Source organism: Alnus glutinosa, chromosome 6, assembly GCF_958979055.1.
Source record: "Alnus glutinosa chromosome 6, dhAlnGlut1.1, whole genome shotgun sequence".
Classification (NCBI taxonomy): domain Eukaryota; kingdom Viridiplantae; phylum Streptophyta; class Magnoliopsida; order Fagales; family Betulaceae; genus Alnus; species Alnus glutinosa.
In genome coordinates this window covers 10,744,144-10,847,779 of record NC_084891.1, presented here as the reverse complement: position 1 = coordinate 10,847,779, position 103,636 = coordinate 10,744,144, and the positions used below count along the sequence as shown (strand labels likewise).

The following is a 103,636-nucleotide window of genomic DNA, read 5'->3' as shown; positions in this document are numbered from 1 at the left end:
GATTTGAAAAACGTGATTTTTAAAAACATAGTTAAGCGTTTGGCAAAATCGCAAATTAGCCTTTAAAATCCTGCGTTCTCAAAAAAGCACCATCTCACCTGCGATTTGAAAAAGCAGATTTTCTGCGTTTTTCAAATCGCAATTTTTAAAAACGCAGTTCCCAAACGATTTATGTTCTGCAATTTGGTTTAAAATCGCATTTATTATCTCCGAAATCGTAATCTTAAATGCACCCTTAAACAAATCATAACCTTTTTTTCCATAGGCGGACATATCAGCCTCGTTTAATAAACAATTTCAAATTCAAAAATATAGATCCTCTTTGGTAAAATTTCGAAACCCAATTTTTTGCTTCTCGAAAACTCTTTTCCAATACAAACTATTCAAATGGATTTTCAAATATAGTCATACCACTAATACACTTTTCAAAAGAAATGACAAAACACTTCTTAAAAAATAATTACCTTGAATGACTAGTGGCCTCGTAGTTGCCACTATGAACTTTTGGCAGCACTGCGGTGATATGAAGAAATTTTCATCCGCCCCACAGTTGTCGGAATGAACTTTCGATGACCTTGAGATTGCCACCTAGAACTTAGAGATATGTGGCCGTCAAAAATTTTGTGCCCCTACAATGGCTACATCAACTTCCAACAATCCCTCGTACGGCCACCATGAACTTTCAGCTATCATGTATTCGCCACCACAAACTTCTGGCGATTGGCAGTGGTCGCCACAAACTTTTAGCGATCTTATGTGTGATCACCATTAACTTCAAACGGCCTCGCGGTGGTCGTCATGAACCTTCGGCAATTCTGCAACAGCTACCATGAACTTTCAACAGCCTTGCAACAGTCACCATTAATTTTCAACAACCCAAAGGCAACCACCATAAAATTTCAGCAATCTCACAACTACGACCATGAATTTCTAGCGTCTACCATTATTTATGGTTGCCCTGCAGCGATTGCCATGAACTTTCGACGAACCCAAGACGGTCACCATGAACTTCCAGTGATCTCGTGGCAGTTGCCATAAACTTCAGGCAATCCTGCAGCAGTCGCCATAAGTTGCGACGGCCACCGTGATTCCGTGAACTTTTGGCAGCCCCACGATGGCCTTAGGACTGTTTAGCGCGAACACCATAATCACTACCGCTAGATGACCCCTATAGTAGAGTGTAAATTGCAATACTTTTTCTTTTTTGGGAAAAAAATAAATAAATTCTTAACATTTTGAGTTAAATATTACTTAGCCCTATCAACTAACAACCATTCTTTATAAAAAAGCACTACGAACTGACAATTGTCATGCTTTGACCCTTGAAATTGCCAATTTGTTACAACTTAGTCCCATCTGTCAATCTTGACCATTATATTGGATGAAAAATTAAATTTGACCAAAATGTACTAAAATATATCCTTTTTTTGATAATTGAAAAACCAAAATTACCTTTTGTAATTATTAATTAGTAGAAAAAGAATATTTATTTTAAAAAAATCTGTTTTTTGAAAAAAAAAAAAAATGGTGATAAATGCAAAATCAACATCTACGATTGGCCTAAATTACAAATCACTAATTGCAGTATAAAAAATAAGTCAAAAGTTCTCAGGATAGGCCAAAATAATTTAGTCCCTACAGTCAAATTCAGTCAAAACACTTCATGGATTCCAGTGTGACATTTGTCATCACCAATATATATATATATATAAACTAAAAATTAAAATTAAAAACTTAACAAATTAATTTGTTTTGAAAAAATAAAAATAAAAAAGAGGTGGCTCCCGATTAGTAAACCACCCCCCCTTGGGGAGGGGAGTGGCATACGAGCCACCCTTGTCTCGCGCGCCACCCCTAACCCCATATAGGGTGGCTCGTGGGCCACCCCAGAAGTGGAGCCAACTACCTTTGGGTTGGCTCACACGCTAGGCTCGGCTAATGGGGTGGCCGCACAGCCACCCCCAACCTACTCTGGGTTGGCCCGCGAGCCACCCAGATGGAGCAAGGGGTTGTTGCCAATTCTTTTTTCTAATTTTTTTTAAATAATAATAATAACTTTTTAGCTTTTTAATTTTTTGGTTTTTATAAATTTTTATTAAGATTGACAAGTGTCATCATTATATTGGTTCTGACATGGTATACTAACGGAACCTGCCAAATGTTTTGGTTGAATTTGACTGCATAAACTAAATTATTATTTCGGCCCTTACCCCGATGACCTTTGAAAATTAAATCCATCAAGTCTTTTTCTACTAATTAACAATTACATAGGGTAATTTTAGTTTTAAATATTCAAAATAAATATATTTTTGGATCAAATTTGATTTCTGATCCAATATAACAATCAGTACTAGCAAATATGACTAAGTTGCAACAAATTGGCAGTTTAAAGGGAAAACATGACATTTGTCAATTCGTTGGGTTGTATCAAAACATGGTTTTAAGCTGAGGGGGCTAAATAATATTTATGCCTAACAATTTTTTTCAAAAGTGGCCCCCCACCAAATAAATTCTGAATTTTTACCTCTTTTAAAACACCAAACACTAAACAGTAAACACTTATCAAAACTTTACCAAATGTACCCATATTTTTTAAAAAAAAAAAATTAAGGTTAAATACCTTTGACCCCCTTATGGTTTAAAAACTTTATTTTTTTCCCCATGTGCTTTGATGTGGTATTTTATTTATCAAAATATATCAATAATAAATAATCACTAGCAATAAAACGAATCCTTATAGGATAGGGCTATATTGAGGGTGTTGAGCCTCAAGGACTATGTAAGTGTTGTTATAAAGTTTTTCAAGATTAAATATAACTTAATTTAAAAGATGTTTGATTTGGTTTTTATTTTCTAAAAATAAATACATAAAAGTAAAAGACATAAAAATAAAGAGAGTTGTGATGAGAGAAATAATAGGAGATTGATTTCACTACGCACCGCATAACAATGGTCAATCATAAATTAACAACGGAAATTCATACTATGCATGATATAGAGCTCGTCTCACTTGAATAGTCAAGAAATTACCTCTAAAGAATAAGTATAATCCATCTTCGGTTGACACAGACCGTCCACCTAACCACAAAGATGTGGTACGACCCGCCTTCCATAGGTATGGATTAGCTACATCTTTAATAGGATACACACAATCAATGGAAAAGTATAACCCATCTTCGGTTGGTACAAACTATCTACCTAAATTACACTAAACTAGGATGCAGTGCAATCCGTCTTCCCTAGACATGGCTATCTAACCTTTTTGATCACATGTCAATTAAAACCGTTGTATAACAATCTTCACATAATCACATAAAATATGAAAGATTGAGTTCAATTAATATAAAAGACTTTCTAAAACAAGATAAGAAATTCATAATAATTGAATATAAACATTAATATCAATTCTCATAATTATACATCCATCATGCATATAGAAAATACCAAATTAAAATACAATAAAACCATTGTTACTTGGAAATGGCTATATCAACACCCTATTAGGAATTTAGCCGTTCATCGTGGTGTTAGGATGGTCTCTTGCCATGTTCTTCTCCTCTTCAACTTGTCAAGCCTCCAAGAAGAATTTTCTATCTAAAACTAAGCATAAGCACACCTTCTCCTGAAGCTTATGAGTCTATTTATAGAGATTGGAAGAGGCCTAAAAGCTCTAAAAATCCAAGAAAAATCATAACGTAGTCTCTTAGTCTAAGTAAGAGATTGAAACTTCAATCCAAGTAGGAAAAGGATTCCAAATTCGTCCAAATTTACGGTCTTTTATTGCGGGGCGATTTTGACATAGTAAACGTCCAAATTAGAAAAAAGTTATTTCTGACATATTTGTTGAATATTTTATTATCTTTCACTAATTTCATTCCAATCGAATATTTGAGCCAAAAGTTATGATCAAAACACTGAGACATATGCAGAATTCAAATTTGAATCCAATCCGATTTTGACTCTTAGTGGAGAAATTCTGATTTAATCATTCCCTTGATTTGATTAAACTTAACAACATTATATAAGTTTTCTATTATGATTGGTTAAGCTTACCAATATCTTCTAGGTCTTATCAAATTGTGCTTTAAGCCCAAAATTATTAGAATTAATTTTATCTTTATTTAAAACATGAAAACAATAAAACAACACAAAATCAAACAAATAGCAAGTTAAGGGGCTTGAATGTGCAACATTCGACGCTTATCATGCTTCATTTCGTATCATAGATAGTACGTCATTTATAGCTAAAGACGAAGATGATACTTTCGTCCAAAAACTTAATGGAAGTCCACATCACTAACCTTAAAAAACCCACACTTGTCACTATGCCTAATTAATTTTTAAGCTTTTTGGAAAAAAGAAGAAGAAGAAAAAAAAAAAAAAAGATCGAGCCACCCCTTTGGACAAAATAAGGGTGGTTTTTGGGGATTGTTCGACCACCTCCAAAGAGCAAAATGAGGGTAGCCAAAACCACCCCAAGGCCAAAAAAGAAAAAGAAAAATAGTCTTAGGGTTTGGCCCTTGGGGTGTTCGAACTAGCCCCAAGGGCCATGAGGGTGGCTCGAGTCACACCTTTATTTTATTTTTTTTCAAAAATTATTTTTTAAATGTTTTCAATTTTTTTATTGTTTATTTGTTTAATTTTCTTTTTAATGGCGCATAGGACATGTGTTAGTTTTTTAAGGGTGCTAATATGGATTTCAGTCAATTTTTTGATGGATGTTTGAAGAATGTACCATCTCCATCTATAACTATAAACAATGTATCATCTGTAATACGAAATGAAACACAGAGAACAAAAAATAAAGTCTTTAAACAATAGGGGGCAAAAAGATATTTAACCGTAAAAATTCAAAATACTTATACTTACTAAATATGACCCCAGTAAAAAACATTTCTCATATTTGTATTACATTAAAACACTTTTTCAAATAAATAAAAAAATCGAAATCTTTATGAATCGTACTAGGAGTGTACAAGCGAGACGATGAGTAATCACTAATAATTGTTAACTGTTAACCGCATGACCGCAATCGGATAACCACCTAGGTTGGTTGCTGTTACCGATTTTAGGGATAGAAGAAAGTGATTAAAAACAAGGTAACAAGTAACCGGTTTTATAATATATATTAAAAATAATAGTAATTAAAATAAGTTTTGGGTCATAAATATTTTATGTAGACATGTAATACTATTCGAGTTGAAGGTCAATCAAATAAACAACAAATTGCAAAACTTGGGAAGATTATGTGGTGCTAAAGGGGAGCAAATAACTACGTGGATGAAGCTTGTAAAGTTCAAGATATTAATTAGGTGTTAAAAACATGAATTAGACTAATTAAATGAGTAATTAGGTAAAAGGGAGGGGAAAAGAACACTTAGAAAAAGCTAGACTTGAACTTCTGAGTTGGGTATCCAAACAGGTCAAGTAGTAGGGTCTTGTCTGTTGCCGTGTACGGACGGCTAGCGAACAAATCATCCTGAGAGTCCATTTCTTCATGCGTGTCCGAACAGGAAATTTTGGTGTCCGGATGGCTTACTTACCTGTCTGGACAAGCCGAGACTTAAGTTGCTAGACGAGTTCCTCTAGCTCACTTCTGCCATTCTCTCTCTCTCTCTCTCTCTCTCTCTCTTTCTCTCTCTCCCCCCTAGGGTTTGATATTAAACCCTAGATTCTAGAATTTTGAAGCCTTCAAACGTGAATCCGACACCGGAAACGTAATCCTTGACGTGAAATCATTGCTTTCACCAGTTGGTTTGAGGTAAATCCAAATTTGTAATTGTGTAGATTTTGAGAGTATGAGCTTAATATCTCAAATCTGTTTAGGTATTGGTGTTCTTGAAGTATATTAGGCCAACCGCATGACTGCATGACCTCAAATCTCTTATGTTGAATAGAAAAAGGTATAGAAATGTCAAAATTTGTTGTTATTAAATCCTCTTTGATTTCTACCTCTCTCTCTTCCTCTAAGTAAAGAAACTGATCCATGTATTTCAAGTGAAATAAACGGTGCATTTAATATGCCTAATTAACTCTCTTAGGTTGAATAAAAACGTAAAATTTTGTTGTTATTAAATTCTCTCTGATTTTTACCTCTCTCTCTTTCTTTGAGTAAAAAACCAGCTATTTACGTAAAACTGAACCAATCCATGTATTTCAAGTGTAATAGACGGTGCATTTAATATCTTTAATTAACTCTCTTAGGTTGAATAGAAAAAGAATAGAAATGTCAAATTTTACTGTCAAATTGGATCAATCACAGTTGTTTCCTGCTACAAAGATTGATCCACATATATAATCACTACAATATACATATATAATACAAGCAAATAGTGAATCAGTACAATTCACTAAACATAGATTTAACCATATACTCATTTATGATTTCTTAATCCTATCATTGTTTAAATATAGTAACGACACATAAAATCCTTCAATCATAATATCACATATTTCATACGGGCATTATAATTGTATTCATTATTAAATTATCAAAATACCCTTAACCATAACAATTGCCAAAATACCATTTTTTCATAATAATTACTAAAATGCAGTTCCTTTTAAAAATACCAATTTTAACATCACATAATCAACACATGATTAACACTACACAACCCTAGATTAGCAAATCCACAATATCCTTCATATCACAGTCCATTCGGCTAACTACCACAATTCAAAGATCCCCAACTATTCACAACAACTGAGTTTATATTTAAAACCCAAATCACCTAACTTTTCACACAACCCCAATATTTGGTCAATTAGACTTCAAATACTCAACTAACAACAAGGGATTAAACTCCACTTTGAAAACCTTATTTTAAAAACATAACTTAAATCATTAAATAATAAGAATCTTATCCGAAATATCTAAAATATCATTTTAGGATATTTTGTAACATATGTAATCATAAAACATGTTATTCTTTTCGTTTCTTAATCTGTTCTACCTCTTATCTTTTAAATCATTCTTTTCTTTTCTTATCTACCATTTTATCATTAATACATAAAAATTAACTCAAGAGCTTTAGGAACTTACCATGAGCAAACCCAAGAGAGATGAGATCTGGCCAAAGAGTGTGATGAAGAGGATCCTTGATTCTCATTTTCTTGTACCAATTCGAGAGGTAGAGAGAGAGAGTTAGAGATATCTATCTATGTTCATGAAGAAGAAAAGAGAGTTCTTCTTTCCTTGCTTGAACCATGAATTAGTGAAGGAGATAGGATCAAGTGTCACTTACCAAAATGGAGAGGATGAAAGCTATTGATGCACTTCCAAACTAGGGACTAAGAGCTTCTAATTTCAGTGCATGCAACTCAAGAAAAACGTGCTGGACAGAAGAGGAAACCAAAGAGTTTCATGCTTTGATTTTTGATACAAAAATAGGGAGAGAATTGCCTTTGCTGTCCAAACCAAAAAGAGAAGAGTAAAGAGAACTCACCAACTTTTGACCCGTGAGAGAGAAGAAGAAATTCTTCTTCTTTGATGCAATTCCAATTAAAGAGGGCTAGAGGAAGAGCTAGAGAGCTTTTTCCTTTCTCATGATGCAACTGAACCAAAAGAGAAGAGAGAGTTGCAAATATAAGAGAGAAGCCGAGAGAGAAATTTGAGAGAGTTTCTCTAAGAGAAGAAAAATATGTGATTTGTGAAAGGAGCCACCTTTTTATAGAGAAATAAACGGTCTAGATTGTTAATAATTATTGACTTCTAATTTAACCAATTGTGTGTGTTTGTGTGCAACCAAATATCTTAAATGCGGAATTTAAATAAAACAAGATATTTGTTACGAGGTGGAAACTCTGTGAAGAGAAAAATCACTCTGGGGCAGCCAAACCCAGGAACTCCACATCCAAAAACAAAGCTAGTTACAAGACATTCGTACTCACATACCCTTATGCAGTAGTCATACCTCTAACTCTGACACAAAGCCCATCGTGAACGCTTCCCAACCAGATCTTCCACCTGAAGGAATTTTTTTATGGATTCCTTTACCTTAGGGCCTACCCCTAAGATAGACTTCACACGAACAGTTGAGCACACATCGGCAACGGCTTGAGAGCTAGCGGATCTTCGATTCTCCCTAAACACCCTCTCAAAGTGAAGAGAATTCAATATCGAATTCTATACATAATATATGCATAGAGCCCTCTTTATATAGGCTTTACAAATCTGATTCCAACACTGATTCAGACTCAGGGCGCGCGTTCGGACGTTTCTCTTGGCCATCTAGATACTCAAGTTGTATCATTTTTCGTTAGCTTTCCAATGACACCAATTTCATCCCAATCTGATATTTGAGCAGAAAGTTATGATCAAAATACTGGAGGGTGTCTGGACGGCTTGACCGAGCGTCTGGACGGCTTGACCGAGCGTCTGGACAGTCAACTGCAACCGCCTTTCCAAAATAGCTCTGAAAGCTTCCATAACAAGATTCACGTCTGGACGGTCTTTGCCATAACTCCTTTCCGCATTCGAAAAGGAAGCTCGGAATATTCTGAAATGCTAGACAGTGTCCGGACGTCTTGCAGAAACTTCCCAAATAGTGTCGACTTCTGAAATATAACTCCGTGTAGAATTTGGAGAAGCTTGACCTAGCGTCCAGACGGTGTTGCTCTGACGTCCGGACGTCTTCAACGCTGAAACTTCTAGACACTGCGGGGTGTCCGGACACCTTCAAAGGCCTGTCCGGATGGTTGTACAGGAACCGGCTGTTCTGACTTAGAAATTGCATGGAATCTTTATGGACATCTTCTTAGAAACTTGTGACCATACACATGGCATGAAATGAGACACTATCCATATTACTTGAAGACTCTGAATAGAATTGATAATCCTGCTAAAAAGCAACCATTACATAAAGTGTTTTTGTCAACCAGAATGTTGCCAATATAAAATACTAACAAACTCCCAATTTGGCCATTTTGGGACAAAAAACACTTGACCGGTTTGAAAATACATTCCTAGTCCAAAACAAAAAAAAAATACTCACCCTTTTTGTCTCAAAATGACAAAGGGTAAACAGAGTATAAGAGAAAACTACAATTACTAAAATTTAAAACAACAAGAATAATAGTAAAATGTCTCGTCAAAAGCTCAAATCAACATAAGAAAAAACCAAAACCTTAAAATATAATATTTCCTGAATTTGAGCCACTTCGACTTCTTGCTCCTGAAGCCGGGAAACCATAGACTGAAAATTTTCAGTCACTTGAGTCTTCTAGCCAGAAACTAATCATCCGCAGAAAGAAATCCTCTAGACAAGTGGTATGCAAGATGATAAAGAAGATTCACCATTGAATCTCTAGCTGGTGCAGATCTAGAGAAAAAGGATACGGAAGACTCTGTATGAGCAGGAGGAATGGGCTCATCTAAAATTTGAGATCTCTGGAACATACGATTTCAACACTGGTCTATTTTCCAAAAAACCCTTTGTCTGACATTATGATGGAAGCCATCGGACAACATATTCCTAAAAATATTTAAACAGAAATCTATCAAAAAATAACATCACAAGGAAAAATTAGATCTTGTTAGTTTCAAAAAAAAAAAGTGGTATTATGATGGCTATCAATTGGATGCATAAAGAAATACAAAAGTAGATATAGCAATCCAAAAGACACAGATTAGTAATATCCATCCAGCATAAAGACAGAAAAAGATATTCATGCACAATCTCTCAAATCATAATCAATTAAAGATTTCAATATTCTAAAAAAAACTAAAGCTTAAGAGAATAAGGAAAGTCAAAGGAAATACCTGGGAAAAAGAAAAAATGTGCAGAGAATGCAAAAATCTCGGGATCAGTCTGAGAGAAAACACACACAACACAACATGATAGAACATACAAAAAGTAGTGTGTGTGTGTGTGTGTGTGTGTGTTTGGCAGAGAAAGCAAAAAGCTCGCGTCCAGACGTGGTACATACTCGTCCGGACGACATGCTATCAGATAAGAGATAGACAGAGCCAAGCGCGTCTGGAGGCAAGAACATGTCCGTCCGGACGCTTCACACTAGAAGCTAAAAAGTATAGGGAAATATACAAAACAAAAATTTCCTAACGTTAGCTTCAGAACAAGCATGCATAAATAACTGATAAAATAATCAAATAGTATTTCAAAAATATACCAAGATATAATTGAGAGTTAAGAGTCAATAAGCACAAAAATTTCCCTGCAGATAGAAATTTTTCAATAGTAAACTTAATTCATGCAATGCATATGTGTGTAAAAGCTTTCTCAATAAGATATGAAGTTCACTGATATGACTTAAAGCAACTGGATTTTCTAAATAATAGAGAAAATTAATGTTAGATCAGTCAAAAGTCAAACCTTATTTTACTAGGGCCTAGCCACCCTCATCTGATACACTCCCCTTAAGCTGCAGCACTTTTCTTTTACTTTGTCCTTTAGTGACCGTTTATTTCTGCAATGATTTGGTCACTGACTGTTTCTATAGGGACAAGTTCAAGAACAGATTTATAGCACAAAAGCAGTGGATCTTTTTATTTATCCATATTTATTTAGTTTTGAATGCTTTTTATCACTTCGTGCTGCAACCTAGAAAGAATGCCAAAATTTATGGGTTCTAAGTTCAACTAGCGAGTTGATCAATTTGACCATCTTAACAAAAAAAATCTCTCTCATCAGAATTTCCAAAAGCTAAAAGTCAGAGAGAAAAAATGTACCTTAGGGGAGCTTTGGATAGTGCACAATTTTTCATCGCATGAGAAAAGCAACTATCTACTATTAAGATGCACATGAAAACTTAGCAGATATCAAACATAAACTCTCAATCATATATAAGCATACTCAATTAATGCATAATAAACTGAGATATCAGGCAAAAACACATACAATATCTGAAAAACAACTCTAAAAAAAAATAAAAATTCTGCATTTTCTCCCCCAATTTTTTTTTTTTTTTGTTGAAAACAATAAAATAGAAAAACAACAAAAACATTCTTACATAAAGAAGAAGACAATTTAGTCCAAGCATGTAAGATAAGAGCAAACCTGACCTCAGGGAGAGAGGTTTGACTCTATCAAGATAATAAAGCAGTGACATACTTTCTCTGTCATCCCTAGAATGTACTTACAGAAAATTTTCAAAGCAACCAAGAGAAAATCTAGGTATAGAAAATGTGGTTCCTCAAACAGAATGCAAGGCAAAAATAGGATATATATATATATATATATATAAGATATGACAATCAATGCAATGCAAACATACCTGGTATGCACTAGGATTTAGGAACCAAAATCCTAGGCATGGTGAGACTGCATCTATACTAGGTGAGTCCACTCCCCTTCAAGGGGTGAATGGTCTCATCATTCCTGACCCATACCTGCTTGACCCGTGGGGATGGTTTGCAGGTCTTGTTCATGTTGTCCTTTCTTCTTAGCATACATTGCATTAGGCTCAGCAACCCTCCATAGCCATGGTTGCTAATGAGCTTCTGCGGCTTTCTCTTATAGCGCCTTGATGTGTTCTTTGGAACAGACCGTTGTTGTTGCCGTTGATGCCATGGAACTTGATGTCCCGTGTAGCGCCCCAGATTTTAAGTAATTAAATAAAATGTCTTAAATTAGAATTTAAGACCGAATAACATAGACAAGTCTAGAATTGACGTTCAATTCTAGAGGCTCGACGCTCGAACAGCATAATATTGTTGGAAACAATATTCACATCGATCAGTTAGTAAAATACGTGGCTTTAAACACGATATATTAATCTCCGAGGAATAATGAGGAATATATGAATATTTATGAAAATAAATATTCCTTGGTCTTATTATTTATAAACTGTAATTTTATAAATGAAGAATAATATTAATGTGTAATATTTACTGTATGTAATATTATTGTATAAATTATATATATATTTGCAATGTATATATTCATTGTGCTATAATATTATTGAGATAATAATATTACCAATGAAACGAACTAGACACAAAACGGATATAGATTATAATTTTAATGAATTATACAAAGACCCAATGTAAAAATATCCGCGGATAAAATATCTCAAGATATTTTTATAAGAGATATTTTTATAAAAAATATCTTATATAAACTTAGCTACTAAGTTTTGTGCAAAAATATCTAGTGATATTTTACTAAACTTAATCATTAAGAAAAATAATTCCTCTCTTTTATTATAACCGGACCACACCTCTTTTCTCTCCTTTTTCTTCTATTCTTCTTCCTTCTTCGTTTCTTCTTTGTTCTTGTTCTTCCCGAAGCCGAGACAGCAAGAGGAGAGAGTGAGATAGAGATGAGAGAGAGATCAGAGAGACGAGAGAATGAGAATGGGAGAGAAAGAGATGCTGAGAGAGAGAGAGATGCCGAGAGTCAGAGAGAGAGACCGAGAGATTGGGAGAGAGAGGATCCGATGGATCCGTGAGTGGGAGACCCGACGGGGCAGGAGGGAAATCCGACTGCCCAGAGGTCCGGTTCCCAGTGGGTGGTGCTGGGTCGTCGCCGGCTGAGCCAAAGCCGACGATCGGTGGAACCCAGGAGCTCCGATCGTGAAGCCCGCGACCCGCAACCCGTTAAACCCGAGAGAGAGAACCCGGGTGGTTCGTGGACCCGTGAGCCGAACCCGAACCTTCCGGAGGTCCGATCCTTCATGTCCGGCGGTTTAGCAGCGGTTTCCGGTGAGCCGTGACCTGTGTACAGAAACCCAGCCGAAGACCCGAAGCCCCGTGACCCAGAACCCGACCCTGTGACCCGAAGACTCAAGAGGAAGACTTGGTTCTTCCTGTGCATTTTCCGGCGACTTTTCCGGCGGATTTGCTACGAAAAATCCCTGGGGTAATTTCTAACAAGCTATGATGATTAATTTTGTGGATTGGTTTGGTTATTTTGGAATTAGGGTTTGGTTGGATTATGTTTGATAATTTGGGGGTTTTCTATGGATTGATTAGGGGATTTTATTAATTAATGATGGGGGGATTTTTGGTTGTTGTTTCCCCTGTTGTTGCTGGCCGGATAGTTGTGATGTCTGTGGATTTTGGTCGGTGACCGTGTGTTGTTTCGGGAAGCTTAGAGGTTGCTGTGATGCTTAGATAAAAATTAAGTATTTTAGTTGTTGAACTTGAGGATTACCAATTGAGTATTTATCGGTTGGTATGTTGATCTTAGTGGATAAATTGTGATATGGAAATTTAAAGTGTACGTATTTCTGTGTGGTTGGTTGGAATGGGGAAATCATTGTAGTTTTGAGTCCCTGATTGTTGTTGGATCGGCTGAGCCGTGATTATAGGTTAATGTTCAGTTGGATATTTTGGCTAAACCATGCTTTATTATGTGGTTCTTTGATTAGGTTTGTGCCCATTGTTGATGGGTAATTAGATTTGGAGATTTTATTGATTATGTGTTGACTTTAAGTTATTAATGATTTTGAAATGGTGAGATGGGTTTTAATTAGATTATGCATTGCTTTGGTTAAATGGTTTTTGGATTTGTTGATTTAAGTGTGTGTTTCTTTATAGCCGGTTTTGGGATATTCTGGAATTAAGGTTGTTTTCAAGGGTGGTAAAATATCATTCCCTAGTTTGATGGTGGAAGACTGAGTAGCTTTGAAAGGGTTGATTTACCGTGGGTTGGTAAATTCTGGTTATTGACTTTTGAGTGTGTAATTCCTGCAATTATTGTAATCTTGGCCTACAAGATGTGGGGAGTTTTATTATCCTTTTTAGATTGGTTTTATGGAAAATGATTAAATATTATTTTGATAAGTGTGGCCATGTATTTTGTTTTAGGAATCATTGATTGGTATATGTTCTAAAATTAGCTATGCGGTTTTGTGGTGATTTCTTTAACAGGTATTGTACTGGTTAAGTTGTTATATGGTTTAAATATGAAAACATGTTCATATGTTAAGTTCTCCTTATAATTATGTTCAAACATCTTTTCTGTTGGTTGTGTGTTATGATTGAAAGCTTTTGAAGTTAACAAAGTGATATCAATATCTTGCTAAAAATATGCATAGGTTTCTTTATGACTAATTGATCTTTGCTTTAGAAATGAAGTTTGGTATTTTGGTTGTGTTCCTTTTTATGATAGGAATATAAATTATAGTATTAATGTTTAAAAATTAACATGTTGAATTCTAGTCATGATGATTGCTTCTATGTATTTATGTATGTATATGACTTTGGAGTTCATGTTTAGGCATGAGTTTCTAGAAGGAATGATATTGACCTTGTATGCACATGTATATGTATTTGCTGCAGATGATGAACTGTGACTGCACAAAAGGGCTGTAAGTATAAATTACTTACTGAGGGTAGTACTGGATTTCAATAGTGTTGTGTTTATGTTTTATTTTAATTGGATGCGCATGACTGATTATTGCATACTGTTAATAATCAACCTATTAATATTGGGCGTGACGTCTCCCAAAGGTTCAGGATGGTAAATGTGCCTGAAACCGGAAACCATAATAATCATATTGATTGGGACGTCTTTCAAAGTACTAGAGGAGGGATGTCTCCGATAGTGCGAAAATAAGTTAATTAAAATGTAATGTAGAGGGGACGGCCTCGAGAATAGCCGCTGATCGGGGGGACGGCCCTTACAAGAGAAGAGTGTAATGACTATATTGACCTGTTAAACTTTGCATGAAAACTATCACTACATCATTATGTCATATCTCTGTTCCTTAAATAACGCATAAATCATGATGTTGTTGAATGACAGTTAGCTCACTTATGGAACTATGGGATTGTGGCGGTAACCACCTTCTCATAGATGTTTGCGCAGGTTCTGAAGATTATGGATTGGATTAACTGCTAGCTTAAGAGATTTAAAGCTGTGTAGTTAGGATTTCAGTACTTTGTACTCGTAGATGTTTGTATTATTTGCCTGTAACATGTTTAGACATTTACTTGTATTTAATAAGTTCCATGTATGCTTTAGTGTCATATGTGACACTTGTCTCTTTGTAAATAGTGTAAAGACTTTTAATGTATTTTCTAGAGGATGTCATTTAAAGCTCTGAATGTATTGTAAAGGAATTGTCCCTGATGTTTGAAAAAAAGATATTCGTATTTTCCGCTGCCAGATTTATCATCTCTGAATGGTTAATGACACGTAATTATCCAGACATAATTACTTACGCTTTTTTGTAAAAAGCGGGTCGTTACATCCCGCCGAAGGTAGAGTACCTGATGTGGTCTTAGTAGGCAACTTCCTCTGAGCCTTCTTCTTTTGAGCTTGGAGCTATGGATATTTGGGTCAGATGTGACCGGTGATGCCGCAGTGATGACAGGTGGGCAGGCTTCTTTTGTTGGAATGCTGCTTGACTTTCTTTGCAGAAATATGGTTAGCATTCTTACAAACAATATTGTCCTTACCTTTTATATGTCTCCTATGCGGAGAGACATATTTTGATGATAAAAAATCTTCAACTTCACTTTTCCTTAGAGCATCTTGCTTAATCCAAGGCCTGTGGGATTTCAACAAATAACAATTTGGCCTAATATGACCAATCTTCCCACAATTATGACACTTAGGAATAAACTTACCTTGTATTCCTAATTTCTTGGAGTTAGGCATCACATGATTAGTTAAGCAAGAATTATCTAAACAAGCTGTATCTTCTATAACATGTTTAATATCAATAGAATCTAATTCAGAAACAGAAGCATGTGAAGTAGAAGTACTTAAATCATTAACAAATAAATCAGGCTTGTTAGAAATATCTGTATGAATACAAAGCATGCTTTTCAAATTATTACTAGAGAATTTTTCCAAAAGATCCTCTGATTCTTTTAATTTATTCTCTACTGCATCAATAGTATCAAAAAGCATGGTATTCTCAGATTTTAAAGAGTCAATCAAAACATGTGATTCAGATAATTGTAAAATCAAAGACTCTTTTTCTTGCTTAATCTTCTTGAGTTCTTTATTAGATTTCTTAAAGAGTTTACCTATCAAAAGGGCATCTTTAGAGAAATCATAAAAATCATCTTCAGAGAACTCAGGAAGATTTATGTTAAAAGAAGTCATGGATCACACTTACGAAATAAATTCAAACACAAGTGAACCCGCTCTGATACCAATTGTTAATAATTGTTGACTTCTAATTTAACCAATTGTGTGTGTTTGTGTGCAATCAATATCTTAAATGCGGAATTTAAATAAGACAAGATATTTGTTAGGAAGTGGAAACTCTGTGACGAGAAAAACCACTTCGGAGTAGCCAAACCCAGGAACTCCACATCCAAAAACAAAGCTAGTTACAAGACACTCGTACTCACATACCCTTATGCAGTGGTCATACCTTTAACTCTTACACGAAGCCCATCGTGAACGCTTCCCAACCAGATCTTTCACCTAAAGGGATTTTTTATGGATTCCTTTACCTTAGGGCCTACCCCTAAGATAGACTTCATACGAACAGTTGAGCACACACCGGCAACGGCTTGAGAGCTAGCAGATCTTCGATTCTCCTTAAACACCCTCTCAAAGCTAAGAGAATTCAATACCGAATTCTGTACATAATACATGCCTAGAGCCCTCTTTATATAGGCTTTACAAATCCGATTCCGACACTGATTCAGACTCTGGGCGTGCGTCCGGATGTTTCTCTTGGCCGTCTGGATTGTTAAGTTGTATCATTTTTTGTTAGTTTTCCAATGACACTAATTTCATCACAATCTGATATTTAAGTAGAAAGTTATGATCAAAATACTGGAGGGCGTCTGGACGGCTTGATCGAGTGTCCGGACGGTCAACTGCAACCGTCTTTCCAAAATAGAGCTGAAAGCTTCCATAACAAGGTCCCATTCGGACGGCTTGGCTGAGCGTCCGGACGGTCTTCGCCATAACTCCTTTCCACATTCGAAAAGGAAGCTCGAAATATTCTGAAATGCTAGACAGCATCCGGACGTGTTGCCACGTCGTCCGGACGTCTTGCAAAAACTTTCCAAATAGTGTCGACTTCTGAAATCCAACTCCGTGTAGAATTTGGAGAAGCTTGACCTAGCGTCCAGACAGTGTTACGTCCAGACGTCTTCAACGCTGAAGCTTCTAGGCACTGCGGGGCGTCTGGACACCTTCAAAGGCCCGTCCAGACGATTGCACAGGAACCGGCTATTCTGACTTGGAAATTGACGGTTGCACAAGAACCGGCTGTTCTGACTTGGAAATTGCATGGAATCTTTATGGACATCTTCTTAGAAACTTGTGACCATACAAATGACATGAAATGAGACACTGTCAGAGACGGAGGAGGGGGGGCCGGCAGGGGTCATGCCCCCCCCCCCCCCCCTGAATTTCTTGAAAAAAAAATTTTAGAAGGATGAAAAAAAAAAAAAAAAAAAAATACAATTCTAGCCCATTGGCCCCTTCTCAAATGATGTTGGCCCTTACCCAATTAAATTTTTTGCCTTAACCAAATAACCCTAAAAAAAAAAAAAAAAAAAGTAGGCCCTCTACAATCTACAGATTTGCTATAAACATCAAATGCCGCCGTCAAGCAATTTTCTAGCCAAACAACTGAATCAAGAATTTTTAATATTTAATAATAAACAAAAAAAAAAAAAAAAAACTAAAACAAGAATACCTCTTCTCCACTACTTAGTACTCTCCTCCAAATTCTAAGACTCACTGCACGCTAAATCAAACTCCATGGCCAAGCACAATAATGCTTTGCTGTGGCCCCTAAGCGCACCCACCAACTCCATATGTCCACCGCCATCGGGCCCATCACTGGATTCACCGCCTCTGGATTCACCATCTTTTTCCCACACAAGAATCGATTGATCAAATCATCAAAAGCACCGGGTGGGAGAATAGATCTATCGCCCATCAATGCGTAGAGTCTAGGAAAACAACCGATTTGTGCTTCTTCTCTAACGTAGCCAGCACAATATCACTTTGTAAGTTCTCAAATCCCTAATTTTTTCTTCAATTTTTCTGGTCATATGGTGAAGAACTTAAGAAAGAAGAAGAAAACTGAAACATGAATTGGGGAAAACTGAAAACGGGAAGAGGAAGAGTCGGAAGACTCACTGTTTGGAAGAATTTGAAAGTCTAGAGAAGTCGAGAAGGGAAGAACTTATAAGGGGCTAGAGAAGAAGACAAGAAGTCAGACAAATTGAAAAATAAAAAATAAGTCTTTAACTAGCCAACTCGTAGAAACCAAGAAAAGTCTAAATAAAAGACAAGAAGTCAAAAAGTCAAACAAATTCTTCTTTTCTTTTCTCGGTTTTGTACTGTTTAAGAAGAAAATTGTCTTCTTCTCTAGCCTCTTCTAAATAAAAGACTTAGTTTAAAACTGAGAAAAACTCAAAGTTCAAAACCACCAACTTTTCCTCTGGAAACAGGAGAAGTTGAAAAAAGTGAGAATGATTATTTGTGTTATTGGTAAATTATAATAATGTTTAAAGTGGTATTTGAAATTTGAGAAAATTTTAACCCTTTAAAAAAAGTGAGCTTTGTCTCATTAAATCATGATATTTATGAATGATGGCTTAGAAGTTGTGGATCGGAAGAGTGGTCTAAGTAGAGTTAATGGGTTAATTAAAAAAGAAAAATTGGGTAAGGGTGAGAATTATTAAATAGCTTAAATGGTTTGTTCAGTGATTATTGAATGTCTTGTTGATGATTTTTTTATTATTATTTTTTTTTTCAGTTTTTACTTTACAATATTATAAAATTTTAATTTTGGAAACTGTTGATTTAATATGATTTTTATGACACAGTATATCATTTATATCGCAACACAGAAGCGGTGCAAAATCACTCAACACAAGTCATGCTTTTTGAGGTTAGTTTTCAAAGCTCAATTCTTAATATAAGTGGTATTGTAATTTGGATATTATGGTTATTAAATATTGAGAATATTAGTTATTATAGTTTATAGGTCTAAACAATTAATCGGATAATTTGACATGTGAAAGCTATTATATTATATTATTTTTTATGTGAATTTGTTAATTGCTAACTTACAAATATTTTTTCTTGCTTTTCTAAAGACTCCAATATAACCATGTAAATTTATTTGTAGATGATGGAAAAGCCAAATACAATACTTGACTTTTTCAAAAGAAAAAATGCACAAAGTTCAAATGCCAATGTTAGTGATGCATCATCGCCAACTTCTGATATCATAGTTTCTGAAAATTCTTCTAAAAAATCTCGAAGAGTTGACGTAAATGAATTTGATATTAGTTCATTGGAGTTTGATCCTGGATTGCGTCGTCAGATATGGGAGTATAATGTTAATCAACGGGATGAAATTCGACGAGCTTACATTAAAGCTGGTCCGTACCAAATAATCCTCCCACATTACCCAAAATCTGGAGATAAAAATCATCTTCGTAGCTTTCAACCTTCATGGTACAATCTATTTCCTTCATGGCTTGAATATTCACGCATTAAAGATGCGGCATTTTGTCTACCATGCTTTCTCTTTAATAAGCCATCTGGGCATCCTACGCAACGTGTATTCACTATAGATGGATTCAAGAGTTGGAAGAAAGTTAGAGATGGAAAAAATTGTGTTTTTCTCAATCATATAGGAAAAGATCCTAATTCATTTCACAGAATTGCTGAGAGGTCATATGAAGACTTGAAGAACCAGTCTCAACACATCCAAAATGTATTTGAAAATTTCACTTCTGAACAAATTGCAAACAATCGATTGCAGTTAAAAGCCTCAATTGATGTTGTTCGAGTGCTTGCATTTCAAGGTGTTGCTTTTAGAGGTCGGGATGAAAGTGTGGATTCAACGAATCGTGGAAATTTTCTTGAAATATTGAATTTAATGGTTTCATATAATGAACAGATTGCTGAAGTAATAGCTAAAGCTCCAAAAAATGCCTCTTATACATCACCAATGATACAGAAAGAAATTTTACATATTTTTTCAACCAAAGTGAAGGAGACAATTCGCAAAGAAATTAGTAATGCAAAGTTTTGCATAATGGTTGATGAAGCTCGTGATGATTCAATGAAATAGTAAATGGCTATAGTTTTAAGATTTGTCGACAAAGATGGTTTTGTGCGGGAACGTTTTTTTGGGCTTGTTCATGTCGCTAATACTGCGGCACCAACCCTACAAAAGGGTATATATTTTGTATTGTCTCAACATAAGTTAGCCATTGAAAATATTCGAGGGCAAGGATATGACGGTGCAAGTAACATGCGAGGTGAGTGGAATGGGTTGCAAGCTTTGATTTCAAATGATTGTCCATATGCCTACTATATTCATTGTTTCGCACATCGTTTGCAATTGGCATTAGTGGCGGCATCAAAAGAAGTTATTCTTGTTCATCAATTTTTCACTAATTTGAATTCTATTGTCAATATTGTTTGTGCCTCATGCAATCGATTTGAAGAATTGCGGATTTCTCAAACTACTGAAATTGCTTACCTGATGGAAATTAATGAGATTGAGAGTGGAAGGGGACTTAATCAAATTAGTACTTTACAACGGGCTGGAGATACTCGTTGGAGTTCTCACTTGAGATCAGTTTCTAGCTTGATCAAAATTTTTAGTCCAGCTTGTGAAGTTATTCTTAAAATCATTGATGTGGGAATTACTTCTTCCTAACGAGCAGAAGCAGATTCAGTTTATCAGGTAATGACTTCATTTGAATTTGTCTTCATATTGCATCTCATGAAAGAAACGATGCAGATTACTGATCATCTATGTCAAGAATTGCAATCAAAATCTCAAGACATTTTAAGTGCTATGAATCTTGTTTCATCAACTAAAGCATATATCCAACAATATAGAGATGATAAATGGGATGATTTACTTACCAATGTAAAGTCATTTTGCGAGAAACGCAATATAGATGTCCCAGATATGAATGCCCATTATGTTGAGAGGCGAGGTCGAGCTCGCCATCAACAAGCCTACTTTACAATTGAGCAACATTATCGAGTGGATATTTTTTGTGCCTCTATAGATTCTCAATTGCAAGAATTAAATCACCGATTTAGTGAGCATGCAGTGGAGTTGCTTATTCTCGGCTCAGCTCAGGATTCTCGAGCCACATGTGAATCTTTTAGAATTGATGATATTTGTCAGTTGGTAAACAAGTTTTATCCGCAAGATTTTACAGATCTTGAAAAGGAACAGTTAGAAATAGAACTTAACCATTATAAGCATAATGTAGTTCAGCATTCGAGTTTCCAAGCACTGTCAAATATTTCTGAATTGTGCCAATGGTTGGTTAGTACCGGAAAATCAGCTATCTACCAACTTGTTTTTTGAGTTATTGTACTTGTGCTTACTCTTCATGTTTCTACCGCAACTACAAAACGAACATTTTCAGCTATGAATATTGTCAAAACTAGGCTTCGCAACAAAATTGAAGATGAGTTTCTAACAGATTCTTTCATGGTGTACATCGAAAGAGAAGTTGCTGCTACAATTAGCATAGATTCAATCATAGATGATTTTCGGGATTCAAAAAAACTGCGGGTTCCATTTTAATTGGTGTTTTGGATGAAATTTGATGTATTATGAAACCCTTATTTTCAATAATTATGTTTAATATTTTTTTTTTTTGGTTCAAAAATGCCTTGGCCCCTGCTCAAAATACTTTCTGACTCCGTCCCTGGACATTGTCCATATTACTTGAAGACTCTGAATAGAACCGATAATCCTGCTAAAAAGCAACCATTACATAAAGTGTTTTTGTCAACCAGAATGTTGCCAATATAAAATACTAACACAGATCAATTCATTTTGATCTGATCTAATGGCTTATAAACCAACTTGAAGAGCAAGTTAGTGAGTCATCATAACCATAATTACATTTCAAAATATCTTCTTACCTTATCTTCAATCCTATCTTATCTAAGAAAGATGATAAGGTTTGGATGGCTAGGATTGATCACAAACTCATCTAAGGTCATGAAGGTGTCGAGCTGTGCTATGAATCATCAAAAGAAATGATGAGAATGGGATAAAAATCAAGAGACAGCTGATTCGGGTGAGATTCTGCATTTCTGCAGAAAGTCGATCGATCTACTTTTTATATTGAAGAGTAATCGATCGATCTCATTTCTATCGATTCATTTTATAATCGATCGATCGCATTTCGATTGATCCATTTTTACACTATGAAATAATCGATCGATCTATTATACTTAGTCAGATTTTCATTCGCTTCAACACTCACATAACTAAATCGCTTGATCGATTATTATGTCGATCGATCGATTCTGGCTTTTACTCGTTCGGTTCCTTCATCGCAAGATTGATTTTGAGAATACTATATAATTGCTTGATCGATTCTACTTAGCTAGAATCCCAATCCGTTTTAAACTCTAAATATATTATTACTAAGTATTTGATCTCTTTGAACATATCTTGATGAATATTTATGAATGAATATTCATATTTAGTTGATTAGGCCATAAGTCCTATTTTAAGATATTAAATTTAATATCTTAAAATACGGGTTGTTACAGTACCTCTCTCTCCTCACTTTTAAGAAGCATCAAAACAGTTTACTCTATATTACTCTTTGCTAGAGCCTTTGATGTCAACGAGTCTCCTCTTGAAGGTAAATAATTAACCTATGGTTCGTCCTCCTATAATAAACACCAGCAACAACATTCAAGTAAATTGTTTTGTTTTGTTTTTTCTTTTTCTTTTTTTGAACTACTTTGCTTTTATTTTCTTCTTTCTTTTGTGGTCTTAAGGTAGTTGAATTCGAGGTTGATTCGGTATAGGGGTTCTGATCTAATAAAAATAATGGTTTTATATTTTAATTCATTTGAATGTTTTATGATATATTTTATTTTCATTGTGTGATTTACTCGGATTTTTAGACATTTTTTTTTCCTTCTTTTGAAACCAAAATAAGGAATAACTTTCTTTGATTATATTTAAGTTTGTTTCTAGAGAAAGTTTCTTTATAAGATACTTCGATATAAATTTACGTTTGGATGGAGATCTGAATCTGTTTTTGTTTTGTTTGGAAAAAAATTTTGTTGTGTTGTTCTTCATTTGAATGTTTTATGAAATTTTTTTTTCTTCGTTTGTGAGATTTACTCGAATTTTCAATCATTTTTTTGAAGTGATTTTTTATGGTTTTGAAAGCAAAAGAAGGCCAAATTTTGAATTGATTGTTAGGCCAAAAAAAAATTTGAGAGAGAATTTAGTTGAGAGAATCTTTTGATTGAACTAGATGTGAGATGATTTATTTGATTGTTGTGTAAAAAAGGCAATTTTTTTTTGGAAAACACCAAATATTTGATAATTAAGCATTGAACCTAACGTGAGAGGCTTTATTTGATTGCATTAAATGTTGAGTGAAAGATTTTATTTTATTTTGTATTAAAAAATAATATTTTGTTTCTTTTTCTTTGTATTTTAATTTTCGGATGTTCAAAAATATATGTATAAGTATCATACCAACAATATTAGAAATTCTTGCTTATTTTTTTATTAGTGCTATGTTAATCATAATCCAGGTTTTGTTTTTGCTATTGTTTTTTCTTCATACTTTATTATTATTATTATTATTATTATTATTATTATTATTATTATTATTATTATTATTTCATTTTAAACTACTCCTACGGAAATAAATTCTTTAACATGTTTTAGTGTATTACTAAAATCAATGGTCTTATGTTTTAGGATGCGTTTGGGATTGTCATTTCTTGTAAACAAAAAGTGCGATTTTAAACCAAATCGCAGAAAATGAATCGTTTGGGAATTGCGTTTTTAAAAAATTGTGATTTGAAAAAGCAAAAAACGGCATTTTCAAATCGCATGCAATGAGGTATTTTTTTAAAAACGTAGAATTTTAAAAGGCTAACCCTGCAATTTTAAATGTCAAATTGCAATTTTACCAAACGTTTAACTACGTTTTTAAAAATCACTTTTTCAAATTGCATATTTTAAAATCATACTTTTTGAAATCGCAAACCCAAATAGACCCTTAGTTCATTTGATTTTATTATTTTTTGTTCATTTGTGTGATTTATTCGGCTATTTTGGAAGTGTTTTTTCTACTTTCAAAAGCGAAAGAGGCAAAAATTTATTTAATTATTGTGCATAAAAGGACAGAAACTCTTTCGAAACACCAAATAGGTAATTTAGCATTGAACTAGATGTGAGATGATTTATTTGATTGTGTGAAATGTTGAATGAAAGATTTTATTTTATTTTGTATTCATTAAAAAAAATGATTTTATTCACTTTGTTCTGAATATCTTTTCTAATATTTAGAATAATATGCATTTTATTTGTATTGAAATATAATAAGTATCACACCAACTATATCAAATATTCCTGCTAATTTTCTATAAATGCTTTGATAATCAAATTTCAGGTTTTTCCTCTTACTATTATTTTTAGAGTAATGATTCATTACCACCTAAATATACAACTTTTCACCATCTTGTCTATGTGGCAAGGTGGTCCCCCACCTTAATTTATTTTTAAAAAATAAAAAAACTCAAAAAATAGTGGGGGACCACCTTGCCACATAGGCAAGGTGGTGAAAAGTTGTATATTTGGGTGGCATTGAATCATTATTCTTATTTTTATACTTCTTTTCTTTTCAAAATACTCCTACTATAACAAAAAGATTTCAAAATGTTTTAATTTATATTGTTCATTTTTTTGAAGTGTTTCTTGTGCTTAAAAAAAAGGCAACAAATGATTTGTATGTCGTACAAAAAAAGAATAGAAACGCTTTCAAAATACCAAAGAGATAATTAAGCATTGAACTTCATGTGAGATGATTTATTTGGTTCAACAAAATATTAAGTGAAATATTTTGTTTTATTTTATATTCACAAAAAAAAATAAAAAAAATAAAAAATTCTTAGCTCTTTATTTTTATTTTTTTTCGAATGTTCAAAATTATATGAGTTTTATTTGTATTCAAATATAATAATATCAAGCCAATAATATTATAGATTTCTGTTAATTTTCTATTAATACTTTAATAATCAGAATCCAAGTTTTCTTCTTGCTATTTTCTTTCTTCTATACTTCTTTTCATTTTAAACTACATGTATGGAACAAATTTTTAAACATGTTTTATTTGATTTAACATGTTCGGTAATATATTGGTGTATAACCTTTAGTATGATAGATTATTTTACAAGTATTTTTTAACCTATAAAGAAAAGTACGATAGAAATGCATCTAAATTTTGAAATGAAATTATAATTAAGAATCTTGCACAAAGCACGGGTTATGTACTAGTGGTAATAAACGCAAAGTTAAAACCTTTTCGACATTATGGCTATGGAAATCTAGCCATTTGGGGGTGGTCGAACCACTTGAAATGGCTGGAGGTGGAAAAATTACAATTTAGCCCTCTAAACTACTAGCGATTTTACAGATGGTCCCTTGAACTACCAAGGTTTAGACTCTGGCCTCCAAACTATAACTTCTTTGAAAATGGCCACTCCATTAGGTTTTCCCGTTATTTTGGATGGAAAACACACCATGTGCCATGCATGTGACTTAACAGGACACAAATTTCTGAAAATGCCCTTAGGAAAAATACAATTTAGCCCCCCCAAACTGCCAGCCATTTTATGGATAATTTTCCGAACTACCAACGCTTGGACTCTGGCCACCTAAACTACCAAAAAGTTTCAAAAAGGCCAAAGTTGTCGAAATATGACTATAATACATATGCCACGTGTCATTTTTCAATTAAAAAATAATAATAATAATTTTTTTTAAAAAAAAAAAACTAAAATTTTATTTTTTAAATTGAGAATAATCTCAGTTGATTAAAATTTTATTTTAATATTTTCTTGAAATAAAAATATGAACTCATTTTTTTTTAAAAAAAATAATTAGATTTAATCTGGGGTGGCTCGCGGCCACGCCCTAGGGCCGGGAAGTAGTATTAGCCCAGCAATGGCCTCTCAAGTAAACAAGCATGGGGACGGGGCAGTTCCTAACCGACATGCTGTTCGACATCTTTTCCTGACTACCCATCAAGTCGCTCATGCGCTTCTGATGCATCTCTCCGACGTGGCGCAACATAATCGATGACCCATGCCTTGCATACATGCACCTACTCCGATGTGCCGAAGAACCCAAAGTTTTACTTCTCAATCCTCCCACGCACGAACCGGCCGACGCAATGTTGAGAGAAAGGGAGGTCTTCTTCAAGTATGCTCCACCAATAGACAATACCACGATTCCGCATAGCATATACTTGCTACCAAAGTTTCGAAGCTTCTTAACGTGAAACTTAACAGGAGTGCAGATGTTGGCCAACGTGACACAAGGAGGTAGGCATGGCTTCGCGTTCATGCTAAAAGAGTGGAAGCCTCACTACTTTGCTTGCATCCAATACGATGGGATTCATTGCAGCCTTGGACAAATGAAGTTCTTTGTCATGCCAATGCTCCGTTGGTTTAGATGATTATTAGAGAAAGGGAGGCCCGAAACTTACAATTATTTGCTCATCTTTTTTTCTTTTTGCTTTTGAATATTGAATATTGAGATGATAGTGAATAAATGTACCCGTTGTGACTTGGTTTGGAATCGTGGTATTGTCTGTTGGTGGAGCATACTTCAAGAACACCCCCGTCTTCTGTAAACATCACGTCGGCCGGTTCGTTCATGGGAGGATCAAGAAGTAAAACTTTGGGTTCTTCGGCACATCAGAGTCGGTGCATGTATGCAAGGCATGGGTCGTTGATTATGTTGTGCCACGTTGGAGAGACACACCGGAAGCGCATGAGCGGCTTGATGGGTAGTCGGGAAAAGATGTCAAATAGCATGTTGGTAGGGAATTGCCCAGCCCCATGCTTGTTTACTTGAGAGGCCGTTGCCGGGCTAATACTCTTTCCTGGCCCTAGGGGGTGGCCGTGGGCCACCCCTAAACACCAATTTTTTTAAATTTCTTAATTTTCTAGATCCAATATTATGGACAGATCTCGACCGTCCACCTTCACAGTTCGTTGTTGTAGGTCGTTGGATTGATAAGGTTATAAACCAGTAGTAATTTATTGGTTAGTAAATCCAAAAAAAGGAATGCCCCATGTTTATGATATAATTTTGTCATAATTTGGTGTAAATATCAAATATAATATGTAGTTTTTTTCCCCTACCATTTTAGATATATAAAAGCATAACTCTTTTAGTGTATTTTATAAAAACCTTGATTAAATCGAATGAAAACATAATTTGGATTGAAAATTTAAGATAAAGATTTTTATTAAAATTAGTTAATAGATTCAGTATGCGATATTTATTAAATAAATTTGTTTTAGAGATTGATTTGTTGACTTGCTGATACGACAAAAATTCTGTTAATATTTTTTTTATTTTTAAAAAAAGGTACAAAACAATGATTTTTTTAAAATGATTAAATCTAATATATATATATATATATATATATATATATATATATATATATATATATATATATGAAATGAGCTCATATTTTTATTTCGAGAAAATATATATATAAAAAAAAAAGTAAAATAAAATTTTAACAACTAAGATTATTCTCAATTTAAAAAATAAAATACTAGTTTTTTTTTAATTTAATTTTTATTATTTTTTTAATTAAAAAATGACACGTGGCAAGAGAATTATAGACATATTTCGACAAATTGGACATTTTTAAAACTTTTTGGTAGTTTGGTGGGCCAGAGTCTAAGCATTGATAGTTCAGGAGGCCAGAGTCCAAGCGTTGGTAGTTCGAGGAGCTATCCGTAAAATGGCTAGTAGTTTGGGGGGGATAAATTGTAGTTTTCCCTAAGGGCATTTTTGGGAGTTTGTGCCATGTTAAGTGTGATGACCCAATTTTTTTTTTTTTTTTTTGAAAACGTAAAATGAGTCATCACAGTGGCACGACTACATGTCACTCAGCCAACATACGGTACACATTCCATAACATGTACTTGATAATCAGAGTTACATCTACGCAGCGGATAACACATAATAACATTATTAACATAGCGGAAGGTACATCTATAAACAACAGTTAAATACAACAAAGAGCCATTAATATGTCTATCTATTTAAGACTTCTATATAGCTATTAAATATGTACTAAAAGTTTGGCTCATAAATACAATTGTCACATGCGACACGAGCCATAAACAAAATCTACTAAAAGGTGGACAACCCATGATCCAACCATTATAACTGTCTCGTCGGGCTTCAGTCATAACATCCCAAGTACTATGCTACGACGTCTTTCATTAGATCCATTGAACCTGCAGTCAAAACATCAGAGTCTGTACGATTGTGGGGTTAACCACATCCGTACAGGTGAAAGTATGAGTTCACCACCTCAGTAGTATAAGACTCACTAAGTATACAACATACACCAACATAAATGCATGTAGGGTTCAACAATGTTATTCACAAATTATTAAGTTCACATAACAATACATTATCAAATACAAGTCACGTTGTTCATCACACATTCTTTTATCACAGTTTCCACTAACAATATTCCACACATACCATAAACAATATTCCACACATCACACCATTGCTAGCACTTCAATGCTAGGCTTACCACATATCTCACTAGTACTAGCACTTCAATGCTAGGCTTACCATCAACACCGTCCGTAAAGCTACGACCCGCAGGGCATACATCTCACGTGAACTACTACTTCAATGCTAGGCTTACCACATATCTCACTAATACTAGCACTTCAATGCTAGGCTTACCATCAACACCGCCCGTAAAGCTACGACCTGCAGGGCACACATCTCACGTGAACTAGCACTTCAATGCTAGGCTTACCACATATCTCACTAGTGCTAGCACTTCAATGCTAGGCTTACCACACATCTCAGTCAATAGCTACTACCCTATGGCCTACCACTCATCTCAGCCAAGAGCTGCTACACTATGGCCTACCACTGTGCCAGATACTACAACACTGGACTTGCCATCTATCAACTACCGGGTTCTCATAATACCAAAGCATCCACACTATATACATATCATCACATGTGTATTCCCAAACATCTTTCTTTCAACACATACCACCTTCATTTTTATCAACAATTCCATAACCATCAATACATTCCAATTTCAACAACATCCATTTATCATCACAATTCTCAATCCAAATATATCATAGCTCATTCACATATATTTTTACCAACGATTCCATAACCATCAATACATTTCAATTTCAACAACATCCATTTATTATCACAATTCTCAATCCAAATATATCATAACTCATTCACATATATTTTTTTACAAACAATTCCATAACCATCAATACATTCCAATTTCAACAACATCCATTTATTATCACAATTCCCAATCCAAATATATCACAACTCATTCACACATATTTTCACCAACAAATTCCATAACAATAAAGACAACCAAATATTGTCAAAATGTAAATCTAAATTCCTAGGGTTCCTTAGTGAGTAGAATACTCACATGGTTGCGCGGATATCAAGCTTAGGTCTCCTAGACGCCACCTTGCAATGTATCACTGTGGAATAACACATTGCACTATTTAACACTTTAAATAATTAATACCATAATTAGCACTTGAATCGCTCAAGGTTAAACCGTTGGAAAACCTCTAATATTTTTAAGGGTTCCAATTACACACCCGTAAACCTTATTTACTAATTTTAATCACAACACCTCTAATTCAAAACACTTGTTTAAGATTAGACACTAAAATTACATACAAACACTAATTAAAGCTAAATAACACTAACCCAAAAATATTTACTAAGGGTTAGATATTAAAATTATTATTTAATTATTTACTTATAATATTAATTACTAACTCACAATTATTTTCACTAACATTTTATGCTAACATTAACTCTAAAATTACATTCACTAATCTTTTTACAATAATTACTAACTTAATTACTAATTAATTTACTTAAATCGTTAACACATTTAAAATAACATTAACCCATAAGAAAATCTTAGGGTTAACTTCACAAAAACTATTTAAACTAAATACCTATAATTATTTATTTTTACTAATATTAGAACCTAACCCATAAATACTTATTTTTACAAAACTCATAGCTAATTTGGAATTAATCATCAATATAACCACAATTAATCTACAAATTAACAATCTAGGTTTCAATTACTTAAAACCCCTAAATTAATTTAACCCATCAAATTAAGGTTTTCAATCTTAACCCATAATTTATAAATCACTACTCCAAACACAATATTATTAACCCATAGCATTTACTAAAGGTTAATCACATAAAAATTCAACTAAAATTAAATACCAAAAAGTTAGAATTTGAGGAAACTCACCAAAAATTCCACCAAATGTAAATCCAACACTTGGAGAGTGTTTAGCAAGTTCCACACAACAAATCCTAAGAACACATAAAATCAAACTCATATATCTTTAGATTTAATCTAAAATCTCAAAGACCAAGAGTTTGTGAAAATACCTCAAACCAATCAGTAGAAATGTAGATCGGGCTTCATAGATTACGTTACCGAAATTAGATTGAAGATCGGTCTGTTGGATCTTCGTAGATCAATGATTTTCTATAAAAATTCTTAAAAGAAAAATAAGAAGGAGAGGCACCGCCTCTTTAAGAAAAAGAAAAGGGAAGGGCCACTTGGCCCTTCCTTTTAGTGAAGGTGGGGCGTAGGTGTGCGCCCCACACCTTCTTTTATTTTATTTATTTTTTGTTTCTTTTAATGGCCATTTGGCCATCTTGTTTTAAATGGCCAAATGGCCATTTTGCTTGAGTGTGGGGCGCAGACCTGCTCTTAATATATGTGTATATATATATATATATATATATATATATAAAAGTTCTAATGCTAAGCCTTTCAACCTTGTCACCCCAAGCCAACTAAGTTCCCATGATCTCATCCTAAGAAATTCACCTACCCAAATGGTGAATCGATATACTACCCTAGGTAGTACCATAAGTCCAAGGCCGTCCTTCCAGTCTGCCTTGATAAGCCCTTCAAGTCCTTTTGATGGTCTCCCCCCTCAAAAGCCCTTCATAAGATACCCTAAGTCTTCCCCTTACCATACCAAAGAACCTCCCCACAATCTGTTCTTGGTTGAGCCTGATCTCATAAGGCATAATCTAGGAGACCTAGATTATATCCAGCAGTACTTGGATGGTACTGTTAAGATAAGTTTCGACCGAGGTTCTCAGTCGACCCCTAAGTCAAATCTTCTCATAGAAGAAGTTGCAAGATCTAGTGCATCTAGATCTGAAGTGCCAAGGTCTAGATCATCTAGACAACCTAAGGATAAGACTCCAGCTAGGCATTCGTTTGCTGGTTCTACCTCGACGGAAGAACTAAAGCGACGAGATCTAGAATTGGAAAAGGAACTAAGGAAGCTTAAGTTAAAAGGAGTCCAGACGACCTCCCAAGTGAGTCATCCATGTTATACAGCTGACACACATCTAGAAGATGAAGAATCCCAGGAAGGAAATGCCTCTCCTACGGAATCTGATTTTATAGTTGAAACAGCTGTAGACCCCCAACTATGTACCATGAGGAAACCTTTTGAGATAGATTTCGATTTGCTCAATAAGGATTTTGAGTTAGAGGCAAATCTCGAAAGAAGAAAAGCCTATAAGGAAAGATTCAATCTTGAGCAGAAGAAAGGAATCTTGAGTCACTTCAAGAAACACATAAGTGAAATAGAGATGCATATCTCTTATTTCGATTTTGTTGATGAGTTTTACCCTGTAGAAAACCAGGTCCAAACCATCTCTAAGGAAAAATGGGTAAAAGAAGATAACACAGTTGTTTCTTCAAGTCACCCTCCCCAAGAAACCATAGTGTTCCAACATAGAACCACTACGGTTAAGGCCTCACTGTAATACCCGAGAAAGACACCTCACTTAAGTTATCAAATTATGTGCATAAATATAAGATTTAAGAAATGCTCTTAGTCTAATAGAATTATGTAGTTATGCATGTAGAAAGTTGGATCAGTAAAGCGAAGTTGATCGAGCGACTTTCTGGTCGATCGAGCGATTATAGGTCGATGTCGATCGATCGATTTAGTTTCGATCGAGCGATTTTATCCAGTGCGACGCAGCTTACGGGTGAACAGCAGAAAAGTGATTTTTACCTTTGATTTTAAACCCATTGCTCATGGACGGTTCCAGATGATTGAAACTTATTTAGTTAGCCTAAGTTAGCTTAGTTTGGTTGAAATTGAACTAGATATGGTGGTACAATCTAATCATGACTCAAGATATGGAAGAAAATCTAATCTTGGATATTAGATGATCTTGCATGGATATTTCTCTCTCTTGCTGCCAAAGATCCGACCCTTGGAAGGATTTGTGCTGGATTGATCTCAGCCCTTCGTGACTATTATATATAGCTTGCATGGGATACCAAAAATCAGCCTAAACTCTCCCCATACCACTCACGTAAGCTCCCCTCCCCTTCACTGTTTTGGTATTGAATCTCCCATGGAAAAATCTCTCTCATTCTTCTGTGGAAGCCAGCACCTAGTGCTAGAAATAAAGCCTTGAATCCCCTCTTGTTTCTCAACAAAACACCAATAACCAACATCAGAAACCTCTCTCAAATTCTAGCTCAAAAGCCAGCAACTCCCAACTCATTTCAAGCACCTTGCTTTGAAGTTAGACCTCCTTCTTTCATCCAATCTGTTAGGTGCGAATCTTGGTAAGTAAATCTCCCTTTCTACTCTCTAAAATTCAGTATGTGATCCTAAGAATCATGGGTAATTTCTCCTCTTGAAAGAATTACACTCATGAAGCTTTAAACAAGCAAGATAATAGCTTTGCTTTAATACTTTTGTGGAAGTGAGCTGTTGAAGTATGGGTGTACTGATTTATGAAAAGGAAGGTGTGTGTATATATATGTGTGTGTGTGTGTGTGTGTTGGAATTCCCTGCATGAATCAGAATATTAAAGTATGAACTAGTAGGTAAGTGTAAATGGTATATGGCTAATGCTTGTGTGTGTGGAAAGTATTATTTTAACTACATCAAGGTATGAGAGAGAGTTGTATATATATATATATATATATCAACATACTAGTGGAGTTAATGGCTAGTAAAAAGGGATGTTCTAGTTTCATTATTCAATAACCTAAGATGGCATTCAATACCTTGATTAAGAGAACCAAAAACGGAAGTATTAGGACAACGGTTAAAATGGTACTTTAAGGATAAATATAGTAAACATATTTGTAGCATCATTTCACTAATCTAGTATTACTATATGATTGGAATTATGCAGTTAAAGAGAAAGACTTTTGAAGCAGAAACTAGTAAGTATCTCTATACTTACTGAGGACGAAGCTGGTTGATTTTCCTATAATATTATGTTTACTGTTTTATTTACTTGTTTGCGCATGTGATTTTGCATATTTTATTATTTCTAATAACCTGTCTAATAACAAGCTGTTGGATCAAGATCCACGGTGGGTATGCGAGGCTTCACATGAGTTCCAAGGTTCTCAGTGAATGAGGAGATACCTGAAAAGAATAATAAATACAAAACTGGTGTACCAAGGTCATCAGGGAAACCAAGGTTTCCAGGAGCCAAGGCTCCCAAAGATTATAATTAAAAGTTAAGTGAGGAAACCAAGGTTTCAAATAACACGCTAACCGTGCCAAGGCCAACAGAGTAGTGGAAAAAGGGAAATGCCCAAAACTCTATATTTAAGACTGTCATTGCTTTATGATTACATTTATGTTCACTTTATGTCTATGACTCGCGATCATGGATTATATTTTGTATATACATGTGATTATTTGGCCATTGCATTATGTTGCATTTACTAAATAAATCAGCTCTCATATTATTATTGGAAACAGTGGACTTACTTTAGTCTTTATGTTGTTTTCTTCTCCTTGTATGGTACTTGTAATGGTTCAAGCTATGAAGAAGAAGAGGATTATCAGGACTATCCCGACACGTAGATGGTCCCTGGTTCAGTTTTCTAAGGCTGGAAAGCCTAAGTTTTGGGACTACCCTGTTATAGTCCATTAGCCTATCTTAAAACAATATTTATAATTCCCCAGTTATATATATATACTTTGGCTTGTATAATTATTTAGCCCTGAGTGGCATGACTAGTATTGATGTCTGTATAATTATGCTGACTGACTTATTTTATATATATTTGAAGTATTCTCAGTAGTAGCTCTGAAGTGTCAACCTATTTCCAATTTATATTATATTTATTCCGTTGCCAATAATTACCTCTGATAAGTTAGTAATGTCTTGTGGAAATTCGAAAATTTTCACCTACGCTTTTTGCAAAAGCGGGGCGTTACACTCACCCTTTAAGGTTGCATCTGAAAATACAGATGTTAAGAAAGTCATTGAGCAAGACAATTACACCAACCAGTACCTAAACTCCATAGGAAACCAGTTGGATAAGATTGGAGAAAAGCTTGATAATAAGCCTCTCCCAAAAGAGAAACAAAAGCCTTTTAAGCAAGGGAAACCAATAATCAAGTTTCCAGATCTAAAATCGGGAACTAGTTTAAAGGTTAATAAGGAAAAGCCCTTTATTGATAAAATAGAGGATATGCTTAAGGATTTGGTTAAAACCAAACAAGAACAGCCCAGTAGTTCCAATACTCTGTCTGTTACTAAGATCCCTGAGTCTTCTAAGAATTCATCTGAAACAGAATCCTCTTCGGAGTCTAAATCTGATGAAAACATCAGAAAAGTTGAAAAAGTCTTTTCAGCCTTAGAACTGAATAGGATCCATAAGCCTAAGTTTTCACCAACAAGTTTCACTAAGAATTGGTATCCCAGACCTACCCCTCCGGATATCCAGTTTGAGGAAAGAAACTTCCAAAGTCAATTTGTAGTTTCTGCTGATAAACTATATGAGTGGAACATCGATGGTTTAGCAGAGCAGCAAATTCTTGATAAGTTGACCCATATGACCATGGTCTCTAGCAGTTATGTTATGAACCATGATTTAAGCCAACCAGAGGTTGTTGACCTCTTGGTTAAGGGTTTCACAGGAACCCTTCAATCCTGGTGGGAAAAACATCTCACCGATGAGTCAAGAGCCAGCATTAGAAGTGCTGTCAAAACCAATGAGGAAGGAATCCCCATATTCAATGAGAGAATTGGATTAGGAGATTCTGATGCTGTCAACACTTTGTTCTATACGATTGTAGAACATTTTATTGGCACGCCAAGTCACCTTGCGTCTAGGGTCCATGACCAACTGAGTAACCTTAGATGTCCAACCCTGAGCGATTTTAGATGGTATAAGGATGTTTTCCTTTCTAGAGTCATGCTAAGAGATGATAGCAACCAACCGTTTTGGAAAGAGAAGTTCATAAACGGTCTGCCTCACCTCTTCGCCCATAAGATCAAAGAAGTCTTAGTCAATGAGAATAATGTGATAGAGTATGATAATCTCACCTACGGGAATATCATAAGTGCTATCCAAAAAGAAGGTCTTAAGATGTGTATCGATATGAAAATATCGAACCAAGCCAATAAGGATAAGAAAAAGGCTAAGTATGAAATGGGTAATATCTGTGAGCAATATGGTCTACCTTCGGTAGCTCCATCTAAGAAGCATAAGAAGTCTCGTAAGCATGAGGAATATAGAAAGCATAGGAAACGGTTTAAAAGATTCAAGAAAAGAAGCTTTGAGCCGAATGATTTCTATAAGAAGGAAAAGAGAAAACCTAAGAAAAGATTTAAGAGATCTAAGAACACCAAAGATAGTTGTTATAAGTGTGGTAAGTCCGGTCACTTTGCAAAAGATTGCAAAGCTAAGGAAACCATTAAGTCTCTAAAAGTCTCTAACGAAGAAAAAGAAAATTTAATAAGAATGTTAGAGATAAAAGACACTGAACCCAGTAACTATGAGTCTGAACTAAGCACTAGTTCAAGTGATAACAGCTACCGCTCTTGCAGTAGCAATGAATCTGAGTCTGGTCCAAACATAAGTTTCGGTTGTAACGACACTTGTTGCAAGACAATTGGTGTTATGACCAAAGAAGAAGAGCAAGAAGAATTGCTTCTTGATCTTATAAGTAAAATAGAGAATCCTGAGTTAAAAAGACAATATTTAGAAAAGTTAAGAAAACTTCTAACAAAAAGAGAAGTTAATAAGTCTAAGAGTCTTGAGATAAGTTTAAGCAACACGCTTAAAAGATTTGATAAACCAAAGGAACAAATCACAATAAAAGATTTGCAACTTGAAGTTAATCAAATTAAGTCTGAGATTAAAATACTTAAGGAAGAAAATCAAGAGTTAAAACAGGATGTTAATCTCTTGAAAATTGAGCACAAGCTTAAGTCAGCCGCTAGCAGTCCTAATGACAGCGAAGTCGAGTCCCAGTCTAAGCTTGAAGATACGCCTCCACAATTTGAAGAAAATTGTATAAGTCTAATCAACCGAATCCATATTAAGAAATGGTATTCCAAGGTTAGAATTAAGATCCAAGATTTTGAGTTATCTGTAGTTGTATTAATTGATACAGGTGCAGATCTGAACTGTATACAAGAAGGACTTGTTCCTACGAAGTATTACAGTAAGTCTAAAGAGAATTTGCGTTCTGCTAATGGCAGCAAGATGCAAATTACTTTTGAGATAAGCAAAGCCCATGTGTGTCAAGACAATGTTTGCTTCAAAACATCATTCGTTTTGGTTAAGAATATGACTGACAAAGTCATACTAGGTCTACCTTTCATTACTCTGTTGTATCCTTTTACAACAGACCAGGATGGTTTAATTACCTATCCCATGGATGAAAAGGTTAAGTTTAAGTTTCTGGCTAAACCAGAATTAAGTCAATTGAATGCTTTCAAAAGCAATTCAATTTCTAAGTCTGTTAACCTAATCAAGTCAAAGACCCAACAGATAGGGTTTTTACAGGAAGAGATTAAGGTTAAAAGAATTGAAGAACAATTAAGTCAAAAGACCCTTCAGCAAAGAATCCAACTCTTTGAAGATAGGATCAAAAGTGAAGTTTGTTCTGATGCCCCTACTGCCTTTTGGCATAGGAAGAAGCACACTGTAAGCCTTCCTTATATCAAAGGTTTTGATGAAGGAAGAATCACCACTAAGGCTAGACCTATCCAAATGAGTCAAGAAGTTACTGAATTCTGCCGAAGAGAAATAGAAGATCTATTACACAAAGGCATAATTCGTAAGAGTAAGTCACCCTGGTCTTGTTCAGCCTTTTATGTCCAGAAGAATGCTGAACTTGAGAGAGGAGCCCCTAGGTTGGTTACCAACTACAAGCCTCTCAACAAAGTCCTGAAATGGATAAGATATCCAATTCCAAATAAGAGAGACCTAATCAATAGGTTAAGTGGTTCTGTGATTTTCTCTAAGTTTGACATGAAAAGTGGATTTTGGCAGATCCAAATTCATGAGAAGGATAAGTATAAGACTGCTTTTGTCACACCCTTTGGACAATACGAATGGAACGTAATGCCCTTTGGTCTTAAGAATGCCCCTAGTGAGTTCCAAAATATTATGAATGATATTCTTGGTCCCCTAAGTAAATACTCCATAGTTTACATTGATGATGTCCTCATCTTCACTAAGTCTGTTGAAGAACACTGGAAACATTTGAACTCGTTTCTAGAAATTATCAAATCAAATGGATTGGTTGTTTCTGCTACAAAAATCAAGTTGTTTCAAACCAACATTCGATTTCTTGGATACAACATCCATCAATCGAAAATAAGCCCAATTAGCAGAGTAATCCAATTTGCTGATAAGTTTCCTGATGAAATCCTTGAGAAATCCCAACTTCAGCGGTTCCTAGGATCCCTCAACTATGTTGCTGATTTCTATCAAAATCTTCGCAAAAAATGCAAGCCATTGTTTGATAGACTTCAAAAGAATCCTCCTCCATGGACTACTGAACATACTTCAGTTGTCAAAGATATTAAGTCCTATGTCCAGACATTACCTTGTCTTGGCATTCCTACTAATGAGTCTTTTAAAATCGTTGAGACTGATGCCTTCGACATTGGGTACAGTGGTATTCTTAAGCAGCAGGTTCATTCCAACCAACCTGAACAAATTGTTCGCTTCCATTCAGGTGTTTGGAATTCAGCCCAGAAGAATTATAGTACTATTAAGAAAGAGCTTGTTTCAGAGTTTACTTCTTTGTAACCTCACCTGAACCTCTCATAAGCCAAACACTTGTAATGTTTCATTCAAGTGTTTCTAAGTCTAAGCTTGTAATCGCCAGTTGCATTCTGGCCTAAGTTCATTTGTAAGTTTTACATTCAAGTTATTTTGAATCTAAGCATTACTTTTAAGTTAATTTCATGATCATTGTTGAATACTCTCTTATTTTGTATTCAGATTTTGAAATTGAAATTCTTATGCATATTACTATGTTCTCTTATGCTAACCATCACTCTATCCACACCACTGTCACCACTTCTTACTATTAAGCTCCCACTCCCTGCTTCCGCCCCCCCCTTTATATATATATATACTTTTGTTTTGATATTTATTATTATTATTATTTTTCTTAATTTCATTTTCTATTTTATTTTTCTTTTCCTATTTCTTTTCTATTTTATTTTCTTTAAACCTAAAAATATTTTTTTACATTTTAATATTACAAAATTAACCTTAGTAAATTATTTACTCCGTTTTCATATTTTAATTACTACAAAATGTCATGGACATGACATTAAGTCACGTGCATGGCATGTGGTGTGTTTTCCATCCAAAATGACGGGGAGACTTAGTGGAGTGGCCATTTTCAAAAGAGTTGGTAGTTCGAGGGGCCAAAGTCTAAGCCTTGGTAGTTTATGGAGTTATCTGTAGAATAACTAGTAGTTTGGGGGGCTAAATTATAATTTTTCCTTTTCTTTTTCTTTCTTGAGACATTGATAAATTTTGATAATTTGAGAGGGATATTGTCGCAATCTAAAGTTTGGGAGAATATTGTCAATTGGGTAATAATTTGCGAAACATTATATACACAAACTTTGAGGCCTTGTTTGGTTTGTAAAATGAATATTCCAATTAGAAAGTGAATAGTAATTACTGTGAATGAAGGAGTGTGGAATGTAATAGTTAGGGAAAAATACAATTTAGCCCCCCAAGCTACCACCCTTTCTCCGGATGGCCTCATAAACTACCAAAGCTTACATTTTGGTCCTTCAAACTACTAAAACCTTTGAAAAAAAGCCAATTTTGACGAAATATCTCCATAATACCCCTGCCACATGTCATTTTTCAAATAAAAAAAATTAAAAAAAATTATTATTATTATTATTATTATTTTTGTATAAAAAAATAAAAAACTATTATTTTTTTTTTTAAAATATTGCAAATGACGAGCAAGTCTATTATCATTGTTGGAGACCTCGATTGGTTTCTGACGGAGAAATCAATGGCCGTGAGTTTGTTCGTTGATGTTCATATCCATTTTTCTCTCTATAATTTTTTGGCATTCAAAACGTTAGCCACTAGCTACCTATGGCTCAAGGATCACAAGCTTTTTTTCTTAGGTGGAAGATATTTTCCAGAGCGAAGCGAGCTTGAGTTCGGTTGAGATTAGCGAACTGATGATTGCGAATCGGAACTCGTTGGGCAGGGCTATAAAATCGGTCATCACGGCATTGCAAACGGAAGGTGACTGGAGGGGTGTCGGGAAGATTGGGTCGCGGTTGGGAAATAACGCCACCCTAAACACCATTTTTTTTTTAAAAAAAAAAAAAAAGATATAAGAAATAAAATTTTAGTTTAATATTTTTTTAAAAAATAATGTTTTTTAATTTTTAATTAAAAAATGACATGTAACAGAGGTATTATAGGGATATTTCGCCAAAAAGGATATTTTTCAAATGTTTTGGTAGTTTGGGAGGCCAGAGTTCAAGCTTTGGTAGTTTGGGGGGTCATCCGGAGAAATTGTGATAATTTGAGGGGCTAAATTGTATTTTTCCTTTATAGTTATTTACATTCTTTAGTTTGGTGATAAAAGATATGCCATAATTGGAATTGAATCAAAATTTCTAAAAACCCACACATGATTTTTTTTTTTTTGGTAAATGTGTAATAAATCCCTAAGTTGACGTGTGATTTAGAAATGGTCCATCACTTTTTAATTTTAAACATTTATTTCTTACTTTTTCGCGTTTTGAATTGAGTAATTCTGTCCATTTTCTATCAAATTTTGTTAACTTTGTTTGGCTGAGTCACTATTTGGCCACGTCAGCATCGACAAATAAGTCTAAAAATGACGTCGTTTCAATATTTCCTTATTTTTTAAATAATTTTATTTAATAATAATAAAATAATAAAATAATAAAAAATTGTAAAAAAAAAAGGAAAAAAAGAATAAGAAGGGGGGTGGCTGACCCCATGGCAAAGAAAAAAAAAATTGATAGGTTTTGGCCCTTGGAGGCGGTCGAACCACCTTCATGGGGGTAGTTCAGCCACCCCAGACCGGCCAATGGGATTACTGAGCCACCCCCATTCTTTTTCCTTCTTCTTCTTCTTCTTCTTTTTTTTTTTTTTTTTTTTTTAAAAAAATATTTTATTATTTTACTATTTTAAATAAAATTATTAAAAAAAATAAGGAAATATTGAAACGACGTCGTTTAGGCTTAGTTGTCGATGCTGACGTGGCCAAACAGGGACTCAGCCAAACGGAGTTAACAAATTGGATGAAAAATGGACAGAATGACCTAATTCAAAAACGCGAAAATGTTAAGGAGTAAATATTTAAAATTAAAAAGTGAGGGACCATTTTCAAATCGCGCGTCGACTCAGGAATTTATTATACATTTACCTTTTTTTTTTTTTTTTTTTTTCTCTAAAACTAAAAAATTGTTTAATTATTGAAGGTGGCCGGCCACCACCGTTGAGCATCAGGGGCCACCCCCAAATTCATTGGGGGTGGTCGCACCACCCCTAGAGTACCCCGGGGGTCCAACCTGAGGTACTCCGGGGATGGTGCGGCTACCCACAACAATTCAACATTTAAAATTTAATTTTTTTTAAAGGGTTGAAGGGTTAAAATAAATTAAAAAAAAAATGGGTTTTTTTTTTTTGGGAAAACGTTGTCTATTCCTCTTATTTTTTAGAGGAATAAGTATTTCTCTTTTTAAGGAAATAATTATTCCAATAGAATAACTACTCTTAGGAATAGATCCCTACCAAATAAAAGAATAGTTACATCGTAAAAATAGTCATTCTATTCGAGAAGTCTATTCCGCAAATCAAACGATGCCTAAATCTTAACCATAAAATGAATATATCCAATCATATATGGCAGTAAAAAAATAATAATAATAATATGGGGTTGGCTACTAACGACTTTTACAAAAAGAGAAAATTGCATCATTGGTCCTTATGATTGGTCTAAATGACAAATCACTCCTTGTGGCATCAAAATGAATTCAGAAATTCTTGTGGTTAATCTAATTTACAAATTGCTCCCTAGAGTTAAATTTTGTTAAAATTTTTGATTAATTCTGTTAGGTGCCACGCCAACACCAAATAAGATTGTGACACATGTCACTCTTAATAAAAAATATAAATATGTAAAACTTAAATATATATATATATATATATAAATTGAATAAGAGAAAGGCATTAGGCATCCACCCTTTTCTATTATTTAATTTAATTTAATTTTTAAATAAATTTTTAAGTTTTATATATTTATGTTTGTTATTCAGAATGACACATGTCTCTTTTTTATTGGTGCGGATGTGGCGCCTAATGAAATCTGTCAAAATTTTTAACAGAATTTAACTTTAAAAAATAATTTGTAAATTAGACAACTACAAAAATCTCTAAATTCAATACTACAAACAATGATTTGCCATTTATTTCAACGGACGAATGATGCAATGTTTCTTTAAAACAAAGATAACTAATATAGTTTTCAAGGAGTAGCTTAATCGATTGGTAATCACGCTTTATGAAGTGAAGATTACTAGTTTAAATCCTTCCCCCTTCTATGTGGACGCATAAAAAAAGGAAAAAAAGAGAGACAACTAATATAACATAGAGGTCCTTGTACAAGTCGGTATCCACAAAGATACTGAGAGTCGGTTCAAGTAGGGTTGGCAATTTTTGACACGACCCGCGAACCCGACATGAACACGACACAGGAAAATAGAGTTTGGGTTTATTATAATCAGGTTCGGATCGTAATCGGGTCGCAGGTTAACCCGCCAGACACAATTCAACCCGATTAAAAAGAAGAAGAAGAAGACAAAACTGAGAAGAATATAGAAAGTTAGAAACAGAGAAAGTTGAGAAACTGAGAAACAGAGAAAGTAAGAAACGAATCGGAAGTCAGAACCCTAGCCTGCGCCCTGCTAGTCGGCGTAGCCTACTAGCCGCACCGGCTCGCAAGGCGCACGCCACCATGCTCGTCGCCCACGCTCCGCAATCGGAACCCTAGCCCGCTAGTCGGCGTAGCCGCACCAACCCGCACGGCGCACGCCTGTCGCCCACACTTCACAGTCGGAACCCTAGCCCGCTAGTCGACATAGCTGCACCGGCCCGCATGGTGCACGCTCGTCGCCTGCACTCCGCAATCCGCACGGCTGCACTTCTCAAGTTCTCATCTTCTCTTGAATCTCTTCCAAATTTTCAGTGTTTCAGTTTCACCCAATCACCCTTCGGTAGTTCGGTCCCATGCCAACTTATATATTACCTTGAAATGCATTTTTGTTTAACTTAATTTTGATTTTCAATTACATGTTTATCGGACATAGCACGTATCTCACATCTCAAATTCCCAATTCAAGTATCGGGTCGTGTCGTGTCGGGTTAATGGGTCACATGATTATTAGTCGTGTTTATCGGGTCGTATTCAAGTTACCCGATTATTAATCAGGTCGTGTTTGGGGTCACGTGTCACAACCCGATTAATAATCAGGTCGTCGTGCTAGACCCGTTTATGTAGTCGGGTTGACACGAACCCGACCCGTGAATCGAATTGCCAAGCCGTTCAAGGGTTGAGATTGTCTGAATTAAATCCTATGGGAACTAGGAAACCTATATGTATATACATTTACTTTCAAACCTTCCTTCAAGAAGACCAAACCCTGATCGAGTTCCGAGTCTCATTGATATCCTTATTTTATCTCTCAAAAGAAAATTACTCCAGAACACGCGCTTACCTAGGGTTTTCGGGTTCAGTGGAAGAAGGAAAGAACTCTGCACTCTCCCAAAACTGTAAGTTTTTCCCCCAAATTCTCTTTTCAGCGCTCTTCTGCACTGGCATGGTTCGCGAAGGAGTTGTTTGTTTTGTGGAAAATTGTTCTTCGTGAAAATCTTTCGGGTTGTTCATTTTTCTAGCGGTTTGCATTCGTTTTTAAGGGTTCATTTATTTTTTTGCCAGGTTTTGTGGATGTTTAATTTTGTATTTTCAACTAGTTTCGCGGAAATAATTGAATGTCTTCCTTTTTCACCTGGAATCAGGGACGGAACCAAGAATTTTTATTGAGGGGGCCAAGGCATAAGGACAATAACTTTGTAATCTAGAGTCCTGCAGTAGTACTGAAGCTTCTCTTCTTTGTGTATTATTATTTTTCTTAGTTTTTGGTGTTTCTCGGTTCTTCGAATTTTCTTTTCTCATTTTTTTTTTAATTTCTTTTTTGTCATTGTTTCATAGGAACTAAAAACTATTATAATTAGTAAATAACAATTAGATATATTATAGTATGCAATCGATTAACTTAAGACCCCGTTCAATTTTTTTTTGGTTTATTTTATTTTGGTTATTTTGGTGCATTAACTTAGTTGATACCCATATGATAATGTATTTTACATTGTAGAATCATCAATTGACTTAAGATCCCGTTTGATTTCCGTAAAAAACTTATTTAAATTGAAAAAAATCCTTGGGTGTAAAATGTAAAAGCTTATGCTTTTCCGAAACTATCCCATTATGATACGTTTATTGGAGATTCTAAAATTTAGCATGCAATATTTATTAACACTTCAATATCAATAGAATTCCTCAATTTTATTAAGTTCTTCATGTCAAAAAAAAAAAAGAAGGAAAAAGAATCATGCAACTATCCTACCTCTGTACATAACATCGTATGGAATTTTCATATATTGGTGTCTTGCTAAAATGGCTAAGATTGGGTCTATTTTTGAGTTTTTAAATGAAATTTGGGTATTTGGAATAGGCCATAAAAGGGTTGAGTCCATAAGGGCCAAACTTAAATCTTTAGCCCTAATATAATATATATTTGTCACTATATATATATTAAAAAAATTTGACTTAAAAAAAAGGTTTTGAGAAGTGTGGGGTGGCCTTGGCCCCTACGGGCCACCCTGGTATTCATCTCTGCCTGGAATTGATGATTTTCTAGGAAAAATTGTTTCCTGGAAGTATCATCCACTTAAGGATATGGATGGTTTGCATTATAAATATTCTGTGCTTGTGTGATAATTTGTGGGTTTTGTATATTTCTCTGAGAGGTATTAAGCGGTGTAGCAGGTTTGCCCAGGAAATCAGGGTTTGTGTTTGTTTCAATGGAAAGAAGCTCCTCAGTAATTTTACCGAAGGAATACAATCTTTTTATCTACTGCAAGGCGGTTTAAACCCATGGGAAATGCTTTCTTCTTCGTTGGAAAAATTTGATGCAGCAATACTTTGTCGTCAAATTGGATTTTGAGGGTGTTGCTTGGTTTACTTTTGATGCTATGGTTATTATGTCCCGATTCCTCAAAATTTAAGCAATTGTGTATAATCTACAACAAAAAAAAGTAGTCTTATATTTGCACATGTACCCGTTTGTATAATAGCTCTGTTTGTTTTGTTGGAATCTAGTTCATTGCAAAATCTATGGATAAAAAGGGAGAAAATTCAAAGGCTCTTTCTTTTTATTTTTTATTTATTTAGTTTTTTAAATTTATGAATTCTGTGCACGACTTTGGAAGATTTATTATATTTGTGGGAATTTAGATTTATTAACACCTGGATAGAAACGATATTTCTAACCAAGTGATTTGTGATTTGGTTTTAGAGTTAAGCTTGAACAATTAGGACTATTTGCATCTATGTATTTGCATTTAGTGTATGCCTAATATTTTTTGTTTGATAGTTTTAGTTGTTGCTGCATGGAGATTTTGCTATTGAAATGTAGTGTACTTCAAATGAAAGAATTTCTTGTTTTCTCTCAGGTCTTTTTATCACTCTGCTTGGAAAGAGGCCTGGTACAAGAGTATGGTGGAAGTAGACAGAGTTGAGGAGGACCTTGAATTTAAGTGGGGTAAAAAGAAGGGAGTTGGTGGGAAAAAGAAAAATTTCCAGTTTTATCAATCTTTTACTTATGATGGTGTGGAGTATGAACTTTATGATTGTGTTTATTTGTTGGTTGATGGCGAACCAGAACCTCATATTGGTAAACTTATAAAAATATTGGAGAATCCTGACAAGAAAAAGAGAGTGAAGGTTCTATGGTTTTTCCGCCCTTGCGAGATGCTAAAGTATCCTGAGGTGGTTGTAGACGCAGCTGAAAAAGAATTATTTTTGGCTTCCGGCGAAGGTGCAGGCCTTGCAAATATGAATCCTTTGGTAATTGAATTATGGAAAGATCTTAGCATTTACCTCTCTTTTTCCTGCATATCCACTCTCTATTGCCTTTAGCACTTCTATGACATAGCTGGTTCTAGTGTTATTTTAGAAAAGTTTGGTTTCTATATTAATTGAAATTCTTCTTTCTTTATCGGAGAAGTTTTTGGCAAAGGTGGATTTACTAGCAGCATAACTCATTAGTAATTTTTTAATCTTGTATGTCTCTGCAGTTATTTTTGGTTTTTCCGATGTGTTGTCACATCAACTAAATTAAAAACTGTTTGAATTTTTAACATGTATTTATAATTTGTCATTTATTATGTCAATGTATAGAAGCTAATGCCATGAATATATATATATAGTGCCTTGGATAGTATATTTCAGTTGAAGTGAATCAGCTTTTACTAATTGTTCATATGATAAATCAGGAAGCAATTGGTGGCAAATGCAAGGTTGTTTGCACATCAAAGGACAGTAGAAACCCACAACCTTCAGATGAAGAACTTCAAAAGGCTGACTTTATATTTTACCGTGCCTTTGACGTTAAGAACTTGAAAATCCTGGATAAAATAGAAGAAAAAGTAGCTGGGATTGAAGGTATAACTTTTTCTGTCTTTGCTTGCTTGCTTGTTTGTTTGTTATTTCTTTTTTCCTTCTAAGTCCTTGACAGTCCCTGTAGTTTCAAATTAGTTATTTATTGTTCTATGGTTGAACCAACCTCTTATTTGTTCATTGGTTTGTACGTTTGCAGTTAAATATATGTTTAATAGACCAGGTCTTCAGAAGCCTGTTATTGTTCTGAATCTTGATTCAGACAAGAAAGGAGTTGGAGGAAATGCTGTAGCAAGTAATGAAACAGAGGTTCCTTCCAAGAAAAACCCATCTAAAGAGCACACAACTCTGTTGACAAATGGAATTTCTGTTGATACTCTTGGGAAAGAACATGCTGATTCAAATGCTTCATTGGTTAAACAGAAAGCTTCACTTAGTGAGAACCCTACTTCTAGTGTAGGTGTAGAGTCAGAAAGTTCTAAAACTAACAATAGACAGGAAAATATTCCCAGAGACAACACTGCATCAATGTCTGAAGAAGATGATTCTGTCAAGCGTGAGGGTAAAGTTGGTAATATTCCTATGAGACGGGTCACAGTTGGTAAGGTTGTCAGTGAGGAGAAAGTAAAATCTGCTGAGGATTGTAGTGATCTGGAGGATAGGCTAGCTAAGAAGGCAAAATTGGATAGTTCTATTAAAGTATCTGATGATAAGAATGAGAAGAATGTGCAGAAGTTAAGTGTTGATTTGGATGGTAATGATCCCAAGGCTTTAGCAACTATAAATGCTTCTGAAGATAAACCTAGACTAAAGCTTGCAGAGGATTCTCAAGGTGCTGAAAAAGGCCCTTCTAAGAAGGTGCCTGATGAGAAGACAAAAGATTCTAATGGGAAGTTGCTTAAAGCATCTCCAAGACAGTCTCCAGATGTGGACAAAAAAATGGATCACCAAATAATGGAAGTTAGCCGAAGACCAGATGCGGTAAGTTGGATCACTTTCTCATGTAAATTATTTTCTTTAATAGGATCCTAGGTTGGATAGATTCAATTTTCCTAGTTTTGATTGATAAGCTATTTAGGAATAAGGTTTATCACTTGAATCGTCTTCATCATAGAGCCTTTGGATGCTTCAGGAAATATTATTTATGCCATTATTGTTTGTCAAGGGATGTTCTTATGGATGTCCTTTAGTTCTTACAATTCTCGTTTCCTACATGTTGACAGGATAGAAGTAAATGGTTTAGGGGACTTCTCTAAGTTATTCTTTTTCCCTCCAATTGCATATTCTCAAATTTCATTGACTTAATAGTTTTTCTTATGAATCTCAATAAATTTCATATTTGTTGTAGACATGTGTATTGGTTTCATTGTCATAATTCCATATCCCTCTCTCTGCCAAGGAGCAGAGAAACAGGATTTAGTAGGAATTGCAATCTGAAGTGGTGCATAGATAACATTAATTGAATCTAGAGTGAGACAGTTTAGACTACTCTATGAATTTTCTAATACATCGTCAGCCCTGAGAAGAAAGAATGAAAACTGCTAATGAGCAAGGAACACTAGTTCTTCAAAATTTTGATCAGGCGTATACTTCAGCAGAAGTGGAGGTGTACTAATTCTGGAGCTTTGGTTTTTTATAGCAAGAATCATCTTCTTGCTGGGCTTAATGATGATTCTGTGCATGGTACTGTAATCACTGTAGGAAAAAGAAATATACACCTTCAAATGCAAGTCTCTTTGTTTTCAAGAGACTTCTTTCTTTTGAGTAATGATTGAACACCACTCAAAGAAACAACTTTTCACTATCTTGCCTATGTGGCAATGTGGTCCCCCACTACTTTTTGAGTTTTTTTATTTTTTAAAAATAAATTAAAGTAGGGGACCACCTTACCACATAGATAAGGTGGTGAAAAATTGTATCTTTTGGGTGGTGTTCAATCATTACTCCTTTCTTTTTTTCGGTCATATATTTTAAGCAAAATAGATTGTCGTGTTTTTTTAATTGTTCCATCTTTTTAATTAAGGTAGCAGCCACTTCATAAATTGCTGTTGTTTTTCATTTTTTTTTTTTGTTTTTCTTTCTACTCCATTTTGAGAATGTATTATCCTATCTCAATAATACATTAAACTATTTACCAGGATATTGCTTGGCATCGCTTCCAGGAAAGTTGCACAGCAAAGATGATGCAGCAGACGTCAATTTCAAGCTCTCACTGTGGTATGAAGAAAGATATATGTTTGTTAACTATTTTGAAAACTGTATTTTGTGTTTTGATTTGAAACTGTTTTTTATATGACAAAGTTGAGAATTGTTTTCAATGGGGTTCACATTTTGAAATTGTTTTATGTGGAGTTCACGTAAGAAAATTGTTTGGTAAAAGTTTTAGAAAGTGTTTTGTGTTTTCAAAGAAACAAATACTGAATATATTTATTTTGTGAAAATGGTTATCTTTTTCGGGCGTAGAGGTTGACTTCGTACTTATAAAAAATAGAAAGGCCACTCCAAAGAAGGGGAGAAGGGGTAACTGCATTGCCACCCTTAATGGAGGAGAGGGGGTGATTGTGTGGCCGCTTTTGACTTGATGGGGTGGTTGCGTAGCAACATCTGACCTAATGGAGTGGCCAAGCAGCCACCTCCGTCTTGATGGAGTGACTACGCGACTACTCTTTTCTAGTTGGGGTGGCTGCACGGCACTCCTATTTGGTTGGGGTGGCCATGCGGCTCATCCTAGAAAAAAGTCAGCCTCCCCTACAAAAAATGCTAACTTAGTGTTTCCAAGAACAAAAAGACTTGCGCATTGTTTGAATTGGTGAATGTGATAGTTGCAGCGGATAGCGTTGTGAAAGCTGTAGCTAATGTGCATGGGGCAGCTTCTTCTTCAAAGTCGAAAGGCGGGAAAAGGAAGGGTTTCAAACGAGATGGCAAGCAAGTTGTCATTGGAGTGAATAAAGCAGGAAACAAAGCAGCAAAAGCTAAATACAAAGGAAATTGTTTCCATTGTGGTGAAGCAGGCCACTGGTTAAGAAACTGCCCAATGTATTTTGGCTTTCAAACGCCAAGGTAAAGGTTCTTCATTTTAGTTGAAACATGCTTAGTGGTGAATTCCACTGGTGTTTGGTGTGTGGATTCAAGTGTACTAATCATATCTGTAATGTGATTGCAGGGGTTTCAGAAGACCAAATAACTGAGAATGGAAGATGTGTCTAACGCTTGAAGATGCAATGTAAATTCTAGTTTTATTTTTTCAGAGTTAATTAGTAATTTTTTTTTTTTTTTTTTTTTTTAACTTTTATTAGACTATGTACTCAAATTCATGTAACCTTTTGGGTAAATGCGGCTGTATTTTTTGAAATATATAACGATAATAAAGAATGATAAAATGTCTATTTATTCTGAATTTATTACTACTAGCATATAACCCGCATCATGCGCTGGTTTTTAGGAATTAAAACTACGTCATGTGCTTATGTTTAAAAAGTAATAGATAATGTTCAAAATAGTCTTAAAAAAAGTTTGAGTTATTCTATTAGAATGCTACATTTAATTTAAGAAACAGAATAAAAATTTAGGAATAAGATCTCTTAAGGAAGCGAACAAAAAATATGGAGTGTATGGGTACTCCAATTTTTGCTATAGGCAAAAAAAAACCCCCACTTATATGAGAGAAGAAGAAAGTAAGAACATTATTTAATTCGATGGAAAATAAAGACAAAAAACGAAAAATGAAACATATTAATATAGTAGAAAAGAATTGTATTTTATGTATAATTTTTTCCGTTCCAATGAAACCTTGAAAGCAATTTCGTCTATCAATTAAATGCATAATGTGTACTACACATTCCAAAAAAAAAAAATAATAATAAATAACAGTGTTGCTATGGGCAGAACTGTTTAAAGTTAATAGAATAGGTTTTCTCTCCAAAACTAACTCCCTTCTCACACTAAACGCACGGTTTAAGCTGAGATTCTGTTCTCTAATACATGGTTCAAGAGACACAAGATTGGGCAATTTTATGGATATCTCATTAAGCTGTCAAAGACTGAATTAAATACTAATTACATAAGTGCTGAAACAAAACTGTTGACCACTAACTTGTCAGCTAACCCACTACTACACTACTCCCCATAATCCCTTGCATTAAGCACTAATCCACGATTGCCTACTTCTATTCTAATTGCTGACAATACTGACTGCTGACTACACGTTTTCCACTATACAAGTTAGTGGAGCACATTTTACAAACCCAACTTCCACGCTTATCTCTCCACTCAGTGCCACGCTCCTTCCCGAAACTTCTCCCCCATCTTCTCTTTATTTCAGATATTTTTCTAAGTTCAAACAAACCCTTTGTGTTTCTGCGCATAACACGGCCGTTTCCCTCAGAAGACCTTGCTCACAAGGTTTGGAAATTTTCGGCACAAATCCTCCAAATCTCCCAAGTAGCTTCCTCTTCCGTCGCTCCCTGCCATTTGAGTAGCACCTCCACTAGAGTTTCGTCGACGGTGACCTCTGGCAGCTGTGGGTTTGGGTGGATCCATTCCCCCAAAGTTTTCTTCAAACTGGATACATGGAAAATGGGGAATATTCTGGACTCCAATGGAAGATCCAGCTTGTAAGCTACCTTCCCTACCTTGTAGATTACCTGAAACGGCCCATAGTACCTTGGAGAGAGCTTGAGATTTCGGAGGGTGGACACCGACATTTGGCGGTACGGTCTGAGTCTCAGGTAAACCCAGTCTTTGATTTCGAATGTTCAGTCAGTACGCCTTTGGTCTGCAAAAAATTTCATCTTTGATTGTGCATCCAGCAGGTTTTCCTTGATGAGAGCTAAGATGTAGTCATGGCTCTTTAATTCTTCGTCGACTGTGTGAACGCGAGTGGCTCCTAGTTCATATGGCAGCAATCGGGGTGGTGGCTGGCCGTACACTGCTTCAAAGGGGCTGAGTTTAGTGGAAGTGTGGGTGGAAGTGTTGTATGCCCACTCTGCTAAGGCCAACCATTTAGCCCAGTCCTTTGGTCTGTCCCCCAAGAAACTGCGAAGATATCCCTCTAGCCCTTTCTTCATGATTTCCGTCTGTCCATCTATTTGAGGGTGGTAGGCTGAGCTCATCAGGAACTCGGTACCACTTACCTGAATATTTCCTGCCAGAAATTACTAGTCCCTTTAGCCCGTGGCTGTAATAGGCTAGAGGCCTTCCTTCCTGCATTAGAACAGCCCCTAAACCTTCTCCAGATGCATCTCATTCGATTAGGAATGGCTTCGAAAAATCAGGTAAACGCAGAACATGAGGGGTTGTCATGGCCTCCTTCAGTTTGTTGAAGGCCATGTTGGCCCCTTCCACTGGAAGGACTCTTTTTTAAGCAAGCAAGTTAGCGGGGCAGCAATCCCTCCATACCCCTGTACAAATTTCCTATAGTATCCCGTTAGGCCGAGAAACCCCCTCAAGGCTTTAGGAGTTTTTGGAATGGGTCAATTAGTCATGGCTATGATTTTTGCAGGATCGGCTTTCACCCCTTCCTCTGAGATTAGGTGTCCTAAGTATTCCACTTCTTGTTTACCAAAGGCACATTTGGATAGCTTAGCAAATAGCTAGTTTGTTTTTAGGATTTCCATAACCAACTTTAAATGTTTTAGGTGGTCTGTGAAGTTTTTGTTGTAGATGAGAATATCATCAAAGAAAACTAGCACACATCTCCTCAAGTAGGGTAACAAGTTATTCATAAGACTTTGGAAGGTGGATGGGGCATTTGTGAGGCCAAAAGGCATCACTAGGAATTCGTAGTGGCCTTCATGTGTTCTAAAAGCAGTCTTAGGTATGTCATGGGGGTCCATCCTGATTTGATGGTATCCCAACCTTAGATCTAATTTAGAGAAAATCACGGCCCCATGCAGTTCATCTAATAATTCATCAATATTAGGAATGGGGTACTTATCTTTCACCATTGCTTTGTTGAGTGCTTGGTAGTCTACATACATACGCCAGCTGCCATCCGCCTTTCTAACCAAAAGGACCGGTGAAGAGTAGGGACTCTGGTTGGGCCGGACCACCCCTGAAGTCAGCATGTCCCTCACCTGCCTTTCTATTTCCTTCTTTTGGTAGTAAGGGTACTGATAAGATCTCACACATGTGGGCTGAGTTCCCTCTAGGAGATTAATTTTGTGATCACGGCTCCTAGCCGGAGGCATCCCTGTTGACTCCTCAAAGACTCCTCTGAACAGTTGTAGGAGCTGCTGGATGGTTGGATAGGATATGGTGGTTGTCTTGAGATCCCCCGCTCTCACAAGCTGTACCCACACTCCTTTACAAGGGCTGCCACGGCTTTTGCAAAGTCTTAGCCTCCTCTAGGGTAGATTCGGTTGGCCTCATTTCGTGTAGCTGCACTTCTTGCCCTCATTGCTAGAAATTCATGGTAAGATCCACAAAATCCTATAAAATAGGCCCTAGGAGTCTCAACCAATCCACTCCCAATACCAAGTCACAACCTCCCAATGTAAGCAAGTAGAGTTTAGGACTAAAGGAATGACCTTGCATAGATACCTGGACTGCTGCATAGTAACCTTGGCAAGGAATAGAGTCTCCATTGGCTACTTTAACTGATAGCATACTCCCTTCATGGGCTGGCAGTTTGTCATTCTTTGCCACATTTGGATCTAGGAAGCTATGAGTACTCCTTGTGTCAATGAGGATCACAACTTCAAGAGTGTTGATATAACCAATCAACCTCATAGTTTTAGACGTCGGGGCTCCCACAATTGCATGAAGGGAAATTTCCAGCAACTCCCCTTCCTCTTCTGGTGCTTCCAATGCCTCCCCTTCTTGTATTTGCCCTTCCTGATCCGTTGGTACAGCCCCCTCTTCTATCTCCAACCCTTCCAACAAATAAACTCTAGGCCAGCTACACTTGTGACCTATGTGGTACTTGTCATCATAGTAGTAGCACAACCCTTTTTTCCCGGCCTTTTTGCATTTGGTTTGGAGAAATCCGTCTAATGGGCAAGTTGGAACGTTTTGCCATGGTGTTTGGGTAAGGTATATGGCGGTTGGGGTAAGGTAAATTGAAGCCCACACCTCGGGCCATTGTGGGAAAAATGGGGTTGGATGGTTTAGAGAAGGTGAGGGCGTTAGCAGGTTTAGGGTAGGGTGGTTTACTGTTTGGGGACTGGGTAAGAGTCCATGGGGGTGCTCTAGAACTTATATTTCTTCTCCAAACTTCCTCTTCTTGCAGCTTGGTCAACCCGAATACTGCTGGCAGGTTTGATGGCTTAAGCATAGTCACCATAATTCTTACTTCCTCGTTCAGCCCACTAATGAAAGAGCTGACTTTAAATCCTTCTGTCAATCCGGCTATCTTGTTAGACAAGACTTCGAATTGGTACTGATAATCTTCCACAGTGGATGATTGTAAGAGCTTAGTGAAGGCTCCCACAGGATCATCATAGGCTGATGGTGCAAACCTGGTCTTGAGAGCTACTATAAACTCCTCCCAATTGGTTACTGGAGACGACTCCATCAACCAATTATACCATTGTAATGCTCTTCTCTCCATGTGAAAAGCTGATATGGGAACCTTTTGATTGTCTAGAATTTGGCCAGGAGAAGAATTGTTGAGCTTTGAGAATCCAATCCATTGGATCTGCTCCTTCAAATTTAGGAAACTCCAGCTGTACAGGTTTTGCCAGAACTCCTCCTCCTTCTGGAATCGTGGAGCTGGAAGTCTCACCAATGGGCTCCATGTAGATGGGCGACTTGTTGGGGTGTTCATTATCCTTTCCTTGAACAAGTTCCTAGTTTGTGTTGGGCTGGACAACAGGTGAGACCTTCTTGAGGATCTCATCTAGAGTGGTTTGAGTACTGGTTTGGAACTCATCGGTACGTTTCTGGGCTGCAACAGTGCTGGTTTGAAATGCTGTTGTGCTGGTTTTGAACTCCGTGTGGTCATCTCTGAGTTTAGCTAGACTCTCTGCTAGCTGAGAAACTCTGGTACCTTTGGCCATGGTCGCAAGAACAGTGCTCTGATACCACTTGTTATTGGCAGAATTGTTGAAAGTTAATAGAATAGGTTTCCTCTCCAAAACTAACTCCCTCCTCACACTAAATGCACGGTTTAAGCTGAGATTATGTTCTCTAACACACGGTTCAAGAGACAAAAGATTGGGCAATTTTTTGGATATCTCATTAAGCTGTCAAAGACTGAATTAAATACTAATTACATAAGTGCTGAAACATAACTGCTGACCACTAACCTGTCAGCTAACCCACTACTACACTACTCCCCATAATCCCTTACATTAAGCACTAACCCACGATTGCCTACTTCTATTCTAACTGCTGACTACATGTGTTCCACTATACAAGTTAGTGGAACATGTTTTACAAACCCAACTTCCACGCTTATCTCTCCACTCAGTGCCATGTTCTCCTTCACGAAACTTTTCCCCCATCTTCTCTTTATTTCAAACATTTTTCTAAGTTCAGACAAACCTTTTGTGTTTTTGTGCATAACATGTATACTAAAAAATCGTCATACTTCGTACAAAAAACAATGATAGGAATCTTTCTCTCACCATAATTTTACTTAATTCAATGTAAAATTTTTGAAAGGAAAAATAATATATAAATTAGAAGGAAAAAAAAGTATAAAAAAAAAACCACAGAAAGGAAGAAGAAAATCACAGAAAATAAAAACAATAAACAAAAAAAATGGAAAATACTAATATAATATAAAATAAATATATTTTCTATATACTTTCTCCTATTCCAAAGAAATTGATAGGCATAGGCTCTATAACTCAAAAATATCACCCAACAAATATCTGGAAAACCTACTTGCTTGTCAATAAATTGAACGAACCCACATCGCTTGCCTGGTGGTATTTTCACATGTAATAATTGCCTTAAGAATGGAATGCCAATATATGCGAAATACAAAAGAAAGTGAACGTTTGACTTGGAATGCCAATATATGTGAAATATAGAAATAGTTATTTTGTTGTTTGCAAAAACTGACTTCAACGTTTCAGTAGAGAGTGTACGTTTGACTTGTAATGCCAATATATACAAAATATAAAAACGGTTATTTTGTTGTTTGCAAAAAATTGACTTCAATGTTTCAGTAGAGCTTCAAAGTTTCACTAACAGCAACGCAAAGTAGCGACACATGGGAGGAGGAGAAAATGCCACCTGTCACGATTCCTCTAGTTTATAAATCGTGCTATGTACGGTATTTTTATTTATTGTAATTTACTTGAAAGGTCTTAATGAGATTATGAGTAACAAATTTTCTTCCCCTCACTCAATTAACTAATTGGCTACCAAAATCTCAATTAAAATTATAAGGAAAAAAAAAAATCATAATCCATTTTAAAAACCTTTAAAAAACCCAATGTTGTCCATCAATTAAGTATGTAACAAACAATGTACATTACAAAAAAGAAAAAAGAAAAAAGAAGCTACTGAATAAATATCTATGTAGACTAAAAGATTGTCATACTTCGTATAAAAAATATTTATAGGAAACTCTCATATTTCATCATCATTTCCATGAATTGAGTGTAAAATTTTCAAAAGAAAAAACAATCAATTTGAATACAAAATAATATTTAAATTAGAACAGAAAATAAAAACAAAAAACAGAAATTGTATGCAAATGGGTAAGAGATAGTTAGAGGATAAATGATTAACATGTCCCTATATCTTTACTTAACAGCATAAACAAAACCCAACCAACAAAACAATTCATCATATCCCAACCATAATACCACTTCCTCTCCACACTACTAAATACTTTGTTCTCTTGAAAATAACAACGTAGTAAGTTCTCTCGCTCACCATCATTTCCTTAAATTTATTGTCAAATTTACAAAAGAGAACCACAAACAATAAAAAGCCAAAAAGAAAAAAGAAAAAAGAAAAATACTAATATATATAGAAAATAAGTGCCTTTTCCATATACTTTTTCTAGTTCCAATAAAATTCATAAATATAGGAAAAAGTCCTATCAAATAGAGTTTTTTTTGACGTAAAATAAACTACTTTTAGAACAGAAGTTAAAAATAATTTAAAAATTAGAAGAAAAAGGCAAAAAATGGAATATGAAGAACATAACCACAAAAAATAAAGACCAACAAACAGATTATTTACTATTCTCTTTGAACACGACCCTGCAAACACATTTTCCAAAAGCTAATCAAAATTAATACTAATCTAATGGAAAATTAATTGTCTTTTCCATACACTTATCTTTTTTTTTTTTGCTCCAATGAGATTTATTGGTATATGAAGAATTCCTGTTAAATAGATTTTTTTTTTCTTTTGATCATCATTTGCATATATAACATAAGTGAAAATACTTTTAGAATAGAAGTAATAATTAATATAAAAATTAAAACAAAAAATTGAATTCGAAGCACAAAATCACAAAAAATGAAGACAAACAAATGGATTATTTGCCATTATCTTTGAACACGACCCTGCAAACACAATTTTCAAAATCCAATAAAAATTAATACTAATATAATTGAAATTAACTTTATTTTTTGTACACTTTTTTATGTTCCAATTAAATTCATAGGTATAAAAAGAAGTCCTGGCAAATAGATATGTTTTCTTTCGCATATATAACGTAAAAAAAAACTACTTTTAGAAAAAATAATAGTAATAATAATAATACATAAATTATAACAAAAAATAAGGACCAAAACAAAAGAAGATATGAAAATCTCTTTCTCACCATTATTTTCTGAATTCAGTGTAAATTTACTAAAAAATAATTGAAAAAATAATAATATATAAATTAGAATAAAAAATAAGGACAATAATAAAAAACAGAAGAACATAACCACTAAAAATAAAGACAAAAAAGGAAAAAGAACGAAAAAGTACTATAATATAAAATAAATGTCTTTTCCGTGTTCTTTTCTAAGTTTCAATGAAAAGAACACAAAAAAATTGAGAAGTAGTGGATAAGAACAAAGGAATAAATAGGTTGTGGACATTGAACAAATGGAAAAATCTGTAACGGTTTTTTATGCATGCGTTGCTTACATTTAGACGTTTTAATTGTAATGGAGCGGTTTCTAATGGAACACAAGTTTTGGACTTAAAAGAGACACTTGGCAAATGAAATAAAGCCACTTGTCGCGATGTTATGCATTACTTTGAATGATTCCCTTATTATATGAATATATGATTAGTCTCTGTAAATTATTACTTATGATTTTTGCATTACAAATAACTCTAATATTTTAGAACCTAGTTTCTAGCTCTTTATTATTAAAGAGTGAGTTTTCTTCTACTAACAAAACATATGTTTGGCATGGATGTCTTGGACATACTAATTCTAGTAGGAATCAAAGACTGGTAAATGATGGGCTTTGGGCCCATTGGATCTTGATGTGTTCTCGATCTACGAATCCTTGGAAAATAAAAGGACCAAGATGCCTTTTTACATTTAAAAGGGTACAAGGCCAATGATATGCTTAAGTTAGTACATACTGATGTATATGATCCTATGTTTATCTAGATACGAAGTGGTCTAGAGTACTTCACCACTTGCACTGATGATTATTATTATTTTTATGACAATGAACACTTTAAGGCAGGGCCATTTTGTGATCCACCATTGTCAGGTAATCTTCTTACTGGTGTAAAGCGCTCCATCTACACAAATTGGTAATCGACTTCGTCGGTGGGCTGGCCCCAAGCAATTGTTTGGACCTAAGGGAATTTGAACCTTAGACATCATGAGACTACCACAAAGACCAAGACTCTTACCACTTAAGCCAATCCCTTTGGGTTTACTGATGACTACTCTAGGTATAATTATGTATACTTAATGCATTGGTAGTCTAATTCCTTTGAAGTGTTTAAAGAATTTCAGGCGAAAGCCAAAAAACAATTAGGTAAATACATAGATGCTATTCGATTTGATCAAAGTGGCAAATATCTCTTCGGGGACTTTAAGGATCATTTGTTAGATGCTGAAATTATATCATCAAATTAAGAATGGTTGGCGGAAAGAAGGAATATGACTATTTTAAAGATGGTAAAGGCTAGAATGAATAATGCTACTCTACCTATATCCTTTTGGGATATACCCTAGAGACTACAATATACTTCTTAAAGTTTTATTGCATGTTGGGTTCCAAAAGAAACTAGGATTGCATTGTTCAATAGTCTTGATGATAGGAAGCTATTTGTTAACACAAATGTCAAGTTCCTTGAAAAAGACTATGTGAACAACTTTAAGCAAAAGAGTAGGATGGCTCTAGAAGAAATGTCAGATACTAGAGTGGGTAAATCTCCAGAGTTGTTTGGAGATGATGTGATTGTATAAGATACACCACATGTTACTCCTTGGTGGTTAGAGTGGAAGAAAGGAGGAGGAGTTTCTTTGGGTTGTTTTTTTTTGGGAGCTCAAAGCTTAGATTGGTTGGTTTTGATGATGGAGAACATGTTGCGGTTTCCAGGGGATAAAGATTTTGTCAAGTCATTCAGCGAGGGGTTGAAGGTTCTCATTGTTAAGAGAGGTGGTAATCTAGCCGGCAGATTCCTTGAGGTGGCAGTCTACGCAGTGGGTGGCCTGATGGATCATTTTGATTCCCGAGGGTCGTGAAAGGTGGGGTTGGAGCCTTTTCATTGTTGAGTTGGTTAAGGTTCTTGCTTTTTTCGAAGCTTAGTAAGGCCTGGGTTTGTTTCTTCATCTTCGGCGTCAAAGGAGTCTGGGAAATTGGTTGAGATAGGGCTGGTTCAGTGTTTTGCAATTACCGAACGGGCTGGGTCTTGTGGCAAAGTTGCTGCACCATCTTATGCGGCAGTCCTATGTCCAGCGGCCAGACTCTCAGAGGTGGAGAAGAAGACGATGCAATTAGGGGAACCTTTGGGTAAGGACCAGTATTGTGCTACAGAGACTGTGATAGGTCTGTCTCCATTTGACGCACAGCATGGCTTTGCTGTTTGAGGTAAGCTTGCTTGCCATTTTGGTGATAATCTCATGGGAGAGAGTAAGCTGACAGGAAATAGGGTGTCTCATACTCTTCTTTGGGAGTGAAAGTGCCAGCTTGCCAAATTAAAGGCTGAAGTGGACCGAGCTCTGATTAGTGTCTCTGAAGGGCTTGAAATGTGTGGGCCTAGCTTTAAGCCCAAAGTTGTTGGGTGTAAGAAGAGGAGGAAGCACTGGGCTTAGAAGTTTTTTTCGAAGCCTAACTTACACGTCCTGAGGTCTGGAGATTATGCATTGCCAATTGTACTTCCAGTGAAATGTTTGGCTCCAGGGATGGGATATGGCGGTGTTGGAACTATTGGGTCGTCTACAGTAGAGCTAGAGGACGCCGGTGGTTCAGTTCTGCCTCCTTCCCTTGCTGTTCCTATTTTGGTAGACTCTTCTCCTCTTCTAGAGTTATTTTCAAGGTCAATTCCTTCCGGTGTTGGGATTGTTTGGGTCGCCTCCGACCGAGAAAGAGGACGCTGGTGGCACAATTCCACCTTTTTCCTCTATTGTCCCTTTTCTATCTAGTTCTTATCTCAACCAAAGACGAATTCTGGGTTAGATCCTACCAATTTTTAGCCTATGTCGGAGACACCTTGGGCCCAGTAACGTCTTTGGTTTCTGCCGATAAAGCCTCGGTGGTTTCTGGTGAAGCTGTGATTGTTTGGGCTGGGTTGGACTCTCCAGGTGCCTTTCCCGATGGTGCTGTGCCGAGTGCCGTGCTGCCTGTACCCATTTTCAGTCCTCCTCAGAGCCTTCTGTAGGACTCTTTGGTGGTTGTCCTGTTTACTCACACATCCCTTGAATTTTCTGAGTTGGGGCAAAGGAGTCGTATGGAATTGGATTTGTTTGCAGAGGAGGAACCTATTCCTTTGTCTTGCTGTCTAGTAGACAAGTTTGGGGGGAAGTCTGGGAAGTGGTCTTCAGATTGGGTTTTGCATTTGGTTAAGGAGTTCAGTCATTTGGTGGGGCTTTTGTGCGATGTTTTCGAAGGACGACTTTCGGCCTTGTTTGAGGATATTGTAGCTAGAAATGATGAGAAGGAAGAAGGTTCTAGCATGAAATTAGGCAATAAAGGTACGAGGGAAGTGAACAAGTTGGCTTGTTCTATTAATTATGACGCACACTGTAGTAGTGCTTCTCATGGTAGGAGCAAGGGGAGGGTGAGGTTTGTTATGAAGCCTAAATTATTTCTTAGAATGTTAAAGGGTTGAATGAGAGTGGTAAGCATTTGAGAGTTAGAAACCTCATTAGACAATGGAAGACGGATATTATTTGCTTACAAGAAACTAAATTGGAGATTATTTCTACCAACATTGTGAGGAGCTTGTGGGGTTACCAATTTGTTGATTGTTGTTATTTAGCCTCTTGTGGGGCTTCTAGTGGCATTCTGCTTATGTGAGACAGGAGGCTCGTAGAAAAGATTGAAGAGTAAGTGGAAGAGTTTGTTCTTGCATGCTCTTTTATAAGCATAGTTGATGAATTTTTTTGGGCCTTCGCAGGGGTATATTGTCCTTGTAACGACACTACCAGAAGGTCTCTCTAGGTTGAGTTGGCTGGCCTTACTTCTTGGTGGGAGCTGCCTTGGTGCATTGGGGGCGATTTCAACGTCACTTGTTTTCCTGTTGAAATATCAAGAGATGTTCGTCTAAGCGCCGCTATGTTGGAATTTTCTGACTTTATTTCTGAGCAGGGTCTTATGGATCTTCCTTTAGTAGGAGGGTCATTTACGTGGTCTAATAATCAGGATATCTCCTCTTGGTCTCGTCTTGATAGGTTCAATATTTCTATAGATTAGGAAGTCAAGTTTCTAGGTCTTCTCTAGAACAGGCTTCCTAGATTGTGCTCTGATCACTTCCCTATTCTCCTTGATTGTGGGGGTATTCATTTGGGTTCTTGACCGTTCAAGTTTGAGAATATGTGGGTTAAATGCTGATGGGTTTGTGGAAAGAGTGAGACTTTGGTGGTTGGCTTATCACTTTCAAGGCTCTCCTAACGTCATCTTTTCTAAAAAGCTTAAGGCTTTAAAGCTTGATCTTAAGAAGTGGAATGAGCAGAAGTTTGGTAAAGTAGAGTTTATTAAAAAAGCTCTTATGGAAGAGTTGAGTGCTCTTGACATATTAGAGGAAGTTTGTTGTTTAACTTCTGAAGAGAAGGAGAGGAAATGTTTGGTTATTAGAGATTTGGAGAATTCTATTGTTCAGGAGAAGATTAGTTGGAGACAAAAGTCGAGGGTTCTTTGGCTTAAAGAGGGCGATAAATGCACTAATTTTTTTCATCGTGTAGCCAACTTGAATAGGAGGTTCAATGCCATCGAGTCTCTCTCTCTCAACGGCTATGTTTCTTCTGATCAATCAGTTATCAGGGATTATGCTGCTTAGTTCTATGAGACCTTATTTGCTGAACCATATAGTTGGTGGCCTAGATTGGATGACCTCGCTTTTGACTCTTTGGATGCGGTTGATGCCTCTTTGTTAGAGCTTTCTTTTGTGGAGAGGGAGGTTTTAGAGGTGGTTTAATGCATGAATAGAGATAAGGCTCCAAGTCCAGATGGGTTCTCTATTGCGTTCTTTTAAGATTGTTGAGATATGATTAAGACTGATATCATAGGGGTCTTTCAAGAGTTTCATGCTCATAACAGGTTTGTCAAAAGCCTTAATGCCACTTTTATTGCTCTAATTGCAAAGAAGTCTGGGGCTTTAGATCTTAAAGATTTTCGTCCTATTAGTCTTGTAAGCGGAGTTTACAAGATCATTGTTAAAGTTCTCGTGAACAGACTAAGAAAGGTCATGATGAAGATTATCTCAAAACCTCCGAATGGTTTTGTGAAAAGTAGGCAAATCCTTGATTCAATTCTTATAGCAAATGAGTGCTTGGGTAGTCATCTCAAATTTGGTGAACCAGGGTTGCTTTGCAAGCTGGATATTGAGAAGGCTTATGATCATGTCATCTGGGATTTCTTGTTGTATATGTTGAGAAGATGTGGTTTTGGGGAGAAATGGTGTTCTTGGATAGCACATTGCATCTCTTCGGTGCACTTTTCTATCTTGGTGAACGGCACTCCGTCTGGTTTTTTTAGTAGCTCTTAAAGGCTTAGAGAAGGTGATCCTCTGTCTCCTCTTCTGTTTGTTATTTTTATGGAGGTTCCAAGTAGGTTGCTCACAGCTATTGTCCAGAGAGGTCTTCTTTTAGGTTTCTCTATGGGTTTTAGTCGCTTTGAGGTGGTTAACATTTCACATCTGATGTTCGCAGACGATACTTTTGGTTTTTTGTGGGGCTAATCTTGACCAGCTTCGTTTTCTTCACTTGTTGTTCTTGTGCTTTGAAGCTATTTTAGGTTTGAAGATTAACTTGGCTTATGGGTGTAAACTCGGAGCCGGTTCCCAGTTATTGGCTAAAACCGGGAACCAGCTCCAGGGTCCTCGGTTATTAAAAAATCCTAACTGGCACTGGAACCGGGGACCCCGGTTAGTCTCCGGATAATCGGATACTAAACAGAAAGAAAAAGGCATTTTTGCTAGCTTTATGCGCCTATTCTTGCAATGTCTTTTGCTGGCAGCAGGAGACTCATGTCCTCTACTACGACGGTGCTGTTGATCATCTCAGTGTTATAGATTTGGGTCTGTTGTGAGTACCCATGCCATGCTGGGGCAAATGGGCAATTCAGATACTGCCGGGAAATGGAATGCCGACGAAGGTCATAAAGGAAAGTTACGAGCTGGGAAGTATGGATAAGAAAAGCAAGGAGGAGCTATTCCGTAAGTATTTCAATGCAACTACTTTTGGTCTTAACAAAACTGAAAGTGGATTTGAGGAGAGCAAACGAAGAGTACCCAGTTGTCCAGATCTTCTCCACAACTAGTAGAATTTTCGTCTTCACACTTTGGTTTTTTTTTTTTTTTGAAAAAAAAAAGAAGAGATTTTGTTGAATTTCATCCAAAATACCCTCGTTTTTCTCACCATTTTTGTGCAAGTAGTTTGATGGTTTCGTAGTTTATGGGGGAAAACCGGGGGTAATTTGGTATTTTAATTCCTTTGATCTTTTGAATGGAGGAGGATATCCAAGAAAATGGACGATCTAATATGTATAGAAATGGAGAGTTAAACTTTACAGTGACTACAATGGTACCTTTTATTGCTAGAATCTCTTTATGTACTTGCTTTAGATCCTTTTTGGTTTAGCTTTTCTCTTGAGAATAGGAAGAGTAGCAAACATGTAACGTTAGAAGCATAGATTCATATCTTTTATATTTTTTAATTCACACACACACACACACACACACGCAAACATGTAACATTAGAAGCATAGATTCATATCTTTTATATTTTTTAATTCACACACACACACACACACACACGGTTATAAATAACTGTGTACCAAATTGGTTTCCCAGTTTTTCGGTTATCTGGAGCCAGTTGGTGCCCGGTTACAGTTTCCCGGCCGGTTATAATCGGCCCGGAATTACACCCCTAACTTGGCTAAGTCTGTCTTGGTTCTAGTGTGTTGTGTGGATAATGTGGATGGTTTGAGAAGCTCCGTCATGATTTCTTATGGGGAGGTCTAGGTGAAGAGTTCAAATATCACCTGGTTAGCTGGTTCAAGGTTTGTTCTCCTATTTTTAAAGGAGGTTTGGGCATTTTGGAATTTGAGGATCTTCAACAAGGCTTTGCTAGGGAAGTGGTTGTGGCGTTATGTGCATGAGAGAGAGGCTTGGTGGGAACTTATTGTGGATGCTAAGTATGGTGGTGTGTGGGATGGGTGGTGCTCCTTAGATCCCCTTGGGTCTCATAGAGTGGGGGTTTGGAAGAATATTAGGAAGTGGTTGGTAGCGTTTTTACCGATGATTAAAAATAGTGATTTTGGTTTTGAAAACTAAATCGGCTTTGAACGACTATGTGGATTTTAATATTTATAATTGAATCACTCGCAATAGTACGAATCAGTAGTACTATAGTAAGGGTTATCGAACCACAAGAATTGGGGGGTTGTTTTGCGTAATAGAATATTTAAGATGTTATCCAATTTAACCTTGAAAAAGATATTTTGTTTGATTTTAAAAACTAAGTTAACACAAGCTAAGAACAATAAAAATGGAGAGACTTAGAGAATGCAAAATCTTAAGGTAATGATCGCATCAAATCCGCATACTAATGGAAAGCTTAAAGTCTAACATGTATCTTCCTAACATGCATGATATGAGCGCATAATGGGTGTCAACCACACAACGACATCGACATAAAGATTACTTTGGTTAAGATATAATAATAAGGCATCTTAGTTTCACACCAATCACTTACCACATAAAAGTTACACTACAATGAAAAAGCATTTAGACTACGAAAGGTGTGTAGTGATTAGTGTTCCCTAGCATGCCTTATAAAACATCTTAATAAGCATACACAAGGCATGAAGTACTTTAATTAAGAAATAATGATAAGACATTTTACGCATAACCCCTTCACCTAACATCTACTTGTGAACGAATCATGACCCTTGGCATGCCTTAATAAGCAAAACATGACTCATGTTAAACGGTACCATTGCATAGCCATTGTTTCCTCAATCACAGAAATCGGAAACGTTGGTTTAACTCAAGAAATCTAAGAACTCTCATAGACAAGAAGTACTCTTTTTCATGAATCAATATAGATTGAAAAGCAATAACAAAACTGTTTTGCAATCGTAAAAGCAAGGGTTTTGCAATCTCAAGACCATGCAATCATCATACATATCGAGAAAAACCTAAAAACATCAAGAACAAACCACTGTTTTTGGAAAAGAATTGATCAAAACCCTAAGAACGGATTTAGCTATGCATAATTAAAACTAATCTAAGCATGTAATTTAAGAAAAACAGTAAAGAAACAAGCTGGAAATGAATTAAAAACACTAGATTAAAAGTATAAAATTCGGATTACATGAAAAGAGATGAAAAGGAAAGACAAAACCTAAGCTAGAAATGCAAAGACAATAAGAAAAACTAAAGAAAAGCATTAAAGAGACTAGGTTACGCTTTTTGGAATTTTCGGATTCCAGAGTTGTCTCAAAAAGAAAAGGAAACAAACACTAAAGAAAGAAGAAAAGATTGCTAAAAATAAATAAGAAAAAGAATTGCATCAAAGTAAATCAAAGCTTTATTGAAAAAACGGAATTAAAATGACTTACAAAATTAAAATAAACTAATCTAAGTTCTTTGGAAAATGTAAATGAAAAGGTTGCATCAAAGGATTGCAACTAAAAAATAAAAGAAAACTAATTATGAAAAATTCTCTCTCGGCTCTTCTCTACTTATAGAGAATTTGATGTATCAAAATCTCTCAAACAATCCATCTTAGCCGCATAAATGAAGAGTGTCGATATCTCATTTCAATCGCACAACTTGATTTTGAATTTTGAATCGCAAAAAGATTGGGTTGATATCTGCAGCTTTATCCATAAGATTTGAAATCGCTCGATCAACCCTCTAAGTCGCTTGATCGACTTTTGCTCGATCAATTTTGCTGTTGCCCTGTGTCGTTTGATTGCATGTCGCATGATTGATTTTTCTTCGACTAATGAATTTTGATCGATCGATTTGCCTTGGCCGATTTTCCAATTGGTAGGAGCAAACTTGAACTCTAGAAATGATAGAAATCATCCTTGATTTATTTTCAGGTCTAAGTCGGATGTTTTGAATTAGTTTTCAATTAAGACTTGAAAATAAGACAAAACCTAAAAGCACAACAAAACATTATATTTACAACACAAACTAGGTATAACATATGTGAATTAAGAGGTTTTGAATAGAATATTTCAAGACTTATCAGTGGTGGAGTTTTTTTTGTAATCATACCAGAGTTATTTTAGGTCATGGGACTAGGATCAGGAAGCTTCTTTCCCCTGGAGAAGTATTTGGCGGACCAAGGTGCCCTTGAAAGTGGCTTTTTTTTGCTTGATCGGTGGCACTAGGGAAGATCCTTACCTTGGATAATCTTAGAAAGAAGCTTGTCATTGTGATTGATAGGTGTTGTTTGTGCAAAATGAATGGGGAGTATGTGGACCATATTCTTCTCCATTGTGAGGTTGCTTATGCCTTATGGAATGCCATTTTCAGCCACTTCAGTTTGTCTTGGGTTATGCCTTTTCGGGTGATCGCTCTATTCGCTTGCTGGTGGACAGGTGTGCTTTCGGAGTGCTGTAGTGTGAAAGATGGTTCCTTGCATTTTTTGGTGCTTGTGGTAGGAACATAATGATAGAAACTTCGAGGACAAAGAAAAGACGATTGAGGAGCTTAGAACTTTCTTTTTTTATTCTTTGTTCTCTTCGACTGCTGCGTTCCTAACTCCCTTAGAGATTAGCTTTCATCTTTTTTCTTCTCCGCCTTGGTCACTTTTCTTGTATACTCTCTGTATACATGTCTGTGCTTTGCGTTTTAATGATATTTCTCTCATCAAAAAAAAAAAAAGAAAAAAAAGAAACCCAGTATCATCATCATCATTGTGGGAGGATATATTCATGTTCTTGGGTAAAGCTTGTGAAGCTATCTCTGAAAAAAATTTGAACTGAATCCCAAGATATATGATGGAGTGGTTAATGATGTGGATGCTATGACGACATTAAATCTATAGGTTGTAAATGGGTCTACAAGTAGAAGAAATGGTAGATGGGAAGGGTGAAATCTTTAAGGTAAGGCTGATTGGAAAATGTCTTTCTCAGAAAGAAGAAATCAACAATGAAAAAACATTTTCATCGGTAGCCATGCTTAAGTCTGTCCATACCCTCGTAGCCATTTGTTAGATTATGGGGTTTGACAAATGGAAGTTGAGATGACCATTTAAATGGTCATTTTGATGAGAGCATGTATATGATGCAGTCAGATGGGTTTTTATCTAAGAGCCAAGAGTATATAATATGCAAGATGCAAAGGTTTAGCTATGAATTTAAACAAGCATCCAAGTCATGAAACATTAGATTTGATAAGGAAAATCAAAATGTTTGATTTTGATCAAAGCCCTAACGAGCCATGTGTATATGAAGGTGTCGAGATAAAGTGGTAACATTCTTAAGGTGATGTATGTTGATAATATCCTAATCATTAAGAGTGACATAGGGATATTATCAATAGTTAAGATTTGGCTATTCCACTAGTTTGATACGATGGCTTGGGAGAAGCTGGCTACATCCTAGGGATCAAGCTTATACGAGATCACAAGAATATGATGTTAGGCTTATCCCAAACTGTATACATGGACGAGGTCATTTACCTTTAGCAAGCAGAACTCCAAAAAGGGATTACTTCGATTCAGGCATGAAGTTCCTTTTCCTTGGGAATATTGTCCTAGGACACCTCAAATGGAAGAGCTTATAAGAATTATGCTTTTGCATTAATAATCCTCATGTGTCCCATGCTATGTACTAGACTGGATATTTGTCATGCAATCAGTATGGTAGACAAATACCAGTCAAATCCTAGACCACTTTTTGGGTAGCGGTTAATCATATACTCAAGTATCTTATGAGAATGAGGATTATATGTTTGTCTACTATAGTGATGATTTGATAGTCACTGGTTGAATAGATTTTGACATACAGTTAAATTGGGAATCTTATCGATCCACCTCAGGGTAAAGTGTTTACTCTTGATAGTGGAACAATTAGTTGGAGGAGTGTATAGCAATATAGTATTGCTAACTCCACCATGGAGAATAAGGGTGTTTTGGCTTGAGAAGCTTCAAGTATCATCTCATTAGAAAGAGGTGTCTCTCAGAGAGATGTAATTCTGACTGATGATTGCCAAATATTGTTTATTTGGACCCCTTAATTTGCATTAGTTAGACCTTTAGTTTTGTTATTTTCTAATATTTTTGGTTAGTTTTTGTATTTTGGTATTTTACAGATCATTGAGAGAAAACGGTAGTTTTAAAGTGAAAAAAAATGCAAATTTTGGAAGTCAAAATCGGATTGGATTAAATTTCAAGTTCTGCATAAGTCATAGTATTTTGATCATAACTTTCAGCTCAAGTATCAGATTGAAGTGAAATCAGCGGCGTTGGAAAGATAATTCAAAATTATACAAATCATTGTGAAATAGAATATTTCTAATTCGAATTTATGATACATCATAAATGCCCCGCAATATAAGAGCGTGAAGTTCCTTGTTCCTGGCTGCTGTAGACACTCTAAACCCTAGCATTCTTTTCTCTTATTAGGGTTTTTTAGGGGTAGAGGTGTCATTTTGAAAATATGGCCCTAAACCCTAGCGTTCTTTTCTCCTATTAGGGTTTAGAGGGGTAGAGGTACCATTTTGTAAAAGATTGGTTTAACCTAATCTTCTGCTATAAATACCCCCTGCTAGGTACCACTTAGAGAAATCAACTTTTTTCTTCAGAGCACTTATCTTAGCTCTTGTCTTTTCTTTTGTAAGTGTTACTTTGTTCTTATATTATTTTAATTCAAAGTTATTTGTTCTTCTTTTCTTTTATCGCTATACTTTTATAATATTTAAATTTTCAGTTCTTCTTCTCCTTCTTCCTTATCAATTTTAATTCATAGCACTTTTAGTTTATTGTTATTTAATTTTTCGATCTCTTTCTTTTCCAATATTTCGTTTGTTGTTTTCTTTTATTTTTGTTCTTTTGTTCTTACTTTTTCTTTTCGTTTTATTTTATTATTATGATTTCATTTCAAGATTGCTCGGTGTTTTTAGTCATGAGAGGTTAAAATCTTCAACTAAAGTTGAGGATGAAACCTCATCAATGATAACACTTTCGCTCTTGTCATGATATTCATAAATTCAATATTTATTTATATTCAAATTCTATATCAATCTCTTTAGATTGATGATTTATATATATATATATATATATTTGTGTAATTCAATCAATGGATACATCGATTGATTTCTTTAAAATTAGGGTATCTATTGTGATTTCTGGATACAATAGATGATTTCAATTAAAATAATGGATAATCGTTGTGATTTGTGAGTTGAGTTATTCAAATATTTTCATGTTTTGAATTTGAATATCGGGCCTACTAAATTGAATTTATGAATAAAATGCAAGAGTAGGGTGTTTGATTTGGTTTGGTGAATTCCGATACCTTAGTGTTTGTTTTATAAGTTGTTCTTGTTTATTTTAATTTCGTTTATTATTTTGTTTACAAAAAAATTCCACATCTTTGGGTCTAGGTTAAAATAAGATTAATTTAAATAGAAATTAATTTTCGTTTGTTTACACACACTTCCCTGTAGATACGATCTCGTACTTGCGCATGCACTATACTACATATGACTTGTGCGCTTGTGAGTATTAAAATTTACACATCAGTGACAAAGATCTAATGGGCTATGAATCTAGTGGACCATTTCACTAAGACCTTGCCTCAGTAGACTTGTGAAGTCTTACTTAGAAGGAATGTGTGCCAGATGTATGCCGAATTGGAATTAGGGCAAGTGGGAGATTGTTAGGGTTTATGTCCTAAAGTTCAATTATTTTGCATGACATTTTAGTTTTAATTAACTAAAGTTATTTATTTATTGACTTATTTAATGAAAATTGGGTATATAACCATTTACATGTATACATTTAATGATTATTATTTATCATATACATGTAAGGTTAATAAGTTATATTGAATATGACTTAGGTGTGAGTAATTAGATTATCACACAAAAGATATAAGTAATAAACCTTGTAACTTATAAACCATTGTTCGTAGTCAATAATGGACGCGGACATTCTATTTGATAAAACTATAATATGTCAATCATGATGATTTCTCTTGATCATGTGAAATGGTGACTTCAGGTTGACATGTTGGTGCAAATATAATGCACTGAATGAGCCACGTGAGATGTAATTCTTGTATAACACTGAAAAAAAAAAAAAAAAAAATTGAACTCACGATTCTTATAGTATTGACTCTTAATCATGAGAGCCATAAACTCAGAAGTGAAATGGAGCCACGTCATTCCATTTAATAAGACTACAACATGTCAATCATGATGATTTCTCTTGATCATGTGAAGTGGTGACTTTAGGTTGACATGTTGGTGCATATATAGCGCACTGAATGAGACACGTGAGATGTAATTATTGTATAACACTATAGAAAAGAAAAAAAGAAAAAAAATTGAACTCATGATTCTTATAGTATTGACTCTCAATCATGAGAGTCGTAAACTCAAAAGTGAAATGGAGGTCACTTTGATACATTTAAAAGAGACATTTTGCGATCAAATTTTTCAGTGTATTGGGTGATCACATGTACCATTGTGGGATCATCACTTCTCAAGAAAGAATCTAAATCCTTTGATTCAATCAAAGAGATAAGAAATATCCCATTGAGATGGATTTAATACATTTTGTTATTCTTAATCCTGGGTCTGGGTGTTTTGGTAAGAGTTATAAAATGTACATGGTGACATGGGATTTCACAATTATAAGAATAATCAAAAGATTAAAATGAGTACTCAATGATAAGTAGTAGTTAATTAAAATGACAGTAATTTTATGGCTTTAATTAGACTAAGGAATATTTCATGGAATGGTCAAATACAAAATATAATAATGTTATTGAGAGTATTTGAAATAATTAAAAATAAAATATTAGAGTGCAATTACAATTGTTTAGTGGAATCAATTGTAATTAATAGTAACCTAAGACAATTCTGAGATGATAAGTGTCTTAGGCCTATTGGAACTAGTTTTAATTTTTCATCTAGATCCCTCTCTAGGCTGATTGTTTGACTTAATTTATAAAAGCTTTTAAAACCCCTTATGGCAGTGTTTTACAAAGAGTGGAGGCTAGGATTTTAATCCTATCTCTATAAGGAGACACATGCCTATAAATAAGGAGCTTGTCAAGAGTTGACAAATACAATTTGAGAGCCCACACTCTTAGTCTCAAATCAATAATTGGAGAGAAGGTTCGGAGGTTTCAAAAGCCTACCTATACATGTGTAACTTGAGGTTGAAGGAGAAATCAAAATTAGCCATTGATACAGGTGAATGCCGAATTCACTATGTAAGTATTCTACTTGCATTTTTTTATTTTTTATTTTATTTTTTTATTGCATAATGTTTTGCTATGGTTTCATGATCTCTTTCTTGGTTTTTTCCGCTGCAACTTTTATGCATGATCCCAACATGATGAGTCCGAGTCTGATGACTTCAAAGACACCAAAGAAAATAATGTTAGCTACATGACTTTTATAACCTCTCTGAAGAGTACTGGTTGTACTACTGATATTAACCCTTTCGTGCTTATTGAGACTTGTGATGAGGAATCACAAGATGACTCTAATGAAGGACTTAATATCAAGAGGTCCACAATCAACTTTTTATGCAATGTACAAAAAAAAAAAAAAAAAAAAAAAAAAAAAAAAAAAAAAAAAAAAAAAAATTGAACAAGTTTCTCCTTAAAAAATTGAATGAGGTGGATGTTGATGAGGAATCTTTGAGTGCTAAATTATTTGAAGTTAATTATATTATTGATTTCTTGAGGCATGAGAACTCTTTGCTTATTGATAAAGTTTAATGTGTAGAAGATGAACCTATTACTTCCAAGTATGATTTGCCTAATTCTTCTTGTGCTAAACTTGATCATATTTTGAGTTCTCAAAATCCTCAATGACAAGTGTGAATTTGATTTTGATGGATCCGACATAGGTGCTGTAAAAATAACAATAGGATATCTCTTGCTAAAAACAATGGACAGTTGAGATTTAATTAAAGTATTTTTGAAGTAGAGCTAACAAAACGTCTTCTGTAAATGTTTATATTTGATGTCATTTTAACAAGACATGCTGTTTGTAACTCTTACATTAATGTTGATACATATATCTTTTTGTCTTCGACTGCTTTATCCTTCCTCTTTCGTTGTTGAGAAACTTTCATGTCTAGCATTCGCTATGATCCTTTTATTTGAGTTTGTAACATTCAAGATATTAATTATAAGTTTAAAACACAAATTAGACTAATTGAGTAATTAGGTAAACAATGGAAAAGAACAATTAGAAAATTGCTTAAGTTTGAATTTCTGGGTTTGTGTCCGGACATGACATTTTTTTGTGTCTTGACAGGTCAGGCAGTAGGGTCTCGTTCGCTTCCTTGTCCAAATGACTTGTAGATGGATTGCACTGAGAGTTCCAGGTTCAGTGTGTGTTCAGACGAAACCTTAGTGTGTCCGGATAGCTTGGATAAAGTGTTCAATTTTGGGCATGTGCCGGATGGGACATTTAGGTGTCCAAATGGATTGACCGGGGAGTTAAGATGCTTGTTTCACGTTTGGCATGTCTAGATGACTAACTAACATGTCTGGATAGGCTGGAGATTAAGTTGGCTAGACGCGTTTTCAGCTCACTTTCTCCCATTTTCTTCATTCCACACAAAAAATTGTCTCTTCTCTCTCTTAGGGTTTACACTTATATCCTAGACTTTGGTATTTTGAAGCTTCCAAAGTTGAATCCGACCCTAGAAACATGTTCATTGACACGAAATCGTTGTTTTCACCAATTGGTTTGAGGTAAATCCATAAACCCTAACTTTTCTCACATTTTGTGTTGATTCTTAGAGTTTGAGCTTAAACCCTCAAATTTCTCTAGGCATTTGGGGTTTCGAGGAGTCTTAGACAACTTTCAACCAACATGTTTATCTTTTGTTGGAGATAAAGGTAAGACTCAAACCCTAGATTTTGTTTAAGTGTTGTAAAGTGAGGGTTTTTGTGTCTAACCCTAGGATTTTCCTATGGGTTGATGATTTTAATTATTGGTTTGCCAAATGGAATCCTAGAAACTTTATGTGTTTCCATGGTGTTAAGCTTGAGTCAAATTAAGAACTTAGGTAGGATTTAAAGTTAGAAGGTTGTGGGTTAGTCATAATGTGTTATTGCAATGTGAAATGCAGTGGTACATTGCAAGGCTTACGTTGGGGATTCCATCATAAGCTTTTACTCAAGCAGCCTTGGTGAGTATTTAACTCGTTGAGAAAATACATTAAGTTTTGGGACTTTATGATAATTATAAAATGCTATATTTTCCTAAATTCGAGCCGATAATATTTTGTGATGATATATGTTTTATGAATGCTTTCAATACCTTGAATTATGTTGAGATATGATTTGATGGTGGTTTATGAGTTTTAAAGTGCACTTTATGAAAATTGAGAATTTAGATAAGTTTAATGAGTTTCACGATGAGATATGGATTCCATGATACGTTTGAAAATGACATAGAAGTATATGATGTTAAATGATGCATATGTGTGTGAAAGCATGGACATGATGGCTATATGGCATGAACGCATGAGCATGAAATGAAATCATGAACGTTGAACATAAGACCGTTTGGGTTGAAGTCCCATCGGCCTCTCATGTGCAAGACCAGTTAGGTGAGAGTCTCATTGGCATCTATAAGAAGACTGTTTGGGTTGAAATTCCATCGGCATAAGGTAACGTGAGATCGGTTGAGTTAAAGTCTCATCGGCATCAGCAACAAAACAAGGAAAACAAGGAAAGGCAATCATGACATAATTTATGATATTTTCATGAAAATATGTATCAGTATGTATATGAGTTTGAATGGAACATAATATATGTATATCGTTACAGCTCAATTGCATAGAATTGTTTATGTGGTATTTCATGCTAGACGTAACAATATGCCTATGAGTTTGAATGGAACAAAACATATGTATATTATTACGGCTGGTTTGCATATGATGATTTGTAACGCCCCAAAAATTATGTAATTATGTTTACTTAACTAGGATGGTGACTGACATCTCCCTTAGTTCAATTAACTAGTAATTGATTGAAGGATTTGCCCTTAACTTAAATCAGAGCAAAAATTGGCATGTAGAAATGAAATCATAATCTAAGATTCTATAGTTCTAAATTCACAATAAAAGTACGTATCATCAAACACAAGCTCAGATTTTCTAAACATACATTACTACAATAATTAAATTCTAATTACCCGAACCCTTCAAAAGAGTCATCCACTTGATGTTTTCATCCCAACGAATTTCTCACTTTATCCTTATGAGGCTTGTTAATCTGCAAAACACCGAGGTGTTTCACAGTGGAAGAGAAATAATTGTGTAAGTCCACAACTTAGTAAAATAATATTTACAAGAATTGACCATTTTTTTTTTCGAGCCTTGAGTAATGGTTTATATCACCAGAATCTTAAACGTGGGTTTTCACGAATGATTTTGATATGTATTGTTCCTGTTACTACGCCCAAGAAAAAATGTGGTTTATTTTGAAGAATAGATATGGCATAATACCGATAACAATGACATTATTTTAATGTAAGCGAATGATGCTATTATATATATATATAAATAATAGCATCATTCGCCTACATTAAAATAATGTCATTGTTACCGGTATTAAGCCATATCTAGTCATAGCTATGTTCCATATGGTTTATGCAAGATATTAACCCCTTCCAAGTAGGGTTGGCACTGTCCTTATATAGTGACCACCACCCAAGCGTGGCTGCGCCGATCACAACAAGCATTTCATCCAAAGCCAAACTGCCAAGTAACCTCTGTGACCATAAGGTCTAGCCCATGGCCGTTCTACCACACGTACCGGTGTATCAGGTCATACGATGTAAATATTGTTCATTTGTTAACATTGTAAAATAAATATTACTCAACACAAATTCAGTGTTAAAACAACAAGCTCACAACATATTATTATGAAAAATAAAATGTGTTTAGTCAGCTGACATATCGCACGTTAAATCGAAGCTAGCTTTGTAAGTATTTACTTACCTCAAATGCTCATCCAAAGGCTCAGACATCTCGAACTCCCACAGCTGGAAAATTATACTCTAGTATTAAACAAAATACTACGACAGTTCTAACCCATGCACGTAAAAGCACTCTAATTTGTCATTAAAACCCTAATTACCCTTTTCTGGTAACGGTGGAATGTTCAGTATCGAGGTCAATCGTTCGATTATTGCAGGGATCGAATGTTCGAGGGGTACCAAAAAGCATAAAAAGCTCAAAACTCAATCTCAAATCATTTTCTTTTAAAACAAAGACTTACAATAACTTGCATACCACAGGCCAAATCATGCCAACGTGAAGTTTTATGAAAAATAGGTGTAGGCTTCTAGTTTCTTAGAAAAAATGTCAATTTTCAGGAGAGGTTAATTATAAACGTATTATGGTACGTTTAAGGTTTCACTACAACACATATTTAGGGTACTAAAAACATGGAAGAGTGTTTCGGGTTCGGGGTTTACTTTAATGAAGCTGGACAACACCAAAATCACTCATTCTCTCTCTAAAATCACTCTCTCACTCAAGAAATAAGGTATTAAGGATGTATGGAGAGGGTGGAGATGTTTGAGAGTCGTGACGGGTGATTTATATAGGTGAGAAATGAGGAGATAAGATTGAATGAGGTAGATAGTAAGTTAAAATTGCTTTTTAGGTGACATTGAACGTTCAATGTACTAGCTCGAACATTTAATGTATTGTTCTGAAAAAGGAAAAGGGGTCTACATCGAACGTTCCGAAGGTGCTTCGAATGTTTGATGTGCTGTTCTGAAAAAGGAAATGGGGTATACATCGAACGTTCCGACGAACGTTTGATGTACTGTTTTGAACATGCGCAGAAGTGGTCCATATTGAACATTCCAAAGATTATTTGAATGTTTGAGGGGGGGTCTATATCGAACGTTCCGAAGGTAAAATTGAACGTTCGACTATAGTTTATTTTGTTAACTTATTAAGGTAGAAATTCTTTTGGGGCTATTGTATTTAAAAGATTTTTGTTATTGATTACGTGTTAACTATAAAACATAGTAAAAATTTGGAAAAATTATAATTTAGTCCCTCAAATTGCCAGCCGTTTTGCAAGTAGCCCCACGAACTGTCAATGCTTAGACTCTAGCCCCCCAAACTACCAAAAAGTTTTAAAAATGCCAATTTTGTCAAAATATGCCTATAATACCCCTTGCCACGTGTCATTTTTCAATTAAAAAAAACTAAAATTTTATTTTTTATTATCTTTTTTTTAAAAAAAAATTGGTATTTGGGGGGTGGCTACCATCGGGGAAGGGGTGGCCTGCGAGCCACCCCCTAGGGTCGGGGGTGGCGTACAAAAAAAAAATTAATTGAAAAATGACACGTAGCTGGGGTATTATAGGAATATTTCAACAAAATGGGTCTTTTAAAAACTTTTTGATAGTTTAGGGGGTCAGAGTCTAAGCGTTGACAGTTTGTGGGGCTACTTGCAAAACAGTTGGTGGTTTGAGGGCTAAATTGTAATTTTCCTTAAAAAATTTATTAAAATAGTGGTTTGATTTTCAGGATAGTACATGATTTATAAGGCTTCATGCTTAAATGTGCATGTATGCTTGTATTTCCCGAAGGTTCGGAAAACTTGTATGTGAGTATAGTTGAGTTATGTTGTCATTTGTTTCCCTCTTAGATATATTCGTATGCTTGTATTTCCTGAAGGTTTGAAAGACTTGTATACGAGTATAGCTGAGTCATATGATATACAAGTTATATATACATGTAATACGTTGTAGATGAGTTTATATGTACGTATTTCTAAGCAGGGGATTGAAATATGTATATATATTCGCAGCTACGTAGTATGTATGTGTTTACCTTATCGGCTATGAAATGATTTTAAAAGGGACTATTGTACTAATGGTAGTTGTTAATGTAAACGTATGGTAGAAAAAGATAAACTTCGGCTCATTGCAAAAACTTAGTGAGTTTTATACTTCTGATACCGTTGACTAATTATTCCACCTATGCGAACGTGGCAACCACCACGATCGTATAGATGATGATGTTTTGGTTGCAGATACCATAGACATTGATGAGGATCATATGGCTTTGTATTTGAGATATTACAACTGAGGCTACTTATGGCAGGCGCTTGGTTTGGACTTCTATATAGTCTTCTTTTGGAGTACTACTTTTGTATATGGCCATTTGTCGTATGTGACACATTTTATATAGCCATTCTTTTGATATGTAAATGATACTTGCTTAAGCCTTAAACAATTAGACTATTAAATGGCTTTGGATGTTGTAATTATTTCTTTTTAGTTAATGTTATAAGTTTCCGCTACTATATGTATAATCTCTGATATGTTATGTACATTTTACGAGATGTGTTGTGCTTAGGTTGTCACAAAGTTAGAGTCCATGTCTTTACCACACCTATTGATATCTTTATAGATAATGATAAAAATGAAGATTCATTCATCAGATATAAAATTTTGAGGAAAAGCCAGGCCTTAAGCACGCAGTATATAATGCAATTCTATAGAGGAATTTTATTCCTCAAGCTAGTTAGCACATATTTCAACTGTAAAAGTTTGTTATAAAATATAAACTATGAGAAAATAGAGGAAGGAAGAACATGGACAACAATGAAATCTCTTCTAACATTTACAACCATCCTATTTGAAATCGTATGATAATGATATTCTTAAATTTGTTTGAAGAACCATAAATGTTAATATAAATAAATACAACAAAGGGCCAAAAACCAACATTAATAAGAATCCTCTACAATACTCCTACCATAAGGTTATGTTTGGAATGTGCAATAGATATTCCATTAGAAAAAGAGAATAGGTTTTATTAGGAATAGAAAAATGTGGAATAAAATAACCTTGGTGTTAGAGTATATGATAAGGATATAATACTTGGAATAGCCATTCTCATTGTACATGAGAGAATGACTATTCCTTAAATTGAGGAATATATATTCCTCTCAATTCTATTTTGTTCTACATTCTTATATTTTCAATCAAAACTATTCACTTTTCTAATGGAATAGTCATTCTGTATACCAAACATAACCTAAAAGTTAAACTTGTATGATCACACGTGTGGCAGATCTAAAAAAACTTTGTTAATATGCACTCTAGAAAGTCCGTAGAGTTATTTTAAGAGACATTTAGCCTTAAACCTTCGACCAATTGTTTATGTTAGATTCCCCATTTTCACTCCTTTAGCTTTGTTGTGGATCAACCTTGAAATTCTTATTAAGAATGTTTTGCCTTGGCATTTGGATGATCTAACTAAAGCCTTTTTGTTTTAGCTACCCAACCTCTTTTATATGCTGCTTATTCTTTGTCTTCTTTTCTTTCTAGGTAATGTTTTTGAGACCACAACATCTAGAATTAGAGGGCTTTGTTCTTGATTTTTGGCTCAAGTCGTAGCTACCAACTTGCTACAAATGATGCATATCACGTTGTGAAAAGTGGAGTGGTTGCCCTTCTTTGGAGCAAGAAATTTCATCGACCAACCGCTTCTTGCTCAACAAAAAAAAGACTTTAGTTCATTCCACTTCTTGCTAAGAAAAGAAAAAGACGTTGGTTCTGTTTAAACCGATATGTTGTTATTTTAAAAGAACGACGTTGTCTCTCTTAAAACTTTGACCATTCAATCTTCATTGTCTGTTTTTTAACAGGATCTAAACCAGATCCAATTTTGACAAAGATGCTTCCACTTCAAAAGTCACACATGTCAACAAAGGGAAAATAAATTTTGTTCCCCCCCCCAAAGCTCTTGTGTTGATGATATTTGTCTTAAAATTGTTGATAAGAGAAATGGTGTGTTGGTGGGAAATAGGCCTAAGGTTGAAGGTATGAACCATTTTAGGATACAACTTTCACCAAGGTTTGTCCCTACTTGCCACTAATATAGTAGAGTGGGTCACATTTGACCCCATTGCCATATGATTAAGTCTAGGACACCTAAGAAAGAGACCACCCCTCATAGGATTGATTTGAAGAATCTTATCTCTTTTATGAGAGACGTAGTCCCTAAGTTAGACATATTGGAAGGTGGTTGGACTATTTCTAGAAGGAAAAAGAATTGGTCTAAGAAGGTTGAGATGATTCACCTTTTGAGGGAGAGCGATAAGAGACCTGCCTTGGGTAGGTGGTTTGTAGCATGCTTAAGGGTGAGCTTCATGCATTTTCATGCATCCTAGGGCATGCATTTATGTTTTATTTGTATGCATTTCATTTTATTTTGTCGATTCTTCAATTTTGCATTGCATCTTATTTTTGGTGTGTTTTTTTTTTTTTCCTTTAAAAAATGGGAGAAGACCATGACAGTTTGTATGCGCATCTAGAGTAACTCAATGTCCACGTGTCATTCATTGATTGGATTAGTCATCATGTCATGGTGTGTACCTTTTTTCTTGGAATTTGGTGTATATGATGGATGGTGGTTTATGTGTGTGCACAATTGTTAGATGGATTAACTTAACCATGTTGAACAATTCTTGCACACTTTGTTCACAAGCTAGAGGTTGGGTGCATGTGTGAGTTCTTGGTGGGCAACCATGTTTGTGGACTAGGTTGTAATACCCCAGATTTTAAGACAGGGAGCCTTAAATAGAATTTAAGAACCATAGTGATTAATTCACACTTTCAATCGCTTGATCGACCTGTCGATTGATAGTTGCTCGATCGACTAAAAAGTCGCTCAATCGACATTATTTTGATAATTGCATATTGATGCGTCACCTGTTCTTATTTGATAATAGACAAACCTAAATATTTGGTGAATTAGTTGGAATAATAATATTCCTAATATTATTATAATATTATTATATGAAAATATTTTGTGGAATAATATTGTTGATATATAATATTATTTTGAAATATTTATTGTACATGATATTATTTTGGCCTAATATTATTTGGTATAATAATATTATTAGTTTAATAATGTTATTAAAAAATTAACATTATTTATAAAACGAACTAGACTCAAAATGGGTTTAAAATTATACCTTAGTGAGTCATTAATGAAAAAGATTTTATATAAAAATATTTATGATTAATAATGATCAGATTTTATTAAAAGTAACTCTAGTTAATTTAACTAGATAAAAGTTAACCATGGGTTAGCTATATATATTATTACAGATTAACTCTAATTAACCTAATTAGATAAAAGTTAATCATGGATTAACTAAATATTTTTAAGGTTAATTAAGGTTAGTCTAACTAAGGTAAAATTTAATCATGGATTAATCCGATATTTTACTTTTAACTCATGTTAATTTTAACTGAAGTAAAAACTAACCACAGTTTAGTAACTTCTATAAACTAAACCCCTCCTTCAAGCAAATCTCACACCTTTTCAAACTCCTCTTCTTTTCTCCATCCTCTTTTCTTCTTTTACTCTTTCTTTTCCCTCTTCCATCCGAGTCTCAGATAATGAGACAATCGTGGGAGGAAGGGAGATCGAGTGATAGAAATGAAGAAAGAACAGAGAAGAAAATCCCCTTCCTTTTCTTTCTCCTTTCTTTCCCTTCATCTTCTTCCTGTTCGATCATTCCTTCTTCTCCTTCTTTTCTGTTCTTCTTTCTTCTCCTCTTTTCTGAGATCGAGAGACCCGAGAGAGACAGAAGCGGACTGAGGGAGAGGGACACTGTGGGAGAGCCAGGGAGAGAGAAACTGTTATGCATCCGACTGAAGGAGCTGAGTGTATGGTTCGGACAAGAGTACCTTGATACCAAGGCTCAAGGTACTTTGGATGGCTGCCACGTGGTTCTTCTACAGGAACAGGATCGGATGTGGTTGCAAGCTGTAGAAGGGTATTAGAGTTGTTATGTTTATTTGTATGGGTCTTGTTGTAATTTCCTGTATTCTCTTTAATTTCCTAAGACAGTTTCAGGGTGTTCTGGAACATGTTTAGTGGGTCAGTTGCGTCAGTTATCTTAGTGGGTCAGTTACTAAGTAGTGGGTTCAGCCATTACTGGCAGTTCCCTATTTCCTTGCTGTGGCTACTTGATTTAAACCAGAGAAGTGAAAGGGAGAATCATCTTCTGGAGTTTAATCATATTACCGTGTGTTTGTGAGTTAAACCTAGAAGTGTTAAACATCTAAGCCGTGTGCTTGTGTGTGTGGAGGATTAGCCCCTCGAAGAGCTAATTTTAATTACGTAATAACAGGGCATGTAACAAGTGGTATCAGAGCACCGTTCTTGCGACCATGGCAGAGGGAACGCGTACATCTCAATTGGCGGAGGCTCTCACCAAGTTGAGAGAGGAGTGCAGAGCTGAAAGTCAGAAGTTAACCCAACTTTCTGATGCCTTCAGCACACAAAGTCAGAAGTTAACCCAACTTTCTGATTCTGTCAACAAACAACAGGAGAATAGCAACAAACGTGAAGCAGACAACAGGGCATTTCAAAGCCGAACGGAGGAGAATTTACATGTGATCATGGAAGCATTGGCAATCAAAGCACCCGGACAGAATCTTGGAGGGATGATGTCTCAGGGTGAAACAAGTGGAGAAAAGAGCCCCAACATACCTGGACAGAATCTTGGAGGGATGATGTCTCAGGGTGAAACAAGTGGAGAAAAGAGCCCCAACATACCTCCAATCATGGGAGGAGAAGGAGTCATACTTGGGTCAAGTGGTTCTTATATTCCAACAGCCCCTGAGGGAGCAGGAATTAATCCCAGATCGGTCAACTTGGATTTCCCCAAGTTTGACGGAAACGACCCAACTAATTGGGTACTTAAGGCTCAGCAATTCTTTGTATATGGGCAAGTACCAGATAATCAGAGGGTTCCTATAGCCTATTTCCACATGGAAGGGAAGGCTTTGCAGTGGTATAACTGGCTAATGGAGTCAGGATCAGTTCGGAGTTGGGAGGAATTTGTAGTGGCTCTGAAAATCAGGTTTGCACCGTCAGATTATGATGATCCGGTAGGAGCATTTACAAAACTGCAGCAAACTTCCACTGTGGATGAGTACCAGTCCCAGTTTGAGGTGTTGTCCAACAGAATTCCAGGCTTGACAGAATATTTCCGGGTGAGTTCCTTCATTAGCAGACTCAAGGAGGAGGTAAGGATTATGGTCACTATGCTAAAACCAACTACCCTCCCAAATGCTTTTGGGTTGGCCCGTTTACAAGAACAGGAAATCTGTCGAAGAAACCGAAATCCCAAGCCCCAAAATTGGTCTTCCAACTCAATCTACCCGAGATTACCAACCTCATCCCATACCAACAAACCTACCACAATCCAGCCATTCAGCAATCAGTCTACCAACCCCTATCCAAACCGTAACCCTACCTATCCCTACTCGGGAAACCCCAATCGAAAACCTACCCTACCCATAAGGAAGATCTCTCCTAGTCAAATGCAGGAGAGAAGGGACAAAGGATTGTGCTATTACTGTGATGAGAAGTATCAAGCTGGGCATAAATGCAATAAACCCAGGTTACTTGTTCTGGAAGGAATGGAGTGGGAAGAGAAGGAAGAAACAGTGGCGGAAGAGTTGCTGGAATTCCAGGGAGTACAAAATTTAGAGGAAGTGGAAGAGGGTGAGTTGCTTGGCATCTCCTTATATGCCTTAGCAGGGACACCAACTCCCCGCACAATGAGGTTGATGGGAACCATCGGGGGGTTGGAAGTGGTTGTTCTAATTGATACCGGGAGTACCCACAGTTTTGTGGATCCTAATGTAGCAAGCAAGGCCCAACTCCCAGCTGATGAAAAGGGACAGCTGACAGTGATGGTAGCTGATAGGGCTACCCTTTCTTGCCAAGGTCAATGTAAGGCAGTTTCCATTCTACTACAGGGCTGTAAATTTTCTGTTACTCTACACCTCTTAGTTCTGGGGGGTTGTGACGTGGTTCTTGGAGTTGACTGGCTGAGGCGTCTTGGTCCTATTCTATGGGATTTCGGGACCCTAACCATGAAGTTTTCCTATAGCCAAAGAGAAGCAACCTTGCAAGGGATGTCCCCAGCCCCTGATCTGCTGGATGCGAGAGAGACAATGCCCAAGTCCACGGGAGCCAGCTGCAAAGGTGTGTGGGTACAGCTTATGGAGATCACAGGAGAGCAGTCCAGACCCTTGATGCACCCAGCTGTCCAGGAGCTTATCGAAGGGTACCCGGAGGTTTTTAAGGAGCCAGACGAACTACCACCGACCAGGAGCCATGACCATAAAATACTCCTTAAGGATGAGGCTAAACCGACATGTGTGAGGCCCTATCGTTATCCTTACTGTCAAAAGGGGGAAATTGAGAAGTTAGTGCTAGAGATGCTGGATTCGGGAGTCATCCGACCCAGCCAAAGTCCCTACTCGTCACCGGTGTTACTTGTGAGGAAGGCAGATGGGAGTTGGAGGATGTGTGTGGATTATAGGGCACTCAACCGAGACACCATTAAGGATAAGTATCCTATTCCCAATATAGATGAACTGCTGGATGAGTTACATGGGGCTGTGGTATTTTCTAAACTGGACCTACGATTCGGTTATCACCAAATTCGAATGAAACCTGAGGATGTGCCCAAGACTGCCTTTCGGACACATGAAGGGCACTACGAATTCCTAGTAATGCCCTTCAGCTTAACCAATGCACCGTCTACCTTCCAAGGATTGATGAACGAGGTATTCCGACCTTATCTCAGAAAATTTGTATTAGTTTTCTTTGATGATATTTTAGTCTATAGTCTGAACCTTAAAGAACATCTAAAGCATTTAAAGCTTGTACTTGAGGTTTTAAAAGAACATCAGCTATATGCCAAGGCCTCAAAATGTAAATTTGGGAGTTTGGAGGTAGATTACTTGGGCCATGTTCTGTCAGAAGAAGGAGTGAAGGCTGACCCTGCTAAGATTGTGGCTATGAAGAACTGGCCACACCCTCGTACTCCCAAGGCCTTGAGAGGATTTTTGGGTCTGACCGGGTATTATAGGAAGTTTGTTAAGGGCTATGGAGGAGTGGCAGCACCTTTAACGGCACTGTTAAAGAAAAATTCATTCGGATGGAATGCTAGAGCTGAAGAGGCTTTTCGAAGTCTTAAAGAACTGATGTCCACCCCACCAGTGTTAGGTTTACCAGATTTTACTAAGGTATTCCTAGTTGAATGTGATGCGTCAGGGGCAGGTATAGGAGCTGTGTTAATGCAGGAGGGGAGACCTCTAGCATATTTAAGTCAAGGGTTGAAAGGGAAAAACTTATTCCTATCCACGTATGAAAAAGAATTGTTAGCATTGGTTATGGCGGTTAGGAAGTGGAGGCATTATTTATTAGGGCAGACTTTTGTCGTTCGTACTGATCAACAGGCCCTTAAATATCTACTAGAGCAAAGAATCGGCACACCTGCCCAACAGAAATGGGTCTCTAAGCTCTTAGGATATGACTTCCGGGTAGAGTACAAAAGAGGAAGGGATAACAAAGCTGCAGATGCCCTATCTAGGGTACCATTTGGGGATATAGAAGATAATGATGCAGGTAATCATATAGAGTCAATGGAAGAAGCAGATGCAACAAATCAATCAGACCTATCACCATTACAATTGCAAGCAATTAGCACAATCAGAGCAAATTGGTTAGAAGAGCTTAGAAAGACTTATCCAGAAGATCCCGTGATACAGGAGCTACTCCAACAACTCCAGGAAGGAGCCCTCAGCACTACCAAATTCAACTTGCAGAGTGGACTCCTCTTTTACAAGGGGAGACTTCATTTAGGCTCCTTGGTGCCAATACAGCAGCAGATCCTGCACCAGTTTCACAGCAGTCCATTAGCTGGTCATATGGGGAACCAAAAGACCTATTCAAAGGTAAAGAGAGAGTTCTACTGGCCGGGAATGAAGAGAGATATCCGCAGCTACATCCGGGGATGTGACATATGCCAAAGGAACAAAGTGGAAAACATTCATCCAGCAGGGTTGTTGCAACCCCTTCCCATCCCTTCCCAGGTATGGACAGAAGTCAGTATGGATTTTATAGGGGGATTGCCCATTTCACAAGGAAAGGATGTGATAATGGTGGTCATCGACAGACTGAGCAAATATGCCCACTTCGTACCCCTAACTCACCCCTACACAGCTGGAACAGTAGCTCAGCTTTTTCTCGACCAAATTTTCAAACTCCATGGATTACCCAAATCCATAGTCAGTGACCGAGACAGAATCTTTACAAGCAACTTTTGGAAGGAACTCTTCCGTCTAAGTGGAACTGATCTTCTTTTGAGCTCAGCTTACCACCCACAGACAGACGGGCAGACAGAGATTATGAACAAAGGGTTGGAAGGGTATCTCAGAAGTTTTACAGGTGACCGACCGAAGGATTGGCTAAAATGGCTATCACTGGCCGAATGGTCTTACAATTCCTCAGAACACTCCTCTACAAAAATCTCCCCTTTTGAGGCGGTTTATGGGTATCCTCCTCCACGGCTTTTACCTTACGAACCTGGAACTACTAGTGTCCAGGCGGTTGAAGAAACCCTAAAGACAAGAGAATTCATTATCTCTTTGATCAGGGAGAACTTGCAGGATGCGCAAGATAGGATGAAGGGATTTGCTGACAGACATCGCACTGCTCGTGAATTTGAAATCGGAGATTGGGTCTATCTCCGTCTCCGACCCTACAGACAGATGTCGGTGTCTATCAGGCGTAACCTAAAGCTCTCCCCACGGTATTATGGACCTTTTCAGGTCATCCAGAGGATCGGAGAGGTCGCCTACAAGCTGGATCTACCCCAAGAATCACGAATCTACCCTGTATTCCATGTTTCTCTTCTCAAAAAACAACTCGGGACACGGACCATTCCCTTGGTGACCCTACCGGCCATAACCCCGGAAGGGACCTTAACAGCTGAACCAGAGAAGATACTTACCAGGAGGTTGATGAGAAAGGGGAACCGAGCCGGTGCTGAAGTGCTCATCCAATGGGCTGGAGCTACTGAAGAGGATGCAACCTGGGAAGATCTGGAAGTACTTCAAGGGAGATTTCCGGACCTTGTGGGCAAGGTCCTTTGATGGAGGAGGCTGTGTTATGCATCCGACTGAAGGAGCTGAGTGTATGGTTCGGACAAGAGTACCTTGATACCAGGGCTCAAGGTACTTTGGATGGCTGCCACGTGGTTCTTCTACAGGAACAGGATCGGATGTGGTTGCAAGCTGTATAAGGGTATTAGAGTTGTTATGTTTATTTGTATGGGTCTTGTTGTAATTTCCTGTATTCTCTTTAATTTCCTAAGACAGTTTCAGGGTGTTCTGGAACATGTTTAGTGGGTCAGTTGCGTCAGTTATCTTAGTGGGTCAGTTACTAAGTAGTGGGTTCAGCCATTACTGGCAGTTCCCTATTTCCTTGCTGTGGCTACTTGATTTAAACCAGAGAAGTGAAAGGGAGAATCATCTTCTGGAGTTTAATCATATTACCGTGTGTTTGTGAGTTAAACCTAGAAGTGTTAAACATCTAAGCCGTGTGCTTGTGTGTGTGGAGGATTAGCCCCTCGAAGAGCTAATTTTAATTACGTAATAACAGGGCACGTAACAGAAACAGAGAGAGAGAACCCGAATGAACCCAGTGACGATCGGAGACCCGATCTTTGTTGGGTCGTCTCCGATGGAGCCAGAGCACCCGACGGACCAAGACCCGATTTCCGACGAGTAGAGGCACGACTTCCGGTGGGTCGTTGGCCGGTTAAGCTGGGGGTGATTTCCGGCGGTTCTAGCCGGAAATCCGGTGACTTCTAGTGGCGATTTTCCGGTGAGCCAGGATTGCGATTTTCCGATGGTTTTCCCTTAGCTTTAAACAGATATTCGCTAGGTAATTTCCGATGAATTTTTGTGATTCTACTCTGAATTGTTATGGGTTTATTTTGATTTATTGTTTATTATTGTTCTGGGCAGTATGGTGTTGATCAGTTTGGGTATTCCGATGGGGATGGACTTGGAATTGATTTTGGGTGTTTTTCTGGTGGCCGTGTGTGGTGTTCGACCGGTTGCTAGGCTGGGTATTTTTCGGTTGAGCTCTCGGTGGTTTAGCCAAATCCCATGTTCCTTGATGAGCTGTGGTGCTCATTGTTTCGGTAGATTTTTAAAATACCCAGCAAGGATCCCCTTGTGCGGATTCAATTGATTGTGTGTGTGTTATGGTGTAATTCGGTTTTGTAGCCCTTTTTAGCCAATTCTGAATTTGGGAATTAGTATTTTGTATTTCTTGTGTGTTGATTTTAGCCTTACACTAATTTGTGGAGTTGTTACTGAGTTTTGGCCGGTTATGAGAATTGGTGATTAATTGTGTTATGGAAATTTGAGTTTTGGGAGGTTTCAGTTATGGGTATTGGCTATGTCTTCCCTGTTTTTAGACAGAAGCCTCGGCCGAGTATTAGTTTTGGATTTGATGATTGGTTGTGATTCTGGCCGAAAATCGTGTGAATTTTTCTGTCACGGCTAGATGGGTCTTGATACCGAATTTCTGTGAAAATGGTCGTGTGTCAGTGTGGGGCTCGATGAAATTGGGTTGTGAGTTTGTAAGTTAAATAAATGTTAATTTTATTATATTAATCGACAGGTAAGAGATTTGGTGCTAGGATTGATATTCTTTAAAAGTAATTGGGTTTTGATAAAAGTATTAGTATTTTTATAAAAAGGGGTTGAGTATTATTTATATGTATATATTAAGTTAATAGGTGAGATTTTAACATGTTATGTTAAGTCCTTAAAACTCGTAGCAATAAATGTGAATAATTTTATGAGTAAAATCATGAATGTTTTTATATATGTATAAATATAAACAAATAAGGTGTCATATTAGATGTGACACCTAAGAGTGAAATAATGAACATCCCTGAGTAATGGTGTTAACATTTTGTATGTAAAATATTTATTGCAAAGAATGAATTTTTTATGAGAACTGCACCAAAAGGCTGTAAGTATCTTTATACTTACTGATGACGAAGCTGGTGGATTTTTCCTATAATATTATATTTACTGCTTTATTTACTTGTTTGCCCATGTGGCTTTGCATATTTTATTATTTTTAATAACCTGTCTAATAACAAGCTGTTGGATCAAGATTCACAGTGGGTACATAAGGCTTCACTAAAGTTCCAAGGTTCTAGGTGAATGAGGAAGTACATGAAAAGAGAATAATAAATATAAAAACTGGTGTACCAAGGTCACCAGGGAAATCAAGGTTTCCAGGAGCTAAGGCTCCCAAAGAATATAATTAAAAGTTAAAGTGAGGAAGCCAAGGCTTCAAATAAAACGCTAATCGTGCCAAGGCCAACAGAGGAGTGGAAAAAGAGAAATACCTAAAACTCTGCATTTAAAACTATCATATTACTGCTTTATGGTTATGTTTATATTCGATATATGACCATGATTAGCTACCATGGATCATATGTTGCGTATATATGTGATTATAAAGCCATATTTGCATTATGTTGTATTTATTAAATAAATCAACATTCATTATATTATTGGAAACAGTGGACTCACTTTAGTATTGTGTCTTTGTTTCTATATATATATGTATGTATGTATGTATATTGGTGCAGGTTTAATAGATGAAGATTAGAGCTCAAGAGGTTTAAAAGCTAAGAATACATAGATTGTATTTTGTTTGTAGTTTTCTGTGTTTATAACATTTTATGTTGATAAGATTGCTAAAATTTTCATGTATTCTTTTGTGTCACTATTAACACATGTTTCCATGTATTTGTTCTAAGTATTTTCTAATGGATGTCTAAAGGTATTTCAATTAAAAGCTCTGATGTGTTATTTAATCCAAGTCTGTTGGAGATAATATATTCCGCTGTCAAATCTTAACTTTGATGATGTTGTAGTAATGTCACGTGAAAATTGAAAAATTTTCACTTATGCCTTTTTGTAAAAGGCGAGGCGTTACATAGGTAATTCCTATTACTAAATTGACCACATTCTAGTTGAACCTAGGACCTAATACTTATAACATCACCTCTCATAGTACAAAACAAATGTGCTAAAAAAGAACGTGTTTCTAAAACTATCAAATGCAACAAACACTTCATTTAAAGAATTGTCTCTTCAGTCCTTATAGAAAGAGTCTGTGTTTATTCATTGCGGAAAATAGGCTAAACGGGCAAATGGACGTAAGTGCAAATTAATGCTTTGTCTAAAGAGGAATGGGTGTGTAATTGTCTCTAGGCCCTAATATATATAAGGTTTGATTTTTTGTTCCAATGATAGCTTAGTTCACATGTGAGGTTTCATGTGAAAGTCTGATCCCTTCACAAATTTAAGTTATGAATATTGCTTGTGAGTTTTGTCATACACTACACTTGATATGAGTTTAGAAATTCCATATTTCTAAGTGCATTGTGTGTGTAAAAATTCATCATGTTTTTTTTCAAAAAATTGTGCATTTTGGCTCCCATTGTGAGCAAATTGGGTGCATCCATTGTCCAGAGTGTCTCATGTGTAATGTTTGAATGTCCTAAATAGGCATGTACTTTTTTTTTTTCAAGCGAAATTTTGGCATGTGTCAATTGTGTGGACGTTAGGATAGTTTTGTGGCTACATGACGGTCACGTCAAATTCAATGAAGGGTTGTAAAACCCCATGTGCCGTCAAGACGTTTATGTCGACTTTTTGACGATACTTGAAGGGATGAACTAAAATCAAGAGTTTTAAAACTCTTCATTTTTTGTTCTTGTTCAAAACTCACGAACCATTCACTTTCTTTCTGTCTTCATTTTCGCTCTCTCTCTCTCTCTCTCTCTCTCTCTCTCTCTCTCAAAAAGAGGTGGTCTTTAGCTCTAATCTTTAAGTTTTTCATAGATCCCTTTTTAGCCCATACGGTAATCCTCGATTCCCTTTTTTTTTATCATAAATTTCTTATCATTCATGGGGTTAGGGTTTTGGTTTAAATTTTTTGGCTTTTTGTTTCTTGATGTTTTCATATGAATTGAGTTGGGATTTCTTATGCATGTTAACATGTGTTTCATGCTATTTATATGCCATTTAGAACCTAGGATTGCATTCAACAAGTATTTGGAGCATTTAGGTTTTCGGATTCAAATTTGGGGATTTCTCATTCTTGTAGTTTTTCTACATTTTGAGGTTGAATCTCTCATTGTTTTAGGCATCTCATTTAGTTTTTATGCGAATTAAGTCACATGAATCCATTGATTCATGTTGTGTCTTGCAAGTGTTTGACAAAATTTCTCAAATACATTTTTGACTAACATAGACACTATTTGACAATAGGTTGGATCCATTTCATCATCTTTAATTGATTTTGGCTCATTATTGCATTTCTTATGAAGTATAGGTCTCATTTCATTTTTCATGTATATTGGTCATGTTGCATTGCAAACTCATTGTGGTTCTTGAGCATTCAAGTCAGAAAATATGTTTAGGTGTTGAGCTTGGTTGAGACTTTGACTCTGTTTTGGTCAGTGAGAATCTGTTAGGACTGTGAGACTCTGTAGCATTGAGTGTTTAGGTTAGTGTCAGGTTAATGTGCATTACCCATTTATTTTAAACTTTGGGTAATTTATGATTGACTTTGCTTGCTGGCTATGTTTGGTTGTTTGAATTGCTTGTAGGGAATTTGTCTGCTCAACCTCCCAAGTGCAAGAAGTTTGTTCCTCCTCCAAAGTCAAGCCCAAGGAAAAAGAATGCAAGACCTGAAAAGCTACCTCATGTGAAACTGGCCACCTTAACACGAGCCACATCTTCTAGAGCAGCAGCAACAACATGCGTCTGCAAAGGCTTCTGGTTTTGAGAACTGATTTGCTTCAAAGGCTGCTTAGTTATCTTATCAAGATCGGTTTAATGGACGCGCCATCCTTACCAAGCGAGTGGTATAACTCTCTGACCTCGCTGATGAAAACTTCCAATTAATTAGTGAACTCTTTTACTTCTAGGCATTGAACATATTTCACTTTAGTGTCTCCCAAGCCCTATGTAGAGATGGGTCGCGAATTCTATGCTCAAATTGAGCACATCTCTCAAAGGTTTTCCTATTGAGGTCACTTCTGACCTACTTTTTTCTATCCTCAATATCACCATAGTTCTAAACCCTGATTATCCCTATTATAAGGCATATACCCCTGCCAAACACCAATTGGCACTTCTCTTTGTCACTGAGAGGGAAACTTGTTGGCAAAATCATAGGACTCATTTCCACATGGGTTAAATGACAGTCCCCATAAGACTATTTACTTTAATCATTTTGAATAATATGTGGCCTCTCAATAGGAAACAAAAATGAGTTTTGAACGGACATGTTTTATGCATGCCTTATTAAAAGCTCATAGTGTAGATCTTTGCTCCCACATCCTCCTCCTCATGCATATTGCCTACAAGGAAAAAATCACTTCTCTTCTGTTTGGTGGTCTTATCACCAAATTGGTTGCTCACTTCGAGGTCCCTCCTCGTCCAACTGAGCCATCTATCACTCCCCAAGGTGCGGTCTATAAAAGAACCGTTTCAAAGTCCATGGCTCAGGTTGCTGCTTGATGTGCAAATTTTAATACTTGCAAGCGCACGAATCGTTTGTAATATAGTGTATGTGCAAGTACGAGGTCGAATCCACGGGGAATTGTGTTGCAAAAATTAATTTCTATTTAAACTAATTCTATTTTAACCTAGTTCCGAATTTTGGGGTTTTGTAAATAAAAGAAAAATAAAATAAAACAAAGACAAAATGTACTATAGTTTTAGAATTCACACCCAACAATCCACAACAACATATTCTCATGTTCCTCAATACATATCCAAAGTTCTCACCGTACAGAACTTATGTATGTTCTACTATGCTTCAAAAATTAATTAAATCATTCAATGAATCCATTCTTTGCACAAATCACAAAAGATATCCGGTTTAAACTTAAATCATTAAATGTATCCGTAGAACGAAACACAATGAATATCAAATGTTTTGATAAATGAAAAATCCAAGCAATCAATTAAATGACCCTATCTTAAATCATCACATGTATCCAGAAATTACAATAGATATTCAAGAAATCATCTCAATAATTGAAAAGAAGTAAAACATTGGAAATATTAAACCCACTAAAATCGGATAGTATAAACTCTTATGAAAATATTGTTGCTCTTCAAAAGGTGAGGTTTGATCCTCAACCTTAATTGAAAAATTAGTTACTCATCACTAGAAGAAAATATTAAATTTTATTAAGAAGAAAAAAAAAAAAAAAAAAAAAAAAAAAAAAAAAAAAAAAAATAGTTGCAGGAAAATGAAAGCCAAAGAACCCAGCTGTCGCTATGTACAAAGGGGGGCTTTTCGCCTCTACCCCCACACACATTTACAAGAGAAAGGAAAGAATATATATAGGCCAAGCTAGTCCTAGGTCTTATTCGGTGCTCCACGCTTTTAGAACATGTGTCTAGGTCTAAATAAAACATCCTGGCCTCTATGGCATGCGGCGCTGCCCTCTTTTGGACAAAAATTTTGTCAAGTAAACTCATGCTGCCATGCATAGCCGCTGCCTTTCCTTTGAGAGAACACGTGTACTGCTGGTGCTATTCTTTCCTGCAAGTCTCTTTTGGAAAGAATCGGGTCTTCAATTATTTGGTCCTGCGGCTTGAGAAAATCACGTGTGCGGTTCTTGGTTCAATGCTGCCGCCTAGCTTTGGAAAGAACTCACGTTGGCCAAAATGGAAATTATGGCTACTTATTCTGGAGAGAGGACGTAGGTCGGTGCTGCCCCTTCTTAATGGTCTTATTGCAGGTCACGTGTGTTTATTTTTGGTCTTTTTTGTGCTGCACGAACTGGATCCTAATTGGAAAGAATTATGCCTTGCTGCCAACTTGAAACAAGCGTGAAGAGCTTTTCGGTGCATGTGTTTCGGTGCTCCAGATCCTCAATATTCGATGCCATTCTTTCCTTAAGACAGACCTGTGTATGTTCAGTGCTGCCCTGGAAAGATGCGTGTCTTGCTGCTGTGCATGGAAATAAATGTATATCTTTACTGCTGGGCGCCATGTTTGGGGAGTAAATCAAGTCTGTTTTGGTGCTGCCCAGTATCACGTGTATTTTTCTTTGGTGCTGTACAGCTGCATGGAATGAATCACGCACCTCTTATGGAAATAACGTGTTTTCAGCTGCTACAAATCTTTCCACTCCAAATTGCCGCACAATATGCTCTATAATGGCGCCTCCACATGTCCACGATTCTTTCCTTTTTGCTTTTGTTTTGCACTTCTCTTATTAAGGAAACAGTGTGTCTCGGTCGGGTGCCCTTCCGGTCTGTGTGTTTCATTATGAATGGAAGAAATGCCACATGACTTGGCATGGTCAGATCATACATGCTCATATAGCAGTAGCAAAAAATAAACCAAAAAAATATTAACAAAACGGTCCTCCAATCCCTAGCATTTCGGTTCTTTCCCCACTTTTGTTGCAATTTCACATAAAGACGGCTATTTTTTCTCAAAGTCTTGCAAAACACTAAAACACAAAAACTAACCAAAAACATTAAAAAAATAACAAAATTAAAGGTTTAGCAAATACAAATTAAGAGGTCTAAATATATAATATTTGGCACTCATTACTGCTAAATCCTCTTGTTAGATTTTAGGTTGGCTAATTCGGTGCTCAAAATTCTTTGATGTAATTCGTAAAAAAAAATGTACTTAGAATTTTATATGTAAAAAAATTTCAGTTTTTGGATTCCAAGTTTGAACTCTAATTAAGGTTCAAAGTTCGAACTGCAACTATTTCAAGACTTCCAAAGAGCATGCAGCGTCATAATTGAGTTCCATTCAAGTTTGAAGTGTAGCTGTTTGACACTTGGTAGAGAGCAGAGTTCTAATTGAGTTCCATTCAAGTTCGAACTCCAATCACTTCAAAACTTCTAGAGAGGATCGTTCCAAGCGCGTCATATTTAAGTGCAAACTCCCCTTTAGAAGAAATTATGTTTTGAAGACTTTAACCTAATTGAGTTAGAACTCCATTTTAAATCGTTCAAACGCGCCGCCAAAGGAATTTGTGTTTTGGACTTTTAACTTATCAGAGTACGAACTGCACATTAACAATTTTCAACTCGATATGATTTTTTTTAGAAATTCAAGGATTTGTTGCCTTTCTTGGGAATCAAGTTTCTATAGTTTATTTAAGGGACCTTCGTGAACGTGTTTTAAAAGCTTTTTAGGTCTCAGAAACTTGTGCTAAGGGAGGTTTAGTTTTACTTAGAGCCATTATGGTATTCCTCTCTAAGAGTTTGTTTCTTGTAAACCACACAACTCTAGTTTTTACAACAAACCCCAGCTTATTAGAGTTCCGGTAAAGAATATCAAGTAGAAGAATTTTTCATACGTTTTGGAGGAACTACTCTAGTGTTGGGGACCATGCATGTACATAGTAAGCGCGGCGGAAAACTAATCTCATGAAAAATTTTCTTCAAGATAAACAAGGCTAGATAAATCAAATATACAAGTTCAGGGTACTTACAATCGAATTCGGCATCTCCTAGGCATGTTGGGCTATTTAACTTTGGCTAAGATTCTCTTTACATGTTGAATGATCAAGAACATGTTCTTGATGTTCTTAATTAAACCTCCAGATCTTCTCTCTAATGACTGAATATGACCGTGACTGTCTACTCACAAACTATTGATACAATGAATTCGTCAATTATGCTTTACTATGTTTTTCTATTTATAGACTTTAATTTACAATCATAAGGGTTATGAGATAAACTAGAGTTGTATGAGAGATATGACTGGAATCATAGTATGACTGGAATCATAGTAGAACTAAAACTCGAAGTCCTACTCTATAGGGTGCACGATCATAGGGAGAATATTTTCTCCCCATGCATCTAGGACTAGGGTTAAAAACCCTAGCCCACTACTATTAACTCTTGAGCATGGGTTTGGGTTTTATCCCTAAGGCCCAATGCTTCTTTAACTCCACTTAAGCTTTTTAGAATTAATTCTAAGAGCCCAAAGCTCTTTAACTGCTTAAGCCCTTAGGAAATAAATTCATAAGTTCAATCATCTCTAAATAATAAGCTAGTTATGAATCATATTCTTTTGGCCAATATTTTATCAAATAAAACAATCCAAATAAATAAATGCATAATTGATGCCCAAATCTAATGGTCAGTTTACATCAGCTCAAAGAGGGATCTAAAGGGAAAAATACAATTAACATTAAATAGATTTGTGACAATATCACATGACACTATCTAATCACAATTGATTCTACTAAATAAATGTGACACCACTCTAATATGTATTTTCAAATAAATGAATCAATTCCTCTAACATACTTGTTCATTACATATTACACCTCTATGAAATCATTCTGTAATTGAACTAAAGTCAATCCACTGTAACTTTGTTCACTACCTCTTTTCCTTGATAACTTGATTTAATTACATGATTTATCATTTTTGTACCTTGTGAGATTTCATCTCACCTTGCACAAAACAAAGGTTTAGTAAATACCACTTAAACACATAGGCTAGAGCTTTAGGATAATCATTCCAGTTAAATCTACATCAAGAAGAATATTCCTTATCGCTTTGTTCCATGACAAGATTTGGAGTCTTTGAAAAAAGTGTTCCCACAATGCTACATGCGATTACCAAATGCACTGATATGTTGACCACTGATTTCATCTCACTCTCATACATTAAAGTGACCTACACTTTACATATGAATTCACAATATTCTCAAAATTTAGAATAACTGTTATAAGTCGTCGTGTAAGTACATCATTCCTTATCACAGTGTTGAAAAAATGAAGACTCACATAGTTCGTTCGGTGCATGACACTACCTTGCTCTTACACCAACATATTAACCCGAAACTCTTCTTGCTTCTCATAAACAAGATAGATTGTTAAGGTTGACATGTTATAGTCTTGATGGATTTCTCAGCTCCATTTACGACTATGACGTCCCACATCGCCTGGGAATGAGGATGTACTTATATGTATAAATGCACCCTATATGACACAACGCGTTTTAAAGCCGTGATGGCAATGAACCTATCAGAACTCCGCAGTTAAGCGAGCCGCTGCGAGAGCAATCCCAGGATGGGTGACTTCCTGGGAAGTCTGATATGGGGAGCCAAAAGCGGACAGTATTGTGTCATTGAGGGTAGATCGTTACAACGACTATGAATAATATTTTACAAATTACAAGGTGCTATGACTATGATCTTCTATGTAATAATCTCATTACTCACACCATAGTCAAATAAAATGTAACTTAGGAATCTTACACGTATATAATATAATAATATTCAAACATATATGTACATGTAAATCAGTACCATGGCCAATGTTCAATATTATACAATTATAGAAAAGCCTTATAAATTCAATTGGAGTTTTGGACACCAGTCCCAACTTGTGGTATTGGACAAGTGGGTAAATTGTCTAATATAAGAGAGTGTCAACTTCAAAGGTTTTTGTAAGTGTGGACTTCTTATATTTTCATTCTTCTATAGTTGATTGATTTTCTGGGTTTGGTTGCCTTGTAATGGTTTTTCTTTTTAATGGTTCTTCAAAAGGTTTACACTTCATCACCAAATTTCTTGTGTTAATTGATTTCTTGCTTTCACTATATTCAGGGAATGTTTGTGTGGTTGTTTAATTTTAAATTCCTTTTTATTTTGGCATACATCTATTCAACCCCATTTTAGGTGTAGTTTGGAGTATTGCGTATTATTTTCACATCCAAATCTTCTGATGAGCCCCCTCTTCATTCTTCTTCTCTTCCTACCGTTGTTGCTAATAGAGCTTGACCTTCTTCTTCTACCCCAATGCACCAGATGCATCTTTGATGGTGCAGTTGCTCAAGCGCTTTGATCGGATTGGTCAAAAGCTTGATGAGCACATGCACCTTATTGAGGCACATCACAAACATTTTGATGAGCGAATAGACATAAAGGAGAAGAAGCTTGAGGTAGTAGTAGACCAAGTTGGCTCAAAGACGGTGAAAATTGTTGATCTTTTTCATGAGCAGCAGGGTATTTTCAAATATTTGGGCGGAAACTATGAAGCTCTCCTTCGACAAACTCAAATAGATGTTATATATTGTCGCCACCGACAAGATAGTCAAAGGCAAAGGTGGATGTGAAGACACTCTTCAGAAAGACCTTCCAGGGGATGAGCGTGAGCAAGCTTCTGAGAGCAAGGGAGGGGGGGAGGATGATAATTATGTGTCTGAGGATTTGGATGATGTTTATGCACCTTATGAGGTTGGATTTAATGTGGTTATATGCAATAAACTCAAGAAATTTTTTACGGTGACTAATAATAATTTGGTATTAATATTGTTATTAAATTAGATCAAATTGAAAAATATATTTTGTCTAATTTTATATCCTCAATTTGAACTAAGAAGTAAACAGTTTGAACTATACTATGATACACATTATGGATAGTTTAATATTTAATATTTAATTTTTTTTAGTTAAAATAGACTAACTAAAATAGTGGAACATTTATATGTAAATTACACAAAGATTAATTAATGGGTCATTAAATTAAAAATTCTTTTGTAGTTTTAAGATGTGTTAGAATTCTGTAGCTTTAAAAGAAATTAAATAAAGTAGAAGAGAAAAGCTAATTAAGATGGGCCTTACATATGGAGTTAAAAAAAGAAAAAGAAAAAAATGGAAGGTTGGTGAAACTTGGTTCTTAAATGAAGGCCTTTTCAAACAAAGATAAGATAGGTGAAACCTGGTAGAACATTTAAGAAAGACGTGAACATGAAGCTCGAAGCAAAAATAAAGTGTGAAAACAAAGTAGATTTCGGCGCTGCTTAAGGTTTCTTTTAGAGAAGTTCCAGCGGTCTCCTAAAATTATGCCTATAAATAGGCCAAACCACATCAGTATTTTTTCACATAAAAAATTTACTCTCTCTCTCACTTACGCAGTGCAATAGTGAAAAAAAAAAAAAGAAAAAAAAAAAGAAGAAAAAGAGAGAGACAAATATTTAGAATAGTAATAAGCTTTGGAACTACTCTAAGTGAAAGTGTTAGGAATAATTCTTTTATCCTAGTTTATGTTAATTTTAGTTCTTAGAATTTAAATTATGTCAATATAATGCCTAAACTCTTTGGGAAAGTGTGATTGAATATCTCAGGGAAGGATATTATATTCAATCATCCTTTTAAATATTACAAATGTGTCATTGTGCTATCTAAATATTATTAGATATTTTACAATAGCGCTATTGTAATGCCCAAGTAATATTATAAATTTTAGATAAATATTATAGTACTGTCGTAGTAATGCCCATGTAAAAATACGTGCTAAAGCTACATAGTCGTTATGATGTCCGAATGACATTATGACATTTTAGATATATGCTGTTATGCTGTCCGTTTTTAAACAGAGTATAAGAGAAATAATCAATGGTCTAGATATTAGCTTTTTAAAATTAAATTTAGACTAATATATTATCGCACGTGGGCGCAATAAATTGTAGAGAGTTATTAAAGACAAGAAGAGCTTTTAGACCGTCTGCGAAGTGGTAATTTTAACTACTTATTGAGAAATGATATTGTTTTACTTAAAGAAGTATTTGATAAAGTGTTGAGATATGGTTATTTAAATTACACGAGCTTAAGTATTTTATGAATAACATGATTATATGTTTTGAAAAATAAAGACTCCTAATTAACCTATGTGTGTGATCAACTTTGCAACAAAATATAAAATACGGAATTTAAAAAAGACAATATTTTGTTGACAAAGTAGAAACTCTTATAAAAAAAATAAAAATAAAAAAAAATAAAAAAAAATAAAAAAAAAAACCACTTCAGGATAACTAAACTTAGGAAATTCACTATTTAGAAGACAAAGCTAGTTACAAGGCAGTAGTACTCACACAACCCGATGCAGTAGTCGTACCCCTAACTCTGACACGTATCTATATGCGAATGCTTCCCAACCAGACCTCCTATCTGAAGAGGTCTTTAATGGACTCCTTTAGCTTATGGCTCCTCCCTAAACTAGACTTCAATGGGTTGATCAAATCACACAAACAAAACTTTAAAAGGCTAGCTAATCTCACAATCTTTGCCTAAATACCCTCTCTTACCACAATGAAATTCAGTACTGAATTCACTAAAGAATACATGCCTAGAGACCTCTATATATAGGCTTTAGAAGACTTAATACAACTCTAATTCAGAGTTCTCTGGGTGGCTTCCGGACCAAGACAGTGGGTGTCCAGACGGCAAGCAACAACCGACTACTTTTCACGCAGTCTTGCAATCTTCTCTAATCTTCAATCATCGTGTTCGGACGGCCTTGCCTTAGAGTCCGGACAATTGCATGCTATCTTCACTGTTCACAGCCTTCAATTTGCTGTTCGGACACCTGTGCGAACAGGTGCTCTCGGGAGTTGATGTCTGTTGGGTTGTCCAGACATTTGTGTGAACATGAGTTCTCTGTATTGGTGTCCGCTGAGGTGTTCGGACACTTCTTTGAACACTAGTGGGTGGCCGGATGCTTCCTCTGGCTATCCGAATTGTCATAATGGAAATCGCCTTTGCTGAGCTATAAGCGCGTCAGAATCTTCCTTGATTCCGGGAATTGCCTTTCTTGATATTTGTGACACTTAACTTGTCATAATAGGCCATTTTCATGTTGGAGAAAATATTCTGAATATCTCTGGAAAATTCTCTGAATTACGGTGTTCCTGTTTCAGCAATATCCTAATATAGTAGTGATTTTATCAACAGAATATAGCAAAAAACTAACAAACTCCCCCTTTGGCCATTCTGGGACAAAAATCACTTGACCGGTGAAAAATACAAAAATTGGTCCAAAATTAAAAAAATACTCCTCTTTTTTGTCTCAAAAGGACAAAGGGTAAACAAAGTATTAAAAACCATTGAAAAAACAATACTAATACTCAACAAAAATAGGAATAAAAGTAAAGTGTCTCAACAGTATCTCAAATAAATAGAAGTTTGTAAAACAACTGTAAAATGTGAGTGATCAAACCACTCAATCATCCTTAGGCTCCAAATGTTGTAGACAACGCTCAACATTGAGGTTGATTTGTTGCACTTTGGCATTAAGATCTGAATATTGCCGCTGGAGAGTCTGCAGCTGGCCCATAATCCTGGAAAGCATCTCCTCAACTGCAGGAGGAGGGATAGCCTGTGAGGAAGATGTTGTAGAGGGATCAAACTAGGCTGGTGGAGTAGGTGGAGGAGACTCTGTTATCTGTGGCTCCTCAACCCATGGCAATTGTGCATCAGACTTCATAATTGCGTGCTTGCCAAACGAATCCTCTGGTCTTTGCACCAGCTCTAGAGCAGGAATATCAGGGACATACTGCTGACAGATCCTCGTTACCAAGCACCCAAAAGGAAGACCGCTCTGATGGTCATCCTTCATCTCCAGCATCGTGAGCTTGATGTGTTTGTAGAGGCAGAAGGGTACTCTGTGGATGATAGCATAAAGGAATCTGAGTCTCTGAAGAGTGAGCTAGCTACGTTGAACCAGTGTCCATAAATTCTACAAGACAATCCTGGCAAGCAGTCTGTGAGGAGAGCTGAACTGTCCAATCCTAATGCTCTGTGAGTCCCTATCTCTATTATTGGGAGCTAAGAAGAGCATTATTTCTTCCATGGAGGGGGGTCCATCGAGAGGGGTCCACAGAATTTGGATAGGGTACCCCTAGAAGCTGTGTCTTAGGGACTCTGGTATGAGTGCTGATGAGGTGCTAATCCACTCTAATAGTCACACCATGAACTGTAGTATGGAGGATGGGACAGTTCTCTGAATCTTGGACAAACTCCATGTAAGCATAAAAGTCCTTGATAAGACGCAGGTGCACCGGATTGGAACAGTTGTACAAATATTGCCATTTGTTCTCCCAAATTATGTCATCAATGAAGGAGAATAGTGCAACCATAACATCAGCTCTGATGACGTTTCGCTCCATAATGACTTGTCTCCTTTCTGCTCTAGCTCTTGCAGTTTCAAAATCTGCATGTGTCCGCTGTCAGACTCTGCGCTGGAAACTACTGGTTGGCATGATCTTGAAAATATAAACAAAATATTCCCCAAAAATATTACCAAAAACAAATTAGATCCTGTTAGTTCCAGAATTTTTTTGGCATTATAACGGCTGTAATTTGGATGCCCAAAAAATTTACATATGAAAACATAGCAATCCAAAGATCATAGATATATCAAATCCAACCCCAGAAGGCATCAGAATAAATTTTCATGCACAATATCTCAATAAAAATCCAGAACAATTAACCCAATATTCTAAAAAGCATCAAAACTTTAAAAGAACTAAAGGGAACAGTAAAAATACATGGAATGAGACGATAAAATGTAGGAAATAACAAAAGTAGCCGAAATCTCATGAGAAATCGAGAGAAAAACGCATAAAAATAAGAGAAAACTAAAAGTTTATGAAATGTGCGATGGTTGGGAAGAGAAAGCGATGGGCTTTATATTCCTAGGGTGCGCGTCCGGACGGGTTACTAACTCGTTCGGACGGCTCTGCCAGGTCAGCTTGCTGCACGTGTCCAGACTCAAGAATTGGTTCGTTCAGACACTCCACATTGAAAAGTTGTGAAAAATTATTGGACTTCTAATTTATCAAGTACGTGCAATAGTGTGCAACAAAATATCACAATGCGGAAAATAAATAGACAGATATTTTGTTGACGAAGTGAAAACTCAATTAAGAGAAAAACCACTCCGGGGCAGCCAAACCCAGGATATCCACTATTCAGAAGACAAAGCTAGTTACAAAGCAGTAGCACTCACATAACCTTATGCAGTGATCGTACCTTGAACTCTGAGGTGTAACCCAACATGAACGCCTCACATCCAAGTCTCCTACTTGAAGGGGTCTTTAATGGAATTTTTTTACCTTAGGGCCAACCTCTAAGATAGACTTCAGTTTCAGCACTGCAACAGCACTTGGCAACGGCTTGAGAGAGACTAACTCAGCACAATAACTCTAAAATATAACTCTCTAAGCACTATGGAATTCAATACCGAATTCTTACAATCCTCAAGCCTAGGGGCCTATATTTATAGGATGGAGGTTCAAATGAGCGTCTGGCTTGAAATACCTAGGCACCGTCTGGATGGTAGACATAAGGCGTTCGGACGGACAACTATGCGTTCGGCTTTTCAAAATTCGCTGAAGATCTTTCCTGAATTGAGTTGCGTCCGGATGGTGTTGCCCTGTCGTCTGGACGGTCGCACTTTTACTGCACACAATTTCCATATCAAGGCTTCCTGTGTCCAGACCATAGGATCTGTCGTCCGGACGATTGATCTGATGCACGCAATTCCCATATATGAAGCTCGAGTGTCTTGACCATGAAGACTAACGTCCGGACGTCTTGATTTTGAATGCACGGCTTGCCTTATGGATGAGCGCGTCCAGACGGGCATCCACATCGTCCCGACAGTTTTAGCTATCTTCCCATATCTGTGTTTTGGAAAGAAATCTCATAGCTTGATCAAACACTGAGTGGCGTTTGGACGAGTTGCTGAAATGTCCAAATGGATGCAAGCTGGAGCAATTCGAAGCTTCTCGACACAGAGGAAGCTCCGGATAGAAAGGTCTCGTCATCCAAATGGATGGTGCTTGGACAGTGGAGCATCCGGACAAAATATCATGTCGTCCGGACGGATGCAAGGGATCCGATTTCTTTGACTTGGAATCTGTGCAGAATCTTCTAGAAACATATCTCTGAAGAAGACTTTTGAAAACTGATTGAACCCCAGATTGAAAGCATGATTGTTTATGTTACTGACTGATGAGTGTCCAGGCGTTTCACTAGGCCGTTTGGACAATAAACTCTAGATCGGACTTTTGCTGAGCTATAGACTTTGCAGAGTCTTATTGGAGTTTGGAAATTCCTTCTTGACGCTTGTGACACTGATCTTGTCATAATAAGGCCCTTTCCATATCAGAGAAATAAACTCTGAATATTTGAAGACTTTGAACTGATACGGCATCCTTGTGAAATCAGTAACAGTACATGATAGTGATTTTGTCCAACAGAATGCCGCCAACACAAAAACTAATAAGCTGAAATCAGAGGAAAAATTGCAGAGAAAATTCTTTTTTTCCCTAATGTTAGCTTTAAAAACACATGTATTAAAAACTAATAACACAGTCAAATAGCAAATCAAAAATATGCAAACATATAATTGAGAGTCAAGTAAACAATGAGCATAAATTTCCCTGCAGATAGAAATTTTAAATAGCTTACTCAACTCATGCTATGCGTGTGTGTGTGTGTGTGTGTGAAAGCTTTCTCAATAAGGTATGATGTTCGCTGATAAGATTTAAAACAACTGAATTTTTCAAATGAGAGAAATATTCAATATCAGATCAATCAAAAGTCAAACATTATCTTACTAGACCTAACAACCCTCATCTGATATACTCCCCCTAAGATGCAACACTTTTCTTTTACTTAGTCTGTTAGTGATTGTCTATTTTCGCAATGAGTTGGTCACTGACTATTTCTATAAGGACAAGTTTAATAACAGATTTAACAGCGCAATAAGCAGTGGATCTTTTTATTTATCCATATATACTGAAAATTAAATGCTTTTTATAACTTGGTGTTGCAACCTAGAAAGAATGACAGAATTTATAGGTCCTAGGTTCAACTAGCGAGTTGGTCAATTTGACCATCTTATAAAAAAATCTATCTCATTAGAATTTTCAAAAGTTAAAAATCAAAGAGTAAAAAAAAAAATGTACCTTAGGGGAGCTTTGGATAGTGCACAATTTCATCGCATGAGAAAATTATCTATCTAGCATTAAGATGCAGCAAAGAAACTTAGCAAATATCAAGCATAAACTCTCAATCATATATAAGTATA

The 103,636-nt window shown here is 36.0% G+C and overlaps 2 protein-coding genes and 3 long non-coding RNA genes across 6 annotated transcripts; 4 read left to right on the top strand and 1 right to left on the bottom strand.

Moving 5' to 3' along the window:
• The first annotated feature begins 18,469 nt into the window (after nucleotides 1–18,469).
• LOC133871515 (uncharacterized) lies at nucleotides 18,470–19,980 on the top strand. Its single transcript, XM_062308954.1, has 3 exons — nucleotides 18,470–18,563; nucleotides 18,722–18,786; nucleotides 19,027–19,980. The coding sequence occupies exons 1-3, from the start codon at nucleotides 18,470–18,472 to the stop codon at nucleotides 19,978–19,980; spliced, it is 1,113 nt and encodes a 370-aa protein (XP_062164938.1).
• A 7,929-nt stretch (nucleotides 19,981–27,909) lies between these two features.
• Nucleotides 27,910–30,578, bottom strand: LOC133870073 (uncharacterized). Its single transcript, XR_009900635.1, has 4 exons — nucleotides 30,400–30,578; nucleotides 30,257–30,321; nucleotides 29,399–29,453; nucleotides 27,910–28,217 (listed from the first exon to the last, which is right to left on the bottom strand). It is a non-coding gene; the product is annotated as an uncharacterized LOC133870073 (long non-coding RNA).
• Nucleotides 30,579–42,938: 12,360 nt separating this feature from the next.
• Nucleotides 42,939–49,438, top strand: LOC133871892 (protein ANTI-SILENCING 1-like). 2 transcript variants are annotated; one of them, XM_062309352.1, is made up of 7 exons: nucleotides 42,939–43,129; nucleotides 45,092–45,485; nucleotides 45,914–46,082; nucleotides 46,237–47,018; nucleotides 48,176–48,254; nucleotides 48,866–49,097; nucleotides 49,201–49,438. In XM_062309352.1, the coding sequence occupies exons 1-7, from the start codon at nucleotides 42,954–42,956 to the stop codon at nucleotides 49,223–49,225; spliced, it is 1,857 nt and encodes a 618-aa protein (XP_062165336.1). In that variant the 5' UTR covers nucleotides 42,939–42,953; the 3' UTR covers nucleotides 49,226–49,438. The 2 variants fall into 2 exon arrangements, with proteins under 2 accessions (XP_062165336.1, XP_062165335.1); XM_062309351.1 differs by having other exon boundaries at nucleotides 48,860–49,097.
• Nucleotides 49,439–86,326: 36,888 nt separating this feature from the next.
• LOC133871894 (uncharacterized) lies at nucleotides 86,327–87,105 on the top strand. The gene is made up of 2 exons (XR_009900899.1): nucleotides 86,327–86,595; nucleotides 86,679–87,105. It is a non-coding gene; the product is annotated as an uncharacterized LOC133871894 (long non-coding RNA).
• Nucleotides 87,106–89,299: 2,194 nt separating this feature from the next.
• On the top strand, nucleotides 89,300–91,408 carry LOC133871893 (uncharacterized). The gene is made up of 2 exons (XR_009900898.1): nucleotides 89,300–89,611; nucleotides 90,362–91,408. It is a non-coding gene; the product is annotated as an uncharacterized LOC133871893 (long non-coding RNA).
• The last annotated feature ends 12,228 nt before the right edge of the window (nucleotides 91,409–103,636 follow it).

Excerpts from the sequence above, each read along its gene's own strand:
- LOC133871892 (XM_062309351.1), top strand. The coding sequence starts at position 42,954 with ATGTATATACATTTACTTTCAAACCTTCCTTCAAGAAGACCAAACCCT. Across the intron at positions 46,083-46,236 it reads AAAAGTAGCTGGGATTGAAG|TTAAATATATGTTTAATAGA; the intron begins GTATAACTTTTT and ends GTACGTTTGCAG. Across the intron at positions 47,019-48,175 it reads TTAGCCGAAGACCAGATGCG|GATATTGCTTGGCATCGCTT; the intron begins GTAAGTTGGATC and ends ACTATTTACCAG.
- LOC133871515 (XM_062308954.1), top strand. The coding sequence starts at position 18,470 with ATGATATTTATGAATGATGGCTTAGAAGTTGTGGATCGGAAGAGTGGT. Across the intron at positions 18,564-18,721 it reads AAAAGAAAAATTGGGTAAGG|TATATCATTTATATCGCAAC; the intron begins GTGAGAATTATT and ends TTTATGACACAG. Across the intron at positions 18,787-19,026 it reads CACAAGTCATGCTTTTTGAG|ATGATGGAAAAGCCAAATAC; the intron begins GTTAGTTTTCAA and ends ATTTATTTGTAG.